The sequence below is a fragment of the Phodopus roborovskii genome, unplaced genomic scaffold (assembly GCF_943737965.1).
Source record: "Phodopus roborovskii unplaced genomic scaffold, PHOROB, whole genome shotgun sequence".
Lineage (NCBI taxonomy): Eukaryota > Metazoa > Chordata > Mammalia > Rodentia > Cricetidae > Phodopus > Phodopus roborovskii.
In genome coordinates, this window is record NW_026126480.1 from 17,854,611 (window position 1) to 17,998,789 (window position 144,179).

General features: G+C 37.7%; 8 protein-coding genes and 2 pseudogenes across 8 annotated transcripts; 8 read left to right on the forward strand and 2 right to left on the reverse strand.

Annotated features, from left to right (window-relative positions):
• Positions 1 to 2,023: 2,023 nt before the first annotated feature.
• Positions 2,024 to 3,042, forward strand: LOC127227623 (olfactory receptor 473). Its single transcript, XM_051191994.1, has one exon. It carries the CDS (start codon positions 2,024 to 2,026, stop codon positions 3,002 to 3,004), a length of 981 nt encoding a protein of 326 aa, XP_051047951.1. The 3' UTR covers positions 3,005 to 3,042.
• Positions 3,043 to 9,959: 6,917 nt separating this feature from the next.
• Positions 9,960 to 20,590, forward strand: LOC127227624 (olfactory receptor 473-like). The gene is made up of 2 exons (XM_051191995.1): positions 9,960 to 10,130; positions 19,640 to 20,590. The coding sequence occupies exons 1-2, from the start codon at positions 9,960 to 9,962 to the stop codon at positions 20,588 to 20,590; spliced, it is 1,122 nt and encodes a 373-aa protein (XP_051047952.1).
• An 8,687-nt stretch (positions 20,591 to 29,277) lies between these two features.
• LOC127228125 (histone PARylation factor 1-like) lies at positions 29,278 to 30,346 on the forward strand (annotated as a pseudogene).
• Positions 30,347 to 34,734: 4,388 nt separating this feature from the next.
• LOC127228173 (olfactory receptor 477) lies at positions 34,735 to 35,673 on the forward strand. The gene has a single exon (XM_051192649.1). The coding sequence runs from the start codon at positions 34,741 to 34,743 to the stop codon at positions 35,671 to 35,673; it is 933 nt and encodes a 310-aa protein (XP_051048606.1). The 5' UTR covers positions 34,735 to 34,740.
• A 5,127-nt stretch (positions 35,674 to 40,800) lies between these two features.
• On the forward strand, positions 40,801 to 42,053 carry LOC127228119 (nocturnin-like; annotated as a pseudogene).
• Positions 42,054 to 43,541: 1,488 nt separating this feature from the next.
• On the reverse strand, positions 43,542 to 44,486 carry LOC127228152 (olfactory receptor 478). Its single transcript, XM_051192627.1, has one exon. The coding sequence runs from the start codon at positions 44,484 to 44,486 to the stop codon at positions 43,542 to 43,544; it is 945 nt and encodes a 314-aa protein (XP_051048584.1).
• Positions 44,487 to 59,820: 15,334 nt separating this feature from the next.
• Positions 59,821 to 60,786, forward strand: LOC127228130 (olfactory receptor 10T2). Its single transcript, XM_051192605.1, has one exon. It carries the CDS (start codon positions 59,821 to 59,823, stop codon positions 60,784 to 60,786), a length of 966 nt encoding a protein of 321 aa, XP_051048562.1.
• Positions 60,787 to 84,329: 23,543 nt separating this feature from the next.
• On the forward strand, positions 84,330 to 85,268 carry LOC127228157 (olfactory receptor 481). Its single transcript, XM_051192633.1, has one exon. It carries the CDS (start codon positions 84,330 to 84,332, stop codon positions 85,266 to 85,268), a length of 939 nt encoding a protein of 312 aa, XP_051048590.1.
• A 21,102-nt stretch (positions 85,269 to 106,370) lies between these two features.
• LOC127228153 (olfactory receptor 478-like) lies at positions 106,371 to 107,316 on the forward strand. Its single transcript, XM_051192628.1, is given in 2 exon segments — positions 106,371 to 106,580; positions 106,582 to 107,316. Coding segments are annotated over 2 exon segments (945 nt in total).
• Positions 107,317 to 117,335: 10,019 nt separating this feature from the next.
• On the reverse strand, positions 117,336 to 122,552 carry LOC127228165 (olfactory receptor 491). Its single transcript, XM_051192640.1, has 2 exons — positions 122,529 to 122,552; positions 117,336 to 118,247 (listed from the first exon to the last, which is right to left on the reverse strand). Exons 1-2 carry the CDS (start codon positions 122,550 to 122,552, stop codon positions 117,336 to 117,338), a joined length of 936 nt encoding a protein of 311 aa, XP_051048597.1.
• Positions 122,553 to 144,179: the final 21,627 nt, after the last annotated feature.

Sequence of the window (144,179 nt, forward strand, 5' to 3'; positions counted from 1 at the left end):
TGGCATGTAGAAAGGAAAGTTTTGCTCTTCAAAACACGGAACAACTGAAAGGCCCAACATTTTATTTTTATTTAATTCCAGCAAACTCCTCCCTTCAGGGCCCAGGGAACCCTGCAAAAGAAGAGGCAGAAAGTTGTAAGAGCCAGAGGAGTTGGAGGACACCAAGAAAGCAAAGCCCTTTAAACTAGTATGATCAAAGTTCATATGAGCTCACAGAGACCGAGGCAGCATGCACAGGGCCTGCGTGGGTCTGGAGTGGGTTGCTGATTCTTCTTTTGGGTTGTTTTGTTTTTTTCTGTTTGTTTTTGTCCAGTTCCAATGTGTTAGTTTTTTCTTGTCTCATCTCAACTCTTATGTTTTATTTTATTTTTTATTCCCTTAGACAACTGTTTGTTTTCTAATGAGAGACAGAAAGGGAGTAGATCCAGATGGGAAGAGAGATGGGGAGGAACTGTTTTCAATAAAAGGGGGAAAAAAGAAGTTACTTATCACAGCTATGTGAGAAAATACCTCTGTTGCTTTGCTTTGTAGACATCATTTCCTTTAATCTCAAAGCTGCAGTGTATGGACAAATAGCATCACTGATCTAAATGGGAGCCATGTGCAGTTTAACCCAGCTGACAAGCTGCCTGTTCTGACTCCACTCCATAGGACAACGCAGCCAGTGCAGAGGGACTCCTAACACTGTCACAATGAAAGCAGGGTTGCCACCATTGATCTGAGATCCAAGCAGGAAGCACAGAGCACAAATCCTACTTTCTGCATTGTCTTGTTCTTCAGATAAGAGTCTGAAAGAATGATTTCAAAGAACTGTGCAAGCTTGATCGAGTTAGAATGAGCTTTCTAACAAATTTAAATATTAATTTTAGAATAGAGAAAGTGGTGGAGGGAGCATGCTAGCTTTATTCAAGTATTTTAATTATTTTATGTATAAAACAGTTTGTACCATTGCAATACTAACAATTAATGCAATGAAAACCAGATTTTTAATGTTGGAGGTGACATCAATGTAGTAAGCTGTTTGGGAAGAGTGGTTGGGGGGGTTGCACTGTGTGGGGGAGTGATGGGGTGACAGGAGAAGTAGGAGGGAGGAGAAATTTAAGGAAAAGCCAAATTTAAATATTCTTGGGCTATCCTATACCCTTTTATAGACACTCATTACCCATTTCTCTGTCCAATATAACATCCTTGTGACTAGTATATGAAATATTTTGGGATGTATTCTTAGACTACTAGCCTTTACCAACCCCAAATCTAAGGGCACAGTCAGAAGCATCTGAAACCTATAACGCTGATTTCTGTACTATTGCTGAAACCTACCAACCTGATGTTACACAAATGAATTTTCAAATTGAATTATGGCTTTCTTTTATTCTGTAATTACAAAAGCCTTATAAAATGTTTTCACATAGAATAATGGTGGTTGGGGCAACCTGACTTCATGTGTCTGGTCCATGATCACTCATTTGACTCAATAATGAATTAGGTCTATGACCTTTGATATGATAGCTATTTCTTGTGCTAACAAAGTGATAAAATTGGGAAATAAATGAAATGTAATTATATTTTATTATTATGTGGCACAATGGAAAAAAATAGGAAGGCTACCAAATTGCCGACAGGAGGTGCTGGGTAGTACCAGCACTCAGATATGAAATTCAGGTAAACTGGTTAAAGAAAAGGATGAGTTTGGTATGGGAACCCATTGTAAGATGTGTTTGTGATATTTCCAATAAACAATGAGCAACATGAGAATAAGTAGAAGATTGAAATTATGGTCGTGGGCCATTGGAGAGAGATATTAGCACTGAAGCATTAAGTAGTAACACTTAAGAAATAGTACATGTGAAAAATAACAAATGACAGAAAGTGAATTTTATCATTCTCATTTTATTCAAAGATAAAAGGACAAAACCACAATTCCAAAAGATGTAGTGTTTATGTGTGGGGCAGAGAAGATAACTGTGAATAGTGTGAGGAAAATAAAAAAAAAAAATCTAGCAATGTGAAAAATTAGAACATTATGAAAAGAAACTATTTTAATTTTCCTCAACAGGAAAAATTCATACAAAAGAAGGCTGGAAACCACACCACTGTGACAGAACTATTCATTTTGGGACTAACAGAAGATCCTACACTGTGTATAGTATTTTTTGTGATATTTCTAGGGGTATACATTGTCACTTTAGTAGGAAATATCAGCATCATCATGTTAATAAGAATTTCTTCCCAGCTGCACACACCCATGTACTTATTCCTCAGCCATCTGGCTTTTGTAGACATTATATATTCAACCTCAGTTTCAGTTATAATGCTTATGGAACTCCTTGGACATGGGTTGACCCTACCTGTGACTGCCTGTGAAGCCCAGCTCTGTATAACAGTGTCATTTGGGTCAGCTGAGTGCTTTCTACTGGCTGCCATGGCCTATGATCGCTATGTAGCCATATGTTCGCCTCTCCTCTACTCCATGCTCATGTCCCCCAGAGTCTGTTTTCTGCTGTTGGGAGCTTCCTATATTGGTGGCTGCATGAATGGTTGGACATTTACAGGTTGTTTGTTAAATCTGTCTTTCTGTGGACCAAATCAGATAGATCACTTTTTCTGTGACTTCTCCCCTTTGCTAAAACTGTCCTGTTCAGATGTCTCTGTTATTGGAATCATCCCCTCTATCTCTTCTGGCTCCATTATTGTTGTGACAGTGTTTGTTATAGCTGTCTCCTACATCTACATTCTTATCACCATCCTGAAGATGCGTTCCAATGAGGGTCGCCAAAAGGCCTTCTCTACCTGTACCTCCCACCTCACTGCAGTCACTCTCTACTATGGGACCATTACCTTCATTTATGTGATGCCCAAGTCTAACTACTCTACTGAACAGAACAAGGTGCTGTCTGTGTTTTACACAGTGCTGATTCCTATGCTTAACCCCCTAATCTATAGTCTGAGAAACAGAGATGTAAAGGATGCTCTGAAGAAGGCAACTGTCAGAGTATATTCATAGACCTTTGAATTCAAGAAATTTGTGATTATTTCCTTTAGCCATGCCACATTTAGCATCTATCACATGATGCTACTGATTTCTTGATATTGAATCATGTTTCTGTGCACTAACTCTTATCTTTATATATTCATATGTCATCTGTGGGACAAGTTGAAGTCAGTTAAATGATAGGAATAATTATTGCTTCTTTTGCAAGAACTTTTGCAAGATATAAAGATCTTTGCCTTCATGTTATTTATGTGCCTTATGTGTGTCAGGTTCAATTTTAGTTGTATATATGAATTTACCTATTTCTCACAACAACCTGAGTAAGTAGTACTATTGTTTTATTTTGTGTATAAATTTACTGAGAAAAGACAGAAAGAATAATTGAGTTCACTTGCATCTAAGGAGTTGGTCTCTAAAATTATGTGGCTTCTACATTTAATTTCCCAATGAGTCTATGAGGTTGGTCATTATGAGAAAGTTGAACCTCATTTACAGATGAGAAAAGTGAGCTGTGGAGAGACAGAGTAGTTTTTTTACCGAGGAGTATAGATTCAGCACAGACTTTCCATCATGTGCTTAACATACACTCCACTACAACCTGTCTAATGATGTCGGCAATGTTATCGTATAGAGGCTGTTTTCATAGTTATCAACCTTATGTTAGTATATCAAGCCTATCTTTCTAACAAATGTTATGCAGGTATTACCTGGGTTTTACATAACCAAGAGTAAGCATATGTCTCAAAAACCAGGTCAATTTCCATTTTTTAGGAATAGGTTTGTGGCATAAGTTCTAGCCCTATTTGTATACACATTTAAAAATAGAGTATTTGGCATGATATAAACATCAGTACTTACAGAGAGTTGCAAGGGGCATTTGGGAATTTGTGTGTTACTGTTAATGTCTATGCAGCAGTTTTTTTTCAGTATAGGCCAATAAACAAATTAGAATGTATAAAAAAATTCTAGAAATTTTATCTTAGCGTGAACTTCATATTCTTATCATTGGCAAGACTTCCTTTAACTAACACGATCATATTGAAATCATGAGTCTGGAAAGGATGAGAGTGTTGCTAGGTTATGGAAACTCTAAATCAAATGCTGAGAAAATACTATACTGGAAAAGAAGACTTAGTATTCAATTGTTTTTCCTTAATGTAATGGGATTAAAGACACAATGAATTAGAGATATTTGTAAATTCCAACAAGACAGAAAATACTTATTTGTCTATAACATGAAAGTATGTAGTATTTTCTGTGAAAATTTATACTGGAGACTGAAAGCTAACAAGGGTAAGAGAATGGAAATAAGATTATGTTGTTCTGTATTTTAAATTTCTATTTTAGTACTTTATTTACTATGAAGAAACACTACTAGAAAATTGAATAAATATTTGATCAATTTTTTCTAAGAATGTAGATGATAAGGAGTAAATGTTATCAGGTGAATGGGCATCAAGGAGAAGGAAGGAAAAATCAGAAAATCAACCATGGCCCACTTTCAGTGAGCTGGCACTACTGCTGACCCCATTCTCCTAAGAATGGATGTTTATACGTTGACATAAAAACAAGAACACATATTTTCAAAGTTTTTTAGTACTTTGACTATACACCTTTCTTCATGGGAATAGAGTATGAGGTTAAATGGTTGAGTAAAGGTATAGGAACCTCACCTTCTTATATTGGTGGACCTTCTTCAGCTTCTTTTTAATCCTTTCCTACTTATCCCTGCTTTGTACATGTGTCCACTCTGTTTTTTCATTGTTATAGTCATACAATAGGAACTTTTTATCTTTCTTTTCAGGGGAACATATTCCTAGATTTCATCTTTTATTTTCTTTTTTGTGTCCATATGAATATCTTTCTTTTCTTTTTGGTATTTAATATAACAACATCTCCCCCTTTCCCTTTCTCCCTCTAAACCACCACACACACCCTTCCTTGCTGTCCTATTAATTTATGATCTCTTTTCATAAAGTGTTGTTATACATATTTATGTATATGTATATACTTATATTCCTGAATATAACCTTCTTAATATGTACAATGCTACTACTATGTACTTTTTCAAGGCTGACTATTTGGTATTGTATAACCAGTTGGAGTGCTTTTACCTGGGGAAAATGCATTCTACATCTATAAAGTTTCTGTTTTGTATTTTACAGAATTCCATTTTGTATTTGATGTTGGTGGCAAGCTCACTATATAGCCAAGGATGGCCTTTAATTCGCAGAAATTCCTTTCTGTAAACTTTTTAAGTGCTTGAACAATAGGTGTGGGCCACCAAGTTTGGATCTAGGTCTTATATAGTTTTAGAACCTTTATGTGTATGCATTTGTGTGAGTGCATATATACTGCATATGTCCAGGCACCTATGGAAGACAGAGGAGGGTGTTAGATTCCCTAGAGCTGGAGTTGCTAGTGGTTGTGAGATTTTTAGAAATGAGTTCTGGGAACCAAACTTGGCCCTATGGAAGAGCAGCAAATGTTCTAAGATGTTGATCCACAGCTCCTGCCCAATGGCACTTGCCTTTTGAAAAACAATTCTAGTAGTCTATGGGAACATTGGAGGTTCGTTTTTACTCCATGAGATAGATATAGAGCTTTAGTTGTGTGAATTCCACATTCCCAGACATAAAGACTATCAGAAAATCAGTGAAGGGTAGAAAAAACAAACAAACAAACAAACAAAAACAAACAAACAAAAAACCCTGTACTGAAAACTGTAAGACATTAATGAAAGAAAGTGAGAAAAAGCCTGATTCAGAGAAGACATTGCTATATGTGAGCTGGTAGAATTCAAACTGTTAAAATACCATACTCTGAAGAGCACTCTTGTACCTCTCACTTCACTGCAGTAACTCTCTACTATGGAACCATTACCTTCCATTACATGATGCCCAAGGCTAACTACTCTACTGAACAAAACAAGATAGTATCTGTGTTCTACACAGTGATGTTCCCTATGCTTAACCCTCTCAGCCACAAGATATAGAAGCCAGGCACACACCTTTAATCCAAGCAACTAGAAGCTAGGAGGTGGTGGTACACTCCTTTTATCCTAGGACTCAGGATTAAGAGATAGATGGATCTTTGTGAGTCCATGGCCACCCAGATCTACACGAGAGTGAATCAGTCTAAAAGAGAATTAGAACTCACACCTTTAATCCCAATATTAGGGAAATGTATAAGACAGAAACAATGTCTCAGAGAGGCATTCATTCTCCAGTCACACTGAGGAGAGGTTACAGTCTTAGGCTTGGTGAGAGCTCATGTAGACAGGATTAGCTCATTCAGCTTGAGGTAGAGGTAACAAGCTAGTGGCTAGCTACTTTGATTTTCTGATATTCAGCTTGAAGCTTGAACCCCAATATCTGTTTCTGGGTCATTTAATAATTCATACTACATGTGTTGGTGCTCAGTGTTAAAGTACAAATTAAGGAAATAGCAGCTTTGAGGCTGCTTTGATCCCAAGTGGTGGGACTTCTGCCCCAGTCTCTCTTGCCTGAGTCCCTGCCCAACCAACTAGGTTTTCTTTTGTTTTTTTCCTCAAATCTTTGAGCAAATGTGCGATTTTTTCAATTGTAACATTTCTAAACATAGTTGCCACCCAAACTCTGGAGGCTTTCAGGCTTTTTCTAGAGCCTCTCTCCTTAGACTGAAACTCTCAGCCCATGGCCACAAGCTAGTTCTCTGATTCAGATGTGCTATACCTCACAGTATACTTGACATTGTTGGCAGATTTGGTAAGTTTATTAGGAATTCCTAAAGGACGGGATTAGTTTAAAAAAAAGGGGGGGGGAATTGTTTTTCCCTCAACATTAAAAAATGGGAAACACTGGGTTCCATAGGACATTTCTGTACAATAAACTCAAGAACTTCTCACTCTCTCTTTTTAAAATATCTTATTTGTTTATAATTTATGTATGAGTGCTTCACATTCCTGTATGCCAGAAGAGGGAATCCAATCCTACTATAGATGGTTTTGAGGCATCATGTGGTTGCTGAGAATTGAACTCAGGATCTCTGGAAGAGTAGCCAGTGCTCTTAACCCCGAACTATCTCTCTACCCCCTAAGATTTTTTCTCAAAGGCACAAATAAAAGTGGCCCCCAAGGATTTGTCATGTTTGACAAGAATCCCTTTTTCTCTCTTATGATTTACAAAGACACTTAACCTCACCCTTGAGATGTGTAAAATTCCTTTGTCTGTAGGAATATTCTATATAATATTCAGCCTAGGGAGCAAACCTACTTATAAAATCCCATCATAATTCCATGAAAGCACTCTGTTCTTAAGTGGTAAGTAAAAGGACTTTGGGTTAAGTTGATTTTTTTCATTTGTTCAAGAAGAAATAAATTTAAAAACTAATTTGTTCATTGTAGTACTTACCCTGTAGAAAGCATGCCATCCACAGGAGAGGCACTGCAATGGCCCCTGCCTACCTAGGCCAGTCTGCCCAGGAAAACTTTGGGGTATAGACATGGTTTGTGGCAATCACAAGCATTTCTGAGATTGAGGAGCTGAGACTATAAAAAGTCATCAGAATAAAAGGCAGATACTTGGTTGGGATAGGCTCACACTTCTATCCTTATCTGTATCATAGGTAACCAATGCATTGAGAGAAAGTGTATTTGAGTGGTTAGAGTCTCTGACTCAAGCTCAGAAGCCTGAAATTATCAGAAAGCTCTAGACCTTAAATATCCAGTGGAGATGAAGGGAAATTTAAAAATAAGTCAGTATATTACACATACTGATGGCTTAGTCAGGTATTGAGGAGGTAACAGAGACTATACTTGCTTACTATGGATTAGTGGTAAGGTCTCTTGACATGTTGAAACAATATGATTTTTTTCATATCAAGGATTTATTATTGAAAATCTACCAGTATTTAATTTTCATTAAATTAAAAATGTGTCCTAATCCTAATGTGTGACCCAATACCTCTATCATTTACATATATAATTTTTATTGATCTCATAACAAACTATATTGGACATATAATCCCATTGTATGAATATAGAAACTGAGATCCAAAAAGATTAGCTATCATGTGTGAGTCAGCACAGCTGGAAAATGTGAAACAAAGCCTTGGCTTTGTTCAGCTCAGTTCTGCAACACTCTATAATCAGCACAGACCAAGTCTAAAAGGCATCATAGTGAAAGTGGGGTTGTCCTTCTGAACTGTGATAGAGAAAAAGGCAGAGAATGAAGGCAATGTTCAACTTAGACTTATTCTTCAGACTTGACTATTTCTGAGTCTCAGACAGGATTTCAATATGTCTGACCAGTTCATTACAATGGAGTGAAGAAGAAAGGTGTATTCTGAATTTTAGTAAAGGGTAAACATCAGGAGTGTGATAACTCTGTTCATGTTTCAATTAATTTATGTATAAGACAGATGGTTTATACCAATAAACTCATAGTGAGCAATTACTAAATTGTAAACAAACTCTTTAAAAATATTTTAAAACTTTATTTTATGTCTTTGGTTTTTTTTTCTTTCTGTTTTTGTTTTTGAGACAGAGTTTCTCTGTGTAACAGCCCTGGCTGTCCTGGAACTTGCTTTGTAGACCAGGCTGGCCTCAAACTCAGAGATCAGTCTGCCTCTGCCTCCTGAGTGCTGGGATTGAAGACATGCACCACCATTGCCCAGCTCTTTCGGTGTTATAACTGTATATGTCTGCACACCATGTAAGTATAGTGCTGGCAGAGGACAGAAGAGGACAGAAGTGGAGAGGGGGGTGGGATGGGAAGGGGGTCAGGGGGCATGGGAGGGAGGGAGAGGGAACTGGGATTATTATGTAAAATAAGAAAATAAATATATATTAAAAAAGAAAAAACTACAGTTTAAAGGAAAATTTCTTTTGGGTTTTTCTGGTGTCTTTTTTCTGATATTGTTATGCACTTTTTATTGAGAAATAAAATAAGTCATCATGTAAAAATTAGCATATATTATTGATTGGTTGGGAATATCACTGTAATCTCAGTCCCTCCATATCCACTCCTTACCTTCATAATGCTCCACCACAAAAGAAAATTTAAAACATATGAATTGAAAATAAAATAAAACAAGTAATCAAACAAAAAACATTTGCTCCAATACCTTTATTACCTCTCCCACAGCTCCTCATTAGTCTTAGTGGCATTGAGAGCTGTCATGTGTCATGCGGTAAGCTCTTTAGTTCACTCTGCTTCACTTGGAAATGTTGATTGAAATGAGTTGTTGGCCTGGTTCAAGCTCTCTGCCTTCTGTATACCATCAATACTGGACCCTCACAGATACTCCTCTCAGATGTCCTGCTGTAGTGGAGTCATGGAGATGCTGTGGCTATGGTTCCTCAGGACCAGTGCCTTCACACACTTTGGCAGGTCATACACGGGGTAGATGTTGGAGTGGACTGAATCAAAGCTCTGGGTGTGATACTGGGTGGTAGCTGATTTGGTCAGTCTGGACTGTTGGGACTGCTCCCTCAGGTGAGGGGCAGGGCCAGCTCTTCTGCATCCATGCCTTCAGGCTACAGTTCTTCCACACAAGCAGTGAGGGGTAGGGGTATCCTGAGTGTGGCATAATCTTCCCATATGGGGCAGGGCCAGCTCTTCTGCTGCAGTGACTGGGGAAAGTGAGGGCCAGCTCCCAGGGCCAGCAAAAGGAGGTCACTCAGACCAGCCTGGCCTTGGCAGCAGCATTGTTCTTAAACATCAACATGGACTCAGGTGGCTGTTCAGACCCTAGGTATCCTCTTGTAGTAACTGAAGTCATGGGCATCAGCACAGACCCTGGCTGGTGTAAGGCCATGGACCCAGATAAGGTCCTTGGGAGCAGCTGTGGCCTAGATGTCATCATGACCAAGTCACTTAGCTCAGTATGGCCCCAGGAGCAGCACAGCCCTCATATACCAATATGACTGCAAGTGGAGAGACTCAGGCCCTGGGTATCTATGTGACCTTTGGAAGCAATATGGGCCATGGATGTCAACATAGACGCTGGCTGGAGTAGGACCATGAACTCAGACAGAAGCAGCAGCCTAGGCCTGGATGTCAACATGATCCCAGGTGGCAATCAGGCCACCTTCATCAGCCTGTTCCTCACCACCTTTGCTTGTCCAGTTCCACCTCTCTCCACAGCACATAAACCGGTCTGCTTTCCTTTCCCATTTCTCTACCATATGTCTGCTCATTCTAATGGTGCCTACCTGCCCTAGCCTTGCAGTGCTGGGAGGGCCCGTGGAGTCTTCAGCCAGCCTGGGCCATGACTCACCTTTCCTTTTTCATCTTAAGATATTTTCTTCTCATTCCATTATTTCTTTTCTAGATCCATTAAACATACAGGAGGAGTCAGGAGGGAGGGAATTTTAAATCTAGGACCTATGTGTGAGAGAAAATAGGGAAATGTGGAATATTTGTCTGTATGAATCTCGCTTTGTTTTTCTTAATGAATTCTAGTTCCATCCATTTCTTGTGGATGTCAAGATTTATTAATGGCTCAATGAGGTTCCATGCCTATATTATAAATTTTCTTTGCTATGTTCAACTGCTGATAGACATCTTACTAAGTTCTGTTTCCTTGTTATTGAGACCACTGTAGCATTAATATGGTATGGAAGTATCTCTCCAGTAAGTTGATATAAAGGGGGTGTTGTTGGCCATATGGTAGTTATAGGTTTTTACTTATTTATTTTTAATTTTTTTGTTTTTTTAAAATATTTTTTTATTTTTATTTTACATATCGATCCCAATTCCCTCTCTCTCCCTTCCTTCCCCCTCCCTCTCTCCCTCCCTCTTTCCCTCTCTTCCACCCTCTCATGCCCCTGACCACCTTCCCCTCCCATCCTCCCCCACTCCACATGTAGGGTGATGCCCTATAGGAGGAGTCATCTAAATCTGTCAAGTCCTTTGGAGTAGGGACTAGGACTTCTCTCCTATCTCTAGGTTAAGGGAGTATCCCTCCATGGGGAATGTGCCCCCAAAGTCCTTTTGTGTACCCACCAGGAATACATCCTAGTTCCCCTGTCTGAGGTTGCTTAGACTACTCAGGCCTTCTAGCTGTTCAGAGGGTTTGAGTCTGTCCCATGCTGGATTCCCAGCTATCAGTCTGGGGGCCCATTAGCTCCTTCTTGTTCAGGTCAGCTGTCTCTATATGTTTCTGCAGCCTGGTCTTGTCCTCCCTCTGTGCATCTGGATTCCAGTTCAGCTCAATGTTTAGTTGTGGGTGTTTGCTTCTGTTTCCAACAGGTACTAGATGAGGGCTCCATGATGGTGGATAAGTTAGTCATTGATCTCATTATCAGGGAAGGGCATTTATGGTAGCCTTTCCACTGTTGCTCAAATTGTTAGTTGGGGTTAGTCTTGTAGGTCTCTCGACATTTCTCTAGGTTCAGTTATCTCTTCAAACCTATAATGACCCCCTCTTTTATGTCCCCCCCCTCTTCTCTTCTCTTCTCTTCTCTTGTCTATTTCTCCCCTGACTCAAAGCTACTAAAACTCAAAGCTCACATAAAACCTACACATTCATAGTGGGAGACTTCAACACCCCACTCTCACCACTAGACAGGATCACAAGTGAGAAACTTAACAAAGAAACAAAATAATTAACAGAAGTTATGTCTCAATTGGGTTTCACAGACAAAACTCATGGAAACTGAACCATGTGCAATTGCACCACACCTGGGTCAAAGAAGAAATAAAGAAAGAAATTAAGGACTTCCTAAAATTCTACAAGAATGAAGACCCAACATATTTGAACTTATAGGACACCTTGAAAGCAGTGCTGTGAGGGATGTTCATCGCACTAAGTGCCCATATGAAGAAAACAGAGGATAATCACAGAGAATTAACAGCACAACTGAAAGCCTTAGAACAAAAAGAAGCAAACTCACCTCGGAGTAGTCGCCAGGAAATAATCAATTTGAGGGCTGAAGTCAATAATGTAGAAACCAGGAAAATAATACAAAAAAAAAAAAATAATCAATGTAACAAAGAGTTGGTTTTTTGAGAAAATCAACAAGATAGACAAACCTTCATCCAAACTAACCAAAAAGCAGAGGGAGAACATGCAAATTAAGAAAATCAGAAACGAAAAGGGGAACATAACAACAGACACAGAGGAAATCCAGACAATTTTCAGGTCATTCTTTGGAAGCCTGTACTCCAAAAAATTTGAAAATTCAAAGGAAATGGACAAATTTCTGGATAACTATCACTCACCAAAATTAAATCAAGGACAGATAAACAACTTAAATAGACCTATAACCCCTAACGAAACAGAAGCAGTCATCAAAAGCCTTCCAACCAAAGCTTTTTTGATTTTTTTTTTGAGACAGAGTTTCTCTGTGAACTTTGAACCCTGTCCCTGAACTCACTCTCTAGACCAGGCTGGCCATGAATTCACAGAGATCCACTTTCTCAGCCTCCAGATTGCTGGGATTAAAGGCATGTGCCACTACTACTTGGCAGTAGTTGTAGTTTTTAGTAAAGTCTCTATTCATTTACATGGTGGCTGCACAAACTAAAATCCCCACAGGCAGTTTATGAGTTCTTCCTTCCCTATATCGTCACTAGCATTTGCTGTCTTTGCTTTCTTTAGTGACAGCCATCTGACTTGAGTGAGGTTGAGTCCCAAAGCAGTTTTAATTTGAATTTCCTTAATAGCTAAGGAAGCTAAACAGTTTCCCAAATGTTTATTGGCTATTTTCAATTCTTTTGAGGTCAGTTTATTTAGCTCATTGCCCCTTTGTTGATCTAATACATTTTATTTACTTATTTGGAATTTTGAAGACAAGGTTTCTTAGTGTATCCATGGCTGTCCTGGCACTAGCTCTGTAGACCAGGCTGGCCTTGAATTTATAGAGATCTGTCTGTTTCTGCTTCCTCAGTGCTGGAATTAAAGTGATGTCATCACTGCCTGGCAATACATTTTATTTTTAGTATTTAAATTTTATAGTTCTTTATATAGCCTAGGTAAAAATTCACTCTATAATGTGAAGTTACCACACTTTTGAATTTTTAAAAATTGTGTGAGCTATCTCTTTGCTCTGATGTCCACTTCTCTCCTAAGCAGAAACTTTAGATTTCATTTAATTCTATTGGTCATATATTGAGATTCCATTGGCTTTATCTTATGGACTTTTTTCAAATATTCTAGTAGGAGAGTACAGCTACACATGGTTCCTTGACTAAAGAAAGCTCTATTGGGGAATATCATCCTCTGACTGAAAGCACAGCACTGGAGAAATAAACATGGGTTGGTGAGCGAGGAGGGCAACACCTGTTAGCTAGACAGATCAGTGGAATCACCTTGGTGACATTTGGGGTGATAGACATTACAGCCTAGATTGCCCTTACATCCTAAACTTATATCTTAAAATGTCTTACTTATGTCTTCTTCTATCCTTTTCGAATTTAAGGTGTTATAGTAAGGTTTTTTTTTTTTTAATCCATTTTTTTTGAATTGACTATTGTAGGGTGTGGGTCAGAGATATAGATTCATTATTCATTATTCATTATGTGGAAATTCAATTAGGCCAGCACCACTTGTTAAAGAGTATGTATTTTCTCTAATGTATGCTTTTGATACCTTTATCAAAAGTTAGGTTATAGCTGTATAGATTTATTTCTGGGTCCTATATTCTAAACCATGGCGCTATATGCCTGTTTTTGTACCTGTTTCATTCTGGCTTTTATTTTTTAATTGTGTGTGTGTGTGTGTGTGTGTGTGTGTGTGTGTGTCTACATTGCACATATATGAGTGTGTGGGCGACTATGTTTGTACATGTGTATGCAGAGGCCAGGGGAGGATGTTGGGTATCTTCTCTATCATTCTCAACTTTATTTTCCTGAGACAGTGATTTTTGTTGAAGTGAAAGCTTGTGGTTTTGACTAAGCTGGCAACACAGTGAAATCATAAATTATACTGCTTTATGCTTCAGGTGCTGGAGTTACAGGCTTGGGCAGCCACAAAACCTGAAGCACTCTGTTTTAGCTGAACTTTCTGGCCCTGAGATCCTCCTACATTAGCTCACTGTACTTCATGACAAGTGCTGGGGCTATACATATACACAGCTAATCCTGACCTTATACAGATGCTGGAACTTCAAGTTCATGTCCTTATACTTCCACCACAAGGGCTTTATCCACCGAGCTACCTCTCATCCCATTCCCTCACACTTGGGGGAAATTTCATGAATAATTTTCCAACCATACCTAATAAGTACTAAGGGTATTGAGGAAATATTACCTAGACAAGTTCTATACTTTTGGAAGTTGATAGATATTATAGTAATTGTTCCCACAACTGTACCAATAATTAGAGGTTAAACCTTTAGGTAAGGAAAAATAAAAAAAGAGAAACACTAAAGTAAAGGATTTAAAAAGGGTTCATAATTAAGAAATGAGAAAATATTTAAAAAGATAAATAACTAGCTTGACTGCCTTACAGAGTATTTCAAGATACAGTAAGGCCTTAATTTCATCTGTAGGAGAAGAAAAAGTACTTTGACTTTGATGGCATTGTGTTGAAGAATGTACATGTGAACAAATGATCCTAGAAGAGGCATGAAATAATGTATGGTGTCAAATAAGAAGGCAGACAAAGATAGCCATGTTTACCACAATATAATAAATCACTTTCAGATGCTCTGCGTCCTGGTATTGATCAAAGACTTGTAGAAATGATGGGTGCCTATATCAAATGTTTAAAACATGGGAAGGAAGGCAGAGTATTTGGGTGAGTTGAATCAAGTATTTAATGTACTTGGCTCAGGTGTCTCAGAAGGCATTCCTATGTTGTTGTATTGAGAGGTTTGGAGAGTGAAACTTATATACAGAATTCTATCATCATCTTAATGTTTCTTCAGAAAAATGAACAATAGGTCAAAATAATATGTTCATTATGCACTATTCTACCGTTCATTTTGAACAGGGCTTTTCAATTTGACTTAAAGTTTAACTGAGAAGTCCTCTTACATTACCATACTAGCTAGCATCAACTAATAAAGTAAGTTTTTCTTTAATGAATGCCCTGTATTCTACTGGGAAAACACAAATCATTTCACTGGCTTTCAGTAAACAATGAAAAAGAATTCCAAAGAAAACCATAACATGTAGATGCCCTAGAGAGAGCCAGCCAGGACTTAATGAGTCACTTAGCTCCAGAAATCATTTCTGTACAAAAACCCAGGGACCCATCTTTCAAAGGAACAGGCTGTAATAGCCTCAAGAATTCACCATGTTTGCTGGGAGCCTCTTTTTTCTCCCACCATGGTCAAAGACATCCATCATCATCCCCACTGCAGGTGTATCCTTGGCCAGTGAGGATATTCAGTGATTCACATTGTATTCAGCTTCCAAATATTTACAAAGGTGAATGGAATACATCTCCCTAAAGTCCCTTTTGGAATTCATCGTCACAACTCAGTTTCTAAATGGTAAGTGCAAAAACATGGGTTTTATTGAGACAGATTTTCATTGGTTTAAGAGGTGAGCAAGAAAAGGCCTGTGGTGTTCCTGATATAGCTATACTAGGTGGACCTGGGGACCCAAGGAAATATGGGTCTAAAGCAGCCAAAATCACTGCAAAGCTTGAGAGATGAGAATATGAATAAAGCAATCTAGAGGGAAATCCTGATAGTAGGGTTGGATTAGGTTCCTAGTCCTATGTCCCCTATTTACCATGACAAACACCTGATGTAGTAAGGAGAGAGGATATTAGAGTGGTCAGAATCCCTGACCTATGGTGACAAGAATAAATACCAGTCTAGATCAGGAACTTAAGTGTGTAGGAGGGAGGGAGAGAAGGACAAGTAGTGGTCAACATAGTACACACAAGACTGTCTTAGTCCAGATCTGGGCAGGTGTCAGAGACTGTGCTTACTTGGAGATGTGTGACAGGAAGCCCTGGCATGTAGAAAGGAAAGTTTTGCTCTTCAAAACACGGAACAACTGAAAGGCCCAACATTTTATTTTTATTTAATTCCAGCAAACTCCTCCCTTCAGGGCCCAGGGAACCCTGCAAAAGAAGAGGCAGAAAGTTGTAAGAGCCAGAGGAGTTGGAGGACACCAAGAAAGCAAAGCCCTTTAAACTAGTATGATCAAAGTTCATATGAGCTCACAGAGACCGAGGCAGCATGCACAGGGCCTGCGTGGGTCTGCATCAGGTCCTCTGCATAGATACTATGTTTTTATGGGATTCTTAAGTGTTCCATTGCGTGGGTCGCTGATTTTCTCTTGAGCTGTTTTCCTTCTATTTGCTTTTGTACAGTTCCAATGTGTTAGTTTTGTTTTTTCTCATCTCATTTCTTATGTTTTATTTTATTTTTTATTCCCTTAGACACCTGTTTGTTTTCTAATGAGAGACAGAAATGGAGTAGATCCAGATGGGAAGAGAGGTAGAGAGGAACTGGGAGTAGTAGTAGAAGGGGAAACCATGATCAGGATACACTACTATGTGAGGGAAAAAATTCTATTTTAAATAAAAAAATGGAAAAAGAAGTTACTTAACACAGCTATGTGACAAAATACCTCTACTCTCTCTCTCTCTCTCTCTCTCTCTCTCTCTCTCTCTCTCTCTCTCTCTCTCTCTCTCTCTCTCTCTCTCGACAGGGGTTCTTTGTATTAGTTTGGAGCCTGTCCTAGAACTAGCTCTGTAGACCAGGCTGACCTCAAACTCACAGAGATTCGCCTGCCTCTGCCTCCCGAAACTCTGTTGCTTTATAGACATCCTTTCGTTTAATCTCAAAACAAAGCTGTAGTATATGGACAAATAGCATCACTTATCTAACACAAAAGTGGGATCCATGTGTCATTTAACCCAGCTGAAAAGCTGCCTGGTCTGACTCCACTCCATAGGACAACACAGCCAGTGCAGAGGGACTCCTAACACTTTCACAATGAAAGCAGGTTTGCCACCATTGATCTGAGATCCAGGCAGGAAGCACAGAGCACAAATGATACTTTCTGCTTCATCTTGCTCTTCAGATAAGAGTCTGAAAGAGTGATTTCAAAGAACTGTGCAAGCTTGATCGAGTTAGAATGAGCTTTCTAACAAATTTAAATATTAATTTTAGAATAGAGAATGCAGTGGAGGAATGCAAGCTTTATTCAAGTATGTCAATGCTTTTATGTATAAAACAGTTTGTACCATTGCAATACTGACAATGCAATGAAAAACAGATTTTTAATGGTAGAGTTTACATTGAGGCAGTAAGCTTTTATTAGTGCCATCTGGACACAATTAAGATCTATCATAGAAACTATAGAAGCTATTCTTTAATGGGGTACAGATGTTTAACTATTGATTCATTGCTCTTCATAGTTAACTTACTGAAAGATCTGAGGCTCACATCAGAGAAACTAAATTTTTATTTTTCCTAAAGGAAAAAATTGGAAACACTTAAGGAATTGATATATTTGACAGATATTTAATTCTGATATTACTGGTTGTGAGAAATGTTTAAATACCTAAGAGCTGCATTAACATTAACTAAAAATTTTATACTATGCATATTATATCTAGTAAGCATAAGATGATAATCATAACATCCTCTAACATGACTTTTGAAAAGAATATAATTGAAAGTGAGTGTATGTTATAGGAAGATAAATTTAGAGAAGTGACTATATGTAGACTACAAAATTCTGAGTATCAGGCCAAAGAGGATGGCATAGGTTCTTACGAAGTATTTCATATCCTTAATATCACTCATGGATATGCAGTACCCCAAACCCTTCAACCAACAAAGAAAGCCACAAATAAATAAGCTATAGGGATGATTTGGCTTAGTGTATTTCATTCCTGAAAATTAGGTAGGTAAACCTTCCTTGTATCTAAAAAGATAATTGCTTTGGATTACTGTCCTAAGATAATAAGGTAAGATTTGGACTATTATGATAATCTATCATATTTTTCATGTTAGTATCACAGTGGTTGTGGTAATTCTGGGATTCTTGGGTATGAGAGTTAACTGCTGTAAAGGATAAAAATCTTTAAAAATGCTAATAATTAAGCAATGCTCTACTCACTCAGAGATTATCATCCATATCTAAAAAATTATGTGGGCAAGTATGCAAACCAAATTCTTATATTGCAACTTTAACTAAATACATATTAATATATATGTCTAAATTGTACATAGTGTCACATATAGTGACAGGAGACATGAATTATATTATTAACTTGATCCTCAGAGCCTATTCAGTTCACTTTTCATGCATGCAGTCACCATTTTAAATTCATTTTTCTGCTCAAGCACTGTATATTTGTAAGAGAATGATAAAACTCTTATTGATGAGACTATGCTGTTTGAGAAGAATGAGACCAAAAGACCATGAAAAAAAGCCTAGTGTCTGATTTATCCTTAGTAGTCAGAGAAGGCTCTGTAGAGAAATAATGTTGAATGATGAGGATAAATCACCTGAAAATGCTGAACAGCTGGTTTGGTGGGAGTAGTGGGCAAAAATGGCCTGAGAGGCAAGATTGTATGATTGTATTCAAGGACATATGTGATGTGTATTGTTTTAATGGGGTTATGTTATAACATGAAGATTTGAGAAGTTACTGAAAGTATTTAATGAATAAAGAAGTCCCAATTTTATTTTAGCATGAAACATAAAAAATAATGAAAGAAGTGAGGCAAACAAAACAAAATACAAAATAACAAAAGAAGCATGACCAAAGACTTGATTACAGTGGTAACAAAAAAGAGATGAGTGTGTGAACTAAAAAAAAAAAAAGTCAACCCCATTTATAGCTATTTGGTTCATATTTCTATGTCTAGTATAACACCTTTATGACTATTATATGAAGTCTTATGGAATGTATTATTAGACTACAAGCCTGTACCAACCCCAAAGCTAAGGGTATAATCAGACAGTATCTGAGACCTATAACAGTGATTTCTGAACTATTGCTCTACTACCTACTTGATGTTTCTACAAATATATTTGTAACGTTCCTTGAGTTAATGGCATTCTTTTGTTCTGTAACTACAAAAGCCTAATAAAACTGTTACCACATAGGATAATGGTAGTTATGGCAACCTGACTCCATGTTCTTGGTCCACGATCACTCATTTGACTCAAGAATGAACTAGGTATGTGACCTTTGATATGATAGCTATGATTTTGTGTTAACAAAATGATAAAATGGGAAATAAATAGTATATAATTATATTTTATTATATGTGGCACAATGAAAAAAGAGCTAGGAAGGCTCCCAAGTTGCAGACAGGAGATGCTGGATGGTATCAGCACTGAGGTATGAAATATAGGTGGACAGGTTAAAGAAAAAGATTAGTTTGGTATGGGAATACATTGGGTAAGGTGTTTGTGAGATTTCCAATAAACAAGGAACAACATGAAAATGAAAAGATCATTGAATTTATGGACCTGGACCATTGGAGAGATATTGGCAATGAAGTACTGAGTAGTAACATTTAAGAAATAGTGCATGCAAATAATAACAAATGACATTGAGTTTCATCATTCTCATTTTATTCAAAGATAAAAGGATAAAACCATAATTCCAAAGAATGCAGAATATATGTATTGGGCAGAAGAGACAACCATGAATAAGTGTGAGGAAAATAAAAAAAAATCCAGCAATGTGAAAAATCAGAACATAAAAATAGATTGTTTTCATTTTCTTCAACAGGAACAATTTACTCAAAAGAAGGAGGCTGGAAACTATACCTTTGTGACAGAGCTAATCATTTTGGGACTAACAGAAGATCCTACACTGTGTATAGTATTTTTTGTGATATTTCTAGGAGTATACATTGTCACTTTAGTAGGAAATATCAGCATCATCACATTGATAAAAATTTCTTCCCAGTTGCGCACACCCATGTACTTATTCCTCAGCCATCTGGCTTTTGTAGACATTATATATTCAACCTCAGTCTCAGTTATAATGCTTATGGAACTCCTTGGACATGGGTTGACCCTACCTGTGGCTGCCTGTGAAGTCCAGCTCTGTGTTATAGTGTCACTTGGATCAGCTGAGTGCTTTCTACTGGCTGCCATGGCCTATGATCGCTATGTAGCCATATGTTCGCCTCTCCTCTACTCCATGCTCATGTCCCCCAGAGTCTGTTTTCTACTGTTGGGAGCTTCCTATATTGGTGGCTGCATGAATGGTTGGACATTTACAGGTTGTTTGTTAAATCTGTCTTTCTGTGGACCAAATCAGATAGATCACTTTTTCTGTGACTTCTCCCCTTTGCTAAAACTGTCCTGTTCAGATATCTCTGTTATTGATATTATCCCCTCTTTCTCTTCTGGCTCCATTATTGTTGTGACAGTGTTTGTTATAGCTGTCTCCTACATCTACATTCTTATCACCATCCTGAAGATGCGCCCAACTGAGGGTCGCCAAAAGGCCTTCTCTACCTGTACCTCCCACCTCACTGCAGTCACTCTCTACTATGGGACTCTTACCTTCATTTATGTGATGCCCAAGTCTAACTACTCTACTGAACAGAACAAGGTGCTGTCTGTATTCTACACAGTAGTGATTCCTATGCTTAACCCCCTCATCTATAGTCTGAGGAACAGAGATGTAATGGATGCTCTGAAGAAGGCAACTGTCAGAGTATATTCATAGACCTTTGAATTTAAGAAATTTGTGATTATTTCCTTAGCCATATCACACTTAATATTTATCACATGATTCTTAACTGATTTCCTCATATTAAACCCTGTTTCTTTGTACTAACTCTTATGTTTATTTACTCATTTATCATTTGTGAGACCACTTGAAGTGATTAAAATTATAGGAATAGTCATTGCTACTATAAAATTTCCATAAGATGTCAAGATATTTGTCTTTCTGTTATTTATGTTGCAGACAATTATTTATGCCTTATATATATTAGGCTAAATTTTAATTGCATAATATGAATTTACCTATTTCATACAACAACCTAAGCTAGTAGAATTATTTTATTTTGTTGATAAATTTTCTATTCAAAGACATAAAGTAGATTGCCTGTGTATTCATGAAGAATAATTGAAGTCATTTGTATATAAAGAATTGGTCTCTAAATTCATGTGGCTTCTAAATTTAACTTCTCATTGAATCCATGAGCTGGCCATTATAAATGAGAAAAGTGAGCCTTATTTGAAGATGAGAAAATGAGTTTATCACTCACTGCCTAAGGGGCTAGTCTCAAAGCAGCACAGGGATCAAAGTAACATCCCCAGCATCTATGTGTACTAGATTTTTCTTTCTGAAGGGATTAGAGAAAAAGATACTTACACACTCTCTTGATGGTTTCCTTGTGTATTCTCTATTTTTCTCCTGTTGTGTACATTTTTCTATTGCTTATGTAACCTAACAAAATCTGTCAGGAAACATAGAAATTACAATGTGGTTACATTTTATGTTTTAAGAGAATGATTACAATGAATACAAGTTTTTCATCTCCCCTACATGATTAAAAACAAAGTCACCTTGATAACCTACATCCACTGACATCTAAGTAACTTGTTATGGATTAACAAAATACAAGGAAGCAGAAAACATTTCTTCTCAACCAAGTCTTTTGTTAGCAGGCTGTATATCGTGGTTATAAAAAAGAAGCAATCACTTTACTATGTATCTTGAAAGGTAATCTTATCTTAAAGAAATCATAAACCTAAACTTATATATATGAAAAATAATTAGTCAGCTATGATTTAAGTCTTTGGGAACATAACCACTCATTAATAGTTTCTTATATCAGTAGATTGAGGCCAATAATGGGCACCAATAAAACTTAGAAAGGAGAGTACTTAAGCTAGCAACAATTGGGATCCTATGTATTTTTGTTCCTAACCTAATGAATCTATAACTCAGCTATGTGTCCTTGTGAACTTTAGATTATTTTCTGTTTTTTCCATCTTGAAGCGAATGCCAAATATCTGATCTAACCTGAAGTTATTATAGAGCTTTGTTTCAGCTAATGATGCACCCAGAAACCTGTGACTTCATCTTTCAAAGTTAAGAAGAAGAGTTTGATCCAGCTTGGGTCCTGGGACTCAATTGTTTTTATTTTTTTCTTTAAAAAAATTTTATTCATTTTTACATGCCAACCACAGTTACCCCTCCCTCCCCTCCTCCCATTCCTCCTACCCCCATCCCTAGCCACTCCTCAGAAAGGGTAAACCCTCCCATGGGAAGTCTACAAAGCCTGGCAAATCAAGTTGAGGCAGGATCAAGCCTCTCACCTTTACATCAAGGCATCCCACCATAAGAAATTGGGTCCAAAGGCCAGCTCATGTACTAGAGATAGACCTGGTCCCACTGCCAGGGGCCCCACAAACAGACTAATCCACATAACTGTCATCCACATGCAGAAGGCCTAGTTCATTCCCATTCAGGCTCACCATTTGTTGGTCTAGAGTCTGTGAGCTCCCATGAGTTTGGATCAGCTATCCCTGTGGGTTTCCCTCTCATGATCTTGTTCCCCTTTGTGTAGAGGGCTGTCTTTGGGGGCTGCAGTCAGAGCCAGCCAAGCAGCCTGAGGTTCATACCTGAAAGGGGGAGTGTGGATTAAAGAAAGGCTGGATAAGACATTAAAGGAAAAACCGAAGACACAGAAATAAAACAAGGAGGGCAAATCAGTCAATACTGAATATGCCATGAGTTTATTTTTCACTACTCTTATATACCTTAACAAAAAAGGGGAACATGGTATCATGCATATAGAACAAACAGACTCTTCTTCCTCTTTTCTCCAAGGATTCAGTAATCACACCTTAGATTCAACTTCTTGTTACCTGGCCTTGAGGGTCAGGGGTAACCACACTTCAGACCAGGTCTGTTGTTATTTAGAATATGATACCCAAGGCCAAAATTGAACATGCTACTGTAGCCACACCTTTAACCTTTAGGTCTTATGACTTACTGAAGACAGTTTTGAACTCTGTCATTGAGCCAAGATGGAGTAGAAGCATCTTTATGGGCACTGACACCCTTGATCATATGATCCCTCATCCTCTTTGACTGGACTCCTGGAGCTCATCCTGGTGCTTGGCTGTGGATCTCTGCATCTGCTTCCATCAGATACTGGATGAATGTATATCCTTCAACCAGTAATTGTTTTTCTTAATCATTAACTTGAACTACAATTAATGCAGCTCCTTAGGTGAAAGTTACAGACCCTGGTTCTTTAATAGTTCCTTGTATTTATTTTATTTATAAAAACTCTGCATAAGCTAACATTATTATTATTAATTAGAAAGTACAATTTATGGAGGGATCATCTTCATGATAGGCCACAGGTAAAAATGTTCATCAGAATTGGATGTTTCCATGAGATAAACACACTGCATTACATGAAGTTGAGGTATCCTGTTGTGTCCAAGTTGTGATGATCCCCAAAGACCACCAGGGAGACAGACCCACTGATACAAATGCATAAGGTTTATTTTTCATCCAATCATGACAGGGACTTGTCTAGCTGGCTGATGCAGCAGCCACCAGAGGAAGTGGGTTCCCTGTGTACTGCCAGGTTTTTAAAGGCAAAAGTCACAGGATTACATCAGTTGGTACAGGTTGGTTTCTGATTGGTTGACATTTGGGGAACAATTAGGGGAAATTCTCAAAGTCATATTTTGGCATGAAGTACCTGTGTACCAAGTATTTCCACTGGTCAGTACTGAGAGGGAATATTCTGTGGTTTTTATGGCTTTGTCTTGTTACTTATAGGTGGCTATTGTTCATAGATACCAATAGTTTTCAGAACTGTATCCTGGAGGATACGGGGGGGGGGTTGGTCTCCCCTGGAGTTTCTTTTGGGGCCAAACAGTTCCCAGGAACCAAGCACCTAGGAGGTGCTGGTAGGGTCTGGATTTTCTTTGTGTTCGGTTTTGGCTCTAGGCTCTGGGAGGCTAGGGGATCTGTAGTTTCTTTGTGTTGTGTGCTGAATTAGAGGCCTATATATCTTTTATGAAACCTGTCATGGCTGCTAAACTGGGGGCAGGGCTGAGTGAGAGTCTTGTCCCTTTATTTCTTTCTAATAGAAATAATAAAAATTAAATGTGAACTTACAATTTCCCCCAATGTAAATTATTAAAAACAAGGCCTTTAAGTTTAGCTTATCCCTTCCACTCCCCACATCCATTCACACCATGCCAGATACCAGAGAAAGATAGCAGCAAAAAACATGTAAAGGTATAGCAGAAGCAAAAGACATTCTGAGTTCTGTGGTCTCAGAGTCTTGCCTAACCAAGAGTAACCCATCAGGGGGATTCATTCTGGTGGGCTGATACCTTGAACTTCAGTTGCTACCTGCTGCTTGTCTGACATGGCCACTGTGATGTCTTGGAGAAATAGAATAGTTTTTATGAAGGAACGTGGATCCAGTACTGACTCTTTGCACCATGCATTTAACATATACTCCACCATGACCTGTCTAATGAAGTCATCACAGTTATTGTACAGAGGATGTGTTCAGAGTTACCAACCATAAATTAGTGTATTGAGTCAATGTTTCTAACAAATATTATGGAAACATAACCAAGGTTATACATATCCAAGAGTAAGTATAAGTCTCAAAAACAGTACAATTTCTGTTTTTTTTTTTTTTTTTTTTTTTTTTTTTTTTTTTAGGAAATAGGGTCTTGATAATATAGTCACAAGACTTGAGTTCTGGTCATATTTGCATACACATTTAAAATAGAGTATTTGGCATGATGTAAACATTCATATTTACAGAGTTATAAAGAACATTTTAAAATTTGTGTGCTACTGTTACTCTCTATGCAGTAGTATTAGTTTTGTTCATATAGATCAATGGACAAATTACAACTCATAAAAAAATACCTGCTTTAACTAACATGATCACCAATACATCACAATACTGGTAAGGAGAAGAATTTTGCTAGGTTATTGGAAAATAAAACTTAGAATTCACTTGCTTTTCCTTAGTGAAATGGGATTAAAGACACAAGAAGTTAGAGATATTTATAAATTCCAACAAGATAGAAAATAGTTAGTTGTCTATAACATAAAAGTGTTTAGTATTTTCTTTGATTTTTTTTTAGTTTGTCATTTTTTATAATTTATTCTATTAAATTTCATTTTACATTTCAATCACAATCCTTACTCCTACCCCATCCTCCCACCTCCATCACTTCCCCCAGCCCACCCCAGTCTATTTCTCCTCACAGGTAAGGGCTCCCATGAGGAGTCAACAAAGTCTGACACATTAGGTTGGTGCAGGGCCAATCCCCTCTCACATGCACTAAGGCTGAACATGGCATCCCACCACAGGGAGTGGGCTCCAACAAGCTAGTTCATGTATCATGTTTGTGTCCTACTTCCTGGTCATACTTTCAGGGCCCCAGATAGCCCAAACTTTACAACTGTGTCCCATATATGGAGGGCCTAGTTTTGTCCCTTGGAGTTTCCACAGTTGTATGTATAGAGTTGATGAGTTTTCACATGCTTGGTTCAGATGTCTCTGCAGATTTTTCACCATGATCATGACTTCCCTCACTCATATATTTCCTCCTCCCTCTCTTTGACTGAATTCCTAGAGCTCAGCCTGGTTCTTGGTTGTGGATCTCTGTATCTGGTTCCACCAATTACTGGTTGAAAGCTCTGTGATGATAGTTGAGGTATCCACCAATATGATTACAGTGGTAGGTCAGTTTGGGCATACTCTCCACTATTGCTAAAAGTCTTAGCTAGGATCATCCTGTAGATTCTTGGAAATTATCCTAGTACCTGGTTTCTCCATAACCACATAGTGACCCTCTCTACTAAGATATTCATTGCTCTTCCACTGCCTTTCTTTCCCCTTCAAATGCCCTGTTCCCTCATGTTCTCATCTACCTCCTGTTTCCATTATCACTCTCTTCTCCAGTTTATTCATTAGATTTTATCTAATTGCTTTTCTTAGGGTGATTTATGTGACCCTCTTAGGGTCCTCTTGTTACCTAACTTCTCTGGGACTGTGGATTGTAGTCTTGTTATCCTTTGTTTTACATCTAATATTCACTTACAGGTGTATACATACCATGTTTATGTTTCTGACTTTAAGTTATCTCACTCAGGATGTTTTTTCCTCGTTCTACCAATTTGCATGCAAATTCCATGCAATCATCATTTTTTGACAGTCGAGTAGTACTTCATTGTGTAAATAAATGTACCACATTTTCCTTATCATTTCTTCAGTTCAGAGGCATCTAGGCCTGGCTATTGTAAATAATGCTGTTATGAACACTGTTGAGCAGGTGTCCTTGTGGTATGATTGAGCATCCTTTGGGTATTTACTCAATAGTGGTATTGCTTGGTCTTAAGGTGGATTGAGTCCCAATTTTCTTAGAAACTACCTACCATACTGGTTTCCAAAGTGGCTGTGCAAGTTTGCTCTCCCTCCAGAAGTGGGGAAATGTTTTCCTGACTCCATTTCCTCTCCAAGATAAGCTTCCTTCAGTATTTTTGTTCTTAGCTATTCTGGCAGGTGTAAGATGGTATCTCAGACTTATTTTGATTTGCATTTCTCTGATGATTATGAATGTTGAACACTTCCTTAAATGTCTTTTGGCCATTTGACATTCTTCTGGTGAGAACTATCTGTTTAGTTCTGTGCCCTATTTTTTCAGTTGGGTTATTTATCAACCCTCTATCAGATGTGAGTTTGGTGAAGGTTGTTTTCCATTCTGTAGGCTTTCATTTTGTATTATTGATAGTGTTCTTTGCCTTACAGAAGCTTCTCAGTTTCAAAAGGTCCCATTTATTGATTGCAGCTTTCAGTGTCTGTGCTACTGCTGTTATTTTAGGAAGTGGTTTCCTGTGCCAATGTGTTCAAGGCTACTTCCTACTTTCTCTTCTATCAGGTTCAATGAAGCTGGATTGATGTTGAGGTCCTTGATCCACTTGGATTCTAGTTTTGTGCGTGGTGATAAATATGGATCCATTTGCAATCTTCTGCATGTTGACATCCAGTTATACCAGCACCATTTGTTAAAGATGTTTTTCTTTTTCCATTGTATCATTTTGGCTTCTTTGTCAAAAATCTGGTGTGTGGATTTATGCCTGGGTCTTAAACTCTATTCCATTGATCCACTTGTCGATTTTTATGCCAATACCAAGCTGTTTTTATTCTTTAGCTCTATAGTCAAGCTGAAAGTCAGGGATGGTGACAGTTTTAGGAATTCATGTATTGTACAGGATTGTTTCAGGTATCTTGAATTTTTTGTTTTTCTATATGAAGTTGAATATCAAGGTCTGTGAAGAGTTGTGTTGGGATTTTGATGGGGGTTGCATTGAATCTATAGATTGCTTTTGGTAGGATTGCCATTTTTATTATGTTGATCCTAGTAATCCAAGAGCATGTGAGGTCTTTCCATTTTCTGATATCCTCTTAAATGTCTTTTTTTTGGGGGGGAGGGACTTAAAGCTCTTGTTATACAGGCCTTTCACTTGTTTGGTTAGAGTTACCCCAAGATATTTTTATATTTGTATCTATTGTAAAGAGTGATATCTTTGTGGTTTTATTTTCACCCAATTCATCATTCATATATAGAAGGGCTACTGATTTTTTTTTTTTTTTGAGTTAGTCTTGTATCCTGCCACATTACTGAGGTGTATGTAAGCTGCAGGAGTTCCTGAGTACAGTTTTTGGGGTCACTTATGTATACTATCATATCATCTGCTAATGGCAATAGTTTGACTTCTTCTTTTCCAAATTGTATCCCTTTGATCTCCTTTTATTATCTTATTGCTCTAGCTATAACTTTGAGTACTGTGTTAAATAGATATGGAGAGAGTGTACAGCCTTGTCTTGTTTCTGATTTTAGTGAAATTGCTTTGAGTTTCTCTTCATTTAATTTGATTTTGGCTGTCAGCTTGACGTATATTGCTTTTTTATTATGTTTAGGTATATTCTTTAGTATTCCTGATCTCTTCGAGACATTTATCATGATTTTGTCAGAGGCTTTTTGAGCAGCTAATGAGATGTTCATTTGTGTGTGTGTATGTGTGTGTTTTCCCTTTTAGTTTGTTTATATGGTAGATTACATTGACATATTTTCATATGTTGAATAATCCCTGCATCTCTGGGATGAAGTCTACTTGGTTATGGTGGATGACTTTTCTTTCTTTCTGATGTGTTCTTATATTCAGATTGCCAGTATTTTTTGAGTATTTATGCATCAATTTTCATGATGGATATTGGCCGGTAGTTCTCTTTCTATTATTTTCTTTGTTTCTATTTAATTGATTTCAGCCCTCGATTTTGATTATTTCTTGTCATCTACTCCACTTGGTGAGTTTGTTTCTTTTTGTTCTAGAGCTTCCAGGTGTTCTGTTAATTCACTCTGTGGGGTTTCTCCAACATTTTTATGTAGGCATTTAGTGTTATGAACTTTCATTTTAGTACTGCTTTTATAGTGGCCCATAAGTTTGGGTATGTTGTACATTCATTTTCATTGAATTCTTGGAAATATTTAATTTCTTTCTTTATTTCTTCTTCGATCCAGTGGTATTTCAGTTGGGCAATATTCGGTTTCCATGAGTTTGTAGGCTTTCTAGAATTTGTGTTGTTCTTGAATTCTAACTTTAAGATATAGTGGGTTGTCCTAATTTTTTTGGTATCTGTTGAGATTTGCTTTGTGACTAAGTATGTGGTCAATTTAGAGTAGGTTCCATGGGATGCTGAGAAGAAGGTATGTTCTTTTGTGTCGGGTGGAATGTTCTATAGAATGGCCTTTAACTCACAGGAATTATTTTCCATAGACCTTTCAAGTACGTGCATAATAGGTGTGGGCTACCAAGCGTGGCTCTGGACCTTCTATAGTTTTAAAACATTCATTTTAATCTATGTGAATGCATATGTGTGAGTGTATGTATGCCTTATGTGTCCATGTGCCTGTTTTAGACAGAGAAGTGTGTTAGATTCCCTGGAGCTGGAGTTACTGGTGGTTGTGAGTTGCTAGAAATGAGTACTGGAAACCAAACTTGTTTCTCTGGAAGAGCAGTAAATGTTCTAAAGTGTTGAGCTATAGCTCCTGTCCAGTGGCACTTATCTTGTGATTAAACAGTTCTGTTAGTCTATGAGAACATTGGAGGTGCATTTTTGACTCCATGAGATTAGGAAATTTTGGTTGTGTGATTTCCACATTTCCAGTCAGAAAGACTATCAAGAAATCAGTGAAGGATGTAACAATCTCTCTACTGAAAACTGTAAGAGATTAATGAAAGAAAGTAAGGGAAAAAGCAACAAAAAACAAACAAACAAACAAACAAACAAAAAAAAACCAACCCAAAAATCCGCTGTAAATTGCTGCTGCTGCTGCAGGATGGTCGGCGGTGGAGGGAAGTGCAGGCCGGGTGGGCCGGAGCTGCAGTGTGAGAAGCCAGTTCAAATGAAGAAAAAGTAAAAATCCTGTGAAGCTGATTTCCCCAGCGACCTTTGAAAAGACATCGAAGATTTATTTTACAAGCTTTCCCTGCCTGAAGATTTCTATCATTTCTGGAAGTTCTGTAAAGACCTTGATCCTGAAAAGCCAGCTGATAAGCCTTGGACTTCGGTTAGTGGGTCTCTATGATATCCTTGCTGGGAAACATAAAATGAAGACAAAATCCACAGGCTTGAACTGTAATCTTCACTGGAGATTTTACTATGACCCTCCTGAGTTCCAGACCATTATTACTGGAGATAATTAAACTCAGTACCACATGGGGTATTTCAGGGATTCTCCTGATGAACTTCCTGTATATGTTGGTACAAATGAAGCAAAGAAAAAATATATAATTATTCAAAATGGAGACAATGTGTTTCCTGCCATCAAGGTATTTTTGTTGAAAAACTTAAAGAAGTAACAGATAGAAAGAAAACTAGCATTTTGAAAAACATAGATGAAAAACTCAAAAGAAGCAGCCAGAAAAACTAGGATACTTGCTGGAGCAGAGAACCATGAAAGAAGAGACAGAGAGATAAGAAAGTTGTGCAAAGACTTTTCATGGTACAGGCTTGGTTGTTCCTGTAGATAAAAATGATGTTGGCTATAGAGAGCTCCCTGAGACAGATGCTGACCTTAAACAAATCTGCAAGGCAATTTTGGAGGCTGTAAGTGATGAGGAGAGAATAAAAGTGTTTGCTCCCATTTAGGAAAAGATGACTTTTGTGCTAATGATGAATGTGATTATGGCATGGGGCTTGAATTAGGAATGACCTCTTTTGTTATGGCTCTTATTTTTTTCAGAAAGCTTTTACCTCTTGCGTATAATCTGTTGAAGAGAGATCTGTTTGTAAAAATTATTGAAGATCATCTGGCAAGCAGAAGTACAGAGAACATAGATCAGCTTGCAGGATGAGTGAGTTGCTTTGTCGGTGCAGTGTCTTAAAGTGGGACTGTCAGATGGGGCTTTGTTTTTAAGGAATAAATAAATAATAGAAACATTTATTAAAAGTTTTCATAATATAAAAAAATGTAAAGACAGACATTGCACTGGAAGAATTCAAACTATTAAAATAGCCATACTCTGCAAAGAAATCTTCAGATTCAATGTAATTCATATAAAAAAACTCAATGTTTCCCCTGCAGAAATGGTAAAAAAAAAAAAAAACCTTTAAATTCTTACAGAATCAGGAAAGACACCAAATAGGGGAAGAAATCTTAAGTGAGGGATCAAACTGGAGGAACCACCTTTTCTGATTGCAAATGGCTTTATTGACTCATGACTCAATGCATTGTACATACTCAGGTATCTTGAGGGAGTTATTCTACTGAGCAACAGTGAGAAAGAGGTCCAAACACATTTTTAAAAAGTTAGTTCTATGTCTACAAAACTCTAGAATCATTTTTCTACTTCTTCAGCAAAATGGGCAATGAATCCAAGTGCCAATTTCATTCACTACTATTCTAGTCTTCTATATCGAGACCCCTTTTAAATTTGTTTCAAAATTTATTAATTGGAAAGTAATATCACCACATTACCCAAAACTAAACAGACAAATTATTACACTCAATGTCAGATATTCTTCTGGGAAGACAAGTGTTGTCTCTTTCATTTTCAGTTAACGATTACAAAAGCATTCCATTGGATTCTATGGCATGTGGGACTCACCTGGGGATGGCAAGCCGGGACTTAATGAACCACCTGGTTCCATAAGCCATTTCTGTATAAAAAACAGATGAACTTTCTCTTAAGATGCAAGCAGCATTAATCACTAAAGATTTGCCTTGTTTTATTAGAGCCTTTCCTCCCATCTATTAACCTGCACACAAAGACTCCCAACCTTATCTTTTCTGTCTATGTGTGGCTATAATACTTGACCAGTGAGTGCACTAATGGTTCACATTGCAGAGTGTTCAGATCTAAATGTTCTCTAAAGTCCTCTTCGGGTTTGAGTGTCTGTATTGACTCTAAATGATAAGTGAAAGACTGATGGACTTTATTAGGATGGATTTTTTAAATAACTCAAGAATTAATTGAAAATTAGGAAAGTACTCTTGATCTCTTGACCTCTGTGAAAACTATGTCCTCACTAAGAGGCATTGTGAAGTGCTTTCCTAGCATATGTAGGCCAGTATTCCTAAGGCATGTGGGTACTATATGGATGGTCTGTGGCAACCGCTGTTGATGCTGGACTTCAGGAACTGAGACAAGGAGAGGAAACCATAAGCAGCAACTTGCTTCCAACTAGGTAAGGTTCACTATTGTATCTCCTCTATTTCCCAACACTGTGATCCTTTGAGGGAGAAGATATTTGAGTGGTCAGCTTTCTGGATCCAGGCTGATTGGCATGAAAGACAGTTGAGAATCCTAGATATTAAGTGTCCATTGGAGAGGAATATAGAAGCAAAAAATAGTCTATATATAAAACATTTCAATAGCAGAATTTAGAACTGAGGACACATAATTACTGCAACTCTTGTCTTATTTTTGGATTTCTGGTAAAGCTATCACATTTTAAAGCAAAACTATAGTCATAGAAACACTAAGTAATGTAAAGCTACCAAAACTTCATTTTACTTTATTAAATAAAGAAATGCTTAACCCTTATGTGTGACTAAAGACCCCTGCCATTTCACAGATAACACTTCCTTTAATTTCACAACAAAGCTACGCTGATTTCTCTCATTGTCCAAGTTAAAAATATGGTGAGCACTAAAGAGTTTAAGTGTCACATGTAATTTAATATAGATGACCCCTGTGTCTGTCTTCTGTGCCTCCACTTCAAATTTGGCAGTCAGTGCAAATGGCTAGTGTGAGTCAGAATGAGATCATGGTTGCTTGAAACTCTGCTTAAGTCAGCAGGCAAAGAGTAGAAAGGCTGGGTGATTGGTCTGTTCTCCAGCCCCAAGTATGTTCAGTCTGAAGAAGACTTCAAGGGAGCTGGAAACCATGCTGTAGGCAGGATAGAAAAATGAACTTGGAGTTCTTTCTATTAAAAAAGGGAAAGCAATGGAGGTTTGACAGCTTCAAACATTTCAATGATTTTATATAGAAAGTTGAAGATTTGGACTATTAAACATATGGTGAACAATTGCAAGTGATAGAGCTAACAGCAAATGCAATAATCTGTTACAGTAGTAATTTAAACAGGAAGATCCATGAAGAAGAGACAGGGCATTCTTGAATGAGCTGTAGGTCCTCAGCTATTGAATCACTGAACCTCTCAGTTCATCAAGTCAGGTGATCAGTTGCACCAAAAGAGGGATGGCATGTTTACTTACTCTGAGGGAATTGAAAACAAGCAAAAGAATCAATGCATTTAAAAGACATTTAATACTGGTAGCACTATATCTGGTAAATGTTTAACTCCTCCAGAACTGATGTTATTGTAGGCAGACTATAAAGCTTATATGAGTATTATACCATGTTTAGGGAGATGAAGAATATTAACACCTTCAATCAAAATGAGCCAACAACACAACCCATCAATGATCAATAAAGAAAAATTTGCCTTAGTATTTTCACCATTTAAATCTTAGTGGTGAACTTACCACAAAGCCCAGAACACACTGTTTTCAAATTGTTGCCTTCAGATAAAACTAAGCACGAGACTATCTAAATATATCTAAACCAGGCAGGGTGACACATGTCTGTAACCTCATATTGAAGCAGAATTATCTCAAGGTTGAGAAGATCCAGGGCTAGTCTAAGCATAGCAAGACCTTGTCTGGAAAAGACAGGTCTTTCTCTATCTCGCTATACAATTTTCTAAAATGCATATTAACATATTAAAAAGTACATTGAAACAGATGTAATAATATCTATTTATGGAAATGTATGATAGGCTCTACTTTTCAAAGGAATTGTCAACTGTTTTCTACATCATTGTTATATAACTTTTATTTAAAAATTAGGCAAATATGATATTATTTATATTGTTTTGAACATATTCCATTGAAGGCTGGTTTTCTGGTCAGGGAACATGAATTATGTTAATGCCTGGTTTGTCAGAACTTAGTTACCATGTTAACCATGCATATACTAACCCAAAAACTTTAGCACATTTTTCTGCCCAAATACTCTGTATTTTTAAGACAAAAGTAAAAGTTATTGAGGGGAACATGTTTTAATTGAGGAAAATGAAAAGCAAGCAAGTCATAAACCATGGCCCAGTGTACACAGTGGCACCTTGGATATCTGTAGAAGCAGATGTCTACAAAGGAAGTAAATTTAGTTCATCCTTATGAGTCAGAGAAGGCTTTGTAAAGGAAATATTCTTGAAAGCTGAGGTTAACCGTCTGGGATATTGATGGACTTCTGGGTTAGTGTGAGAATGACATGGAAAGATGCTGACAAACAGTTAAATTCAGAGAGATGTCAGAAAGGATATTGAGTATTGTGTAAATGTGGTTATAGTTCACCATGAAGATCTGAAAAAAATCAAAAGAATTAGATTTTGGCAATATCTGCTTTTTATTAGAAAGAAGTCATGTCATATTATTATAAACTATTACAGAAAATTAAGGTAAATAAGCAGAAAGAATACAGAATAAAAATGATTAGAAACTTAAGCCAAGTAGGTACACAGAGAATAGAATAATTAGATGAAAGGAAAACTGATAATAAATTATGGAAAAAGCAATGGGATTTTACTAGATGGAGTACAATATGAGGAAGATGGCCAGTAATTCTACCAAGTTGCAGGCAGGAGATTGTGGTTGAATGAGCTGACTGGGGTGGGGGCTTGGAGAGATAGCTCAGAAGTTAAGAGTACTAGTTGTTCTTAAGTATACTTGAATTCAATTCTCAGAACCCATATGATGGCTTACAATAGTTCATAACTTCACTTTCAGGAAATCTAATGCCATCTTCTGGTGTCCGTGGGCATAAGTCATACATCTAGTATACATACAGACATACATATGAGCAAAATAATCATATATGTAAAAACAAACACATATAAAATATTGGTGGAGGGTTTGAAGAACACAAAGTTTGAAGGGTTTATAGAATTTCTAATTTACTGGTGTATAAGGAGGCTTTCAAGAGATCATTGAAACTATAGACCTGAATCTTGAGAGAAGGATCTTTGAAGTCAAGGCTTGAGGATATCTTGTATGTGTGTTACATAAAGAGAAGAAGATAGCTAAAATAGTAGGGTGAAACTTAACAATTACCATTGTATTCAAAGAGGAAGAAACACAATGCCCAATTCTTAAAGCCACAGATACTTATAATTTAGTCAAAGGAAGGGATTACTATTAGATCTGTGAAATAATAAAAGAAAATTATACGAAGTATCAAAAAACTTAAAGAAATGGATTTCTCATTTCCCTTAACAGAGATATTTGACACTTGATATGGATGCTCCAAACAATACCACTGTGACAGAGTTCATTCTTTTGGGGTTAACAGAGAATCCCACACTGTGTGTCATCCTCTTTATGATATTTCTAGGAATATATGCTGTTACTTTAGTGGGCAATATCAGCATCATCATTTTAATAAGAAGCTTTCCCCAGCTTCATATTCCCATGTATCTGTTTCTTAGCCACTTGGCTTTTGTGGACATTGGGTTTTCCACATCAATCACACCTATAATGCTTACAGGGTTACTTGGATATGGAACAGTACTCTCTGTGGCTGCCTGTGAAACCCAATTCGGCATCGCAGTAACATTTGGAACAGTTGAGTGCTTCCTCCTGGCTGCCATGGCCTATGACCGATATGTGGCCATCTGCTCACCCTTGCTTTACTCCACACATATGACCCCAAAGATCTGCATTCTCTTAGTTGGGGTTTCCTATGTAGGTGGCTGTGTGAATTCATTGACATTTACTGGTTGTCTGCTGAGTTTGTCCTTCTGTGGACCAAATCAGATAGACCACTTTTTCTGTGATTTCCCTGCTGTGTTGAAACTTTCTTGCTCAGATGTTTCCATTATTGGAATTATACCCTCTATCTCTGCTGGATCTATCATTGTGATCACAGTGTTTGTCATAGCCATCTCCTACATCTACATCCTCATCACCATCCTGAAGATGCGCTCCACTGAGGGCCGCCACAAGGCCTTCTCCACCTGTACCTCCCACCTCACTGCAGTCACTCTCTACTATGGAACCATTACCTTCATTTATGTGATGCCAAAGTCCAACTACTCTACTGAACAAAACAAGATAGTATCTGTGTTCTATACAGTGGTGATCCCCATGCTTAACCCTCTCATTTACAGTTTGAGGAACAAAGATATAAAGAAGGCTCTGAGAAAGACCACCATCAGAATATATCCATAGACTATAACAATTTTACTTGTGTATGCCTGTTTTAGTAACTATCATGTGCCGCTCAACTGAATATTTAAGTTAAAACCCTATTCTTCTGCATTAACTATCACATTTATATACTTGCACATAGCCAAGAAGACACCTTGAAATCTGTCCAGTTATAATACAGCAATAATTATTACTGTTATGGGACTCTGGCATATGTCAAGGTGTTTGTTTAGTTTATGTAGAACACAACAATTTGTGCTTGGTGTTCTAAGCATCTGTTATAACTAAATTATATATGAAACCACTTATTTTGTCAGAAATAAAATAAAGTGGCACCATAATTTTTTAATTTGCAAAATTTTCTGGACATATAAAAATAAATGTTGATCAACCATATAATCATGATGGAGCAGAGATTGATAATAAAATTTAGAGACTTAGTCACTAATAGTCTATGGCTTTATATTTAGTTTTTTTTATAATAAGCCTATTAGGCTGGCATTTTAAATTATACTCAACTTACAGATGAGAAAAATCAAGCCTTGGAGAAATCAAGCAGTTTCTCCAGAGAGATGGAGAGCCATTCCCTCTGTTTCTATTCTCCATCCAACATGGGTGTCCATTCAATTTATCTGGTTATGTTTCCCATGCACTTGACCCATATTACACCATGATAACTGTAATGTTGTGGCACTGTTATGATACACAAGATTTGTTCTAGGTAATAAAGCCTCAGTTAATATACCAATCTTTGGGGACAATTAGCTTTGTAATCAATGTGTAGTTTATTTACAACATAAGCAGGTTAGACCTAGGAAAGCTGGTTTAATTCCTATTTAGGGGGGTATAAAGTCTTGATAATACACTTGTACAAATTTGACTAGCATTCTAGCCATATTTCACTACACATCAAAACCAGACTTCTGACATATATGTAACAATCTAGACGACCAATTCAGTCAAAGTATTTTGATTATTGCTTCAACAGTAATATGGGTTGATGAAGAAATTAGTATTAAAAAAACACATTGAGCCCCCCAAAACTAGAAATGATGTTATAAGTTCCACTGCACATTTTTTTTTTTGCAGCAAGTGCTTATTTTGACTGATACAATCACATTATTATGAGCTCAGAAAAGTAAGGTAAAAGTGGCTTTCACATGGAAACCCCAGACTTAGGTTACCATTTATTACCTTTTAAAGCAAAATTTAGAACTCTATTTCTCAGGACAATAGGACTAGAGGTATCTAGGTTTGGTAATAATATTTCATAAACTATAAAAGGAAAATGTTTATGGTTTACTAAGTGAAACTGTAGAGTGCAATATTTGTCAGAGGAGAATACAGAACAAATGAAAACTAACAGACGTAAGTAAAAATTATAACAACACTATCCCAGCATTTAAACTTTTCATATCTTAATATTTATTTAGTGTAAATGCATACTAAACATTAGACAATTTATGGAAAGGACTTGTAACACAGGGTTACTAAAAACCATGCAGCTGTCCTCTGATTATTAAGAAGGCATTCTTTCTACTGTCAAATGAGAACAAAGCTACAGTCACAAAGAAAATCTCTGTGAATACATCAATATTCTTTCTCCTCCAGTTAAGTACCTTGCACAATGAGGGATACAGACCTCCGTGGGCTATTATTGGAAGTGTTGTTGGAGACACAACTATTTAACATGATCCCAGCATTTGTTAAATGCCATGTTTCATGCTGATGTGGAAAGAATTAAACCATTGTCTTACCTAAAATAATTAATATACTATATAGAAGTCATGTGTTTCTAGAAGCATTTGTTCATTTACACATATAATATGGATAAGAATGAAGAGATGCTATAGACCACAAGAGGGGACCCTTTTTCTTAATCAGGATTGTAGAACAATGTTTGCTTTAAGAAATAGGACTCAAATTGCATAGGAAATAAGGACGAAGCCACTATGGTCAAAATATGTGTATCCCTCCATATTGTTTTTGAATACAATTGAGGTAGGGCGATTCTGATTTAAAGAGCCATATAAAGGCCTATTTCAATGGGTCAGCCTGTAAGTGAAGAAAAATATTCTGATGACTTTATGTTGAAGAACATTAATTGTATGGCCAGACAACTACTGTGTACAACAAAGTAAAGCACATTCAGATGCTTGACCTCCTGGAACTAGTCCAAAGAGATGAGGAAATGATGAGTCCTCAAGACATTTAATGTAGGTGGTATCAAGGGCAAATGATTCAGACATTTCATGTACTTGGTTCTTGCTTACTGTCTCAATGGAATGCTGGTGCTTAGATGCCTCAGAATAGATTCCTAAGTTGCTCTACTATGAGGCGAGAAGAAAAATATCCAAGACACCAAAAATAAAAAAAAAAAAAAAAAAAAAAAAAAAAAAAAAAGGCTCAATTCTTCTCATTAATTTACTGAATTCTGGAATAATTTTAGTCCTCTTCAGTAAAATGAAGACCAAGTGAAAGTAATCAGTTCATTACTTCCTGTTCTTTTCAAAATATAGTACTCCTTTTCAATTTGAAAGGTATCAGGAAGTACATTCTGATGTACTAACTCTCCTGAAGCATGTAAGATACTTGTTCTGTACATTGAATACCCAATTGGGAAACACACATTATTTTCACTTTTAGTATACAAGGGATGAATGTTGGAAATAACAACACAGTCTATGTACATCCACCAGGGAGGGACAGTAAGACCTTAATGAGCCACTTGGTTCCATAAGACATTTCTGTATAACAATCTGAAGAAATATTTTCTCAAAGGGACCAACAGCAGTGGCTCCCAAGGCTTTATCATGTTTGATGAAAGCTCCTTTTCTTACATGATGTATGCAGACACATATCCTCATCTCAACTATATGTAGGGACATTCAATTATCCATTCTATAGAATACTCAGCCTCCATATACATATAAAAGCAAATAGAACAAATCTACTTATAAAATCCCATCATAATTCTATGTAAGCACTCTCCTCTTTTTTAAATTTTATTTTTTTATTTTACATATTGATCTCAATTCCTTCTCCCTACCTCTCTCCCAACCTCCCATGCCCCCCTCCCCAGCTACCCTCTTTTGCTCCCCTCACTTCGTATGTAGGGTGATGCCTTCCAGAGGGGTCATCTAAATCTGTCAAGTCATTTGGAGTAAGGACTAGGCCCTCCCTCTTGCCTATAGATTAAGGGAATATCCCTCCATATGGAATGTGCTCCTAAAGTCCTTTTGTGTACCAGGGATACATCCTGGTTCCACTGTCAGAGGTCTCTTAGACTGCCCAGGCCTTCTAACTGAGACCCATGTTCATCGGGTTTGAGTCGGTCTAGGGGGTCCATTAGCTCTTCCTTGTTCAGGCCAGCTGTCTCTGTGGGTTTCTGTAGCCTGGTCTTGTTCTCCCTCTCTGCATCTGGATTCTAGTTCAGCTCAGTGTTTAGCTGTGGGTGTCTGCATCTGTTTCCATAAGCTACTAGATTAGCACTCTATGGTGGTAAATAAGTTAGTCATCAATCTCATTATCAGGAAAGGGCATTTATGGTAGCCTTTCTGTTATTGCTCAAATTGTTTTTTTTTTCATACTTATATTTATTTATTTTTGATTTTTTTAATTTTTTAAAATTTATTTTATATAACAAAGTCCATTTAAATGAAAACAAACATAACAAACATTTATAGACAATATTTGGGAATTTGGGCGTCGTTCTTTCCAAAATACTTCCTGCTGGTAAGGGGCGCTGTCATGGGGGATTCCAAGAAGATTCAGAAATCCTGGCTGTAGTCTGTAAGGCTGCTTTGTCCAGCTGTTTTGAATGTAGGATCACCTGGTACTCTGTTTCAGGCGGTCTGGCTTGATCAAACCACATTAGTCTGGGAGGAATCCACATCTTTTCATTTTCTGTGGAAACAAAAATAGAAATCCTTTTCCCCAGTAACTTGTCCTTCAACTTAAATTTTGGAGTCAAAACATTTTTTTTAATTTAATTTATTATTTTACATGTCGATCCCAGTTCCCTCCCTCCTTCCCTCCCTCCCTTTTACCCTGTCTGCCCTCTCACATGCACTCTAACCACCCTCCCCTCCCATCTACCCACCCCAATTCCATATGTAGGGGAATGCCATCCAGTTGGGTTCATGTAGGTCTGACAGGTCATGTGAAGTAGGGACTAGGGCTTCTCTCCTGTCTCTAGATTAAGGCAGTTATCCCTCCATGGGGGATATGTTCGCAAAGTCCTTTTGTGCACCAGGGATACATCCTGGCTCCACTGTCTGAGGTCCCTTAGACTGCTCAGTCCTTCTGGCTGAGACCCACATTCAGGGGGGCCTGAGTCAGTCCCATGCTGGCTTCCCAGCTATCAGTCTAGTGGCCCTTAGCTCCTCCTTGTTCAGGTAAGCTGTCTGTATGTGTTTCTGCCACCTGGTCTTGTCCTCTCCATCTGCATCTGGGTTCTAGTTTGACTCAGTGTTTATGTATGGGTGTTTGATCCTGTTTCCAACAGGCATTAGTTGAGGGCTCCATGGAGAAGTTAGTTGTTGATCTCACTCTCCGGAAGGGCATTTATGATAGCCTTTCCACGGAAGCTCAAATTGTTAGTTGGGAGCAGTCTTGTAGTTCTCTCGACCTTTCTTTGTGTTCAATTTTATCTTCAAACCAATATTGGCTCCCTCTTTTATGTCTCTCTCTCTCTCTCTCTCTCTCTCTCTCTCTCTCTCTCTCTCTCTCTCTCTCTCTCTCTCTCTCTCTCTTTCCTGTCTTCTATTCCTAACCAGGCTCAATCTTCCTGGTTGCACGTGTTTTCCTTTCCTCCCCCTCATTTTCTCCTACTTCTCTCTCCATTTGCTGCCCCCCCCCCCACTTTCCCTGTGCTCTGGGGGACTTGTCCCTTCCCGCTTCTATGAGGGACTTTATATGAATCTCTTAGAATACACCTTGTGAGTGAGCCGCTGCTGCCGCAGCGTCTGCCTCCCTCATGGCTCTGCTCCCGGGTCCCAGGAGGGCGCAGCAGCGCTCTGGTCCCTCGCCCACCCCTGCTCCGCTCGGCCAGGCTCGCCGGGCAGAGGGGCGGCGACCAGCATGTATAAGAGCCCACAGTGGCTCTGCTCAGCCCTGCTGCTCAGGGACGCCCCCGGCCTGACCAGCATGTATAAGAGCCCACAGTGGCTCTGCTCAGCCCTGCTGCTCAGGGACGCCCCCGGCCTGTGCCGCTCGCTTGCGCCAGCCCGCCGGTGCTCAGGTCTGGGTGCTTGACTGCAGGCAGCGGCTTCGGGCACCGGGAGGTCGCAGCCCGGAACAGTGAGTTCCATGGGAAACGGCACGAGTAGGCTCTACAGTGCTCTCACCAAGACACTCAGCACCCGGAGTATTTGGTGTCAGCTGACCCAGAACATCTGGAACCCATTGATCCTAAGGAACTTCTCGAGGAATGCAGAGCTGTTCTGCACACTCGTCCACCTCGATACCAGAGGGATTTTGTGGCCCTAAGGAGAGATTGCCCCAGTAACCACCCTTACATTAGAGTCATGCAGTGGAACATCCTTGCCCAAGCTCTTGGAGAAGGCAAAGATAACTTTGTACAGTGTCCTGTTGAAGCACTCAAGTGGGAAGAAAGGAAATGCCTTATTCTGGAGGAAATCTTGGCTTACCAACCCGATATATTGTGCCTCCAAGAAGTGGACCATTATTTTGACACCTTACATCCACTCCTCAGTAGACTGGGCTACCAAGGCACATTTTTTCCCAAGCCCTGGTCCCCATGTCTCGATGTTGAACATAACAATGGACCAGATGGCTGTGCTTTATTTTTTATTCAAAACCGTTTCAAGCTCATCAGCAGCACCAATATTAGGCTGACAGCCATGACCCTAAAAACCAATCAGGTTGCCATCGCACAGACCCTGGAGTGCAAGGAATCAGGCCGACAATTCTGTGTTGTTGTCACCCACTTAAAAGCACACACTGGCTGGGAGAGGTTTCGATCAGCTCAGGGCTGCGACCTTCTCCAGAACCTCCAGGACATCACACAAGAAGCCAAGATTCCCCTCATTGTCTGTGGGGACTTCAATGCAGAGCCAACTGAAGAGGTCTACAAACACTTCGCTTCCTCCAGCCTCAATCTCAACAGCGCCTACAAACTGCTGAGTCCTGATGGACAGTCTGAGCCTCCATACACGACCTGGAAGATCCGCACCTCAGGGGAGTGTCGCCACACCCTGGACTACATCTGGTACTCCAGACATGCTCTGAGTGTCACATCTGCTTTGGATCTGCTCACTGAAGAACAGATTGGGCCCAACCGGCTCCTGTCCTTTCATTATCCCTCAGACCACCTGTCACTAGTGTGTGACTTCAGCTTTAATGAGGAGCCTAATGAACTTTTATAAATACTGCATCATATTAATCATGAGCGTCTTAACCAGGGATGTTTTGGTTGCCTGAAAAACGACAAGACACCCAGTTTCTGCCACTTCACTCTCCATGGTTTCCAGCATGCCCTCGGAAAAAGAATTTGTTCACAAACCTTTCCAATTAAAACCTGCAGCAAAAAGAATATTTGCACTCCAGTTTTGGCTTGTATTGTTAATTTTCCATCGTTTAAGGGCATTAAATTACTTATTGGAAGTTGTTTTTTGTTTGTGTTTTTAAGTACATAAAAATAGTGAAATACCTGTTACTATGGTAGCATACTCATTCTTGACCAAGCTGCAAGTTTTCCACTATTGATTCTCTGTACTTCCTTCTCTTGTCCAAATATCTTGTGGAATGGAAGCTGGAATGTGACTATTGTACAGTTCTTTTATAAGCATGAAAGTGGGAATCAAATTTGACACCTCAAAGAAGAGACAAACAACAACAAGTTTTGATGAGAATAGGTAGGGAAAACAAAGCACACTGTTGCTACACTCATAATTGGCAAGGTCATTATGTGGACTGTATGGAAGTTTTGAAAAAGCAAAAGTAGAACCTCCATATGTCCTAAGAATGTGGTGTAGCAATTCCTTTAATGAGTATACATCTAAATGAAATTAAGTCAGCCACACACACATTGAGGATATCTCATTTACCACATCAATTTCATTCAAGATAGTCAAGACACAGAAACAACTTAAGTGACTGTCAGTGATGAATATATATATATATATATATATATATATAAATTAGAGCCTGTGTGCACTCTCTGTCGCTCTCTGTCTCTCTGTATCTTTCTCTGCCTCTCTTTCTGTCTCTCTGCTTCTCTCTCTGTCTCTGTCTGTCTGTCTCTCCCTCTCCCTCCCTTTCTCTCTCTCTCTTTTACACACACACACACACACACACACACAGACACACACACACACACACACACACACACGCTTATTCAGCATCAAGAGAGTTTTTTTTTTTTTTTTACCTGCAGTATTATGGATGGAATTTGAGACCTTTGTGCTATTGAAAATAATCCATATGCAGAGAGAAAAATATTTCAGAATCTCAGTTACCTGTGGAAATTTTAAAATTTCAAACTCACAGAAAGATCACATCATTGATTATCAGGCAAGAGATATGGACAATGGAATACACAGGTTAAAGAGAACAAAGATGCATATATAAAATGAATGTTTGTTGACCTCCTGAACAGTAAGAGATAGTTAATCATATTTTATTATATGTTATAAATTTGCTTGAAGAGTAGGTTGCAAATATTTCTCACACAAAAGGAGTGAGATGATGGATGTGTTAATTTCTGTGACTTGATATTTCCTAGTTGAAGAGATAAGCACACCATAGGCAGAGTTACTTCATGTGAAGCAGTCTTGAGAGAGTGAAAAATGTCAGCATATTTAAGGGTACAAAAGAAAATAAAGATTTAATCTTAGAGTTTGTGTCCCACAGAATAACAGATGTCTTTAAGAAAATATTTTTCTGCCTAACTGTTTCTTCAGAGCACCCTTAATCTCATTATTTCTCAGGCTGTAGATGAGTGGATTCAACATGGGGATCACCACCATGTAGAACACAGACACCACCTTGTTCTGGTCTGTGGAGTAGCTGGACTTGGGCATCACATAAATGAATGTGATGGTCCCATAGAACAGAGTGACTGCAGTGAGGTGGGAGGTGCAGGTGGAGAAGGCCTTTTGGCGGCCCTCAGTGGAGCGCATCTTCAGGATGGTGAAGAGGATGTAGATGTAGGAGACAGCAATTACAAACACTGTCACCACAATGATGGATCCAGCTGTGAATGATGGAACAACTGCAGAGACACTGACATCAGAACAGGACAGTTCTACTAATGGGGCAAAATCACAGAAAAAGTGATTGACTCTATTGGATCCACAGAAGCCTAATGAATAGAAACATATAGTAAAAGACCAAGTGTTAAGAAAACCACCTATGTAACCAACTAGGAGCAACTGGACACAGACTTGTGTGGACATTTTGATTGAATAAAGCAGTGGGTTGCAGATTGCCATGAAGCGATCATAAGCCATGGCAGCCAAAATGAAACACTCAGTTGATCCAAAGAAGACAACTGAACCAAGCTGGATGGCACAGCCAACATAGGAGATTGTGTTTCTCTCCACCAGGAAGTTGAAAAGCATGTTGGGTGTGACAGAAGATGAGTAGCCTATATCAGCAAAAGCCAAGTGACTTAGAAAAAAGTACATGGGGTGATGGAGTTGGGAAGAGACTCTGATGAGAAGGATGGTGCTGAGGTTCCCAGACACAGTCACCAGGTAGATGCACAGGAAGATGAAGAATAGAATGACCCTAAGGACTGGGTCATTTGTTAAGCCCAATAAAATGAACTCTGTCACTGCAGTGTGGTTTCCATCCTCCAGGAAAGCCATGGGATAGTGTAGCTGCTGCCAAAACAAGGTTGTGATAGAGATATTACAGGAAGGGTTTTATAAATATATTATTCTCATTAGTTCATGGAAGGTATTACAAACAGATTATTATTAGAGTTTTGTTTTATTTTGTACTTAGAATTATGTTCCAATGATTATGTATTTGTATGTAATGAACTCTATAGTTTAAAACCTGTTTTAGCTAAAACAACAGGAATTATACTTCAAGCAATGTGTGTTTTCATAAATATGCATTAGTTGTAAGAATTAAAAAATGAAACTTTTAAGAATATTTAAAATGTCTTGGTATAGCAAAAATAAACAATGTCTAGGATGGGACACTGGAGCTTGAGTAGTAACTAACATTTATGCAATGCTTATTAGAATTACCATTTTATATTTAATTCTAGTCAAACATCCATGAAATTGTTTAAGTATTTTTATTATTCATAACTTATTGGTGAGGAAGCTAATTTGGAAAATGTCCAATAATTTACCTAAGATTGTTTATGTAGTAATAAGAATGCAAATCTCTAGGTTGATTTTGGTTTATTCATTTTGTAGCTTTTCCTCCATTGAAATTAATTAGCAGTTACAATAGAGTTGGGTATTTTGTAAATGGAAAGAAAATAGGTTAGATTTTTCAGTTCTGATGGCCAGTGCATAAAAAGGTTCTTAGTTATGGTTTACAATATCTGTCCATTAAATAAGAAACAATTTTGAAAGGTACATATACATATTCTCAAATAGCAAAGGGAAATCAATAAACCAGACTGATTCACAAAAACCTAAATCTCACCTCATAAAAATGAGAATCAATCCAGATTTCAGACAGAAACCCAAAGTTGTTATGATTATACAGCTCTAAACTGTCTTTTATTGTTTTCATTAGAGAGTCTCTCTGATGAGTCTAGAGAGTCAAAGTTGACTTGAAACACACCGGGGACCATTATTACAGTCTCCAGTGACTGTTGAGAAATGTTTTTCTCACAAATACAAATAATCTTCAAGGATCCAGTAAATCTTCCTTCTTATTTTTGTTTAAGTGCAAGTACACTTTTATTTGTTAATTACAAGAAATGTAACAAATTATCTGACAGACTAACAATTTCGTGTGTATATCAGCACTTCAGATTAGCAAGTACTCAGCTGCATATACAAAAGGATAGCAATGGCTTTCTTTCATTTGCTATCTTTAACTTTTAAAATAATTATTTTCATTAATTATTTGAGAATTTTTATGATTGTATTTACCCAACTTCTTCCATATCAACATTGCCTCTTCTTATACACCCAACTTTGTGTTATTTTTTAAAAAACCCTTCAAGATATCTTGTGTTTCCCATAAAATCCTGTGTATGTATGTAGGTGTCAATTGGTGTATAGGATCACACCCTTAATGAAAATTGGCTCTCCTCTCTCAGCAGGGAACACTTTTGAATAAACTTCAGTGAGAGGTGGGAATTCACATCCATCTCCCCTGACCATGCTGGAGTTTTGTCTGGCTTGAGCTTGCACAGGTCTTGTGCACATTGTCACAAGTCACTGTGGATTTACATTACAATGCAGGATCTGAACTACTACTGTCAACAGGATTTAAATACCTCATGGATTACTTGAATTTCCCACCTTACTTTTGGTCTCCCCACTCCTGCTTTTAGGCCCAGATCTTACAACTAACTATGCCTGTCATCAATGGCCAATGTTTATGAAGCTGATTGACTTCTCAATTCCTTTCCAGGGATCTTGATCCCTAAATTCCTTTAAACTGTATACACTTCACTCCATTTCTCCATTGTAAAAACTGTCTTAATTGAATTTCTTATGTTCAGGATGCCTTTTTACATGACAGACAGAGTTAGTTAATAAAGTACTTTAAATTTACTCAATTTACTTTCACTAACTAAATCCATGTAGTTGAATGTCTCATATAGGAAACACACACAATGGCCTAGCAACCTAGCAACTGTGAATATTACTGCTCTTTACATAATTGCTTATGTATCTTATTTTAAATTTGATATATCGTAGTCACCTAGAAAGTCATTCACTTCATTTCAGTTTTCCAGTTAAATGGAATGAAAGTTTTCAAGGTTCTTCCTTCAATTTTCTGAGTTTCATTGCTATCCATTGTAATGTCTCTCTTTTCATCTCTAATTTTATTAAGTTGGGATTTCTCAGCCTACTTTGTATACTTTGGGTAAAATCTGTCTATCTTGAAGAATCAGTTCTTTGTTTCATTAGTTCTTTTTATTGCTTTTTAGTTTTCATTTGATTAATTCCTTGTTTGATTTCAATTATCTTTCCATGTACTGATTTTGGTTTGACTTGTTCTTGTTTTACCAAGGCTTTAATATTCACCAAGTTATTTATTTATGTTATTTTTTCTTATACTTTAAAGTAGAAAATGAAGACATATCCCCAAATTCTTTTTATGGAGCCAATACTATTCTGATACCCAAATCAGATAAAGATCTAACAAAAAAAATATATAGGCTGATATCTCTTGTGAATACAGACACAAAAATTCTCAAAAAAAAAAAAAAAACTTGTAAACTAAACTCAAGAAAATATTAAAAATTATCCTCCTTGATCAAGTTAACTTTATCCTTGAGATGTAGGGATGTCTCATTATATGTAAATCAATAAATATAGCCTTTCACATAAATAAACTAAATGACTCAAACAACACATTGCATCATTGCATGCAGAATAAACATTTGATAAACTCCAACTTCCCTTCATGATAAAAGTACCAGAGAATGTAAGGTTACAGAAAACACACTTCAAGCTAATAAAGACTACATGTACTGCTTGTCTACAAGCAACATCATGTTAAACAGAGAAAAACTCAAATCATTCACACTAAAACCAGGCAAAAGACAAGCATATCCATTATGTTCTCTTTTGTTTAATGTAGTGCTTGAAGTCTTATCCAGAGTAATGAGACAATTGAAAAAGAAAAAGGAGATACAAATATGAAGGGAAAAAGTCAAACTGTCCCTTGTTAATATGATTCTACCTATAAAAGGCCCTAATGCCTCTACCAGTAAATTCCTATAACTGATAACCACATTTGGGAAAATAGCAGGAGACAAAATTAACATGAAAACACAAAAATCAGTAGCCTTCTTTATGCAAATGATAAACATACCTTTCTTTATACAAACAGGGTTAAAGGGGGGGGGGGAAATCACCATTTACAAGGATCTCAAAAATCCCTTGAAATAAATTCAAAGAGATAAGTCTAAACAAAATGTTTACTCTATTTTATAAATGAATACCATGAAACTTTAAGAAATCAACTAAACTGTAAAATGTGCTTGATGTTACTGATTTTAAACATAAGTAGTTACCAATTTTCTTTTTAGAACTCCTTTCCTTGTATCCCACAGATTTTGTCTTCATTTCAAGTCTAGAAAATTTTAAATTTCTTCAATCATATATGGTTTTTTTTTTGTTTTGTTCTATTTTTGAGAGAGGATTTCTCTGTGGCTTTGGAGGTTGTCGTAGAACTAACTCTTGTAGATAAGGCTGGTCTCAAACTCACAGAGATCCTCCTGTCTCTGCCTCCTGAGTGCTGGGACTAAAGGTGTGCACCACCACTGTCCCTCAATCATATATATATATCATTTAAAAATATGTTGTTCAATTTCCATGACTTAATGCAATTTCTGTGGTTGATCTAGCTTTATTCATTTGTGGTCAGACAATACAAGAAGTTATTTCAAGTTCCTGCATTTGTTATAAATTGGTTTGTGTCCTATTGATTGTATTATAGAGAAAATTCAATGGATTGCTGAGATGAATGCGCATTTTACAGTGTTTGGAAAGTTTTATAGATGTCTGTTAGGTTCATTTCATCTATGATAGCCTTTAAATCTTACATTTTGTTGGGGTGATCTGTCTGTTGGTAAAAGTGGGATATTGATGTCATCCATTATTATTCTGTTAAAGTTAATATGTGTCCAAATATCCATACCGTTTGCTTTATGAAATGAGTTCATCAAGGTAAAATGTATATCGGTTTAGAGTGGTGCTGTTTTCTGATGGATTCTTTATAGCTACAGACACTATTTCTGTAAAGAAGCAGGCTATAGAAAGAAAAGAAAAAAAAAAAAAAAACTTTACCAGCTGTTGGTTTGACAGAGGCTGAGTAACTAGAATGTACAAAGATTTCAACATTCAAAGTCAAGAGTATAGATAACACAATTTAAAAATAGAGCATGGAACTAAACAGAGAGTTCTCAAAATATTAAATGCAAATGACCAAGAAATACTTTAAAAAGTATACAGCATACTTATCAGGGAAATGAAAATCAAAACTACCTTGGGATTTCATTGTAACGAGTACAGGTTTTTCTGCCTGCCACCGCCTGGTCTTGTCCCGCCACCCCACCAGCCCCAAATAATACGCAGAGACTCTGTATTTGATACAATGCTGTTGGCCCGGTTACTTGTTTCTTATCAGCTAGCTCTGCCTTAATTATTAACCCATTTCTGCTGATCTATGTATTTCTCTTACCTGGGAGCCCGCGGCATACTGCTTTCTCCAGACTCTCCATAAATGGCGCCCACGTGGCTAGTAAGAATTTCCACTTAAAATGTAACAAAAGCTTAAAAACAGGTTTTAGAAACAAAAGAACAGAGACAAGCAAGGTTTCTTGGTAGCAGCATTTTTCTCGGTTGGACTCTGACTTGTGAGAGACAAGCAGATTGAGCGGCTCCTTTAAAGGAAGGTTCCTGACTCAGCATAAGCGGCAAAAACACACACAGCTTTTAAAAAGCACTGCTAACAATTCATTGGTGTGTATGAGAGCTGGCAATGGCAGGGACCACATCTCCAAGCCGGCAGCATGGGGCTGGATTGCAGTGCAGACCAAGGCAATGACTACAGCTCTCATTGCTGGCGGTAAAATAACTGCCTCCATCTTTGGTAAACCAGGCAGGAACAACTATGACTTTCATTTTAGCAATGTTGTTGTTTACCTGATAAAAGACTCGTGGCTATAAAAAGATTTACAGTAAAGACAGATTCACATTAAAAAAAGGCGCTAAAAGTTTACAGTGTGTTTTAAAAAAATATACAAAGGCTTGGAAGAGAAAGAAAAAAAAAATGGAATGGTTTTAAAAAGACAAAGAGGAACTGGGTGTGGCGGCATACACCTTTAATCCCAGCACTCGGGAGACAGAGGCTAGCAGATCTCTGTGATTCCAAATAAACCTATGGTAGGCAGAGTGAAGTCCAGGACCGATAAAAGTTACACAGAGAAACCATGTCTCAAAAAATGAAAAAATAAAAGTAAAATAAACAGAGTAATAATAAAGCCACGTAAAGATGAAAAGCTCAGAGAGAATCTGGTTACTGTATGCTATTGTGCTATCTCTGCATTGTTTGACTGCTGAGAAAATAACAACAACTGATAAAGGAAATGCTGCTGAATTAATTCAATTTATATATTTTAAAAATGCTTTGACTCAAAAATGTAAGTTCAAGGACAAGTTACTGGGGAAAAGGATTTCTGTTTTTGTTCCCACAGAAAATAAAAAGCTATGGATTCCTTCCAGACTAATGTGGTTTGAGCAAGCCAGACCCCCTGAAACAGAGTTCCTGATGATCCAACATTCAAAACAGCTTGAAAAAGGCAGACTTGCAGACTACAGCCAGGATTTCTGCATCTTCTTAGGATCCCCATGACAGCGCCCCCTATCAGCAGGAAGTAGTTTGGAAAGAACGACGCCCAAATTCCCAAATATTGTTTATAAATGTTTGGTTTCATTTAAATGGACTTGGTTATAAATGGGTAATGATCGCAGCCAATTATTTTTAAAGGTAAAAAGGGGATTATGGTATAGATATGAATACTTTGTTTTGGAATGGATTTTCATTTATTGATACAATTTAAGGTCAATTTTGTGATGTTTATATTTCTCCTTTTACTTAGGTATTGTGTTTATATAGCTCAGTTAGAAATGTAGTGTATAACTTAGTACAGATTATAGATAATTACCTATGACAGTCAAAGCTTAGAGTTAAGTTAGTTAGGTTTTTCAAGATACACAGAGATGTATTTAAGATAAATAGTTATTCTTCAAACCTTTCAAAGACCTACAGAATATGGCATTTAAAATGTTTTAGGGTTTTTCTTGATAGTGAGGCACAATTGCTCTTGGTAATACCACCTGCACCAGAAAAGAAGATGGACATTGAAGAAACGCGTTATGGAGTTTGCTTTCAATATGGCAAGACTGGCCATTTGGACAAGATACTGCTCTTGTATGGACTGTTTGACTTGATGCTGTATAAACTGGACATGCAGGACCTACAGAAAAGTGACTGCTGATTCAAGATGGACATTGCTACAGAGTTCCTGCTTCATGGAAGAGTCTGCGAGACAGTATGCAGGACACAGAGAAAAGTGACTAATAAACTGCCAATACAAGAAGACAGTTTAAAGTTTCCTGCGTTGCTGAAGAGTCTGCTAGACACACTATGGCCTATGGGCTGAAGATGGAAGATTACAAAAGAACTTCGGGTGACCAGGCAGTGAGTTGTCTCTGTCATTTCTAGAGCTTATATATTATCCTTCTGTGGTCTTTGAAGGAGTTGAAGACAGGTAGTTATGGTTATAGTTTTCATTAGTTAGGATTAAAGATAAGTTACTTAGACTTTAGACACACAAAGATAGAATAGATGATGAAATATTTTCTTCAAATCTTGCTAAATGTTAATGGACTAAATATTGTTAACAGTGATTCTTACTTGATAACTGTTGTATAATATATTTTGCTATGTTAAGGTTAAAACCCTTCTTTTTATTTAGACAGAAAAGAGGAGATGATGGGAGATGTCATTCTGTATATGTTTCTCATACTGGTTAATAAATAAAGCACTGTTGGCCAATAAGAAAGGAAGATAGGAGGGACTAGGAGACAAGGAGGAAGAGGAAGTAGGAAGGAGAGTCAAGATAAAGAGGGTGGAGAGAGCAGTATGCGGCAGCCGGCTCCGGGTAAGAAGACCACGTGGAAATACATAGATTAACACAAATGGGTTAATAATTAAGATAGAGCTAGCTGATAAGAAAGTAGTACCTGGCCAACAGGATTATATCTAATACAGAGTCTCTGTTCATTATTTGGGGCTGCCGCGGCAGCAAGACAAGACCAGGCGGCAGGCGGAAAAACCATACTCATTACATTTCATCTTATGGTAGTCAGAGTGGCAGAGATTGGAAAATGGCAACAAATGTTGCCATGAATGGTAGGGGGATGGGGATACTTGGTCACTATTGATGAGAATGCAAAATGTTTCAGTCACTATTGAAACCAGTACGGATGTCTCTCACAAAGGTAGAAACTGATCTACCACATGGTCTAGTTATATGCTCAAAAACTCTATATCTGATTCAAAAGATAATTGTTCATCCACTTCTTGCTACTTTACTCACAGTCTCTAGAAAATGAAAATAGCCTAGCTATCCACCAAATGATGAGAGAATAATGAAAATGAGCCACATTTACAAAATAAAACACTATTCATCTATTTAAGGTGAAATTATTCACAGGTAAGTGGATATAATTAAAAATAATTATTTTGAGTGTTATAACCTAGAACTGGAAAGGCAAATGTCTCATGTTTTCTCTCATATGTGGATGCTAGATTTTAATCTTTACATGTGTCTTTCAATTGGAATATCTGATAATGGCTAAGGTCAAGAAATTAGTGAAAGGGAATGGGAACATTCAAGGGTGGTATAAATACAAGACAATCCAAAGCAAAAATCTTTACACAGAATGGAATAATAAAGATAAAGATTAATGAAATAGATTTTAAAACAATAAAATTGTTGATTCTTGAAAATGTAAAAGAAAACGGGCAAGTCCTTAGCCAAACTATCAAAAAACAAAAGTAAATTAGAATAAAGAGATACATACAAGCATACATGAAAGATATCTGAATAATAATTAGGAAACAAATTGAAAACAACATTATAATAGATTGAAACCTCTAGATGTTATATTATCTACAAAAATTAAACCAAGAAGATACATGAAATATTTGGAAATATATCTATGAAGAATAATGAAACAGCAGGCATGAAAAGTCTAAGGATATGACTCATATAGGGAGAAAGTTGTTCTGCAAGCATGAGTACCTAAGTTGTAACATCCACATGAAATGCTAGGCAAGGCTGTACATACCTATTACCCCAGCAATGGGGAATGAGGACAGACAAATTCTGAGATTTTGTTTGCCAGCCAGTATAGCTGAAATAGTGAGTTCCAGTTCAGTCAGAGATCCTGCCTCAAAGCAATCAATGTGGAGAGCAGTAGAGGGAAACATCCTGTATTATGTTTAGTCCTTCATGTATGTACATGGGCATTTGCACCTATATACTCACATGAATGAAACACAATACTACACACACACACACACACACACACACACACACACACAACCACCCAGCTGAAAAAAACATGGTCCCTATTGATTCATACATAACTCCTATCAGATCTTTGAAAAAATAATCCTGATACCAGTACTCCTCAAATGTCAAAATATCCTCTGCTAAGTTCATTTTTGAGAAGTCAATGCTACTGTCATAACAAAAATAGACAAATACACAAGCAGAAAGATGTGGTGATGTCTTGCATGTGCAAATAAAGCCTGTCTGAAGGTCAGAGAATGGAGCTTGCCACCAGATAACCACAGATGTTTGGAGGTCAGTACAGACAGACAGGAAGTGACACAGTTGGTCAGAAACAGGATACAATGGAGTTCTTCATTGGTTCAAGTAATAAAAACCCAGAGTCAGATATAAAGACAAATGCTGAGAGATCAGAGAGAAGGAACAAACCACAGTGGTATGTTATCTCCTTAGCATCTCAGCAGACAAGAAGAGTGAGTTCCTATTTCTCCCTGCTAATATCCTGTTTCCACCTACCTATGTCCTGTCTGTCTATATAGACCTCCAGACTTCTATGGTTAGCTAGTGGCAAGCTCCATTCTCTGACCTTCAGACAGGCTTTATTTGTATAAGCAAGATATCACCACAAAAAAGAAACTAACAGAAAAATCTCACTGTAAAGTTGGAAGAAAATTTCTCAATAAAATACTTAAAAGTCAATTTAACTACATGGTTTGACATAGGCAAATCAACAAAAAAAATATATCACATTAATGGCCTCATGGACAAAAGAAATAACATGATTGTATCAATAGCCAAAGAAAAGCTCTATTATAAACTTCAATATCACTTCCTTAATAAAAACCCTAAAGAAACTAGGGATCAAAGAGGTACAAACCAATATAATAAAGGATTCATAGGAAAAGTTATAGCCAACATTGTGTTATGTATGAAAAGACTCAAAAGTATTTCTACTCAAATCAGAAATTAGAAGAGGTGCACTTTCTCCACTCCTTGAACTCCTAGCTTGTACAATTGTACAGGATAAAGAAATAGAGTACAGATAGGGAAGAAATAAAATTATCACTATTTGCAGGCAATGTGATCAGACACGAGAGACAGCAAAAACAGAATCAGAACACTTTTATTCAAAAGCAGGACACAAAGTCAACATGTAAAAATCAGTAGATTTTATTTTTTCGTGTATTAATATTTTAAAATATTATTATGGCTCTCATAATTCCTTATAGAAACATGATACAAATGTATACAGAGAGAAATAAAAGGAATACAGGAGACTGGGAGAATGGAGAATAGAGGAAGGGGAGAGGCTAACAGGAATGAGAGATGGGGAAGGGGAAATAGAGGAAATGAAATAGAGGATGGGGTGAATCTGGTCAAAATGTATAAGCTTGAAAGAATATGCCTCTATGATACCTATTGCTTTGTGTAATGAACATACACCAATAAAAGAAAAAGAATCTTGTAAGAGCCCAAAACCTTTGTTAGACACAGCTATGCATAAGCCACTGTGTGTTGCAGTGAGGTTTTGATATCTAGTGAAGGCCACCCTAAGTGCCAGCTCCTGGTAAATTTCCTAATAGGTTGTCTTATTTGCCTGTGGACTTCCTTCTGAAGTACTGTGAGTTCTGTCTCTGTTATTATATATCATGCAAAACTGTAGTTTCTTGGATGAAGTGTGATTTGTTTTGAACCATAAAAAGGAAAAGGAACAACTATTTGTGAGTGTTTATAGACTCTTAGCAAGTATCACAGAACTTGGCTAGATAGAAAAGGGGATTTTCAAAAAGAATAAACACAGAGAAGAGCAAGGGAGAATTTTGGACAGCATCAATTGGCTCACCAATAGTAAGACTGGAAAGAAAATTGGGGACAACATGGTAAAGACAGTGAAGATGCTGCAGGGAAAGCAGGTGATACAGGTAAAGGGGAGCTCTTCTGGGCACTAAGGACAGAGTACCATCCCTAGGGACTGGGGTAAGGGTGGACTTCCTCTCTAGCAAAGTTACCCCAGGGGAGAAACAATCACAGTGATCACACTGTACGATGTTTCTTTAAGCATGCTCCTTTTGCTTCCCCAGGCAATTGCTTCTCACAGTACCTCAGTCTAATGTCCTGTCAATAGGGAGGAAAAGACCTGGGAGACTTGGCAGATTTTCAGAATTTAGAAATTAGAACAAATGGTATCATGTAAGAAGCAAACTATGACTGTGGGAATCACATATATTCCAAGATACATTTTCATTAGCTTGAACTTAAATTATTTCTATTATTATTCAGAAGAACCACAAGAAATATAAGTGAAAACTCCCCACTGTGTTAAAGATGAAAAGTGATTTTTATGGACATCACATCATGTGATATTGAGTATAACTGTGCTTGTATCTAAAAGCAAGACTCTCAAGATGATGTTCCCCTGTGGCCTCAGGATTCTCATTAGAAAGTCCATTGTACTGAGTTTCATCTGCAATAAATGAATACAGAATTACCCTTTGTGGAGTCCAGATTCATAAGGGATTCATCACAGACTTCTAGAGGGGAAAGTACTTAAAACCTACCCCTGAATTAAGACATACAAAACCACAAAGACCTGATAAAAGCCACACCTATGTTGTGAGACTAAATTCTTCTTGCAGCTTATTTACTTTGTTATTTTTAAAACTGGACAGTTAGTCTTTTTGTCAGAAGGTGGCTATTTCAGAACAGTGTTGCCCTTAAAGAATATCATTTTAACGATCAAGTGCTTGTTGTTAGGAAGCACCAAAGACATTATATGCACAGACAAGTTGGAAGTTAACAATACTATTAATTCTTTATTTTTGGTAGAGAAGAAAACCATGTGTAGAAAGCTTTGATAATGTGTACATACAGGAATATAAATCTCAGCAAAAGAAAGATGTATGTATAAAGAGGTTTAGGTCTAGGTAAAACAAAGATGATAATAGAGCCAGTGTTAAAAGCACTTTTTTCCTCAGTGGCTGTCAGGGTCACTGATAAGAATGGAAATAATGTAATATGGTTGTATGTTCAGTCAGCTACACCTGTATAATTTGAGGACACCAGAACCTACCAATGACATATAGAAGAACCACTGTAACCAGGTCTATCAATTGAAACTATCAACTAAAGTTGCTGAGGAATATTATCAAGCTACATCTAACCTGGTATGGATTAGAAAATTTTGTAAAACTTGTGGTGTGGAGTATGTGTGAGAAGGTGAGGGGGTGGTATGTAGCATGTTGATAACCTCTCCTAACAATTCTAAAATGTTTGTAGGAAAATCATTTAGAGCTTGAGTGGGAATTAATACTACAGCAAATATAGAGATCTCTCAAATATGAAATGATGATAGCACCTTCCTCCTGGATGCCAAGTTGGATTTTTAAGAGGTATCTGACTGCTTTTATTGTCACACATTCATTAATTTAATTAACTAAGCATTTATAAAACCCCTTGTCTCACGACTTTGTCTTCAAGACATGATTTTTAAAATCTGTTAAGAGAGAAGCCAACTGTTTTGGTGCACATTTTAGTACATGCAAATGGATTAAATGATGCAATTGTGGAGGAATTAGTAAGCAAACTGATCCAGCACATTTCCATTTTTCTACAGTAATTCAAAAAGCAGTACTGGAAAACCACATTCATTCAATTTAGGCTGAAATTTGGGACACATGAAAGCTGACACAATCTTCTACCTCGTTTCAGAATCAATCTTGGGGAAATGTTCTCATCATCATAAAAGTTATATTAATCCAGAGATGGGGAAAAAAGACTAATAGCTAAGATGACTTAGTAAGACTAAGTGGTATTCAAATTGTCTTTTTAAGAAAGCTGTTTTTTTCCCTTGCTTGTTTTGTTTTTGCAAAAGGGCAAACATTCCTTTTTAATTTAGAAAAAAATAATGTGTAAAGTATGAGTCAAGAAAGAATGTGTTGCATTTTAGAAGTAGTGCACATTGCTCATACGTGGTTGACAAGAAATGGCAAGATGGATTGGTGAGACCTCAAACTCACGCTAGAAAATGTGTGTTTGGAGAGGAAACTTCGTAGACAGCAAGGCAAGTAAATTGTTCTCTGTCCTCTCAACACCTTGCTATAACTTGCTATCCAGGCAGACATATCACCCTTGGCAAATCAAATACCTCTCTGACTTCAGTTTCTTCACCATAAACAAGATCATTTTAGGAGCTGATCATAGAGCAACTTTGAGGGCATATGAATTGTTTAACTGAAACACTAAGACTGGAAATTATTAGCACCATCTCCCTTGTAAGCAATGAGGACCGAAAAAACAACTGTAATGAAGACACAGCATGGGTCCAGATGTGACAATTAAAAGGCCAAATGAGTTAAGCCATAGGAGTGGGAAGACACTGTAATCATTCTGTGTGAGAGATACGGCGGAATAGCAGACCAGAGGGCTTCACATAGAGACCAAGGTATCAGCAGAGCTCTGTAATTATTGAAGAGACTTACCAGAATAAAGATGTGAAAGAAAAACAATCTTTTATTCAATACTTGAAACGATTATGTCCTAAGGATGTGCCAGAAAAAGTTACAGTGTGTTTGTTTCTGAAGCAGGAATTTTGTTTACTCCAGCTTGGCCTTGAATTTACTATGTAGCCAAGGCTGCCCTTAAAGTTATGATCTGCTTGTCTCCTCCCAAGTGCTGGGATTACAGGCATGTGCCACCTAACCCATCTAAAAGCATTTATATAGGAGCTGGAACAGAGTAAACTGTAGCTCAGTCTGTAAGAACAGAAAAATAGATTTTCTTTCATTTATAATCTTTTTTATTTAATATTTTTTATTTTACATATTGATCCCAGTTCTCTCTCCCTCCCATCCTCCCATGTTCCCCTGAGCCCCCATCCCCCCATCACATCCCATATCCACTTCCCATTTTCTTTTAGAGGTAAATTGACCAAGAAACTGTCAGAGAAGTAGTCTATGTGGAGTGAACTTGAAGACCGGCTCTGAGAATCCAAGTGAAGGCTGCATGACTAGATCTTTTGATCAGTGTATTGAGTGTCCCCTATGCCATTGATATTCTCTTTGCCAATCCTTGTATGTTTCAGGCAGTTTGTCATTCTACTCTGCATCTTGGAATGTCACCTCCTCAGAGAGGGCTTCCCTGGTTGAATAAATAGCCATGTACTGCCATATCACAGATTTCACATAGTGTTTCTCATTTGACTTTAAGTGTCTGGAATGTCATGGGCATTTACTTAATGTATGCTGAGTGAATTAATGACCTTTAGAGATTACTAAACATTCTGCACCTAAATCTCCTCTTTGTAAATCGAAATGCCAACCCTACCACGTGATTTATGAGGATTCTATGAGATAGTATTGTTTAACCCCAAAACATTTGTAAAATATTGTTAGTATGAAATATGTGCTCATTTTCTGGCTTGGCTGCTATTATATTCTGCACCTAAATCCACAATGAAAATAGGAAGCAACAACTCTTCAAATAAGAATATAATTTTGGCTTTCATCATTTTAATTTATTTTTTGTGAATCTTATTGAATATTTTCTAGCTAGCATCTATCTCTATTTCTCTTCCATGCCTTCATTTTCTACCCAACTTTCTTACAGTTTTCCCCCTTCACCTTTAATAGTAACTGAGGTTAAAAAGCAAAATTCTGTGTAGAGCCCTCTTGACAATTTGCTGTGCTATTTTTTTTCAAAGATTGCATAGACAAGATAGAAATATGACTAGAGGAGATTGGTCTGAGGAACTTCAGTTGGATCTTTCCATGCCTGCACTGCAAAGAGAAATATTTAACTTCACCAGCTAGAAAAGGGATGTGGGATTGTGCTAAAATTTCCAAAGTTCACCCTACCACCGTGACAACAATTTGCAATTCTGGAATGAAACTGAGTCTTTCAGATCATGTTAACTTCAAGTGAATTCATTATATCATCTATACATTGGACAAGAGCTTTGGTGAGACATTAATTTCCTAAATCACTTAAAAATTATGCTGTGCTTAAAGGACTAATACACTTAATTTTATTATTTACATGGATTTTGTTATTTCTCCATCTTCAATTACTATGCTAATATAGGAACGTAGAAGTTACACATACTGCATTCATTTATTTATCTCACCTGATCATTGTTGCAAAAATTATTTCTGTAGTCACTAGGTGGTGGAGAACATAAATAGTAACAGGACCATACTTAAAAAAAAAAAAAATGAAAGTTTCTTCAGAATTCCTCACTGATCTCTGTAGAATTTTTTAAAAAAATCATGTCAATTTGAAATCAATGCACTTACTTTGTGCATCCTATTAATATGTTGGTAAATAATGCTGAGGGCCAGGGCATCAACTGATGAGAAACATGATTTGAAAACCATAGTATATCAAAATCAAATGACTGAGACATTTATATTTTTTGTTTTCTTCAGAGCAGATCCAGAGTGGAGGACAGTGTTAAGGAATGCTTTGTGAGTAGAATTCAAGATGTTTGGGGCCACTCATGTGAGATTCTGATACTAGGGTCATTTCCCTCAACAATTAGGCTCCTGGCACATTTATGCATATACCCATACATTCACTTACTTCTTTATTTGTTCACGTGCTTGTATGTGGTGTGTGTGTGTGTACATATGCCATGTAACATGTGTGAGGGTCAGTTTTCTCCTTCCAACACGTGGGTACTTGTGATTGAACTCATGTCATTAGACTTATCTACAAGCACCTTTATTTGCTGATTTATTTCACTGTCCTTACATCCCCTTTACAGGTTCTTCCATTCAATTGTTTCATATTAAGATTGGTAGTTTTGATTAAGTAATGAATGGCATCAGTAAAGGAGCTCCTTACAATCATCTTAGAGTCCTGACCTCAAGCGCATATTAAACTGGAGCAAAATCACTGCCATCTGGGGGATGGGGAATCATACCACAGTGACCATGTTTCTTCTGTGGGGGTTTTCCAGTTTCCCAGAACTGCAGAATCTACTCTTCATTGTGATTCTCTTCTCCCATGTCACCATCCTGTTAGCAAATTCATCCATCATGGTGGCCATCAAGCTCAGTCACAACCTTCACACTCCCATGTACTTTCTCCTCTTTGCTCTGTCCTTTTCAGAAACATGCACCACTATGGTAATCCTCCCCCGCATGTTAGTGGACTTACTATCAGAGAGTAAGGCCATCCCTCTCCCTGAGTGTGCCACACAGATGTTTTTCTTTTTTGGATTGGCTGCCAACAACTGTTTTATCATGGCTGCAATGTCTTATGACCGTTACACCGCCATCCGCAGCCCACTGCATTATCATATCATTATGACCCAAAAGGTTTGCATTCAGCTTGTGATGGCTTCTTGTGTGGTTGGGTTCCTCTGTTCCCTTGGAATCACCTTAACTATATTCAACTTGTCCTTCTGTGACTCCAACAATATCCAGCACTTTTTCTGTGATATCTCTCCTTTAGTTCATCTTGCCTGTGATTACACCGTTCATCATGCAATGATTATTTTTATGCTCTCCGCATTTGTGCTGGTGGGCAGCTTTGTTTTAATCATGATTTCCTATGTCTTCATAGTATCCCTAGTTGTAAAAATGCCTTCTGCACAGGGGAGGTATAAAGCCTTCACAACATGCTCCTCCCACCTCACAGTTGTGTCCATGCACTATGGATTTGCTTGCTTTGTCTATTTGATCCCAAAGAACAGTGACTCCTTCCATGAAGACATGCTGATGGCTGTCACATATACAGTACTGACACCTCTGCTCAACCCCATTGTTTATAGCCTAAGAAACAAAGAAATGCAGACAGCCCTGAGGAAGGTAATATATGGTGTCAACAAAATTTTGCCTTGCCTGGCAAGTAAAAAGGCCCTGAACATTTAAGAACAACTGTTTGAGCAATGACAGCAAAAGTGGGAAATTGGTTATTTCCATCATAGATTATTTCATGTATTTTTAGAATATTATATTACTGCCTGAAGTATCCTAGTTTCATCACTTTCCCACAGCATGATTTTAAAGCATTTATGTGTACATGTATGCATTTAGTAGACACATCAGAATGCTTTGGAACACTATTTTCATGACCATGATTGCTTTGGTGGAAAAGACTTATTATATTAGTGAAAAAGATAAAAGAAAAGAAATTAGAGAAGTAACAAGAAAGCTAGGGGTGTAAGTAGAGAAACAGCTCACAGGACTTGACCGTTATTCCAATTTTCTCAGGGCCCTTTAAAAACATCATTGCTCCCAGAAAGCAGCAAGTAATTTTAAGAACATGATGCCCACATTTCTGAGAGGTTGGGTGGGTGGGTTTTTTGGTCATTTGGTGGGTTATGAATGTTTTTTAGTCACTTAGGGGGTCATGGCTATGGAGAGGAACCTAATTGATAGAGGTTAGATTAAGGGATGTTTTTCTTCTTTCATTTCTTTTTCTTTTCTCTATCCTTTCTCTTTTATCTAGAGAAAATAAAAGGGGTATAGTAATGATAGGATAAAAGGATAGATTATTTAATCTACTTTTAAAGTAAAAAGCAGGTACTAGTTTCAAATATTTTGTATTAGTATGGATTTTTTGTATATTTATGCAAACTTAAGATTATTTTTATTATAATATACTGCATATGTTTCTACTCTTATTTAAGATACTGTGCCTATACAATTCATTAAAAATTTAATATAAAGTTGTAGTTGTTGATAGTTACTATTACAAACTGTTTAGGATAATTAAGAAATTCAGGTTAGTAGTTAGTTGCCTGTAACAATCAAGCCTGTAGTCATGTTAGGTATGTTTTCAAGGTTAAACAGAGATATATTTTAGATAGATGGTCAGTCTTCAAACACTTCAGAGATCTACAGAATATGCCACTTAAGATGTTTTAATAACATAAGGATTTTCCTGACAGTAAGACATATCTACTCTTGGAAGCACCAATCTACTTCAAAGAAGATGATGGTCATTGAAGAACCTCCACATGGAGTTTGTTTCAAATGTGACAAAGTTAAACTACTGTGCAAGTAACTTCCGTTGCCTTGACTGCTGACATTATGCTGCCCAATTAGCAAGCAGGACACACAGAGGAAGTCAGTTGCCAAAGACAAGTTAGGCACAACTTACCCAGTATGTCTGCTGTTACTTGTACACACACACACACACACACACACACACACACACACACACTATATTATCAGGGATAATCTTTTGTCTGTATAGTATTATAGTATTTCTGTTTAATTTTACTAATTACTTATAAGCCTTCAAAGATTTACATTTCTTGATGAGTCACTTTTCACAATTTGTAGTTTTTAAAAATTCCAGCTATTTAAATTCTGTCAAATATTATTCATGATGTGTATTTGAAATCTTCTGATGTTACAGATGGATGTTCCAAATGTTCTCTTTCTTTTGTGATCACACCTACTGAGTCCTCTGTTTTCTTCATCAATCTGGCTGATATTTTATCCATTTGATAATATTTCCAGAAAAAAACAGGTTTTTACTTCACTGATTTTTTCTGTTAATCTATTTTTATTATGTTAATTTCCACTTTAATATCTGTTTTATATTTATCTGCCTGAAAACTTGAAATAGTTCAAATTCCAATTAGTAGAAAAATGGTTGACCAAACTAGTATATTAACACAATGGAATAATATTAAACAATAAAAGAATATAAATTATTGATATCCTTAGCAAATATGTAAAACAGTGCACTGGGGCTGCAGAGATGTCTCAGTAGTTACAAACATGCTTGCTCTTCCAAAAGACCCCACATCCACATCAAGCAACTTATACCTACTTACCTGTAACTCTAGCTCCAGGGGGATCTGTGCTGATAACCATACACACCACACACACACACACACACACACACACACACACACACACACACACACACATACAGAGAGAGAGAGAGAATTAAGAATATAAAAATAAAATAATGAAACACAGTGTTCCCTGAAAGAAACCTTATAAAAATAGTAGATACTTCATGACATGTGAAACTCTTAAACCTGCTGTTAATCAGAACAAAGCATGCCTCACTATACCACAATCCAAGACTGATTGTGGAGGGCTGTGGGTGAAGTTCCCAGGTTGCTGGGAAATGTGCTAGATAGGCAACTTAGCATAGTAACCAAACATGGAAGGTTTGTATATTTTGCTTCATGTAAATTTGTACTAAAATGCATAGACTAAAGCAGATAAAAACAATGAATTGTTGCTATTAAATTGAGAATAGAAATATTTATAGAGAAATATACTGCTATCTGCAATGTCCTTGGATAAATACTTAAAAGACATATATATGCATAAAAGTAAATGAAAAAACAAATGAAAAATTGTTACAGGTTCATAATGCCCTTTGCAAAAAGTGTGGCAGTAGTGATTCTAATTCTCCATGTTCCCCAAACTCTGTCCCTATGTGACAATCCATAGTGCAGTTCTTTCTCCTACTGTCTAAGCAGAACTTCAGTATTCCCCCCTACACACCACTTTTTATTGAAAATAGATTCTCTCATACAATCTATCTTTGTAACACTTTCCTATCCTTCTACTCCTCTCAGTTACTCTCCACTTCATCTGCATCTACTCGCTTCCTGCCTCTCATTTAAAAAGAGCAGGCTTCTAGGAGATGACAACAAAACATAACACTACAATGTAATAAAATAAAATTTAGGCCATTCCATTGAAGTTGGAAAAGGCAAAACCACAGAAGAAAAAGAGCCAAAGGGAAGGCACAAAAATCAAAGATCCATTCGTTTGCACATTCACTAAACTGAAACCATAACATCTATTCAGAGAACCTGCTGCAGACCCTGCAGGCCCTATGCATGCTGCTCCAGTCTCTCTAAGCATGAACTTTGCTTGGTTGATTTAGAGGGTCTCTCTCTTCTGGTGTCCTCTATCCCTCTTGTTCTTACATTCTCTCTGCCTCATTGTTTGCAGGGTTCCCTGATCCCTGAGGAGAAGGATTTGATAGAGGCATCCTATTTACAGCTGAGAGTTCCAAGGTCTTTCTCTCTGCTTAATGTCTGGCTGTGGGTAGGTGTGTACTTGTTCCCACCTGCTGCAGGAAGAAGTTTCTCTGATAAAGGCCAAAACACGAATTAATACATGACCCAGAGACTGATATCAGGGTTCAAACTTCAAGCTGACTATCAGAAAAGCAAAGCAGCTGGCCACTAACTTCTTACCTCTACCTCAGACTGAAAAGGCTGATCCTGTTCCCTCCTTAGAGTGACTCCTCAATGTAACTGGAGAGAGAATGTTTCCTATTGAATACTGAAAATCCTACTTTTATCTTTTATACCCCTCTACTGCTGTGATTAAAGGCATGTGTTCTGTTACTCTTTTAGACTGATTCAATCTCATGTATCCCTGGGTGGCCTTGATCCATTTACCTCTTAATCCTGAGTCCTAGGATTAAAGGTGTATACCACCACCTCCAAGCTTCTGGCTGCTGGGATTAAGGGTATATGCCTGCCTTCTCTGACTTGTGGCTGACTCTACTTTGTGAATCCTTACACAAGCTTTAAAAATCATAAATAGTATATCACAACACAAGGCACTGATCTAGCAGTATAGCAAAATATCCTTACAATACTACATTTTCTTTCTTTTTTAAAAGCAGTATTATTTGGTTTTATCTTATGTTTCTTGGCTATGTAGTCTTTAGTTCTTAGCTACCCAAGCAGTGTTGATCATGGGTTCCATCTTGTAGCAATGGGTCTTAAGTAAAATCAGACATTGGTTAGTTAGTCCCACAAGCTCTTTGCCAACATTTCTCTAGGCTATTTTGCAGGCAGGACAGCACTGTAGACCAATAAGTTTGTGGCTAGGTGGGTGATTATATTTTTCTTTTGGTAACCTGAAGAGCTTACTATACCAAAGACACTAGACTATAGATAGCAGTGAAGGTTCTATTTAGACACTAGCTCAACCTCTCTGTGATCAGTGAGTTGTGTGGGTGCCATTTTCTGCAATGAGGCCTCACTATCAATATGTGAAGAGTAACCTATTATTTTGACAACAGTGTGGGTTGTTTGGGGGGATTTCAATGAAACCTCTTTCCAACAACTCAATTGGATGTAACCCAGTCCCAGTACTGACAAGAGATGACCACCTGGGACTCAGTCTCCCCCCATTTTTACAGACTTTATTAGGATGACCTGAATATGTTTTAGAAAGATTCCATTGCACTAGACTTCCATACCAGCCCTCAAATGCCCTTCACTTCTAGCTATTTCTTTCCTGCATTCCCTTCCTCAACCTCTTTTTCCTTCCCACTCCTAACCTGATCCTCTATTCTAGCATTCCCTTGCCCCAAGTTCACCATAAAATCTATTCTATTTTCCTCTCCTAGGAATATCTATATGCCCCCCAGTTCCTTCCTCTATATCTAACCTCACTGGGTCTACAGTTTGTAGGTTGGCATTTACTTAATGGCTAATATCTACATATAAATTAATATATGCCTTATTTATCCTTCTGTGTCTGTGCTATCTCATTCAGGATTATTTTCTTTAATTCCATCCATTTGCCTGAAAATTTCATGGTGTCTTTTTAAAAATTTTTAACAGCTGAGTAATAAGCCATTATGTAACTGTACACATTTTCTTTATCCATTCTTCTGATGAGAGACATCTAGGTTGTTTACAATTTCTGATTATTAATAGAGCAGTGTCTTTGTTAGGACCTCTATTGTTGTGAAGATGCACCATGGCAACTCTTATAAAGAAGAACATTAAATTTGGACTGGCTTGTAGTTTCAGAACTTTACTCAGTTATCACCATGGTAAGCATTGCAGTGTGCAAACAAACATGATGCTGGAAAAGGAGCTGAGAGTTCTACAAGGCAACAGGAAGTGAACTCTGCTATACTAGGCATGTCTTGCACACATATGAGACCTCAAAGCCTACCACCACAGTGGCATACCTCCTCCAACAAGGCTGTATCTACTCTGACAAGGCTATACATCTTAATAGTGCCACTGTCTATGGGCTAAGCATTCAAACACATGAGTCTCCAGGATCATAATCATTTTGTGATATTTTGATTGCATTCTGATAATAAATTTTGGTTTGAATCAGAGGGTAGAGGTAGTTACTAGCTGACTAAAATTAACCATAGAGGTTTTGGAGGACTGAGAAAGTAGTAAGGTATGGCTTAGAGAAGATCTCAGCCTTTTTGGAGGAAGGAACAGAAGAGGTAGGAAGTCACTGGTGGCTGCTCTGTTGCTTCTCTGGTCTTTCAGGTTCTTACCCCAATACCTGAATCCCAATGTTTTCTTGACAGAAAAATAATTAGATAAATGAACACATAATTTATTCAAATCACCACAAACAGCAATTAACTTGTTTGAGCAAGTGTCCTTGTGGCAGGATGAAGTTATATGTCCTTTGGGTGTATGTTCAAGGGTGGTATTACTGCATCTTAATTTCTATATCAATTCTATAGCTGTATAAGTTTACCCTTCCTCCAGCTGTGGATAACAATTCCTTTTGCTCTACATCCTCCCAGTATGAGCTGTCACTTGTGTTATTAATCTTATCCATTATGGCAGGTGTAAGATAGAATCTCAAAGTAGTTTTGATTTGCATTTTCCTGATGGATAAGGACATTGAGCATTTCTTTAAGTGTTCCTCGGCTATTTGTGTTTCCTCTAATAAGAATTCTCTGTTTAGATCTATACCCCATTATAAAATTGGATTATTTGGCTTTTAATATCTAGTTTCTTGAATTCTTTATATATTTTGAATATTGGCTCTCTATTAGATGTGGTGTTGGTAAAAAATATTTCCTATTCTGTAGGCTGTTGATTAGTCCAAATTATGGTGTTCTTTGCCATGCTTTTCAGAGGACCCATTCATTAATTGTTGATCTGTTTTTTTCTTTTTTTCTTCCCCTGACTCAATCTTACTTTCCCCCCATGTCCTCCTCTCCCCTCCTCTTCTCCCTTTCTCTTTCTCATAGCTCCCTCTTCCCTCCTCCCTTGATCCCATTTGCCCAGGATATCTTCTGCCTGTGATATTCTGTTCAGAAAGTCTTCTGTGTCAATGAGTTAAAGGATATTCCCCACTTTTTCTTCTTTCAGGTTCCATGTATCTGGTTTTATGTTGAGGTTTTTGCTTCACTTGGACTTGAGTTTTGTACAGGATGATAAGTATGGATCTGTTAACATTCTTCTACATGCAGATAGCCACTATAAACAAGGGGAACATAAAAAGGTGTTATGGCATCACTATACTATCATGGATGTTCATTGATGGATCAATACTTCATAGTCCTGTAGAGAAGCTGAATATTCATTTCAGGTTTTAAATATCAGCTAGTATCAACAATCATACAAGAGAGTGAACAGCACAGTCAACATATCTCTTATCTCTTCTGAGTCTTATTATCTATGGCTATGGTACAATTGTTTAAATGCTATAAGATCTGGAATAGTGTATTATGTATCCAAGAAATATGTGTATGTATCCAAGAAATAAATACACTAACACTCTCAGTGTAATTGTGCAGTGTGGCTTTCTGTTTAAAATTGTCACAATAATTAATTAGAAAAGTTATGAGTCAATGTGTAATAGTTGGTAACAATGGATTTTATGTTTTACAAAGATTGTTTACCAAGAGCTGCCTCATGAAACAGCAGCCATGATGTGCTCTTTTTTCCCCCAACTTTCTTGTGTTTGAATTATCAGGCTATAGCTTTACCTTATAAGAACTTTCCCTAGACATCTAAATAGAACCCAAGACTCTTGAGACTTGGTGGGTTTTTAGAAATATAAAGATTGTTACTAAATAAGTGAAATGCCCTTGAGGGACTCAGTCAGTTTCAAATATATTTCAACCAGCTGAATTTCAATTATTTTACTTCTTTTAGATTGACAAGAACAAAGTAGAAAGAAGAATTAAAATAATATTTTTTTGGACATCAGAAAGAATTCTGGGTCCACAGGGAATGGTCCTCCTACTGGGGACATAAAGTCCTAGGTGATGCAAGGGGGAATGATCTCAGGTGACCTTGTGGATCTCATTAGGGGATACATCAAACTTAACTCCAGCCATAAGGATTTGAAAAGATGCTGTCCTGTTGTTATAAGAGAATTCAATTTCAGGTACAAGGGAACTCACTACAGACATGCACAGGGGAAAATTACTTAAAAATTTACCTGATGACTTTACAGAAAAGACTGCAGAAAAATGCATTATATACAGCTTTCTACTTTATCTTAAAGATTGGATTATCCTTCTTTGGTATGATGTGGGAATTTAATTTTGCATTTCTATCTACCATGAATATTTTTAACATTTACTAACAACCAGTGCCTTGTGAGAATTAAAAGGGAGAATATGCTACAAATAACAAGGGTACAACTTGGCTGGAAGGGTGTGATGTTGTAGTTTTCCTACTTCTGGTATAACTAGCTGACAGGCAGACAAATAGAGGAGCTAAAACTATAAACTGGGGATGAAAAAATGAAATTGGAAAAACTTCAGACTACATGAGAATAAACTGATGAAGATTGACTTGAGCATATGAGCAGAATATAGCACAATACAGCAGATGCTTTGTGGGCATGAAAATATAAATTAGCACTGGTGAGGAAAAGTTGTATGTAAGTCAAGTCATATTTTAGCTAATGGTAATTGAATAATTGAATAATGGTATTGAATAATTATGGTAGTCCTCTTTGGGCAACATGCTAAACCTGCAAAAGAGATATGTAGTAACAAAGAAGAAAATTGTTATGAGGGATCTGAATTACTTGCATGTGTGTAATGGAATAACTCTGATTTGAATACAAGCCTTTTTTGCACTTGTTCAATTCATTGTTCTATAAAAAATAGACTCAAATGAAACTGGATGTTTAATTTTGAATCTAATTAGATGACTCATTGTATCAAATGAATTAGCAGAAATGATTAAATATACACATGAAAATACATTTTAAAATACATATAATGTATAAAATACATATGAATATGTGTATTAAAAATATATTTGTGTGTATGTATAAATAAAATGGTTCTTCTATTTCTGTTGTTTCCCCCATGGTTGATTTCACTATAAATCACTGGCATCTGACTTCTTCCTGTGTTTCCTCAGTTTGTCATTTTGCTACACATTCATTGTGACCATTTGATCTCTTCACTATGACATTATTATTTAAAACTCAACAAGCATTCTTATGGTCAAATTAAGGGAAAATCTATATATGAAATCTAGAAATCCAACTCCAGATGAAATAAACTAAAACAAAATCCATGGATCTTTATAATTGGCTATAATTCCTACCACATGCAATTCAATAAAACATAGCCTCAAATTTTACAGACAATTCATATATCAGTAACTGTTATGCATCTGGGTTGAAGCCAAATCAGGTTTGAAGAAAGGTAAGTGCACTTTCCCAAAGATTTGTAATAAATAGTCATATGCTTTATCACTGAAATTCATCCAACAAGTAAGAATTGGTTTTTTATCTGCCGAGAAAGTTATGTAGTATATTCTGGTAGATAATACAATCCTAACCTGATCAATATTTCAAATGCCTCTAGGAAGTTCACTGGTTAACAGCACCCTGAGTTTTCAAAAGATGAAGGATAAAGTAACTTAAAATAAATAAGGGTATAATCTCCATGGATCTTCTTGCTGTTTCAAAGAAATATGTCAAACTACTCTCCTCTAGACTTTATTGCATGAGTGGGGTCTGGGAGACTTGTCCCTACCCCCTTCTGTGAGGGACCTTATATGAATCTCTTAGAATACACCTTGTATCTTAGTTCCCCTGGTGGTGTGAATTATAGGCTGGTGATACTTTGCTCTAGGTCTAAAATCCATATATGAGTGAGTACATACCATGTTCCTCTTTTTGTGACTGGGTTACTTCATGGGAAGTGGGGGGATCAGTGAATGGAGAGAGAACCAGGAGAAAGAGAAGGGGAGGAGAGGAAAGCATGTGCGACTAGGAAAATTGAGTCAGGGTAGGAATAGAAGACAGAAAAGAGAGAGAGAGGGAGGGAGAGAGAGGGAGAAGAGGAAGAGAGAGAGGGGGGGAGGGAGGGAGAGAACATAAAAGAGGGAGCCATTATTGGTTTGAAGAGAAAACTGAACCTAAAGAAAGGTCTAGAGACCTACAAGACTGACTCCAACTAACAATTTGAGCAACCATGGAAAGGTTACCATAAATGCCCTTCCCTGATAGTGAGATCAACTACTAACATATCCACCATCATGGAGCCCTCATCTAGTACCTGTTGGAAACAGAAGCAAACACCCACAACTAAACACTGAGTCGAACTAGAATCCAGATGCAGAGAGAGAGGACAAGACCACGCTGCAGAAACACATAGAGACAGCTGACCTGAACAAGGAGGAGGTAATGAGCCCCCCCCCCCAGACTGATAGTTGGAAATCCAGCATGGGACTGACTCAGACCCCCTGTATATGGGTCTCAGCTAGAAGGACTGAGCAGTCTAAGGGACCTCAGACAGTGGAGTTAGGATGTATTCCTGGTGCACAAAAGGACCTTGTGGACATATCCCCCACGGAGGGATACTGCCTTAACCTAGAGACAGGAGATAAGTCCTAGTCCCTACTTCAAATGACTTGACAGATTTACATGACCTTACCTGGATGGCATTGCCCTACATGTGGAATGGGGTGGGGGGGGGATGGGATGAGAGGGTGGTCAGGGTGCATGTGCGTGGGGAGAGAGGTTAAGAGGGAGGGAGGGGGAACTAGGATCGACATGTAAAATTAAAAAAAAATTAAATTAAAAAAATGTTAAAAAAAAGAGTAGGGTCTGAACAAACTGGGGTCTAGGGTTTTGAGGGATGAAAATGAATTATTCCCTTTTCAATTGTAGGATTGGTGTGTCACAAACTGTTTCAAAATAAACACCTCTCAAATTTAAAGACTGGTGTGTGTGTGTGTGTGTGTGTGTGTGTGTGTGTGTGTGTGTGCGCACGCGCGCGTGTACCTGTACACATGAGTACAGATGCTGGTGGACACCAGAAGAAGTAATCATCAGATCTCCTGGAGCTTGAGCTACAGGTGGTTGTGAGCCACTTGACATGGGAACTGAGAATTAACTCCAGTCTTTTACAAAAGCAGTAGGTGCTCTTATCTTTCAAGTCACTTTCCCAGTCTCAGTCTTCTCAGGTTTTAAATGATTTCCTCAGTTCACTACCACACTCCCATTCTTGGGAGATCTTTTTGTGTCTTTTTCCCTAATGTTCATTAATCTACATACATTAAAGTTATGGCAAAGGGGACTGCTGGTGTGAGAGAATAAGTATTTCTTTAGCCACATTTTAAAACATCATGTGCAACATTAGAAAGGAAGATAATTTAAACTAGGAGCTGGATGACTATGAGGTTTTTATTTTTAGACAAAGTACCTCTTTTCCATTCTGGCCATGTGATTCTGGTGTTCCTATGCCCTGAGCACTGGAGCCTGTGCTGTACAAACCCATTTCTGTAGCTCAGTCTCCCAAGCAATGTTTCCCGGACACTCTGGGCTTTCTCACTGTTTCTTGAACCTCCATGCTAACTTAGAAGGTGTGACCATTTTCTTCATCTCTACTTCACATAACGTGGCTATTACAAGAACTAATGGGAACAGGGAAATGTCCCAAAGAACATGAATTAATTTTCATCTCATCTACATTTTAAAGCAGCCTTCTTCACAGGAACATTAGTAATAAAATATCTTACAAAGTTTCTTAAAAACTTAAAAATGGATCAAACACCATGATTGTATTACAAATATTCCACCAGAAAGATGCAAACACTTTATAACCCAATGATGTACCTGTTTCAGAGACAGTTATCCAAAGCCCCCCAACATTATTTTATTGCTAGATCTCTCTAGCATATATATATATATATATATATATATATATATATATATATAGCAATAGTGTATATTTCAATGTGGCAAATTTATTTATCAGATCTTCTCATTGGCACAACTTCAGCCAGACAGCCACTGTGTTCTGGTAGCATGGAGAATATAGGATGATTTTGAGAGAATGTTTGTAAATCTGCAAATAATATTCCTATACATCATTTTATTGTGTAGTCAATACTGCACAGCCCTGTGTGACCAGGTTTAAACTAGATCATAATACACATTTTACAGATGTTACTCTTGAATTCTGTGGGTGAGAACTTGAGCACTCTTCAAGTAAAAGTATTCTCTTCTGAAGTTTTACCTGACAATGAGAAAAAGGTAAAGTGAGGTAGAGTAGAGGGAACTGTTATAAAATGTGTGAGACTGCACATAATTTACAAATTTATCATTTAGAATCTCTCCTATTGTGATATTTGTTTCTGTCATTGAATGCAGCCACAGGTATTTAATTCACACTTTACAGGGTCTCTCGTTAGTATGTCCTTGATCATGCAACAGGAGCCTATGATTGAAGGCCAGCCTATGATTGAAAACAGCCTGGTATTGGCACAAAAATAGACAGGTAGACCAATGGAATCGAATTGAAAATCCTGATATTAACCCACACACCTGTGAACACCTGATTTTCGACAAAACACTTAAAATTATACAATGGAGCAAGGACAGCATCTTCAACAAATGGGGCTGGCACAATTGGATGAGGGTGTGTAGAAGACTGCAGATAGACCCATGTCTGTTGCCATGCACAAAACTCAAGTCCAAATGGATCAAAGGCCTCAACATCAATCCAGCCACATTGAACCTCTTAGAAGAGAAAAGTAGGAGGTACCCTTGAACAAATTGGTATAGGAGACTGCTTCCTGAACATAACTCTAGGGGCACAGACAGAGCAACAATTAATAAATGGGACCTCTTTAAACTTAGAAGCTTCTGTAAGGCAAAGGACACAGTGGACAAGACCAAACGGCAGCCCACTGACTGGGAAAAGATTTTCACCAATCCTATATCCGACAAAGGGCTGATCTCCAAAATATACAAAGAACTTAAGAAACTAGCCAACAAAACACCAAATAACCCTATTTAAAAATGGGGTACAGAACTGAAGAAAGAATTCTCAATAGAGGAAATCAAAAAGGCTGAAAGACACTTAAGAAAGTGCTCCACATCCTTAGCTATCAGGGAAATGCAAATCAAAACAGCTTTGAGATACCATCTTACTCCTGCCAGAATGTCTAAAATTAGAAACACCAATGATGACTCATGTTGGAGAGGATGTGGAGAAATGGGAACACTCCTTCACTGTTGGTGGGAGTGCAAACTCATACAGCCATTTTGGAAATCAGTATGGCGGTTCCTCAGGAAAATGGGAATTAGTTTACCACAGGACCCAGCAATCCCCCTCTTAGGCATATACCCAAAGGATCCACATCCATGCAACAAAGACATCTGTTCAACTATGTTCATAGCAGCACTATTTGTAATAGCAAGAACCTGGAAGCAACCTAGATGCCCCTCAATTGAAGAATGGATAATGAAGATGTGGTACATCGACACAATGGAATACTACTCTGCAGAAAAAAATAATGCCTAAGAAATACAAACATGAGACTCAGTGCCCACATGGAGTTTATTGAGAGAAGGGAGAGAAAGAGGGGGTAGCTAGTGGCCAACTGAAAGAGAGAGAGAGAGAGAGAGAGAGAGAGAGAGAGAGAGAGAGAGGTACACTTAGGGCACTTGCTTTAAAAGGGGGCTTGGGCATGTGTAACTGAGTCCTCTGGCAGCCAGGTAAAGCTTGAGCCACCAGGTAAGGCTCAAGAGATGACATGGCCATGAGAATCCCGCCCATCGTTGGGGGCGGGCATCAGCTGGCTGCTAGTTCCCTAACATTCCCACCTCTTATTGTTATTAAAAAGGTGGGGGTTGGGCATGGCACATTAGGGAATAAGGACATTGAGTTCTCAAGACTAATTCCTGCTGACTTGGGGGCATAGATCGTCTTTGGGGGACCCGAGAAACCTGGGGTACTGCTACATCCTGGTAGCTGGTTGTTTCATTGCACTCCTGACAGTATAGGGCTCTGGCATCTCTTTGAGACTAGAGGTCTGGTATCTCTTTGAGACATGGCAAGATGTTAGCAGAGCAGAGGGCAAGGTTAAGTTTTTGTGTCTTAGGTCTAAGTACTCAATGGGAGAAGTAAGGTGTGGGAGAGGCTCCCAAGGCGGTCCCAGGACAAGTTTAGGAAGTCCCAAGGCCAGGAAAAAGTTGAGTAATAATTATTTGGAGTAGATATGACCTGTAAATGGATCCAATTCTGCTCCCTGGAACTTAAAAGAATCCTTTGAGTTTGTGAAAACATAAATATTGAGACACATTAGCAGCATACTCATGTTAGAAATGATTTGGCTGAAAGAATTAACACATGCAGCTGGCAGATTTTTAGCACAATGAAAAGCACCTTAATTGTAAGCTTATAGTTACAGTTATGATCATATAGTGGCATAGTATAGTTTTTAATACTGTCAGAATTGGATTAGTAGCTTATTAAAACTTTATTGATTAATGTTAAGACTATAAATAGTAGCAACCTTAAAATGCCCATTTTTGAAATCTGTTTTGAAACAATTGGAGCCTTGGCTGCTGCTTCAAGCTGACAAAGCTACCAGTCATGAAAAGTATCAGAGTTCTTGAGAAGGATAAAATTTTACCTGAATGATTAGAGAGTAACAGGGACTGTAAAGATGGAAAAATTTAGCCTAATTTTCCCTAGACCCTGCCCCCTAGCAGTGAGTAGGCAAAAGGTCATTCTTTACTGTTTAGGACAGGGTGGTTTACAGACAGCACCTGTGAGTGAATGAGAACAGGAAATGAGCCAAGCCACACTACCCAGCGAAAGCAGATTTCCTGGGCTAATAGCGGGCTTGGATAGTTCAAATTGATTGGTCCACACTGGATGCTATGAGATGATTGGTTAATGATGCGCGGGCTTTATTGTAACCCTATAAAAGCTGTCTGAACCCTGTACCCAGGGATCCCAGTCCTCTACCCCGTGGAGTATGGCTATGGACCCCAGTGCACTGGAATATAAAAGACCTCATGCTTTTGCATCAAGGCCACTTCTCGTTAGTGATTTGGGGGGGCTGCCTTTCCTGAGTTGGGGCATGAGGGTTCATGCCCTCCGCGGGTCTTTCAGGACTTACTAGCTGGCAGCATGGACAGCCACCCCAGGTCCTCTGCAATTGTAGTCAGAGGCTTTAAGGACATCTGCTTTCTGCTGATGGCACGAGACTTATGGATTAGGAGCTTTTGGAAGACTTGCCTACCTTTGGCCCAAGCAACGTGGAGAAAGTCGATTCCACTGCCATCTTGTCCACGGTCCTTAGAGCCTTTTGCAGCAGTTGAGATGAAAGGCAGGATTGCTCAGTGACTAGCTTTGCCACTTTTGTGGGTGGAGCTTCTTCAGTGTCCATCAATCTTCTTGGAGGAAATGGGTGGTGCCAGCAGCTGGCCTGTCTCTCTGTTATAAAAGCTTTTTAATGAAACATTTTAAATGCCATATTCTCTAGATCTCTGAGCATTTGAGGGCTGTCTGACTGTTTAGCATACCTTAGTATACAAAATATGTCTTTAGTTACCTGCCTTAAGCACATAGGCTAGGTAAGGCTTTATCCCTGTAACTAATTAATCTGTTTGGAAAACTGGATCCAAGCTGACAGGATGTGGAGGGATGTTTTACTCAGAGCCCTGCAGCCTGACTGTAACTGGTTTTAACTTAGTAGGTTAGACTTATACCTGTAAAGGACAAAGAGGTAGTAGAGAAAAACTCCCTTTGATAATAGAGGCTTAACCTTAATAAACAGCTTACAGGAAAGACTGGGTGGCATAAATATTTTGTTAGCTTGAAATAGACATTTATAACCTTAAATGTTTACCACCATTTAAAGGCACATAATAATTTAGAAATATTTGAGACTTAGTACAGTTGAATTTAAGTTGTATGAATTTAGCTTACATTTACATAAAGTTAAATTTAAATCAAATGTACAGATATATTAAACAGGACTGGGTAAAAATGAGAAGGACCAGAGTGTGATGCTATGTGGAACATAGTGAAAAAGAAATTAGAGACAAAGAATAAAAGGCATAAGGTAAATGAATTACAGGTTCTGTTGGCAGCAGAAGCTGGCTAGACTCCCTCTGCCTTGGTGGCTGATGAAGCACAGGGAAGAACCATGGTGGGTGGGGGGTAAGGCTAGGCCACATGGTCAAGATGCGGCTGCCATAAACATATCCCCAACAGCTGGCAGAAATCATAACGTTTTAAGATATAATTTTGTTGGCTTTTTTTTTCCTCAATGAGTGATGCAGAAGGATTTGTGAAACTAACAGGACACCGGAGTCCAAGGGGTACTACATCCAAAAAGACCACCGTAGGCCTGAGCAATGTATGTACCAGTCTAAGGGCAACGAATGCACCAGTCAGCATGAGTGGTGCTAGGGCACAAAATCCAAAAAACAATGGGCTGGACTCTCATGGCCATGGGCCATGTCATCGCTACATCAGCCTTACCTGGCAACTCAAGCTTTACCTGGCTGCCAGAGGACTCAGTTACACATGCACAAGCCCCCCTTTTAAAGCAAGCGTGCCAAGTGCACCTCTCTCTCTTGCTCTCTCTTTCTCTCTGCTCTCTATCTCTCTCCTGCTTTCGGTTGGCCACCAGCTACCCCCTCTTTCTCTCCCTTCTCTCAATAAACTCCACGTGGGCACTGAGTCTCGTGTTTGTGTTTCTTAGGCATTAGCTGCAGCAAAAGAACAACACATAGTATGTACTCACTCATATATGGATTTTAGACCTAGAGCAAAGTATCACCAGCCTATAATTCATACCACCAGAGGAACTAGGATACAAGGTGTATTCTAAGAGATTCATATAAAGTCCCTCACAGAAGGGGGAAGGGATAAGTCCCCCAGAGCACAGGAGAAGTGGGGCGGGGGGCAGTGAATGGAGAGAGAAGTAGGAGAAAGAGAGGGGGAGGAGAGGAAAACACATGTGACTAGGAAGATTGAGTCCGGGTAGGAATAGAAGACAGGAGAGAGAGAGAGAGAGAGAGAGAGAGAGAGAGAGAGAGAGAGAGAGAGAGAGAGAGAGAGAACATAAAAGAGGGAGCCAATATTGGTTTGAAGAGAAAATTGAACCCAAAGAAAGAGCTAGAGAACTACAAGACTGCTACCAACTAACAATTTGAGCTTCCATGGAAAGGCTACCATAAATGTCCTTCCCGGATAGTGAGATCAACAACTAACTTATCCATGGAGCCCTTGTCTAATACCTGTTGGAAGCAGAAGCAAACACCCATACATAAACACTGAGTCAAACTAGAACCCAGATGCAGAGGGAAAGGACAAGACTAGGCTACAAAAACACATACAGACAGCTGACCTGAACCAGGAAGAATTAATGGGCCCTGAGACTGATAGCTGGGAAGCCAGCATGGGACTGACTCAGGCCTCCCTGAATATGGGTCTCAGCCAGAAGGTCTGAGAAGTCTAAAGGACCTCAGACAGTAGAACCAGGATGTATCCCTGGTGCACAAAAGAACCTTACAAACACATCCCCCATGGAGTGATAACTGCCTTAATCTAGAGACAGGAGAGAAGCCCTAGTCCCTACTTCACATGACCTGTCAGATCTACATGACCCCACCTGGATGGCATTATCCTACATATGGAATTGGGGTGGGGGGATGGGAGGGGATAGTGGTTAGGGTGCATGTGAGAGGGCAGAGAGGTTAAAAGTGAAGGAGGGAGGGAGGGTGGGTGTGCGGGAGGGAGAGGGAACTGGGATCAACTTGTAAAATAACAAATTAAATAAAAAAATAAAAAAGGAGGCTATGAATGTTAAAAAGAGCAAGGAAGACCTTCCCTTTTTACTGAAGACTCAGCAAGTACATCTCTCCCCACTTCCCAGACACCCCCAAAAGCATGCTCTGAATCTGTAAATCTCTTCTGAATCTTTTCTGTGTGTCTCTATATATATCTCCCTGTGTCGTTTGCACTCTCTATGGCTAGTTTTGTCAACAATTTGATGGATTCACCCCATGATCCAAAGTTAAAAATAATATATATATATATATACATACACACATACACACACACACACACACACACACACACACACACATATATATATATATATATATATATATATATATATATATATATATGCAACAAACAGCTATGGGGGGTGTCTTTGATTATATATATAACCACAGAAATTTGTTCAAAAAAAAAAAAAACCCTAAAATACATCATCAAAGATGTATTCCATGTAACCAACCAACAAAGTTGATTGCTTTTCTGGACAGGGACAATGAACTTCTTGAAAAGAAAATTCAGAAAATAAACCCATTTCTAAAAGCATAAACAAAGAGGAAACACACAGGAAAAAATTAACAACATAGGAAGTTGTTGCACTGACAGTTTCAAGAGGGTGATAAGTAAAACTGCAAAAGTGCAAAAGATGTAAATAAATGGTGTGACCTCCTCAGTTTATGCCTTGGCAGACTTACTATTGTTAAAATGTCTACAGTATTCAATGTGATTATAGAGCCACCCAACCTGTATCAAAATCTTAAAGACATTCTCTATATAAATAGAAATATGAACTCAAAAATTCATAGTCAGTCACAAAACACTCAAAATAGCCAAACTTATATTGAGAAACAACATAGCCGAAGTATCACAATTGTTTCTAAAGTATATTTCGTTTTGGTTGTGATCCTAGTCTTTAATGAATGAGCTATCTCTCTAATCCTCCAAAGTATATTTCAAAGCTACAGATATTTAAAGAGCATATTTTTGGATTAAAGGCAGACAGAGAGATCAAGTAAAGTATGAGTCTCAAGACAGAAGCTCTCATCTATATTCTGAGTGATCTTTGAGGACTGTTACATGGCAGATAATGATATTTCTCATTAACAAATGATTGGGAAACTAAATAGTAAAGTGAAAAAGAATGAAATTCAAATGGACTGAAATGGATGAATATCACACATGAAACTATAAATATACCAGGATCATACATGTGAGACCTCTTCATGGCATTTATATAGGCAGTAATTTCTTACATATGAATCAAACATATGAGTAACAAAACAAATAAAATTCTCTCCAGGGCAAAAATAAGACTCAAGAGACTGAAGAGGAAGCCTATGAAATTAAAAAATATTTGCATATCATACATATGAAAAACAGTTACTTTAAAAAGGTCGCAAAGAATTACTTGAACTGAAAAAGTCACATTTTAAAAATGGATTGGGGCTGGAGAGATGTATCAGCAGTCAAGAGCCATGGGTTCAAGGCACTGGCATGGCAGTTAATAGATGCCAATTAACTCCACTTCCAGGGATCTGACATCTTCTTCTGGCCTCCATATAGACACCCAGGTAAAACACCCATAAACAATATAAACAAACAAATAAATAAATAAATAATCCCTGCTAAGAAATTAAACAGATGTATAAATGCCCAGTGGATATGCTATTGAAAGATGTTTAGTGTAACACAGATTAATAAAAACCTAGAGACAGATACTGGGGTTCAAGCTTATGGTCAGATAAGAAAAGCAGCCAACCACTAGATCTTTTCTCTGCTTCAGACTGAAAGGGTGATCCTGTTACCTCCACAAATCCTCAGACTGCAATTCTATACAGCTTCTCCTTGTCAACCTGGCTGGAGACTAAATAAAACTCTCTGCAAACCTTCATACTGAAATTCTGTCTCCACCAAGCATCAGACTGCAATCCTTCTCCACCAACCGTCAGAATGCAATCCCAGACTGCTATGCTCTCCTCAATGTGACTGGAGGCTAATTGTCACATGGGAGCCTTTGCTTCTTCCTTTTATACCTCTCTAGCTCTGGGATTAAAGGCATGTGATCCCAAGGACTGAGATAACTTTTGTGTGAGATGTTTGTCTTTTGGATGAATTTTGTGTAGCTCAGTGAGGCCTTGAACTAACAGAGATCTGTCTGCCTCTGTCTCCTGAGTTCTGTAATTAAAAGTGTGTACCACCACCACCAGGCCTCTATGGCCAGCAAGTGTGGCTGCTGGGATTAAAGGTATGTATCACCACTGTCTGGTTCTATGGCTTGTGGCTGGCTTTGGATTCTGATCCCCCAGGCAAGCTTTATTAAACTATAAATAATATATCACCACAGCTTAGTGTCACTAATCATAGTTGAAATGTTAATTAAAACCACAATTATGTATTTCCTGTATTTCTCAGGATGGTTATTGCAAAAAAGAGCAAGTGTTGTTTCATTAATGTGAACTATAGAATCCTGTTATATATAGTGTGAAACAGTGCAATCACTATAGAAGACAATATGCAGTTCTTTTTAAAGAAAATCAAATATAAAACTACCATGTCAGCCAATAATCTCTCTTCTCAATATTTATTCAAAAGAAATGGGGTATCTATTTCAAAGCATTATTAATATTTCCTATAAGTTGTAGTACTTATAACAATAACAAAATTTGAAAAATACTTCATGTCAATCAACATATGAATGAATGAAGAAAATATGGTATTTTCATACAACAGAATATCATTCATCTCTTAAAACAGAAGGAAACTACGATATACCACAGCATGCATAGTCCCTAGGGTCACCACACTAAGTGAAATAGACATATTACAGAAGAGTACGTGTTGCATGATCCAAATAATGTGAGTTCTTTAAAACTGTGGCATTCACAAACCCAGAAGATAGAACTGTGGACTGTGAGCTTGATGTGAGGGAAAATATTTATATTTATTCCTTACTAGCCCATGGGCATAAAGTTTCACCTAAGAAGAATGATCAGTTTTACAGATCTACTACATCATAACCTGTATCTGTAGTTAGCTATGCTCTCTTATACACTTAACATTGGCTAGGAGGATAGATCATATGTGATGGTTTTATCATAATAAAATAAAAACTCTAAAATGATTTGTAATTCATATATTTGATATTCATAGTACTGTGTACATGACAACCTGCTGTGTTGTAAGACTAGGCAGATGAGATATGTCACTTACAGAAACCCTAAAAAGATTTATAATTCATCCAATTTGATATTGATAGTACTATGTGTATGACAATTTGATGTGTTGTGAGAAGTAGGCAAATGAGACCTCTCCCTTATGGTAGTCATAGAACACTACAAACTGTGGTACACCCAAAGAAATTTTCAAGATTCTCTGAACTGCTGCTCATTAGTGGAAAATGTCTTATTTCAAGATGTCAGGAAAATCATTGATAACATAGTCACTCAAACTTGGGGAGTAAGTTGACTACAGTTGTCCATGAGGAAAGTCATGGGGAAGAACATACTTACAGTATGATCTATAGTTGAGTAAGAATAAAGCTATAGAAGTTTATGTTATCATTTAACCATGACACACTAACATGTGAAAGATTTTTAAGCAATTTAACAAATACTTATTTAACTCTTTCTGCATTCTAGAATTAGACAACTAAATATGCATATAAAAGTCACTGATAGTGAACATTCTAATCAACTGATATGAACAAAATGCTAGTGGGAAGACAGATAAGAAATTAACTTCATTTTCCCATGCAGTTTGGAATATTATGCCTTAATTATTGACCAGCTGTTTATACCATTCTTTTTTTTTTTTTTTATATTATCACTTTTATTTTTTATTTATTTATTTTTTTAGGAGAAGTATGTGGTTTATTTCCTAAGGAAGACTTAACCTCTTTTTTTTTTTTTATTTTACATATCGATCCTAGTTCCCTTTCCCTCCCTCTCTTCCTCTCTTCCTCCTTCCTTTTGTCCCTCCCTCTTTCCCTCTCTCTCTCCCTCTCACATGCACACTGACCACCCTCACCCTCCCCTCCCATCCCCCACCCTCTTGAGCCCTTGTACTTTTTCACAACCCAAATGAGCTGTGTGTTTATAGAACAGATAAAGCTTTGCAGCGTATTTCTTAGTTAGCTGGACTTGGCCATATAAGGTCCTACATCCTCTGAATGTGGGTTGTCCTATTAGCATCTTAATAAAGAGGCATGGCAAATGGGTTTCTTAAAACCAAGATGAAAAATCCTGATTTTTAATTTAGGGAAAGTGAAGTCCCAATTTAAGATCATTGAAATTGTCTGTTATAGACTTTGATGATCCCCCGTGGGAGGCCTCATTGTCCCTGGGAAGTGGTTAGGGGGTTTGAAAGGGTTTGGTGGGGGACATGGGAGGGCAGAGGGAGTGGGAACTGCGATTAATATGTAAAATTAGATTGTTTTTAATTTAAATAAAATTTATTTTTTAAAAAAGAAAGTGTCTGTCATGGCTAGAACAATCTGATAGTCGTGACAGTGTATTTGGCAGTGTCATTAATATGTTAATATATGTTTGATTATTCTATTTAAAATAATAAATGTTAATAGGTAATGGAGGATGAGGTGAGTTTCTGCCCACAGGTGTAGCTGTATCTCAAGTACCCTCTAACAAAAATAATATGTGGAAAATGAACATGATATCATCATTTAAAATGATATTTCAGGTCTGTTGGATACATGGCTGTAAACTAAATTTCTTTGGTGAATCCAGCTCATCTCTGAATAGGTAACATGAAATGTGGGCCACAGAATATAGCTGTATGTTGGAAGTACCACAGTTAATGATGCCATTTCCTTTTGCAAATCATTAGGTCAAAAACAAATTAAACCCATGGGTAATTAAAAACATGTTATCCATAAACTTGTATATAATCATATGCACATTTTATTTTTCTATCCCAGAAGGCTAGTATTTGTAAGTTCCCTGTCCCACTGGATTGTCAGTACAATTTTCCAAAAGAAATGAAGTAATTAACTTGTAATTTTAAGAGAAGTAAGTTATTTGGGTTGTATCCCAAATGATAAAAACTCACTTAAAAGTGTTTTTACTGTGCAATAACAATTCCTCAGAGCCTCTTCTGGGTGTTGTAATAGATGTGTCACTGACTTAGACTTATAGTTTTTCAGGGATAAAGGAATACTTGAATTTCCTAAATGTTACAGAAGTAGCTACTTGTCTTGAGGAAAGTGTATAAGATCGGTACATTCTTGCTCCTCTTTATTGTTTGATCAGTGCTCAGTGTCTTTATTCACACTTTAAATAAACACAGGAATCAAATGTGGTATGTATGTTCATCTTTGTACAGGTAGAAAACAGGAGGTTAAAAGTTTTTGTCATTTGCCTGTTTTGATGCACTAGAGGAGGTACAAATTGGTCTTCAGTTTTGTGGCTTCTCATGCCATTGTGTTTCTGTACATTGTTTTGTCTTGTAGCAGCCACATCCCACCTTGAAGACATTTATATCTTTCATACATTTATTTTCTTTAAGAAAGTTTGTCTCTGGTGTGGATCTTTGTCTAGAAGCCATAATAACTGAGGAATTGTGGCTCAAAGTACTAGAAAAACTTGGACCTAATGCAGCTTGACAAATTTGAGTAAAAGTGCAGTTTGCTATATATGTGTTGTTTTTGATCTCAGATAGAAGTCTTTTTTAAAAGCAAATAATTTTGAGGATTCTGCTGTTATTAGAGTTCTGACGAATAGGTGAATAGGATTAACATTTTCCTTATCCGGTCCATGTTCTGTAGCTTGAATGCAGGTCCCATTACTTTGTTATGCAAAGTAGCCTCTCTTTCATTATAGTTATTATAGCTTTCCAATTCTATCCTGACTACTCTGACTTTCTTACTCTATGCCAAATATACCCTCTTTTTCTCTCCTGATCATTGCTTTTTAGAACTGGTGATTAAAAAAATGTATCTAATGCAAGCTTCCAAACACTTTTGTTTATTTACTTGATATAAAGACATAGAAATATCTATATTCATATCACTTTGTTAAGTCCCTTAAAGGATATAGGAGAATTCTGAGATGTTTTGCAAAATGTCTAGTATGTTTATACCAGAATTATAGTAAGAATTGTGATAAGCCCCCTCTATCTTGAACATAGACAACATCCAGCTTTTGGTACTGATTTTTAAAAACTAACAATTATCTTATTCTAGTGGGCCATAAAAATAAAAGATGTCCAAGTTAACTCTATTGTTATTATACAGACAATTACACAATTGGAAACTGAATTTACTGGAGGAGAGAACACTGTGGCAGAGGGATGTTTGTGATGGGGATGGGAAAACTAAGAGTCAACCCTGATGTGAATTTAGATTAGCTACAGTTTGTGCTATACAAATAAATGTCACAATGGACCCCCATGTCTGTATTTCATGTATATACATGGAATAAATGTGTTGTAATTGAATTTCCTATTATAATATCATGGAGTTTGAAAAGAAAGTTTACAAAGCATTTTATGACTAACAAAGCTGTCATTTTAAAATTTAATTACAAGATTGCTTGGGTATATATGTTAATTTCAGGGTCATTTCATCCAAATGACTCTCCTCTGGTTCTGGTTCCAGTAGGCACCATTGAGTGAATGAATGGAGACTGAAAATGACACCATGGTGACAGAATTCCTTATTTTGGGCCTAACAGATAGTCCTACATTACGTGCCATCTTATTTGTGTTTTTTCTACCAGTTTATATAGTGACTATATTGGGAAATATCAGTATAATCCTCTTAATTCGAAGCAGCCCACAGCTTCATACCCCCATGTATCTGTTTCTCAGCCATTTAGCCTTTGTGGACATTGGATACTCCACATCAGTCACACCCATCATGCTCATCAGTTTCTTAAGAGAAAAAACTACCATACCTCTCTCTGGCTGTGCAGCCCAGCTTGGCTCTGATGTAGCTTTTGGAACTACAGAATGCTTCCTGCTGGCCACTATGGCTTATGACCGCTATGTGGCCATCTGCTCACCTCTGCTCTACTCTACTCAAATGTCCCCAGCTGTCTGCTTCTTCCTGCTGGGGGCATCCTACTTGGGTGGATGCATGAATGCCTCATCTTTCACAGGTTGTTTTGTGAACCTAAACTTCTGTGGCCCAAATAAAATCAACCATTTTTTCTGTGACCTCTTCCCACTTGTAAAACTCTCTTGTGGCCATGCTTATATCGCTGAAATATCTCCATCCATCTCCTCAGCATCTGTCCTTGTGAGTACACTAACTACCATCATTGTGTCCTACATCTACATCCTACTCTCAATTGTAAGGATGCGCTCCACGGAGGGAAGGAACAAAGCTTTCTCTACTTGCACCTCCCACCTCACTGCAGTCACATTGTTTTATGGGACAGTTTTATTTGTGTATGTGATGCCCAAATCTAGTTATTCAGCTGATCAGGTCAAGGTGGCTTCTGTGATCTACACAGTGGTGATCCCCATGCTGAACCCTCTCATCTATAGTCTGAGGAACAAGGAGGTGAAAGAGGCTATGAAAAAATTAATGGCCAGAACAAATTGGTTCCTGTGAAGTAGATCAGACAAAATTCCACTACTAATAAAATCAGTGACATGAGGCACATTGATTGAATTTTTCCATGTTATTTATTTATACCCCAAACATTTGTATAGCTAGAAGCTCCTATATATACAAACATTTGACATTTATTTCCATTTATAACTTAAAAAGTATCATTTTTACATGGACACCTGTGGCATCAAAGTGAAATGTGGATTTTTTTTAAAGGTAAGAATACTTCACACTGGGCAATCTATGGGGCCTCTAGTAGTGGATCAGTATTTATCCCTAGTATACAAATGGACTTTGGGAGCCCATTCCACATAGAGGGATACTCTCTCAGCCTAGACACATGGGGGAGAGCTTAGGCCCTGCTCCAAATGATATGACTGACTTTGAAGACTCCCTATGGAAGGCCGCACTCTCCTTGGGGAGCAGAAAGGGGATGGGATGGGAGTTGGTGGAGGGAGGAAAGGGAAGGTGAGGGAACTGGGATTGACATGTAAAACAAGCTTGTTTCAATTTTAAATAAAAAGTTATATATAAAAAAGAACACTTCATGGAATAGTTTATAACTTTAAATATTCCCAATTTGTCAATTTTGTAATGTCATTTGAGTAGACATATTTCAAAACTCAAAAGCCTTTTAATCTCCTATTTAAAATAACACTTAGGAATAAAATTTCCAGGAGATGTGTAACAAATGGAATGTCTGACAAGTTTGGGATTCATGCCCCTTTGCAAGGGCATTGCAAGGGCATCCTGGAAACAGTGAATAATATCTCAGAAAAAATAATTCTGCTTATTTTCTTTTAATTTTATCCAGAATGAAAAGGAATCATAATGCCTCTATCTTACCATTACAAGATACAACCCAGGTAACAGAGGAAACTGACTGAATCTCAGCCCAGATCTGCTGACTTAGGTCTACATACATAGGTGTTAGAGTTGTATTTAGTGGCAAACATTGTCCTGGAGGATGAAAATAGGAGGGTGAAACTGTATTTGTATGATAGCAAATAGACAGGAAATTGTGGCTCAATCAGAGAACACCCTTGCCACTCTCTTCTAACCTCTCAAGGAGGTATTTCTGGTAACTGATTATCCCACGCATGATCAATCTGTCTGTGGCAGTTTCTCCCTGTATCTCTTCTAACAATGACTTCTGATTAATAATTTGGTGACTACATTTTTTATTAACACAGTTCTAGTGTTGGGCAAACCCTGTGAAGGTATGGAAATACCAGTGCACAAATGGACTTCTTATCCTTGGACTGTTCACTGGCCAGATCAAGCAGATGTCACCTTCTCCTGGAAACTCTTTTGGGATTTCTCTGCTTATGGTTTTGAAATTTGTTCTCTATACCTCGTCACTTGTATCAATATGTACATAGACTTTCACCAATGCAGCAATTCTAGGGCAGAAGCCTGCACAGACATACATGGCCTGCGGCACTCAAGGGTTTGACTTATGCCTGGGAAAAAGACGTTCAGTGTCATGGTGTGATTCTGAACTTTGTTGAGTGAAAATTTTCATTGTCTGTTTCTTCATATTTCCTTCCACACTTTGCTTTTGAGGAAGGCAATAGTATTGATGTCCCCACACATAAACTGTCTTGGAGGATAGACAAATTTCTTCATTGGTGTTTGCTCTAATACCATCAATGTCAGTGTGCTGTACTGAATTGGTTATATCTCTAACTAATATCTTTTATCATCTACTTTCTTAATACATACTACCTTGTATAAAGTGTCATCTTTTTTTTTTTTTTCATTGCTGTGACCAAATACCCGACAGAAGCAACTGAAGGAAAGAAGAGTTATTTGGTCCACAGGTCCATCATAGTGGGTAAACATGGCCCTGGAATGACTGGTTTGTGGTGCCAAGAACTTATGACTTATCACTATTGCGGTTAAATAAGGATCAGGATAAAAAAAAATAGGTCAAATAGTTGTTTATTCAGGGAGAAATAACTTACAAGCTAAACAGATGAACACCAGCAAGTTTCACCGGATGCTCTACTCTCCACAACCCACCAGCAAGAAAGCCTTCCCAGGCTCCTCCTCAGACCTAGTTCCCCAGGTCACTTCCGCCCCTGGCCCCACCCCCCCAATGGGTGTGGTCAGTGCCACAGAAGGAGACAAAGTGAATATCTCACTACATATCACATTAGTGAGACAGGAAGCAGAGGTCTTAGGGTACATGCAGAAGCTATTATCACCTTGAAGGCATATCCCAAACAAAAACTATGTCACAGCTCCATGGATTCCACAGCCTTCTCTCCTAAACACAGTTCAACCAGCTGGGGAGTAAGTAATCAAATACATCGCTGTGAATGGGGTGGGGGTGGAACATAGCTTTTTACATACAAATTATAACAGTTCTGGTACTCTCACAGGCATGGATTGACCTTCCTGGTAAGCCCTTCTAAATGGTCAGTCTACCTCTGTCTTTTTCCTTCATTCAAAAGAAAGATAAATATGCAGCATCTTTATCTGAGTCTTTTTGGTTCAGAAGTTAAAATTTACAACTGATTATTATAATTTCATAGAGAGATATGCCACATGTTTTTCAACTCTAAGGAGTTCAAGTTTTAACTTACCTAGCTGTAAGGTGTGTGGGTAGATATGACCTTGGTATAGGCCTTTTAGGGAATGAGGTAGATTTGTGTTCTGAGTAAACATGAAAGAGCAAGGTATTATCTGTGCAAATGGAAGAAATTATGCAATTTAGTTTGTGTGGATGCCCACATGTTTTCATATTTGCTTTTGGTGTGGTTTTTTGTTTGATGCTGAAGATTGAGCCAAAAGTCTTGTTGCTAGATAAGCACTCTACTACTTAGCAAGATCCATGACCCTGTTTTTGCACTCTGAGATCTAGAATTTGATCCTTACCCTCTACTACTGGGAAGGCATTCAGGCCTTCCCAAAGAAACAATGTCTTTGCCCATTACTTTACCAAATTTTCAGAAGCAGCCAAGAGTGTTGGGGGTGTGCATACTCCCAAGAGTAAGGTAATAAGGAATTGGGGATGAATTGTGACTTTCTAAAATATGCATGAAGGATTTGCAATTTTCAAGATCATTGACTGTTACTTTATCTGGGAACAGATTCATTGCTGATATAATATTTTAGGAACATTGCTACTAGAGTAAACTAGGTTTCCCATCCAGTATGACTAGAGTCCTGGTTTTGGTTGCAAACATCACAAAGGACAAAATTATACTAAAAAGAAGACACATATTTGGATGCTGTTGCTATATGCCAATGAAAGCCATGCACTATCTTAAAATTAAAAAAAAAAGCTGTGGGAAAGGCATGGAACAGATTCTCCCTCAGAGCCTGAGAAGAATCAGCATTAATAGTCCCTCATTCTTGGGCTCCAAACATCCGGAAATGCAAGACATGCATCTATATAAGACATTTAGTTTATATCACTTGGCAATAGTAGCCCTATCACACAAAAATACAATTGCATGTTTAATTTACCCTCAGGTTTCACTATAAACTAAAAAAATAAAAAAATAAAAATAAAAAAAACCCAATAAACTCCTGGAAGAGAAGGTAATGGAGGATAGGAGAATACCAGGAACATTTGCTCAAAGATGCCTTCTTTAAAAATGACAAAAGTAAAAAGAATATCAGTAGCAATGAAAGAATTTTTACCTGAACACTCTGAGTCAATAAGCAAGAATCAATGATAATGATTCTACTCCCACTGAGAGCAAGCCAAAGTTGTTCTCACGTGTGTGTGTGTGTGTTTGTGTGTGAAATCTTTACTTATGATCTGTAAGATTCCTAGTTAGAAGTCAGGGATTTAAACTGTGAAATATTTAAAATTAGTTTTTGTTTCATTCCATTTTTCTTTAAAAAAACTTCCTGGCCTATATAAAATTCAGTAATATTTCCCTTCCCCAAAATGGGTAGGGATTTAAGAACCATAAAATTTCTTGTTATTTTTTTTAAATACTTAATTTTTTTTAAATGCTTAAAACTCTAAGGGCAAGGGATGAATTACTAGGGTTGACAAAAATCATTATATATTATACCTGGGTTAATAGTTATAGGAACACATGTACTAGTCAAAACTCACCAGTCTGCATGTTCAAATTTGTGTCTGTAATCATTTCATTAAAGCATTGCAAAAGACTATATGTGAGAGCTGGTTTTATTCCCCTCATTTTAACATGACCCTACAAGCTTGTTGATAAAGATATCAGCTAGTAATCTACACAATCCAACAAAAAACTAATTATTTCTCAAAACTGCTGCCTACTCTCTCTTGAACCTCACCTAATTTACTATGTTTGGATTCTAGATTTTGCAACCCATTGCTTTCTTCAGTTGATTTTTTATTTAAAAATATTGTTTCTTCCATAAAGCAAGTTTATTGATAGTAAGTTTTTGTTATTAATTAAATTTAATTTGTAAAGAAAACAAAATTGGATTCACTTATTATTTAAATGACTCATAGATTCTAATTTAAAAATGTCAGGTATACTATGCTTTCAAGAGACACATCTATAATAAACTTTAACATATTTCTTTTTGTAAGAAATTCCTTTTGCATCCTCAATTTTGAGTGATACTTTGTTTGGGATAGAATTCTGTATTAACAGTTAAGAATATTTTTGCACAAAATGTCACTGAAATCTAGTTTCTATCATTTATTTTCAATGTAACCTATCATTTTAAATTTTTTGCTTCTTAAAAGAAAGGCATATTTTATAGTCTACAGGTCTCTCTCTCTCTCTTTCTGTCACCTTCTCTCTCTTTACCTCACCTTTCTTATAGAACTGAGAATCAAATTCACCTGCTAAGCAAAAATTCCACTATTGGACTATAACCTCTTCTCACTGTCCCTTTTTGGTTTCTTGTAGCTTTTTCATTCTTTTCTAAACTGTTCTCATACTTTCCATGTTTGCATTTTTCAGGCTTTAAAAACAATCAGCTCATCTTCTTTGGACCAATTTGGACATTTATTGGTGACTGTCTTCCAACACGTCTTCTACCTCCTGGCCTCCCATTTTGAACTTCAATTTTCACTTAACATCTCTCAGAAAGCTTCTGGAATACTTATATGATTGACACATCTTCCATCTACAAATCCTGATTTCTGTTGTGATTTAGTAATGCACCTATTGAATCCCTTAATTATGCTTCATTTCTCAGATTCAATTTCCCTTTTTATTTTCCCACCCCTTTTCATACTTCTCTCCCCCCCCCCACTTCACCTTTCTTTCCTTCCATTTGTGTGTGTGTGTGTGTGTGTGTGTGTGTTTACAATGTTTGAATTATTTTCATTTGACCCTCCCTTTGCCATGCCTTGTTAGTTTTTATTATTGAGTGATGGGTGGTGAAGAAAAACACTGCAGAAATTAGATAAACATATGTTCCTCTAAAATCCATTTTATTTTGGAGTTCAAGAAATTGGAGTATCAGGTTGACCCCTTTGAGGAAATGGAAATACTGTGCCAAAACAGGTCAGTCACACAGGAAAAAAAAAAAAAAAAAAAAAAACAAACTAGTGTCTCTGTGTATAGTATAACACATAAATTTGCATTCCAACCTACTACTGGTAGCATTTGCAGTTTGGGCAATTGTTTGTAGCTGAGCAACATATAGATTATCCTAAAGTCTTACTGAACTAAAGGAATCTCAAATAAAAGATTATGGAATTATAAGTTCACTCCTCCTCAAACTTATGTAACTCTGACAAATGACTACAAAACTCAAATCTTTACTCAGATTATCAGCTTACTCCTGTCCAGTTATTTGTTATGTACCTCGAAAACAAATTTCTTAGTATAAAATGGCTATGAGAATTTCTAACTCAGTTCTCTAGTGCCTTGCACTCCTGAAACCTGTTCTCAGAATTCTTAGCTCCACTATAATCCTTGGAGTATAAGCATAACTCCATGTACACAGCCTGGCATACTGCTATAAAGTTCCAGAACTTACCATTTTGCTAAATCTTATAATTCTTGTAAAGCCAGAAAGCCTCACCAGAAACTCCACCAGGAAACATCTACAGCTTGTAAACAGTTTCAGAAAAATTATCAGAATATAAAATTGATATACAAAATCAGATGCCTTCCTATATACAAATCACAAATGGACTGAAAAAGAAATCAGGGAAATAATACTACTCACAATAATATCAAAAGATATATATCTTAGGGTAACTCTAACAACGCAAGTGAAAGACTTTCACAATGAATATTTTAAGACACTAAAAAAAAAAAAAAAAAAAAAAAAAAAAAAACCAGAAGAAATCAGAAGATGGAAAGTTCTCCCATGCTTATGGATTGGGACGATTGATATAGTGAAAATGGTGCAATTCCCAGAAAAACTACAGCATAGTTTTCACAGATTTTGAAAGTACAATTTTCAGCTTCCTATGCAAACACACACACAAAAACACAAAAACATGAAAGTGAAAACTATTCTGAATAATAAAAACTACTAGAGGTATCACCATTCTCAATTTCAAGTTGTACTATATAATTATAGTAATAAAAACAGCATGATATTGACATAAGAACATACATGTTGATGAATAGAATCAAAGTGAAGGCCCAGACATAAGTTCACATACCTATGGACACCTGATATTTTACAAAAAAGCCAAAAGTACACAATGGAAAAAAAACAAAACAAAACAAAATCGGCAACTTCTTTCAAAAATTGTACAGGTCAAATTAGATGACTATATGAAAAAGAATGCAAATACATCTATATTAATTATATTACACAAAACTCAACTCTAAATATGTCAAAAAAAATCTCCATGTAAGCTTGGCTATCCTGAATCTGATAGATAAGAAAGTTGGGGATAGTCGTAAACTTTCTGAATATGGAGAAGAATGCAAATAGATCTATACTAGTAAGGAAACACAATGGGATATTATTCAGCTGTTTAAAAATGAAATAATGAGATTTGTGGATAAATAGATGGAGCTAGAAAAAGCAAATCAAGCAAGCAAGCAAACAAACGACAACAACAACAACAAACATCCTGGGCATATTAAGCCAGATCCCAAAAAAAAGCATCCTATAACTTGTTTGTGAGTGTTAGATTTGTTAAATTTTATTTATTTTTCTTACTTTACATATCGATCACAGGGCCTTTTCACTCCCTCCCTCTCTCCCTCTTCCTCACCTGCCATGTACCCCGACCACCTTCCCATCCAATTCTCCCCCCCCCCACCACCACATGTAGGGTGATGCCTTCAGGAGCAGTCATCTAAATCTGTCAAGTCATTTGGAGTAGGGACTAGGCTCTCCCTCCTGCCTCTAGGTTAAGGGAGTACCCCTCCATAGAGAATGTGCTCCCAAAGTCCTTTTGTGCACCAAGGATATATCCTGGTTCCACTGTCAGGGGTCCTATAGACTGCCCATGTCTTCTAACTGAGACCTATGTTCAGGGGGTCTGAGTCAGTTCCATGCTAGATTCCCAGCTATCAGTCTGGGGGCCCATTAGCTCCCTCTTGTTTAGGTCAGCTGTCTCTGTGGGTTTCTGTAGCCTAGTCTTGTCCTCTCTCTCTGCATCTGGAATCCAGTTCGGCTCAGTGTTTAGCTGTGGGTGTCTGCTTCTGTTTCAATCAGCTACTAGATGAGGACTCTATGATGGTGGATAAGTTAGTTATAATTCTCATTATCAGGGAAGGGCATTTATGGTAGCTTTTCCACTGTTGCTCAAATTATAAGTTGGGGTCGTTATTGTAGGTCTCTGGACATTTCTCTAGAGTCAATTTTCTCTTCAAACCTATAATGGCTCCCTCTTTTCCTGTTGTATCTCTTTCTCTGTCTTTTGTTTTCCTCTTGTCTATTCCTACCCTGACTCAATCTTCCTAGTACCATATGCTTTCCTCTCCTCCCCTTCTCTTTGTCCTAGTTCCCTCTCCACTCACTGCATGTGTTCTGGAGAACTTGGCCCTTTCCCCTTCTGTGAGGGACCTTGTATGAATCTCTTAGAATCTTAGTTTCTCTTGTGGTGTGAATTATAGGCTGGTGATCCTTTGCTCTATGTGTAAAATCCATATAAGACTGAGTACATACCATGTTCCTCTTTTTGTGTCTGGGGTACCTCATTCAGGATGATTTCTTCAAGTTCCATCCACTTGCCTGCAAATTTCAAGATTCCATTGACCCCCCCTACCCCCCAGCAAAGTAGTATTCCATTGCATAAATCTGGCATAAATGTGCCACATGTTTTTTATCCATTCTTCAGTTGAGGTTTCTTCCGGGTTCTTGCTATTACAAATAATGCTGCTACAAATATATTTGAACAGATGTCTTTGTTGCATGAATGTGGATCATTTGGGTATATGCCTAAGAGTGGGATTGCCGGGTCCTGTGGTAGACTGATTTCTGATTCCCATATTCCAGAGGAACCACCATACTGATCTCCAAAAAGGCTGTACAAGTTTGCACTCCCCCCAGCAGTGTAGGAGTGTTCCCCTTTCTCCACATCCTCTCCAGCATAAGTTGTCATTGGTGTTCCTAATTTTAGCTATTCTGGCAGGAGAAAGATGGAATCTCAGAGTTGTTTTGATTTGCATGTCCCTGATAGCTAAGGATGTTGAGCACTTTCTTAAGTCTCTTTCAGCTTTTTTGATTTCCTCTATTGAGAATTCTCTCTTCAGTTCTGTACCCCATTTTTTAACAGGGTTATTTTATGTTTTGGTAACTAGTTTCTTGAATTCTTTGTCTATTTTGGAGATCAGTCCTCTGTCAGATGTAGGATTGGTGAAGATATTTTCCCAGTCTGTGGGATGCTGTTTGGTGTTGCCAACTGTGTCCTTTGCCTTACAGAAGCTTCTAAGTTTGAAGAGGTCCCATTTATTAATTGTTGAGTTCAGTGTCTGTGCTACTGGAGTTATGTTCAGGAAGTGGACTCCTGTACCAATTTGTTCAAGGGTACCTCCCATTTTCTCTTAAGTTAAATGTGGCTGGATTTACGTTGAGGCCTTTGATCCATTTGGACTTGAGTTTTGTGCATGACAATATGCATAGGTCTATCTGCAGTCTTCTACACATCATCATCCAGTTGTGCCAGCACCATTTGTTGAAGATGCTTTCCTCCTCTCATTGTATAATACTTTTATCTGTTTTGTCAAAAATCATGTGTTCATAGTTGTGTGGGTTAATGTCAGGATTTTTGATTCGATTCCATAGGTCTACCTGTCTATTTTTGTCCCAATACCATGCTGTTTTCAGGGCTATAGCTCTATAGTAGAGCTTGAAGTCGGGTATGGTGATGCCCCCTGAAGTTCCTTTATTATACAGGGTTGTTTTGGCTATCCTGGGTCTTTTGTTTTTCCATATAAAGTTGATTATTATCCTTTCAAGGTCAGTGAAGAATTGTGCTGGGATTTTAATGGGGATTGCCATTTTTATTATGTTTATCCTACCTATCCAAGAGCATGGGAGATCTTTCCATTTTCTGGTATCTTCTTTAATTTCTTTCTTTAAAGACACAAATTTCTTATTATATAGATCTTTTACTTGTTTGGTAAGTGTTACCCCAAGATACTTTATGTTGTTTGTGGCTATTGTAAAGGGTGATGTTTCTCTTATTTCTTTCTCAGTCCCTTTGTTGTCTGTATAATAGGGCTACTGATTTTTTTTTTTTTTTTTTAGTTTATCTAGTATCCTGCTAGTTTGCTGAAGGTGTTTATCAGCTGTAGCAGTTTACTGGTAGAGTCTTTTGGGTCTCTTTTGTAAACTATCATATCATCTGCAAATAGTGACAGTTTGACTTCTTTTTCAATTTGTATCCCCTTAATCTTCTTTTGTTGTCTTATTGCCTTAGCTAGAACTTCAAGTACAATATAGAAGAGATATGGAGAGAGTGGGCAACCTTGTCTTGTTCCTGATTTTAGAAGAAATGCCTCAAGCTTCTTTCCATTCAGTTTGATGTTGGCTGTTGGTTTACTGTAATGCTTTTATTATGTTTAGGTATGTTCCTGTTATCCCTGACCTCTCCAAGACCTTTATCATGAAAGGGTGTTGAATTTTGTCGAAGGCTTTTTCAGCATCTAGTGAGATGATCATGTGGTTTTTCTTTTTCAGTTTGTTTATATGGTGGATCACATTGATAGATTTTTTATGTTGAACCATCCCTGCAACCCAGGGATGAAGCCTACTTGGTCATGGTGGATGATTTTCTGATGTGTTCTTGGATTCAGTTTGGCAATAGTTTATTGAGTATTTTTGCATCAATGTTCATGAGGGATATTGGTCTGTAGTTTTCTTTCTTAGTTGTGTCTTTGTGTTGCTTGGGTACCAAGGTAATTGAGGCCTCGTAAAAAGAGTTTGGTAATGAACCTTCTGCTTCTATTGTGTGGAACAATTTGATAAGTATTGGTATTAATTCTTCCTTGGACTTCTTGGAAAATTCTGCATTGATGCCATCTGGCCCTGGGCTTTATTTTGTTGGGAGGCTTTTGGTGACTGCTTCTGTTTCTTTGGGGTTATATGTCTATTTACATTGCTTATCTGTTCTTGATTTAAATTTGGTAAGTGATAGTTATCCAGAAATTTGTACATTTCCTTTGAATTTTCAAATTTTGTGGAGTACAGGTTTTCAATGTATGACGTGAAAATTGTTTGGATTTCTTCAGAGTTTGATGTTATGTTCCCCCTTTTCATTTCTGATTTTGCTAATTTGCATGTCTCTCTCTCTGTTTTGGTTAGTTTGGATAAAGGTTTGTCTATCTTGTTGATTTTCTTGAAAAACCAACTCTTTTTTGCATTGATTTTTTAAAAAATATTGTTTTCCTTGTTTCTACTTTATTGTTTTCAGCCCTCAGATTGATTATTTCATGGTGTCTAGTCCTCCAGGGTGTGTTTGCTTCTTTTTGTTTTAAGGCTTTCAGTTGTGCTGTTAATCCTCTAAATTGACTATCTTCCATTTTATTCATATGGGCACTTAGTACAATGAACTTCCCTCATAGCACTGCTTTCAAGGTGTCCCATAAATTCAGAGAAACATAAATGTATTCACCAGAAAATGATGGAGTCAAAGCCCTAACCAGATGTCTCTTAGCACCAAAATGAAACCTCCATTGTCAGAAATTGGTTACATCTAATTGAGTTTCTGGCCAAAGGAGCCTAATGCACACACCAAAACAACTTAAGCTATTGCCAATACTGTTAATTCTTCTCCACAAAATGATGTAAAGTCCCCATTGCTGAAGACATTTACATATCTTATTGAACACAGGAAATTTGGGTCGGTGCTTCACTAGAGCCTTCATCCTTACTGACCAGTGTTCATTGCACTGGAAGTTACTCTGCACATCAGAGAGAGATAAACACCTACTCAGCTACAAAAGAAGATAAGGCCCTCTCAATAAACAAAGCCTGAAGCAGCATGCACAGGGCCAGCAATGTCTGTCCAGTGTCTTTTGTGCTTATGTTATTTTTATCACTTCAGTGATTTTAGGGAATTCCTGAGTGTGAGAATGAGTGGATCTCAGATTCTTGAATCTTCTTTTGGGATCTTTCTTTTGGTTTGTCTTGTCTAAACCCAAAGTGATAGTTTCTTTTCTTTTCTTTTCTTTTCTTTTCTTTTCTTTTCTTTCTTTCTTTCTTTCTTTCTTTTGTTATCTCATTATATTTTATTTTGTAATATTTTAAAAAATGAGAGAATGAATAAGTGAAAAACTAGCCACAAGGTTTTCTCCCATAGAGTGACACTGGTTCAGCCACTTTAGGATGGGCTTCCATCAGTTACTGGATGTAAGTTCTATGATGACAATTAGAGTAGCCACTAATCTGATTAAAGGAGACACCCTCTCCACTATTGCTAGGAGTCTTAGCTAGAGTCAGAGAAGCTAAATAAAAAGGGGGATGCTAAGAGTGACATACATGGAGGGTCCCAGGAAGGGAAACTAGTTAAGATCTCCTAGGTAAATTGGCATGGGGTTGGAAGGGAGGAGATGGGGGATGGAAATATGAGTGATCAAGACCAGGTTGGGGAAGGGACAAAGAGAGAGAGTGCAATGAAAGAGATACCTTTACAGAGGGAGCCATTATGGGGTTAGGGAGACAACTGGTGCTAGAGAAATTTTCAGGAGTCCAAATTCTTTTAATCTTAATGCTGAAAGATACAGTCATAGGTTTCAGTGTGCATCATTAGCTGAAACAAAGCCTTAAAATAACTTCAGGTTAGAACAGATGTTTTGATAATAACTTTAAGATGAATAACCACAAAAAAAATCTAATGTTCACAAAGACACATAGCTCAGGTAAAAAACACAAAGCAGACAAGCTGTTATTAGCTGATGTATTTTCATGTTAGGACTAATTGATGATCAGAGGTTATGAGTAACTCCTTGTATCCACTGTGCCCTCAACTTCCTTATATAAGAAACTATTGATAAATGGGCATACACTCTAAAGATCTAAGGTGCAGCTGCCTGAATTTTTTAATGTATAGAAGTTTAGGTTTGTTAGTCAGTCCTTTAAGATCCCTTATAAGATTGACTTTCAAGAGAAACAGTAGAATGATTGGTTCTTTCTTTGTAACTACAATATGCAGCATGACAACAAAAGAGCTGGCTGTGAAAAAATACTTTTCTTATTTTACATACCAATCCTAGTTTCCTCTCCCTCCAGTCCTCCCACTTCCCTCCCCCCACCTTCTCCCCACCCCACCCCATCCACTCCTCAAAGAGGGTAAGGCCTCCCATCTGAATCATCTGTCTGTCACATCATTTGAGGCAGTGTATCCCCCTGTATCTGGGCTGAGCAAGGTATCCTTCCATAGGGAATGGGCTCCAAAAATCCAGTACATGCACTGGGGATAAATACTGGTTCCACTGCCGGTGGCCTCATAAACTGCCCAAGCCCCCCTCTCAACTATCACCCACATCCAGGGAACCTAGTTGGGTCTTATGCAGCTTCCCCAGCTGTCAGTCTGGAGTCCCTGGAGTCCCTCTTGCTCAGGTCAGCTGCTTCTGTGAGTTTCTCCAACATGATCTTGATGTCTTTGCTCATATTAACACTCCTCCCTCTCTACAACTGGACTCCTAGTGCTCTGCCCAGTGTTTAGCTGTGGATTTCTGCATCTGCTTTTATCAGTTACTGGACGAAGGTTCTATGATAGCAATTAAGGTAGTCATCAATTTGATTACAGGGGAAGGGCATTTAAGGTACCCACTCTACTATTGCTTAGATTATTATTTGGTGTCATTCTTGTGGATTTCTGGGAATTTTCCTAGTACCAGGTTTCTCGACAACCCCATAAAGGCTTCCTCCATCAAGGTAACCCTTGCTTTACTCTTCTCTGTCCTTCTCCTAACTCAACCTTCCCAGCCCCTCATGTTTTTCTCCCCTTCCCCTTCTCCTGCCCACTTTTCTACCACCCTTCTTCCATACTCCCAATTTACTCAGGAGATCTTGTCTATTATCCCTTCTCAGAGGTCCATGTATGTCTCTCTTAGGAGTCCTCTTTGTTTCCTGGCTTCTCTGGGGTTCACATTTAATTTTTATAATGTCTGAAAATTTTGCTGGGGTATATACGATATAAGAGAAAGAATAGAGATAGAGTTAGATAGAGTTAAAATGGGCTAGAAGGAAAACATTAAAAATGAGAGTAAAAAGGAAAACATCCGAATGAGAGAGTTAGAAGGAACTGGAAGGGAAACATCAAGAATAAAGATAGAGTTAGAAGGAAAACATCAAAAATGAGAGAAGGAAATCACCAGGAAAATAAAGTATAGAGAATGCAAAAGAAGAATGAAGGAAAGGTCTGACCAAAACCATCAAGAAAGTGTGTGCGTGAATGTCTTCTTCTCCTAACCACCTCAGATAGAAAGGCTAGTATACACTGACACCATGGATTCCTTTCAAAACCTGAACTGTGGATAAAATATGATAAAAAATAAGATAATATCTTGCATAGATTTAGAATACAATATAATAAAATCTGCAAAAATTTAGTGTAAAAGTAGAATTAATTATATTCACCTGAGATGATCTTTTATCATTTTTTGAATAACTATCAGATGGAAGCATGTTAATTCTTACAAAAGAGGAAAAGATCACTTGAGATTGAGAGATCCCTTGAAAATAAGTTATGTATGTGTGAAATGAACTGCTAAGCACTCACTGGGAATGACTTATTGATCCCTGATGATTTTAATTCCCACTGGAATTTAAAGTCTCAGCAGGGGCTTATTCTCAGTGACAAATAATGACAACAGGAACAGCTTTGAAGCTATAAAACCATAACAGCTTTGAATTTCTTATTTCATAATGAATTCTTGTTTGAAGAGGTTAAGTTTTGAGATTTGTGGGTAAATCTGGTTTACTGATTTGTTCCTTATCTTTGGTGAATATTTTTTAAAACAATATATCTAAATTGTAAGTCAGGTGAAATAAAGCAATAAACTAGACCAAAAAAAAAAAAATAGGCTGAATTAACTTCTATTTCCATGTACAAACTCCAGTGATCAGGTAATGTCAATTGCTAAAGATTTTTTTATTCACTTAGCTACTGATGAAATCAGAGTCCAGTATGATCTTAAGAGTATAAGAATTTACTGCTCATGGAAATGAAGTCACTCTATTTGAAAATGCTTTGATGAGGTACTGTTGGTAACATCTCATGTCAATACCTGCTTTACTTATTGACTGAATGTTCTAGCACCACTGGCACCAGAAATTTGAACCAAACAGAAGTTATAATGTCAAAAAGTTTGAGATAAGGGCACATGTAGCCTCAAACTAGATGAACCTGAGTAAGCGTCTTAACTTTTTAGTTTGAATATTACTCACCATTGTACTGTGTTGAAAAACATGTGATTTCTCTCCATCACATTCCAGTTAAAAAACACTGATTTTTTTTCTAGTTTTCCAGGTTCTAATAAGAAAATTTATCTTGTTGTATTGCTTCACTAAGAGACTATATGCTCTGCGTACTATGGAAACTCATATTTTCTATATTCACCACATAGCTGCAAAACTACCCTGCTATAATTCCCAAGTTTGTATGTGCTCTGAAGTTCATTGTGACACTTTCATAAATAGTATTTACTAATTAAGGATTAGATGAAGTTCAGCCTGCCTGTGCTTCATATCCTCACTCTAGACTTTCTGTGTAGTCTTGTTATTTACCAATAATTAAAGTCAATATTCTTGATAAAATAGAAGTAGCAATAGTGTTTAATACTACCTCTTTGAAATTAAAAGAACTGCTATTGAAAGACCAATTCCATTGCCAGTTGGAGGTAAGAAAGAGCTCGCAACCTATATGTTTGATGTATGTCTGATGCGTCTGATGTTACATGTTTTTGACTCGAGTATTTGAATCTGTGCCTGGCCTGCACAGGACTTGTATAGGACCACAGGGGGAGACAGACGTGTCCTGAGACCCTTGGTCCGGCCCTGGACGAAAGTCCCAGGTTGTTTGGAGGAGGGAAGGAGAAGAAGTTTCTCTTCTCCAGGGGACGGCCGGCCTCTGGACTTGCTTCCCTCCCGCTTTGTAACTTTGGTTTGGGCGCCGTTTGTCTACCACGTGGATTTGTCCTCTTTGTCGGATTGTTCTGTGTTTTTGTGTCCTTCTGTTCCTACTGTTTGTGTCTGTTTCTACTCTCCCCATGGGTGAACAACTAACTACCCCACCTAAGTTTGAGTTTAGATCCGCAGGAGAGCAGTCCCAGAGACCCAGCTAGGAGCACACTCGTCCCCCCCCCCAGGAATGTGGCAGGGCAGCCAGAGCCACTGGGGCTGAGCTTCAGCAGAATGGCTGGACAGCCATGGGCTGGGCGCAGCCTGGACAGAGCCATGCCGGAATGGAGGGACAGGGTTATGACTTATGACCCTGCCACCGCACATGTTTGGTTCCCAACATCAGCCTCCAGGGCTGACCCTTCTCCCCAGATCTTTGTAATTGGAAAACTAACCACCCCCTTTTTGGAGTTCCTTATGTTCTCTCTCTAGGCTATTTGAGATGATTATCAACAGTTTCTGCTTGAGGCTAGAAAAATATCCCTGAAGCCGATGATTGACTTGGGATTTCTTTTGACTTGCCCCAGTTGGGACTTCAACACTGCTAAAGATAGGGAGAGCTTAAAAAAAATCTATCGCCAGGCTCTGGTGGCAGGTCTCTGAGGTACCGCGAGACGGCCCACCAATTTGGCTAAGGTAAAGAGAGCACTTTTTGACCCTACTTCAGAAGCCCAGAGAGCTTCGGTGGCTCTGGTCTTCATGGGGAAATTGGGCCCCAGATATTAGGAAAAAACTCCAGAGACTGGAAGGGTTAAGAGACAGAGAAAGTATATTGAAGGGACAGAGAAGAGAAGGAAAAAGGACAGTAGAGAGACAGAGCAGAGAAAAAGCGTGACAGAAGATAGAAAAGAACTTGACTAAAATAACTTGGCTGCAGTGGTTAAAAAAAAAAAATAAAGAGACAAAAAGTTAGGAAATTTAAAACAGGCTAGGGAACCTGGGCAACAGGACCCCACTTGACAAGGAGGACCTGTGTGCATATTGTAAAGCAAAAGAACACTTGGCAAATGACTGTCCCAAGAAGACAAGGTATCGAAGGTCCTAGCCCTAAGAAAGGATAAAATTAAAGGGAGACGGGGTTTGGACCCCCTCCCTGAGCCCAAGGTAATTCATGGACTACCTGAAGAACAGTGGACCTTGGCGTGGGCCGGGTACCCCACTTATTCGAGGTTACATCCTACCAGCCAACTGCTTTTTGCCTTTGAATGGAAGGACCCTGACACATGCAGAACTGGGCAGCTCATCTGGACCCGACTGTCCCAAGGGTTTAAAATTCCCCAACGATGGCCAGGCAAGTAAGAGAATTTCTGGGGACATCTGGGTTTTGCAGCCTGACTAAGGAAAAAATTCTCCTGGACCCCAGAGCATCAGGAGACACTTGATGCCATTAAGAAGGCCCAGTTGAAAGCACCTGCTCTAAGCCTTTTGATGTAACTAACTTTTTACCCTTTATGTGGACAAGCATAAGGGGATCGCCTAGGGAGTTTTGACCAAATCCCTACGGCCGTGAACAGACCAGTTGCTTATCTGCCAAAGAAGCTTGATCCTGTAGCCAGGGAAGGGCCTGGCTGTCTAAAAGCTATTGCTGCTGACAAGTTGACTTTGGGGCATAAAGCAACTATAATAGCCCCCATGCATTGGAGAGCATTGTCCTGCAGCCACCGACTGATGATGACCAACGCCCGCGTGACTCACCACCAAAGCCTGCTTCTCACTGAGAGACTGAGCGGATTGTGTTCGCTCCACCAGCCAGCCTCATCCCGCCACTCTTCTGCCTGAGGAGACTGGTGAACCAGGGACTCCTGACTGCCATCAACTGTTGGTTAAAGAGACTGGAGTTTGCAAAGATCTTAAGGACATCCTGCTGGCTGGGGAGATGTTGACCAGTTCACTGCTGGGAGCGGTTACGTTGTAAAAGGTAAAGAAAGGGCTGGGGCAGTTGTACTGCTAGACAAAGAGAAGTCAATAAAGATTAACAGGCAGCAGGTATGCTTTTTCATCTGTTCATGTGCATGGGACTGTCTCAACCATGTGGGTAAAAAAAATTACTGAAGAAAAAAAAATTTTCCGAAGATTTAAAATACCTAAGGTAGTTAAATCAGACAATGGTCCAGTTTTTTTGTTGCCCAGGTAAGTCACTGGCCAAGATATTGGGGATTGATTAAAATTACATTGTGCATACAGACCCCAAAGCTCAGGTAGAAAGCATAAATAAAATCATTGAGGAGACCTTCACTAAATTGACCGCGGAGACTGGCGCTAATGATCAGATAGCTCTCCTACCCTTTATGCTTTTCAGGGTTAGAAACACCCCTGGACTGTTTGGGCTGAGCCCCTGTAAATGGGGCCCTCCACTGGTGGAAATTACCTCTGTACATAGTGCTGATGTGCTGTTTTCTTAAGCCTCTGTTTGCTAGGCTTATGGAGTGGGTGAGACAGCGAGCGTGGAAGCAACTCTGAGAGACCTACACAGAGGGAGACTTGGAAGTTTCACATCACTTCCAAGTTGGAGATCCAGATTACATTATATGTCACCACACAGAAACCTTGAGACTGGATCCTCCTCCTCTGGACCCATCCCCACGCCACTCCAGGTTATAGGACCCAGGGACAGCCTCTTAAAACTGCCCATTTTTATTTCTCTCTTGTTGCTTACTATTGGAAAAAATGTTACTTTTGTTATGAGTGCTGTCCAGATTATGGTGCTTAGATAGCAGTACAGGAGCCTCGGGAGCCAAGAGGAGGCTGCTTCTTAATTTCCACAGTTATAAGATTAGAACTATTGACAAGAGAAAAAGGGGGGAATGAAAGACCTAAAAAGTAATGTTAATGATGGACTGACCTGGAAACCAATATCTGTTCCTTGGAATTTGCTAACTTCCTCTCACAAGGCCCTGAGATAAGAAGAATTCACACTGCCCCTCCCTTCTTGAGAGTCAACAGGTGGTAAATAGGGTCCTTAGGAAACAAAGAGATAGCTGCAACTCTATTTTGCCCAGACAAAATTAATTAGCACACACCCTGAGGCCCTAAGGTCTGTTGACCATAATAGCAGACTATCCGGCCTCCAAGGGTCATGTACTCAATGGAGAGAGGGTCCCATCCCCTCCCTAAGCTTGTGGGTTTGCCTTTAAAAACACCTGGGCCCAGGGGAGGGGGCTTCTCTCTAGCCTGTGTGCTGGAGGAGCCCCTTTGTGCAAACGTTTCCTGTTCATTAAAGCCTCTTGCGTTTTGCAGCAACTGGACTGGACATTGAGTTCTTGGGGGTATCAACCGAACCTGGAAGACTCCTCATTCTGAGGGTCTTACACTATAAACTTCCTTCGCTGGCCTTCCCTCTTTCTTTCTGTGCCAATATCCCTCCCGCCAACATGGTGAATGTTCCTAAGACCCGCCGGACATTCTGCAAGAAATGTGGCAAGCACCAGCCCCATAAAGTGGTACAGTACAAGAAGGGCAAGGACTCTTTGTATACCCAGGGAAAGCAGAGTTATGACAGGAAACAGAGTGGATATGGTAGGCAGACTAAGCCCATTTTCCAAAAAAAAAGGCTAAAACTACAAAGAAGATTGTGCTGAGGCTTGAGTGTGTTGAGCCTAACTGCAGATCTAAGCAGATGCTGAAACCTAAATCAAACAAGCATCAACAATCAATGGCCCTTACTTACCCTCAACATTAATGGTCTTAACTCACCTATAAAAAGACACGGGCTACCAGAATGAATTCGAAGACAGAATCCATTCTTCTTCTGCATACAAGAAACACATCTAAGCTTCAAAGATAGACATTACCTCAGGGTAAAGGGTTGGGAAAAGATTTTCCAATCAAATGGAACCAAGAAGCAAGCAGGCGTGGCTATCCTAATATCTAACAAGTTAGACTTCAAACCAAAATTAATCAAAAGAGATGAAGACAGTCATTTCGTATTCATAGCAGGAGAAATCCATCAACACAAAGTCTCAGTTCTGAACATCTATGCCCCTAATACAAAGGTACCCACATTCGTAAAAGAAACACTACTAAAACTCAAAGCTCATATAAAACCTCACACACTTATAGTGGGAGACTTCAATACACCACTCTCAACACTAGACAGGACCACAAATCAGAAACTCAACAAAGAAACAAAAGAACTAACAGACGTTATGTCTAAACTGGGGTTAACAGACATCTATTGAACATTAAATCCAAAGACAAAAAAATATACCTTCTTCTCTGCTCCACATGGAACCTTCTCTAAAATCGACCACATACTAGGTGGCATAACAAACCTCAACAGATACAAGAGAATAGGAATAGTCCCCCGTATCTTATCAGATCACCATGCCTTAAAATTGGAATTCAACAACACAAATAGCAGAAAACCTGCAAACTCATGGAATCTGAACAATGTGCAATTGCACCACACCTGGGTCAAAGAAGAAAGAAAGAAAGAAATTAAGGACTTTCTAATATTAAATAAGAATGAGGACACAACATACCCGAACTTACGGGACGCCTTGAAAGCAGTGCTACGAGGGAAGTTCATTGCACTAAGTGCCCATATGAAGAAAACAGAGGATAGTCACATAAGAGAATGAACAGTGCAACTGAAAGCCTTAGAACAGAGAGAAGCAAACTCACCCAGTAGGAGTAGACACCAGGAAATAATCAACTTGAGTGCTGAAATCAACAAAATAGAAACCAGGAAAACAATACAAAAAAAAAAAAAAAAAACCAATGCAACGAAGAGTTGGTTTTTTGAGAAAATCAACAAGATAGACAAACCTTTATCCAAATTAACGAAAAAGTAGAGAGAGAACATGCAAATTAACAAAATCAGAAATGAAAAGGGGAACATAACAATGGACACAGAGGAAATCCAGACAATTTTCAGGTCATACTTTGAAAAATCTGTATTCCACAAAAATTGAAATTTCAAAGGAGATGGATAAATTTCTGGATAACTATCACTTACCAAAATTAAATCAAGAACAGACAACAACTTAAATAGACCTATAACCCGCAATGAAATAGAAGCAGTCATCGAAAGCCTTCCAACCAAAAATAGTCCAGGGCCTGATGGATTCAGTGCAGAATTTTACCAGACATTCAAGGAAGAACTAATACCACTACTCCTCAAACTGTTCCACAAAATAGAAACAGAAGGTTAAAAGAACTATACTTAATATCCTATGCCTTGTACTAGTGTTCAGTAAGCATGCAATAAGGTTTGCCATCATATGTCTTCACACAATTCTGTGGATTCATATTTTACCTTTATGGTATTAACATAAGTGTATTTTAAAACTTCAGTTATAACACCACATAGGTATATTTTATTATATACAAATTTTAAAATATGAGATATATTATTTGAAATTTTTCTAGCATTATGTTTAGAATTCTGTCATATTAATTGCAAATAAATATATGTAGACCAACAGTTCTGACTAAAACATTGCCAGACTAAAATGATACATTCTTTTTGAATGATATACTTATTTGTGATACCCTCATGTTTGAGTTAACGCAAATAAGGGGATCTATTTATAAATCTTTTTCTTAAATATCTTCATCACAGCCTTGTTCTGTCAGCAACTACACGGTCCCATGGCTTTCCTAGAGGATGGGAACCACACTGAAGTGACAGAGTTTATTTTATTTGGTTTAATAAATGATCCAGTTCTCAGAGTTGTCCTCTTCACCATCATCCTGTGCATCTACCTGGTGACTGTGTCTGGGAACCTCAGCACCATCCTCCTCATCAGAGTCTCTTCTCAGCTCCATCACCCCATGTACTTTTTTCTCAGCCACTTGGCTTTTTGCTGACCTAGGCTACCCATCTTCTGTCACACCTAATACGCTTGTCACCTTTCTTGTGGAGAGGAGCACAATTTCTTACCTTGGATGTGGCATCCAGCTCAGCTCAGCTGCTTTCTTTGGTGGACTCAAATGCTTCATTCTGGCTGCCATGGCTTACGATCGCTTCATGGCAATCTGCAACCCACTGCTCTATTCAACCAAAATGTCCAAACTAGTCTGTGTCCAATTGCTCCTAGTGGCTTATGTAGGTGGTTTTCTTGACAGTTGCTCTTTTACTGTAAGTTTTTATTCACTAGTCTTCTGTAGTCCCAATGGAATCAATCAATTTTTCTGTGATTTGGCTCCATTATTAAGGTTATCATGCTCCAATGTCAGTGTCACAACAGTTGTTCTGTCATTCACAGTTGGATTTGTCATTGTGGTAACAGTGCTTGTCATAGTAGTCTCCTCCATCTACATCCTCATCACTATCCTGAAGATGCGCTCCACTGAGGGCCGCCAAAAGGCCTTTTCTACCTGCACCTCTCATCTCACTGCAGACACTCTGTTCTACGAGACCATCACATTCATTTATGTGATGCCCAAGTCCAGCTACTCCACAGACCAGAACAAGGTGGTGTCTGTGTTCTACATGGTGGTGATTCTCATGTTGAACCCCCTCATCTACAGCCTCAGGAAAAATGAGATTAAGGGTGCTCTGAAGAGACAACTTGTTAAGAAAATATTTTCTTAGTGATATTTGTTATGCTGTAGCGATTGATATAGCAATATTGTTGTATAGATGTAATAATGAAAGGAAGTTGAATATCTGTGACTAAAAAAGTCCATTGAAATATTTGTAAATGAGAAGCATTGCAATGAATTTATGAAGTCAATTTTCATATTACAGAAGATCATAGTAAGTTACTTTTAATAAAATCAAATAAAGTTTTTAATTAACAGCATACATTAATTCATATAAAGCATAATATTCTGAAAATAGCTTGAAGCTATTTTCATATTTTTCCAAATATTTCATCATTAACTTTTTAGAGATTATATCTTAACTGTCCCCAACGTCTCATATGTTTGGCATATGTCTGTCTCCTAGTGCTTTGGGGAAGGGCTAGAATCAGAGAGGTTGAACCTAGTGGGAAATCTTTAGTTTACTAGAGGAATGTCATAAAGGATACACTGGTACTTGGAATATTCTTTGTCTCTTCTCTTTATTGGCCATAAAGTGAGGAGTTTTGTTCTTTTGGTTATGTACAATAGCAGATACAAATGAACAGAGATATTTCATAAGGGACAGAGACCTAAAAATATTGTACAAAGAATAAATCTTTATCTTTAGTGCCATTTGATTGGCTTGGCTACTTATACTAGCAACAGAAAGGTTACTAACACCTATTACAAGGCTTCAGGGTATGGTTGGCTCATCATCAGATTATCCTGAGATAAGCCTGATAACTATGGTACTTTTGTGGACTCTTTGTTTCATTTTACTTTGTTTTGGGCATTTTAATGTTATTATTCTACTAGCTATTTGTTTTAACTTTCATTGTGTGTATGCGTTTGTATTCATTGTCTTTGTTTTATTCTCTTGGTTGTCATTTTAGAGAGGGAGAAAAGAGAGAGAGAGAAGCTAAATTTTGGTGAATAGTGAGGTGGGAAAGGTCTGTGAAGAATTGGGATATGGGAATACATGATCAAAATATATCTTATGAGTTTTTTTCAATTAAAAGAAGACTCAATATGAGAAATAATAGACTGTATTCTAAAGGAACAGTGGCAGAGAGTTTTAGAAGTTCACAAATGCAAGAGAAATACATCTGGGTACTGTTGAGAAAAGGTAAAAACTGTGGAATAGTCAGTGAAGAGATTGTTAAGAGCCTGAGAAACAGGGAATATGCTGTGAAGCTGGGTCTCTGATGCAGTCTTACCAACGAAACTGCCTAAAAATGAGCTGAAGAAGGACAATAACAATTATCATACTAAGGTGGATGGAAATAGCCAATGATGTTTTAGAAACAGAGCCAAATAAGAAATTCTGGAGTAGGAAAAATTCTTCAGAGAAGAGCTTGCCAATTTGTTGTCTAACATCAAAAAGTCATAGTTAGCCCTGATAAAACACATACAAGCAACATTATACAGACTGTGCAGGCTGTATTTGTTTATTTAGCAACACACACACACACACACACACACACACACACATGCTCAGGAACACTGAACTATGCACCTTTATGAAGGTGATTAATACTTTACAAGGGTGGTTAATCCTTAAAAAAATATTGAAAATTATAAGTTCCTCTACCTTATAATTTCAGTATTTTTGCTTCTCACACTTGAAAAGCTAGTCAGCCTAGAATGTTAGTCAGCCGAGGGGATAAAAACTCAAACTCTCCAGAGGTTGAAAGAACCTGTCCAGACAGCAGATTGCAAACTTAATATGCCTAGGAGATTGCTAGTAGAAAGAGAAAAGATGTTACTGACATCAATTATGGGAAGGTAGAGTTCACAACTTCACCTATATTCCCCAGCCACAGTTTCAAGGAGCAAGAGATGAAAATGCTTGACCCTGTTTGCTTTCTTTCTTTCCTTCCTTCCACCTACTTGCTTCATATTTTCAAATAATTTAATTATACTTAAAACATTTGGTAATATTTTGTCTTTTTCCTTCTCCTTGTTTTTGTATTGCCTTCATTTCCTCTTCTTCCTTCTATTATGTTTTAATATTGTTTTACTTTATCTCAAATTTTCAATGTATTTTACCATGTTCTTTGTCCATTTTCTCTCAGATATTCTACACACACACACACACACACACACACACACACAAAAGGAACCCCCCTCAAACTTAAAACATACAAAAATGAAAAGCCCACAAAAAATATAGAGTCTAATTGTGTGCGGGGGAGGAGAGGAAGTCCTGGCGGACTGGCCTATCCAGACTCTGCCAACATCCTGGTTCCATGTCCAACTACAGTAGGAGATAAGCGTGGGCCTGTTTCCATCCTGCTCAGAGTCTCCTGAGGCCTAGGGCCTATGCACCCACAGGGGAGCCCATCCTGGTGGACTGGCCTATCCAGAGCCTGCCAGCATCCTGGTCCTGCCTCCACCCACAGAAGGAGCACGCCTTCCAGTACCCTGCTCAGAGACTCCTAAGAACTGGAGATTGCACATTGGGTAATCGTCTGAGCAGACCAGCCCATCTGGAGTCTGCCAGAGTCCTAGTCCCACCTCCACCCACTAGAAGAGTAGAGCCATTGGAATATTGGACCTGCTTGCACCCACCAGCAGAGAACCTTGGTCCTGTACCCACTAGCAGAGGGAGAGACCCCACCGATAAGCACTGGAAGAAGGGATGGGTAGACGACAGTATAAAAACACAGTCAACAACAAGAAGATCAATATGATGCCACCAGAGACTAGAGACTCCATACTATCCAGAACTGAACAACCTAACACATATGAAACAGAAGAGAATGACCCTAAAATAACTTCATGAAGATGATGGGATAAAAGAAGTAATGAGAAAATCCCTTAAGGAAATGGAAGAAAAACCAAACCAAAAAATTCAAGAAATGGAGGAAAAGACAAACCAAAAATTGCAAGAAGCAATTCAAACAGTGCAAGGCTTGAAAGCAGAAATAGAGACAATTGAAAGAAGAAGAAGAAGAAGAAAAAAAAAACACAGTCTAAGGGGATGCTGGAAATAGAAAAGCTATGCAAATTATCAGGAACTACAGATGCAAGAAAAACCAATTGAATACAAGAGATTGAAGAGAGAATCTCAGACGTTGAATATACAAGGAGAAATAGATTCATCAACCAAAGAAAATCTTAAGTCCAACAAATCCCTGACACAAAATATGCAGGAAATATGAGACACTGTGAAAAGGCCAAAAGTAAGAATGATAGGTATAGAAGGTGAAGAATGCCAACACCAAGTTGTAGAAAAATATATTCAACAAAATCATAGAATAAAACTTTCCCAACCTAAAGAATGACATGCCAATGAAAGTATAAGAAGCTTACAGAACACCAAATAGAGTGGACCACAAAAATGTCCCCTCACCACATAATAATCAAAACACCAAACATACAGAATTAAGAAAGAATATTAAGAGCAGCAAAGGAAAAATGCCAAGTAACATAAAAAGGCAAACCTATTAGAATTATATCTGACTTCTCCATGGAAACTCTGAAGGCCAGAGGGTTCTAGATAGGTATTCTTCCAACACTAAGAGATCATGAATGCTAGCCCAGACTACTATACCCAGCAAAGCTTTCAGTCACTGTAGATGAAGAAACCAAGACAGTCCATGGTAAAACTATATTTAAACAATACATATCAACAAATCCAGCCCTACAGAAAGTTATGAAAGAAAAATTCCAACCAAAGGAAGTTAACTATACCCACAAAAGCACAGGCAATAGATAATCCCACTTTACCAACAACCAAAAGAAAAATAGGAAATAGGAGGAAATCCACACACAATACCACCACCAAATCCAAAACAAACAAGAATTAACAATAAATGATTTTTATATCCCTCAAAATTAGTGGTCTTAACTTACCTATAAAAAGTCACAGGCTAACAGAATGGATACAAAAACAGAATCCATCCTTAAACTGCATACAAGAAACACACCTCAACTTCAAAGACAGATATTACCTCAGAGTTAAGGGTTGGATGGGAAAAGATTTTCCAATCAAATGAACCCAAGAAACAAGTAGATATAGCAATCCTAATATCTCCCAAATTAAACTTAAAACTAAAATCAATCAAAAAATAAAGAAGGTCATTTCTTATTTATCACAGGAGAAATCCATTAAGATGAACTCTCAATTCTAAACATCTATGACCCAAATACAAAGGCACCCATATTTGTAAAAGAAACATTACTAAAATTCAAATCACACATAAAGCCTCACACACTTATAGTGGGAGATTTCAACACCCCACTCTAAACACTAGACAGAAACATAACAAAGAAACAAATGAACTAACAGAAGTTAGGACACAAATGGGTTTAACAGACAGCTATAAAACATTCCACCCAAATACAAAAGAATATACCTTCTTCTGAGCACCACATGGAGCCTTCTCTAAAATTGACCACATACTTGGCAATAGAGCAAACCTCCATAGGTAGAAAAAAAATGGAATAAGCCCCTGTATCTTGTCAGATCACCATGCTTTAAACTTATAATTCAACAACACAAATTGCAGAAATCCTACACACTCATGGAAATTGAACAATTGTCAATTGCACCATTTCTGGGTCAAGGAAAAAAAATAAAGAAATAAAGACTTTCTAGCATTCAATGAGAACGAATGCACAACATACACCAACTTATAGGACACTTTGAAAGCGGTGGTGAAGGAAAGTTCCTAGCACTAACTGCCATCATGAAAAACTGGAGAATAGTCACATTAGAAAATTAATAGCACAACTGAAAGCTCTAGAACAAAAAGAAGCAAACTCACCCCAGAGGAGTAGATACCAGAAAATAATCAATTTGAGGGCTGAAATCAATAAGGTAGAAACTAGGAAAACAATACAAAATCAGTGTAACAAAGAGTTGATTTTTTGAGAAAATCAACAAGATAGAAAAATGTTTGTCCAAACTAACCAAAAGGCAGAGACAGAACATGCAAATGAACAAAATCAGATATGAAAAGGGGAACATAACAATGGACACTGGGGAAATCCAGAGAATCTTCAGGTCATACTTTGAACACCTGAACTCCACAAAATTTGAAAATTTAACTGAAATAGACAATTTTCTAAGTGGATATCACTTACAAAATTAAATCAAGAACAGATAAGCACTTTAAAAAACCTATAACCCCTAATGAAACAGAAACAGTCATCAAAAGTTTCTCAACCAAATAAATCCTTGGGCCAGATGGTTTCAGTGCAGAATTCTACCAGAAATTCAAGGAAGAACTATTACCAATACTTCTCAAAATGTTCCACACAATAGAAGCAGAAGGGTCATTGCCAAATGTTTTTCACAAGGCTACAATTACTTTAGTACCCAAGCCACACAAAGACACAACTAAGAAAGAGAACTACAGACCAATATGCCTCATGAGCATTGATGCAAAAATACTCAATAAAATACTGTCAAATCAAATCTAAGAACACATTAGAGAACTCATCCACTATGACAAAGTTGTCTTCATCCTAGGCAGGGTTCAACATATGAAAATACATCAATGTAATCCACCACACAAAGAAACTGAAAAAGAAAAACCACATGATCATCTCACTAGATGCTGAAAAAGGCTTTGACAAAATCCAACATCCTTTCATGATAAAGGTCTTGGAGAGATCAGGGATAACAGGAACATACCAAAACATAATAAAAATGCACAGCAAGCCAACAGCCAACATCATGCTAAATGGAGAGAAACTCAATGCAATTCCTCCAAAATCAGGAACAAGACAAGGCTGTCCACTCTCTCCATCTCTGCACAATATTGTGCTTCAATTTCTAGCTACAGCAATAAGACAACAAAAGGACATCAAGGGGACACAAATTGGAAAGGAAGAAGTAAAACTTTCACTATTTGTGGATGTATGGTATGTACTCACTCATATATTGATTTTAGACAGAGAGCAAAGGATTACCAGCTTAGAATCCACACATCCAGAAAAGCAAGGAAACACGTAGAACCCTATAAGAGACATACATGATTCCCTGGAGAAAGGGAAAGGGACAAGATCTCCTGATCATATTGGGAGCATTGGGGGAGGGGAGTGGGAGTTATGAGAAAGAAAAGAGGAGAAGAGAAGGGGAGAGGAGGGAATGAGGGAGCAGGAAAATTGAGTCAGGTAAAGAATAGAGGAGAGTAAGAAAAGAGATACAATAATAGAGGGAGCCACTATAGGTATAAAGAGAGTCTAGTGCTAGGTAAATGTCCAGAGATCTACAAGGATGACCCAAACTAAGAATCTAAGCAATAGTGGAAACACTATCTTAAATGCCCTTTCCAGATAATGAGATTGATGACTACCTTATTTGCCATCCTAGAGCCCTCATCCAGTAGCTGATGGAAGCAGAAGCACACACTCACAGCTAAACAATGAGCCAAACTCCTGGAATCCAGTTACAGAGGAGGAGTGATGAGCAAAGGGGTCAAGACCAGGCTGGAGAAACCCACAGTAACAGCTAACCTGAACAAGGGGGAGCTCATAAACCCCAAGTGGATAACTGGGAAACCAACATAGGACTTACCCAGAACCCCTGAACATGTGTGTTATTTAGGAGGACTGGGAAATCTGTGGGGCCTCTGGTAGTGGATAAGAATTTATCCCTAGTATACAAATAGACTTTGGGAGCCTGTTCCACATAGAGGGATATTCTCCTAGCCTAGATACATGGGGAAGGGCCTAGGCCCTACTCCAAATGATATGACAGACTTTGAAGACTACCTATGCAAGGCCTCACCCTACAGGGGAGAAGAAAGGGAATGGGATTGGGAGAGGTACAGGGGAGGAGGGGACATGAGGGAACTGGGATTTACATGTAAAACAAGATTGTTGCAAATTTAAATAAAAAAAGAATAAATATATTTTTGTGTGGAAGTTCTTGCTTTTCTAAACTTATATCCATCTGTTTTCACCATCTGTCACCACTTCCCATCCTCAATTCAATTTGTTTTTTATATCTTTTGCATTAATGAGCAGATATCACAGAATTGCCGTCATTTTTACAATTACATATACAAATATAACACATTGAGAAAATAGCCACCCTATTATCCATTGTCACCCCATTCTTAATGATACATAACTGTCATCTATATACCCTGCTCTTTCCAATCTATTTTTTTACAATTTTTAATTAATTAAATAATTATTTTTCACAGTCTGATCACTATTTCCTCCCTCTCCCTCTTTTCCCCTCAGTCTCTCTTCCATATCCCTACTCTTCCCCTTCTCCATCTACTTCTCATTTTTCTTCAGAAAGGAGGAGGCCTTTTGTGTATATTAGCCAGCCATGGTATATCAAGTTGCAGTAAGACTAGGCACCTCCTCTTCTATTAAATCTTTATAAGGCAATCCAATAAAAGGAAAGGGTCCCCCAAACAGGAAACAGTATCAGAGACAGCCTCTGCTCCCACTTTTAGGAGTCCTACAAGAAGACCAGTCTTCAACAAATGTGTTGAGGTCTGGGCCAGTCTCATGCAAGCTGTCTGGTTGTTGGATTAGTCTCAGTGAGTCCTCATGAGCCAAGGTTAGAAGATAATGTGTGTTTTCTTGTGGTATCCTTGGCTCCCCTGGCTCCCGTAATCATTTCTACCCTTCTTCCACAGGATTTCTTGATCTCCCCCTAATGTTTGGCTGTGGGTCTCTGCATCTGTTTCTATCAGTTGCTTAGTAAAGCCTCTCTGATGACAGTTGAGTTTAGCAACATTCTATGACTATAGCAGATATGAATAGGAATCATTTCATTGACATTTTTGCCAGGCATGTTGAGTTCTAACCATCCTCTGGTTTCCAGCTCTTCAGGCAGTGTCAGGAGTAGGCTTCTTCTCATGGTATGGGTCTCAAGCTGCACTCATTGATAGGCTACTCCAATAATTTCTGCTAATTCTGGTGTGGTTTCTTATACCACCATTGTTTTTTATCTAGTCATATTGCAAGATTTTGTTTGAATGCTCTGTTTTCTGAAAAGTGCTATTCTACAATCCTGGTTGAGATAATGCAACTCCTTGAGCCTACTGCTTTTTGTTGTACCTTCTACATTTAAACTTAAGTACCAAAATTCCTCTAGAAAAGGAAACACATGGGTTTATATGATGTTTTAATAGTTTGGAGTCATACGAGGATTTGGGCATTCTACACAACACCTGTTGCTTAACAAATTCTTAGTAAACAGCCAATGAACTGAACTATCTCAAGCAACACCATGAGAACATAAGTCTCAGTGAAATGCAAGATCCTGGAGTTGGATCTCTGTGAATTCGAGTTCAGCCCAGTGTACAAGAGCTACTTCCTGTAAGCCTCCAAAACCACAGAGAAACCCTGTCTCGAAAAAAAGAAAAAGAAAAACAAAAACAAACAAACAAGCAAACAAACAAAAAAAGATGCTTGCCTGTAGAAAGAAATCCTATCTTCCCCAGGTCACATACTTCTGTATGACTACAGCTCTCTCTCTCTCTCTCTCTCTCTCTCTCTCTCTCTCTCTCTCTCTCTCTCTCTCTCTCTCTGCGTGCGTGCGTGCGTGCGTGCGTGCGTGCGTGCGTGCGTGCGTGCGTGTGTGTGTGTGTGTGTATTCAGGTCTTCAAATTTGGTGGTAAGCCCTTTTACTCAGTGATCCATCTTGATGGTATCATTTTAATTTTAGCATTTCTGTATTTTAAATAAGGCATTAAACTTCAATTTAAATTTAAAGAATGTCATGTCTGTGAAGCACCTCATAATTTTCTGTATTTCTTTTACCATGCTTCCTTTCAATCTTGTTTAGACTCTTTCGCTGAAAAGTACTGCATGATTTCACTCAATAGTGAAGCATAATCTCTACTAGAGTGGAGACTTCAAAGTATCTCCAAGCCCTGATATCTTTCACCAAATCTCACTGAAGAAGGACAGTTAGAGTCTGAGTCTTGCTTTTTGATGCTATAATCAGTTGTTACAACATTTGATTTGAGGTCACATATTGTAACAAACTTGTGTCACTCTTTTCTGATTCACAAAAGTCATAGCTATACAAATTGTGGTCATTTCCATAAGGAAAAAAAATGTGTCGTACAGTATGTGACAAAATGTCAAACTTTTGCCCTGTAAGTTCTACTTTACAATTCCAGGCCTGAGAACATATGGCTATGGAGACACATTTACTGCAGAGCTAAGCCCTTGTAAATCTCTATATAAAATGAAGTTATAGTGTGTAAACTGGATCTGTATGTTTTCAATGCATATTTCAGCACAGCTAGAATTCCAGCCAAAGGTTGATGACAACTTCAAGACCTATTTACCTAAACATAAAAATGAATTTACAATGGGAATAGATCCAGTTTTCCCAGATTTATGCTTCCCCCATGTTGGTACAACATAGACTACCTTTGCACATAGTTTCTCCAAAAGACTAATACAATGTATCATTGAGCAAGTCCCTCACATCATTTTCATTACTGATTGTGGTTAGAGAGATATGAACACAGTGCACGGAACATAGAATCAAGAGACTTGAATACACACCAATTTGAACAAACTATTTGATCTCTTTAAGAACAATACTTTCACTGATATTTTTCATTTTTGAATTGAGGGAAGATTTTAATGACAGGTCAGCAAACTTATTGTGGAAATTAATTGTAGAAATGGAGATTATAGGATCAGGTTCTCAATGTTAATGTTATAACTACTTATGTACATGAGTGTGATAATATCACTACATCCTCAGCCAAGCTATTTGTAAAATGAAATAAATGACATCGCTTCACCAGATTGTTGTATTTGTATATAGAATGAACTTAGAGTGTTAGGGAATACAGCAAGAGCAAACTGTTGTTTGGTACATGAATTTTAAAAAGGAAAATTTCTTGACATCTGTTGGAATTCCATACTTAATACAAAACCATTTTTAAGACTCCAAGATAGTTTCCAAATGGACACAGATTAAAAGTGAGATTTAGAACAGAAAAACAAAATGCTAACTTAAACACCTTGTGATAGACACTGAGAGTAACATATATAAATGAAGGGTTTTTTTTTTTTTTTTGTTTCCTCAAAGAACAAATTTTATGATTATATTCTGACAATTGCCTTCCTCAGGGCCTCCTTTACATCTCTGTTCCTCAGACTATAGATAAGGGGGTTCAGCATGGGGATCACCACTGTGTAAAATACAGACACTATCTTGTTTTGTTCAGTAGAGTAATTGGACTTGGGCATCACATAAATGAAGGTAATGGTCCCATAGTAGAGAGTGACTGCAGTGAGGTGGGAGGTACAGGTGGAGAAGGCCTTGTGACGGCCCTCAGTGGAGTGCATCTTCAGGATGGTGATGAGGATGTAGATGTATGAGACAGCTATGACAAACACTGTCACTACAATGATGGATCCAGCAGAGATGGAGGGGATGATTCCAATCACAGAGACATCTGAACAGGACAGTTTTAGCAAAGGGGAGAAGTCACAGAAGAAATGATCTATCTGATTTCTTCCACAGAAGGACAAACTTAACAAACAACCTGTAAATGTCCAAGCATTCACACAGCCACCTACATAGGAAGCCCCAACTAAGAGGAAGCAGATTTGTGAAGACATATGTGTAGCATAGAGTAGGGGTGAGCAGATAGCTACATACCGATCATAGGCCATGGCAGCCAGCAAAAAGCATTCAGCCGTCCCAAAAGTCACAACGGAACAGAGTTGGGCTTCACAGCCATGAAGAGGGAGGGCTGTTCCATGCACAATGAATCCTATCAGCATTATAGGTGTAACTGATGTGGAATAGCCAATGTCTACAAAAGCCAGATGGCTAAGGAACAGATACATGGGGGTATGGAGCTGGGGACAGTTTCTTACTAAATTGATTATGCTAATATTTCCTACTAATGTGACAATGTATATTCCTAGAAATAGCACAAAAAAGATGACACAAAGTATAGGATTATCTGTAAACCCCAAAAGGATGAACTTTGTCACGGTTGTGTAGTTTCTAGGCTCCATCTTCTATGATGATTGTTCCTGAGGAAAATAAAGAATTCATGGGCTTAATATGCTCATTCCATACAGTCCTGGTTGCATATGATTATTCCCCAAACTCAATCAGGTCCTCCTTATTCCAGCATGTACTTACTAAAGTTCTTCTGTATTGAAGGTCTTATCTCTTTCCCTAAAATGAGGAAAATTGAGCCTGACTCTCTGACATGTTATGTGGTATTTGTTGAAGGGGCTTCTCCTGTCTTCTATCACAGACAGAAAGAACTATTTCCCAATGTCTAGATCTAGTTCCATTGATGTACTGGTCAATGTACATCAATGTACATGGTCAATGACATGTTGAAATCCTAGACACATTTCACTACCTTTCCTCTCCTCCATCATTCTCTTCAACCACTCCTTTTCTAATTGTATTTAGGGAATGACACCACATTCACCCAGTCAGGTGTATCTGTAAATTGGCAGACTTTCTGTATCAAAGATTAGGAATTTGTCATAAGGTCCATTCCTTCCAGATATAATTTAAAATGACATTAGCACATTGTGAGTGAACAATTTGATAGTAGTATTTTTACATTACATTTTCTGTATCACCATAACTAATTGTAAACAAGTTTTGAGAATGTTCTGATGAACTCTAAGTAGACTGACTTCACAAGCATCACTTAATTTATTTTGATGGATGTTAATTTAATGTATGGTGATCAATTCTGTTTATAATTTCACCTGCTTTCAGTCTTTTACTCTCAGAACTAGGAAGACTATTTTATAAAAGAAGTCTCAGTGGGAAACATATTAAGGAATAACCAGTTTAAGTAATAATATTATTTTCACTTACTTTTGTTAAGGCAATAATTCAAAAGAAGTATGTGTGTGTTCAAAAACAAGTTTATCTTTGTGACATGTAGTAATGAAAATCCTAAACCAATTTATGTCCTACTGCTTATTTCTTGTTTTGTGTATGACTTTAATTCTTTTTCATTAGACAGTTTCATGTCTCCTCTGTTTATCCCCTTCCTTGTTACAAACACAAAATTCTTGCGTTTTGCTGCAGTTTTGAGACTGCATCAATAACAATAAAAAAGTTATCATTAGTTATAAAAGAAAAAAAAAGAACTGTTACAACAGCCATACTAACACCTCAGTGAAAATTTAAAAATGTTACATTGATATGAAAATTCACAGAATGGAAAATAATTCTAAACCATTCCAGTCAAATATGTGGCTTGGGGGTTAAAAATACTTTATTGCTTTTTAAGAGGATCTGGGTTCCATTCCCAGCACCCACATGGCACAAAGCCATCTGTAACCCCTGTTCCAGGGGCTCCAAGCCCTTCTTCTGACCTCATGCAATGCATACAGTCACACACAGAAAAATTACTCATGCACATAAAATAATACAAACTAAATTTTTAACAAAATTATTTTAATTATGATTTTTTCAGTGTCATAATTTTAATTTATTCACACCTCATGGTACTTAGTCCAACTATATAACAATAATTTCAGTAAAATCTATTGATGAAAAATTTTATCAGCTTGTGATTTCCTTTAGCTAAAGAAAATCTATTCTATGGGGGAGGGTCAGGCAGACTCATCCATCTAAATCCTGGAGACTGATGAGCAGAATTTGGTTGGATGGAGAGGTGTGATGCAGTGTTGAATCCTTGATTTTTAAAACACTTCACAACCCATTGAGTTATTTAAATTTGGGGCCATATATAATAATGTTTCCATTTTGATTACTAAACTCGAGTTAGTTATATTAGTAAAATGCTTCCCATCTTCTGAGTCAGCTTTACAGCAGAAATACTGCATCAAGCACATTAAACTGAGAACTCCATAATCAATTCTTAGTTATATTTTGAAGTGCATCTCATTGCTATGTTGCTATGCATGCTTTTTCACAGTTCTAATTTCTTCAGAATTGTGAGAGGTCTACCATTTTTTTGAAGGGAAGTGTAAGAGGAGTGGATCTGGGGGAAGTGGGGAAGACAGGAAGGAGTAGATGGAAGGCAAACTGGTGGGGATATAATGTATGAGAGAAGAATTTTGAAAAAAACAAAAAAACAGAATTGTGTTACTACTTGGGCCCTTAGTTACAGCAGTAATAAAAATGTATCTTCCTTATAACAGCATTATTGCAGTTCTTAAGGTTTTTTGAAGCATTTATCAGAAATAGCAAACATGTTGTGTGTGTGTGTGTGTGTATTTTGTTTGTGTTTTTTGTTTGTTTGTTCATTTGTTTGTTTGGTTGATATTTTCAAGACAGGGTTTCTTAGTGTAACAGCTCTGGGACTAGCTCTGCAGACCAGGCTGGACTCGAACTCACAGAGATCCATCTGCCTCTGCCTACTGAGTGAGCAACCATGGCTACTAAGTGGCATGAAAATGTGTTAATTCGTTAAAAGTTTTCAAATGTTTTTTTTTTTTTTTTTTTTTTTTTACAGTTGGTAATAATATTGTTCCTCTTATGGTTGGACTGAGGTCTTCAGCTAAGGGATTGTAAAATGCAGTGAATTAACAGCTGCAGTCCATTCAAGAATATATTACATCTCTTCATTGATAACCTTTAGATGTGTTCAAGTTACTCTAATAACAGGCACATAATTACTCTCATCATTTATAAGCCTGTTTCAAATCCTATCAGTTTTAATGGTGCAAATCATCTATTTTCCATACAAAGCCCTTAAATGTTGACCAGAGCTATCATATCTCTCCTGTGTTTTCATTTCTAAATAGTTCCTGTGGTCCTTTCCACTATGATGGGCATTTCAGATTTTTCAAATTCTTACCAACCCCAGAGCACAGTTGGATCTTAAGGAATGAGGCCTTCCCTGCTCTTGCCTTCTGCCTCAGTGGAGTTCAGCAGGAGGAATTCTACTTTGTTGTGATTTACTACAAGTCCATTTGTTCTGACTGCAGTATCAGAGCCTGGAATCAGATAGGGCAGATACTGAACACATCACACTATTTTGGGGCCTCTTAGTTTTTGTACCCACACAATGTAATTTTGTTGTAAAATTAAAAAGAAATTTAGAAAATTAAGAGAAATACTATCTATAAAATTTCCAGAGGTATTTGATCATATGCCATGATTAAGCAACTTTTAAATTTAAATAGATATAAAATATTGATGAGCTTAATTAATGAGATCTATTATTTTTCATTCTACACTTCAGAGGATTTCCCCCATAAATCTAAAGGAAAGCAAGAAGCACAGAGTCTGATATCTCTTCTGTTCCTAACTAAATCATTCATATGCATGAACTACTATGGGCCCCCCCCCCACTTCCCTCTCTATAGGAAACTGAAAGTATAGAGCTCTCACTGGCACATTTGTTGGTTGGCTCGGGTCACCAACTGTGATCCTCTATCCTTTCACTGGATCCATCAGCCATCTATATAGATAAGTAAAGAATATAGAAGTTTGAACGAAATCCAACAAAATATTTTTGTTTTCCTCTGATTTCCTTTTCATAGTCTCTTCTGCTCAAAATTAGCCAGGGTTTTGTCACAGACCATTCACATTACCCTGGGTAACTTGAAAGAATGATCCAAGTGAGCCAGGCTGATCACTGCACTGTGACTTGTATAAAGAAACTTTCCACAGGAGTCAAGAGCTAAAACTAGTGATACAGTTCTTTTACTTTCAAATCCTTCTTGAACTAATAAGACCCATGCATCTCACACTTACCTATCAGAAGTAGAATTATTGATGCTGAATATTAAAGAAGAGTCTATAAAGTAGATGCATCCCACTTATTCTTATAGTTGAGAACTCTATACTAGTAACCACTGACTGAAACACCTGGTGAAGGCACATAATTACATACACCTATCAGAAGTAGAATTATTGATGCTGAATATTAAAGAAGAGTCTATAAAGTAGATGCATCCCACTTATTCTTATAGTTGAGAACTCTATACTAGTAACCACTGACTGAAACACCTGGTGAAGGCACATAATTACATACATGTGGTAAGGATGATGGCAGGAGCCTGTGTGATGGTAGAGGGAGAGAAGAAAGTAAATGTCAATGTGACAAAGCCTCTGGGGTTACTGCTATTTGTCCCTTTGAGATAAAAGTCCAAAGACTTGTTGTACATAAATGACTTATGGAACCAAGTGGCTCATTAAGGCTTCTCTCTAGAACTTGTTTAATATTTATTAAAGCAAAATGTAACAAAATTTCTGACAAAAATAAGCTCCATGTTTACATTGATGCTAGTTCCAAACCTTCAATATATATTTAAGGATAGATATTTTATATTGCCATCTGTAACATATACCATTATATATCATGGTAAAACATGAAAGGAAGCCACAAAAAAGGTTCAGTTTTAAATAATAAAACTTTAAAAAATGTATTCCATTATCATCTCAGAAGGAAGGAAATGATTAACTTGAAAATAAAATAAAAACTAAAATTACAAGAGGTTTGAATGTCTTCTATAATGGAAATAGTATCAGAGTGTCACCTCATGAGCAGTGCCCCTGGAGTAGGTAGATCTCAGCAGAACATCAACTCTTCAACCCAAAGCTAAGTATTATTGTACTTATCTTGCTAATCCTAATCCAGAAGTTCCTTCGTTCTTATGTCTGAAGGAATGTGTTTAAAGCCACTACAGTAGTTGGAAATAATAACCCTTCACATCTCCCTTTATGCTGATAATTGTGCAAAAACATTTTATACATATTGAACCTTAAAAGCAACTTTAGGATGTAGGTTCTTTTATTATTATTTTTTCACATGAAAGGACAGTGATTTTGCTCCCACTTGCAATGCTGCCCACTAAACTCCACATTAATATTGAAAGTGTTCTCTGAAGACAAAGGTCCTCTGGGATGCACACATATGGTAACCCCAAATGCAAGAACAAGGAAGTAACATCAAATAAAAGAATGTAGAATTCTATGCATACTCATTTTTTCTCTTAACTCCTAGATAGAAAGTCTAGAATGAGATTCCAACATGTCCCAGTAGAATTTGGTCAATTTTGCTCCAGCAGTGACCTGAGTTATACAATCAGAAAAAAAGGACTTCAGGGGAATTATGGGAATGTCTTACTTGCAAAAACTCATGAAAGAAAATTTACACACACACACACACACACACACACACACACACACACACATATATATATATGTGTGTGTGTGTGTGTGTATAGTAATGGTCCCTGTATATAACTATACACAAGACACAGACTAATAGAAATATTAATGCAAAAAAAGAAATATTAATGCAATGTTAAGTCAGTAAACACAGGAAGTATTGGACATCTTAATATTCTGTGTAAATTACTATATCACTAATGGAGATAAGTCTGACATCTATGAATGAATATTATAATACCAAAAGCAATCATTTTAAAAGCAATGCAAAAATTCATGTCTAAAAGGACAATAGAATAATTAGAATAAATTCAAAAATTCAAGTAATTCATAAAATATGATGGAATTAAAAACTTTTAGAAAGACATTCAGCATCCTGTCTAGAGGTAAAGGGCTCTCTCTTTCCAGATCTGTTTAGGTTTGTGTGAAGTTAACAAAAGCCTTATTTGATTAAAAATTAGATTAGCTTTTCATGTTTGAACGTGGGTGAGTGGTTATTTACTGGATGAAAGCTATACCACTGAATAAAAACAGATCAAACAACCACAAACAGCCAATAATCCTTGCTGCAATGGCAAAGCATCTTAGATCCCTTCCCATCAGTAATGCAACATTGACAGGCCAAATTTGGAACAGGTCTTGTGCAGGTAGCCACAACTGCAATGACTTCATGAGTACAATGGCAAATGACCTATCCAAACAACACATTTCTGCTCTAAATCTCATCCTCTGGCTCCTTCATTATTTCTGCATCTTCTATTAAAGTTCCTTTGAATATATTTTTAATGAAGTTAGAAATTAGAAAACAAAGCAAAACAATTTAACCCCCTAACTTGAAAAGATATCCCAACATTGAAAAAATACTCACCCCAGAAATTCCAGGTCCTACTTTTAAGAACCTATTTTTACCTTAAATGCCCTTTGCATATATATTATAACCTCCAGTTTTGTGTTTTTATGGTAATACTGAGTGTGTGCATGAGTGGATCTATTTGTCTATATCTGTTTCTTGTGCCCTCTGGACTCTTTTCCTTCTGGTTGTTTGTTTTGTCTTATTCCAATGTCAAATATTATGTGTATCCTCTTACTTGTGAATGTTAGGTTTTAAGCCTTCAACAGGTATGCTACTATCTGAATAACTGAAGAGATTAGGTATCGTGGTAAATAAGGATCAGGATAAACAAATAGGCCGAATAGATGTTTATTCAGGGAGAAATAACTTACAACCTAGACAGATGAACACCAGGAAATTCAACCCGATCCTCTCCTGTCTGAGTCACGCCAGAAAGAGAGCACCTTTCCTGGCCCCCTCTGACCTCCTTCCACAGGTCACTCCGCCCATGGCTCCACCCCCCAATGAGCGTGGTCAGTGCCACAGAACTATCTCACTACAATTAGGTATTTAGTAAGAACTAGTAGGGGAGCAAAGGATCTCCCAAAGAAATTGAAATAGAATATATATTGGGAGAAAAGAGTGGAGACTGGCATGGGGGGATTAAATGGGGAAAGGAAGGGAAGAATGGGTGCAAAGAGAGGAAAATAAAGGAGGGGAAACTAACACAAAGGGTCATTTGAAAAATCATATGGAAACCCACTCCAGTAGAAGAGTCTTCAAATATACACATATATGAAAGAAATCTAATGGAGTCACCAAGTAATAGGGAGATAAAGCCCCAACTAGACATCTCTCATCACCAAGTGAAACCTCCAGTACCAGAAATGGATTACATCAAATTGAGTTTCTGGCAAAAAAAAAAAAAAAAGGTTTCCATGGAAACCCCAAGCAATTAAGACTATTGTTTGCTTTTCACAAACTGATGGTAAGACCTTATTGCTTAAGACAACACTTACATATCTCATTGAACACGAAGAAGTCAAGTTGATGCTTAGTTAGATGTTTCACCCCTAGTGACTAGGGTTAATGGTATTGGATGCTATTCTGAATATCAGAAAAGACAGATATGAACCCAGCTACAAACTCTTCATGACACATACATCATGTGAATAACCATCTTATTGGATTTGTGGTTCACTCATGAGAGAGAACACATGGTGAGCATTGGGTGTCAAGAATCTAAAACTAGATAGGTCAGGACCTAAACATAATGCAAGTGCTATTGTTCTGCTGAAGTAACTGATCAGTATAATTACTCCTAATGACCTTCTACTATATCCATAGATTGGTGTCTCATTCAGGAGTCATCAAAGAAGCTTCTTCCTTTGGAAGAAGTGAACTAATACAGAGTACCACAAATAAGCAAGTGCAGAGTGAGAGGCCTTGGTACATACAGTATTGAACTGGATGTTAGTCAAATGCTTTCCCTCAGGGATCTGAGAACAATGCAAAAGAGGAGGCTAAAACTAAGAAAACAGTGTCTTCCAGACACTGGAGGACTAGTACACATATTGATCCACAGCAACTGTGGCATAATGCACAGGGATTCAACAGGTCAAAATTAGATAAAGTCTCATTGTTAATGTTAGGAAGTAGACACAATTTTAGCCATTCTGACAGGTGTAAGATGGTATCTCAGAGTTGTTTGGATTTGCATTTCCCTTATGGCTAAGGATGTTGAGCATTTTCTTAAGTGTCTTTCTGCCATTTTAGATTCTTCTATTGAGAATATTCTGTTTAGTTCTGTACCCCACTTTTTTATTGGATTATTTTGTGTTTTGCTGAGTTATTTGTATATTTTGGAGATCAGCCCTCTGTCAGATGTGGGGTTGATGAAGCTCTTTTCCCAATCTGTGGGATGCTGTTTTGTCTTGTTAACTGTGTCCTTTGCCTTACAGAAGCTTCTCAGTTTCAGGATGTGCCATTTATTAATTGTTTACCTCAGTATCTTAGCTACTGGCATTATATTCAGAAAGTGGTCTCCTATGCCAATCTGTTCAAGAGTACTTCCCACTTTTTCTTCTAAAGGTTCAGTGTGGCTGGGTTTATGCCAAGGCCTTTCATCCATTTGGACTTAAGTTTTGTGCATGGCAATAGGTATGGATCTATTTGCAATCTTCTACAGGTGAACATCCAGTTATGCCAGCACCATTTGTTGAAGATGCTTTCTTTTTTCCATTGTATTCTTTAAGCATCTTTGTCAAAAATCATGTGTTCATAGGTATGTTGATTAATATCAGGGTTTTCAATTCTATTCTATTGGTCTACCTGTCTGTTTGTATGCCATTACCAAGATGTGTTTATTACTATAGGTTGTAGTAGAGCTTTAAGTAAATAATGGTGATGTCTCCAGAAGTTCCTTTATTGCACAGGGTTGTTTGGCTGTCCTTGGTTTTTTGTTTTTCCTTATAAAGTTGACTATTATTCTTTCAAGGTCTATGAAGAATTGTGCCAGTATTTTGATGGGGATTGCACTGAATCTGTAGATTGCTTTTGGCAAGATTGCCATTTTTACTATGTTGATCCTACCTATCCAAAAAGCATGGGAAATCTTTCCATTTTCTGGTATCTTCTTTAATTTCTTTCTTTAAAGACTCAAAATTCTTGTTATACAGGTCTTTCACTTGTTTGGTTAGAGTTATCCCAAGACATTTTATGTTGTGTCTGGCTATTGTAAAGTGTGATATTTCTCTGATTTCTTTCTCAGCCCGTTTATCATCTGGAGAAGCTGTGAAGAAAGGGAAGCTGGAGAAGATGTGAAGAAAGGGAAACCATCCTCCATTGCTGGTGTGAGTGCAAACTTGTACAGTCACTTTGGAAATCAGTATGGCAGTTTCTTGGGAAAATGGAAATCAGTGTACCTCAAGATCCAGCAATTTCTCTCTTAGGCATACACCCAAAGGATCACACTCATAAACACATATTTGGTCAACTATGTTCATAGATGTAAAACAGAAATATCAGACAGATGGTAAAGAAGTGAGTTAGTTAACTTCGAGGGTAAAAATGTATATAATTAGATATGAGACAGGGAAATACTAGTCAGATGATTGTATGTTTACTTGGGTATATTTTAATAGCGAGGATAGCTGAAGTAAAGCAGGAGCAAGTACAGAAATGTTTAGAATTTGAAAATTTTGTAAGGATCCTTCCCCCTCTCAGAAGCTGCCACTGCAGCTGTTTCAGAGCTGCACCTGGGCTTGGGGAAGCAAAGTGCGGCCTGGCATATGCACTAGGTCAGCAGGATCTTGGCACTAGGTGCCAAGAACTCAGAGTTGCTACAATGCTGATTACTTCCTTTTCAAACAGCTGCAGTCACAGATGAGCTGCAGCGGGTCAGCCCAGGCTCAGAGAGCAAAGGCAGGATGGACCTAGAGACCTGGAGCTTTAGGAGCTGCTGCCGTGCCTAACGCCCAGCCACGTACATGGAAAAATTAATGCAGCCTGTCAGAAACTGTTTTAAGACCTCAGAAATGGGGGGGGGGAATAAGTAGATGAATTTGTTGGAATTTGTTCAGATTTTGGATGTTCATAATTCAAAGGTTACCTATAGCGGCTGCATTACAAGAGATTTCAATTAAGGATGTTATATTTCAACACACTAATCTTGGCTTAAAGAAAAGGGGAGCTGAAAGATGTATGTATGTTCTGTATGTATAGTATGGCCCCATATGTGTGTTTGAAGTGTGATTGTGAATGTGTGAATCCCACCAATAGGTACTACTTGAATTGCTTGGGATATAGTGAAAAAAATACATAGAGTCAGTGTCTTAATTGGGTTGGTGATCTGTGCCTCCCATGGCTGCCTTGCAGAGTGGAACAGCGGGAACTGGTCAAAGCCAGCATGGCCTGAGAGCCAGTGGAATCTGTATGGATAGTTCAAAAGAGTTTGGTAGAAGAGAGAATACAGAAATCTTCCTAAAATTTGGTGGTTAAAAAAGAAATCGACAGAATGGAGGTTAATATAAGATTTGGGAAAAGCTATTGAGAAAAAGCCTTGGGGAACTGCAGCCCTGTTTGGCCCCACCTAGAAAGGTGTCGTGAAGATGCAAATGAAAACATGTCGGCTAATGAAGGCTTTACAGGTCAGATTAGAAAAAGAGCTTTCAAAAGTATTTGGGACACATGTTAAATCCTAAAGAAATCAAGCCTCAAAAATTAGAAATCAGGAAAGATAGCTTGTGATCATTGAATGATTTTCAGAAGTTATTGGAAAAAAATATTAAAATGTTACATCCTTTTCTAAAAGCACCTACTGGTGATTTGAAACTTTTAAGCTCTATCCTGAAAGGAGATAGTGATCCCAATTCATCTAGACAGCTAAGTAAAGAGAGTAGAAAAGTTCTTTTACAATTGGAGAATGCAATCCAGCATCAGCAGATATGCTATATTGAGTATGCAAAACCATGGGAGGCTTATGTGCTTTCCACACAGCATAGTCCGACTTCTGTCTTAGCAAGGGGGACCATGGTTATGGTTGCACTTACCTGTTTCCCCAGTCAAAGTGTTAAATCCTTATTTTGAAGTAGTAGCTTAGCTTGTATGGTACAAAAATGCCATATGGAGTCTAGGAGATATTTTGGCAGGGAACCAAGCATAATACATGTTCCCTATACCAAACAGCAAGTTGATTGGTTATTTCAAAACTGTGATTCATGGGCAATTGCTTTTGTTCAGTTTTGGGGAAAAATTGATAATCAGTTTCCAGCTCATAGACTGTTGCAATTTGCGGTAACGCATCCTTTTGTATTCCCTAAAATTGTAAGGAGTAATCCTGTAAAAAATGCTATCTTAGTCTTTACTGATGATTCTTCTAATGGAAAAACAGCTTATGTTATTGATGGAAAAGAATAAGTACTATAGACAGATCCAGCTTCAGCTCAGATAGTTGAGTTACGAGCTGTTACAATAGTTTTTCAGCTTCTAATAAATGATTATTTAACTTATATACTGATAGTCATTATGTCTTTAGAGCTCATCAAGTTATAGAGCAAATTCAAAGTGCCATTCATCAAAGAAAGGCACTGTGCTTTGTGGGTCATATAAGAGCTTATTCAAAGCTTCCTGGCCCACTGACTGAAGGTAATGAGTCAGCTGATAGATTGACAAAAAGAGTCTCTTTATCTCAGGTAGAACTAGCTCAGCAGCTACACAGCTTTCATCATCAAAATAGTAATAGTCTAAGAAAATGGTTTGGTTTAACTAGAGAGACGGCTCTGCAAATTGTCAAATAATGTGATGTGTGCCCACAATATTTACCTGTAACTAATGTTGGAGTAAATCCTTAAGTCCTGCTTCTTAATCATTTATGACAAATGGATGTTACTCATATTGAAGAATTTGGTATATTAAAATATGTGCATGTGGCAGTCGATACATATTCAGGCTTCTTAATGGCCATTGCACAAACTGGAGAAGCGCACTAAGCATGTGATAAGTCACTGTTTAAAATGTTTTGCTAATATGGGAGTTCCAAAAATTATAAAGACAGACAATGGATCTGCATATACCAGTAAAGCATTTCAGCAATTTTTGGACCAATGGAAAATTGAACACAGGACAGACATTCCTTATAATCCACAAGGGCAAGGAATTGTGGAGCCTGCTCATAGCTCTTTGAAAACACAACTTATCCACCATTATGGAGCGCTTGTCTAGTAGCTGATGGAAACAGAAGCAAACACCCACAACTAAACACTGAGCCTAGCTGGAATCCAGATGCACGAGAGGGAGGACAAGACCAGGCTGCAGAAACACATAGAGTCAGTTGACCTGAACAAGGAGGAGCTAATGGGCCCCCAGACTGAAGCTGGGAATCCAGCATAGGACTGACTCAGACCCCCTAAACTTGGGTCTCAGCTAGAAGGACTGAGCAGTCTAAGGGATCTCAGACAGTGGAACCAGGATGTATTCCTGGTGCACAAAAGGACTTTGGGGGCACATCCCCCATGGAGGGATACTGCCTTAACCTAGAGACAGGAGAGAAGTCCTAGTTCCTACTCCAAATGAGTTGACAGATTTAGATGACCCCTCCTGAAGGGCATCACCCTACATGTGGAGTGTGGGGGGATAGGAGAGGAGGATGGTCGGGGGGGTGGGATGAGAGGGTAGAAAAGAGGGAAAGAGAGAGAGAGGGAGTAAAAGGGAGCTGGGATCGATATATAAAATAAAAATAAAAAATAAATTAAAAAAATAAGGAGAGGGGAGTTGTGCCCCCAGTATCCACATGATTCGTTAAATTATGCACTCTTCATTTTAAATTTCTTAAATGTAGACCCCCGTGAGCAATCTGCGGCAGACTGATTCTGGCATGATGGAACTCGAGTGACATTTGCTCAAGTCAAATGGAAAGATCCATGCTCTAAGCAATGGAAAGGACCTGATCCTGTCCTAATACGGGGTCGAGGGCATGTTTGTGTTTTCTCGCAGGAATAAAATGAAACCAGTGGCTGTCAGACTGTTTGGTGAGATGCGTGGAATAGAGGAAAACTAGAAGAAAATGAGATTAGAAACTTTCAGTTTGGTTCGAGATTTCCAGTTTCCCAACAAGCCTGCTGCATTGATCAGTTAGCTACACCACATCTTGGGACAATTGAAAGCTATTATGGACATGGTGTGGGGCAAAAGTCCATCTTCAGTATTTGAGTGGACAATGAACAAAAGTTTTGCAGTAAATACTTTAGTACTCAAGGATTGTGGTATCTCAAACTTATCTTTGGAAATTATAAGCAGTAGTTCATTGGACTTTAGAGAGGGAAAAAGAAAAGGTTTAGAATTGTGGATTTATTTGTATTTCATTTACCATGAGAAAATTTTATTGTCCTTTGATTGAATTTAAATTATGGGAATTGTAATTTAGTCAATTATGTGTCAATTGTGAATAACCATACTGAAATCATTAATGTTTACAACCTTTGCTATACTAGATAAGTCATTAATGAAAAACAATCAGCTCTTTCTGTTAAGATTTATATATGATGATTATAAATCATTAGATACAATGCAATTGAATAGGCAGATTTAGATATTGATATAGCAAAAGCCACTCAAGACATCTCAGACTAATTTTAAAAGGCAATTTTATCTTGATTCATCCACTCCTTTTGCAGGAGATACTGTAACCACAAAAGCATATGCATTATCACGCTTGCTTGTGAACTCTTGATGAAAAGTTGGCTCAGGTGTGTTGGCATCAAGCTATGCACTATCCCCTAATGTTCTTTATTATAGAGGCTGGTTGTCAGAGATGGGTAAAGTCTTTTTACCTCCTAGATACCTAAGCCAGAACACAAATGATGGAATGTGTGCTTCCCATGATGGGTAAGGCTGGAAGGTTGAAGAAGACTACCTAAGACAGATACAATCATCTGTCCTGTAGCAGAAGCACAGGTATTTTTTAATTATATTAAGAAGGGGGAATTTGTGGGTGCCCATAAAGATGGCTGCACTCCATCTTGGCACAATGACAGAGTTCAAAGCTGTCAGCAAGTCACAAGACCTAAAGGTAAAAAGTGTGGCTACAGAAGGATGTATTGACTGCCTTAGTCTAAATAACAACAGACCTGAATCTGAGGTATGGCCTCTCCTGACCTCAAGGCTAGGAGACAAGAAGTAAGAGCTAAGGTGTGGTTAATGAACCCTTAGATTGAGTGAAGAAGAAAAGTTTGTTTGTTCCATACACATGATACTGTGTTCCACTTTTTGGTTATGGTATATAAAAGTGTCAAAAAATAAACTTGTGGCATTTCAGTATTTACTGATCTGTCCTCCTGACCTTTATTCTGTCTCTCTCTCTCTCTTTCTTTATTATCTATAGCTAGCCTTTCCCTCATCCACACTCCCCCACTCATGTATGGACTTGGGGCCTCTCAGCTAGCTCCGATTGTAGCCCCGCAAAAACTGATCCCGACAAGTGTCTGTGCTATTGGTGTTATATTCAGGAAGTAGTCTCCAGTGTCAATGAGTTCAAGGCTACTTCCCACTTTTTCTCTTCTATTAGCTTCAGTGTAATTGGATTTATGTTGTGGTCTTTGATCCAGTTGAACTTCAGTTTTGTGCATAGAGATAGATATGGATCTATTTGCTGCTTTTTTCAACATACAGTTAATCCAGCATCATTTGTTGAAGAAGTTTTCTTTTTTATTTTATAATTTTGGCTTCTTCATCAAAATCAGGGGTTTGTAGGTATGTGAATTAATGTCAGGGTCTTCAATTCAATTCCATTGATTCACATGTCTGTTTTTATGCCAATACCAAGCTGTTTTTATTACTATAGCTATACAGTAGTGTTTGAAATCAGGGATGGTGATATTTCTAAGAGTTTTTTTTTAATTGTACAGGATTGTTTCAGCTATCTTGTATTTTTTGTTTACAATATGAATATCAAGGTCTATGAAGAACATCCCAGTGCTAGTCCTGTTTCCACCCATGGGAAGAGGAGAACTTAGAAGCAACCTAGATGCCCCTAAACTGAAGAATGGATAAAGAAAATGTGGTACATTTACACAATGACATACAGAAAAAATAAACAAAAAAAACAGCAAACAAAACAAAAAAACAATAAGGCAATGGAATCTTGAGGTTCGAAGGCAAATAGATGGAACTAGAATAAACCATCCTGAGTGAGGTAATCCAGTCACAAAAAGATAAACATGTTTTGTACTCTCTCATATCTGGGTATTACACATAGAACAAAAGATTACCATCCTACAATCCACACCACCAGAGAAGCAAGGAAACAAGGAGGACCCTAAGAGAGACCTACAGAGAAGAGAGACCTTAGAGAAGTGGAAAGGGACAAGATCTCCTGAGCAAATTCAGAGCATGCAGGAGGGAAGAGAGAATTAAGAGAAAGAGAAGGGAAGAAGAAGAGGGGGGAGAGGACGGCATGAGGGAGCAGTAAGATTGCATCAGGGTAAGAATAGAGGAGATCAAGAAAAGAGACACCATAATAGAGGGAGCCATTATAGGTATAAAGGGAAATATGGCACTAGGGGAATGATCAGAGATCTATGAGGCTGACACAGACTAACAATCTAAGCAATAGTGGAGAGGCTACCTTAAATGCCCTTCCCCTATAATGAGATTGATGACTACCTTATATGCCATCATAGAATCTTCATTCACTAGTTCATGGAAGCAAAAGCAGCCACCCACACCTAAACACTGAGCTGAACTCCTGGAATCCAGTTATAGAGAGCGAGGAGTGATGAGTAAAAGGGTCAAGACCAGGCACAAGAAACCCACAGAAACAGCAGGCCTGAACAAGGGGAGCTCATGATCCCCAGACTGATAGCTGGGAAACCAGAGTAGGACCGACCCAGACTCCCCAGACATAGGTGTCTGTTAGGAGGGCTGGGATGTTTATGGGGCCTCTGGTAGTGGATCAGTATTTATCTCTAGTATACAAATTGAATTTGGGAACCCTTTCTACATATAAGAAAACTCTCAGTCTAGACACATTGAGGAGGGCCTAGGCCCTGCTCCAAATGATGTGACAGACATAGAGGATACCCCATGGAAGGCCTTGCTCTCCATAGGGAAAAGGAAGGGGATGCCATAGGGGGTCGATAGGGGGATAGTGAGGAGGGGAGGGAAGGGGGGCTGGGATTGACATTGTTTCTAATGTTAATAAAATAATCATAAAAATACTATCAGTTATCTGGGTGTTGGTGATGCACACCTTTAATCCCAGCACTCAGGAGGCAGGTGGCCCTCTGTGAGTTTGAGCTCAGCCTGGTCTACAGAACTAATTCCAGGACAGGCTCCAAAGCAATACAGAGAAACCCTGTCTTGAAAACCCAAAAATTAAAAAAAAAAATACTATCAGTTGATATAACTGAAGGTTTCCAGACATAGGTATGGATGTAACAAAAACAGTATCAGAATCTTGGCATCCAAATTGACCTCTTCAAAAAGTAAATGTTCACCTTTTAGGGATTGGAACATTATTGCAGGACAAACAGAGCATGAGATGGGTTGAATGTAGTCCAGTAGGACAGACATAAAAATTAATCTAAGGACATGCCCAAATGACATGACAGAGTTTTTTGATCCCCCATGGAAGGCTTCACCCTCCCCGGGGATTGGATGAGGGAGTGGCATGGGGCAGTTTTGCAGGACATAGAAGGATGGGAGGGATAGAGAACTGGGATTGATATGTAAAATAAGATTGTTTCTAATTTAAATGAAATTTATAATAAAATAAGATAAAATAAACTCATTTGTGGTTAACATAGCAATAAATTTTGGGGACATGATTTGTTACAGCACTGGAATACTCAGACTAAGATTCCTCCAATCTTAGAAACAAACCTGAAATTAATGTATGTTTTTGGGATAATATTAGAAGAAGTAATAAAAAAGTCACCCACCATTCAGATTGTACAGGAATAGGACACTATAGCTGCTGATCTTTCAAAGGCACCAATAGCCCTATCTTTAAAACAGTTGTCAGCAAAGCTGTATGGATTGAGCAATGGCTGTTAATGACAAAAAATGGCAGGCCTTAAAACAGTTGGTAGAGGATCATCCAATGCTCAGCATATTGAAGAACCAAAGGACCCTTGGAATTCTCCTTTTATTAAAAAGAAATCTGGAAAATGGATCATGGTAACAGATCTAAGAACTGTTAAAAGAGATTCAGCCAATGGGCTCTCTACAGTCTGGAATTTCTTTGCTTTCTCCATTACCTAGAGGATGGCCTCTTATAGTTATTGATTTAAAAGACTGTTTCTTCACTATACAATTACAAGAGAAAGACAGAAAAATTTGCCTTCATGGTGCCTACTTATAATAATTCTCATCATGTTAAGAGATATCAATAGAAGATTCTCCCACAGGGAGCATTAAAAAAGCCCCTCCATGTGCCACTGTTTTGTATGGCAGCCATTGGAAATGATACATATGCAACTTCTGCAATCTATAGTTTACTATTAGAGAGATAAGATTTTACTAGCTGATTCAAATGTAGATACTTTAGAAAGAAAGATTGAAGAAGAAAAGAAAAATTTGTCTTGTTGGTGATTACAATTTGCTCATGGAAAATAAACAAAAAGGAGATTCTATTAATTATTTAGAATATAAAATAGGTCTACAAATAAATTAGATCCTAAAAGGTACAAATTAGGAGGAATCAACTGAGGACTATTAATGACTTTCAAAGATTGCTAAGAGACATTTACAATCTATGGCCCAATATTGGAGTAAAAAATGATGAATTGAGTAATTTGTTCAAAACCTTAAACAGTGACAAGGATTTAAATAGACCTAGAGAATTATCAGAGGAAGCTGAGACAGAATTGGCTTTGGTAGATCATTTGTATCTAGAGTTTGATTACATTCTGGTTATTTCACCCTCTATGCATATTCCTATAGGAATATTAATGCATATGAAAGATATTATCTTAGAATGGACCTTTTAAACACATAAACAGTAAAAAATTATAAACTTATGGGGAAAAGGTGTCTGGATTGATTCTAAAAGGAAAATTGAGACTATCAATTAGCAGAAATAGACCCAGTAGAAACTGATAAATTATGTGCATAAAGTGAGCCTTTGCAAAAGACTTAAAGTAAATTTTGGGTATAGATTAATAACAAATATCCTCAAAATAAGAGAATTCAATTTATAAAGAGGAAAAATAAGAGAATTCAATTTATAAAGAGGACTAACTGGATTCTTCCTCACAATTGTATGGGGAACACCAATAACATGAGTCCCTACATTCTGTACTGATGCAAGTCAGGAAAGGTAGGTTACAAACCAGAAAATTTATGTAAAGTGTCTTAAATCCCTATTGACTCTGTCCAAAAGTCAGAAATATATGCTATTCTCATGGTATTAGTGGATTTTATGGGACCTCGTAATGTAGTTACTGATTCTAATATGCAGAAAGAGTTGGTTTGCTATTGAAACTGCTGAATTTATACAAGATGATACAGATTTGACTTTTTTATTTATTCAGTTACAAGACAGATCAGGAATAGGATTTATCCCATATATATATATACAAAACACACATCTGATCCCATACAGGTCTGCCAGGCCATCTTGCACAAGGTAATGATGAAATTGATCAACTATTGATAGTAAATGTGCTTTATCCTCAGAATTTCATAAAAACCACCATGTTAGTAGCAAAGGTTTGAAAAAAGACTGTTTTATCACTTGGCAACCAACCAAAGATATTATAAGGGAATGTCCTACTTGTTCCTTATACAACCAAACTCTACTACTTGTAGGAAGAAACCCAAAATGTACACAAAGGAATGAAATATGGGAGATGGATGTGTTCTACTTTGTAGAATTTGGAAAATTAAAATATGTACACCATACCATGGATACCTTTTCAGAATTTCATTGCTTTGAGTTCTGAAAGTGTTAATTCCATAGTCACACATTTGCTAGCAGTTATGGACATCATGGGAATACCTGCACAATTTAAGCCTGACAATGCTCTAGCATATGTCTCTAGTAAAATGAAACCTTTTTTGCTTATTATAATATAAAGATTATTACAGGTTTACCACAGAATCCTACAGGGCAAGCAATTATAGAAAGTTTAAAAAGAAGGATATGTGAAATAAACAGAAAAGGACAATAAAGACCCCCCATAAATAGATTGCATAATGATTTATTAACTTTGAATTTTGTAAATGCTAACTAATGAGAAAGAAACAACAGCTGTGAAGAGACATTGGATAATAAAAAGATATGAAATAAAATAAGCCTGTATACTTTAAAGATGTGTTGAACTCAGAATGAAAACCTGGATGTGTGTTAAGTTGTGGAAGGGGTTTTAATTTTGTTTCCACAGGAGAAGAAAAAATCTATAGATAACATCAAAATTAATGAAGATTAAGCTTGAACAAGATACCTCTTAATTATAAGAAATGATAATTCATCAAGCAGGATGGCAGTTTAATCAAAACTAAGCTATACAAGTAACAAATGTTTTTCATTTGATAAGATATAACTTGCCAAAAGAGAATCTTCCCAAAATTAGGGTTGAGGAAAGGTTTTTTTTTTTTTTTTTTTTTTTTTTTTTTGTCTTTTCAGGAGAATGAAGGCATCCAGCCAAGGAAACTGAAGACCTTCAGACAAATAATACAGGTGAAGAAAAAAGGCAAATAATCCAGAAAAAAAAATGTCCCAAGAAATAAAGTAAATTAACCCATTAGTATAGCACATCTTCAACAAAATAAAATTTCATAAATCTTTCCAACTGTTTGTTTCTGCCATTCTGTGTAGACACATGATGCAAATGGTCTTTTTGTAGTCCCAGTCCAATTAAAATTTAAAGCTGGCTTTGGAATTGGCACGTGTCTCTCTCCTTCTCAAAACCCAAGCACACTTGTTAAAGTAAAATCTAAAGTCTGTTTCATGTCAGAAGAGCCACCTGATATGGTACAGAAGAAAAAACAAAATTAAGGGATTAACTTATTGTCACTAATATAATAATTCTTTGGTTTTATTTTGACTTATTATTGCTTTTCTTAAGGTATAAATTTTATCTCAAAATGTATGATTAATAATTATATTTTAAACTTTTGACTATGATATTAATGGTCATATAGAGTAAAATACTACTAGAAAAGTATTTCATGTAGCTTCCAGTATGCAGTTTTGGGTTTAGCCTTTATTGGGTAACTAGGAATTAAGTTTTTGTACTTAGCAAGTATTGATCCTTCAACCTCTTTGAGATCTGCTATGTTTGACATTTAATATGTTTAAGTTTTATGCAGTATACTATGACCATGCCTACCAGTAGCATTTGAAGTCTCCAAATGGATGATAGGGCTCCACAATGATGATTCCACTGGGGCTATGATAATACCATTCAGCTGAAAAACACCACCTAAAGATAGGATTTGGACAACAAATTGCTCAGGACAATTTCAACATGGCTAGCTGAGATGATCCAGGACTCAAGACAAGTCCTGTACTTTCCCATTCTGTAGAGACAGGACAACACATTATCTTAGCTGCATCTCCTAGGACTTGACAATTAACCTAATTTCTTTTCTTTTCAGGATCCCCTAAAGATACAGTCACACCCAGACAACAGCAGTATAAATAAATTTAAGAACACCAAGCCCACATCCCCAAAAAGTGGAATGAGAGGCTTTAGGTTATTCAATGGGTTATAACTATTGGTCATTATTTAGGGTGGTTGGTTATAATTAGTTATTGGTAATGGTTAAAAAAGAGATGAAAAAAAGGAGATTACATGCAGGGTTCATGTTTTGAAAAAAAAAGGATATCGATACGATAGAAGGTTAGATTATTGAATCTACTCTGAAAATCTAAAGGGGCATAGAAATAAGATTAAAAAAATATAATATAGAATCTACATCTACTTTTAAACCAAAAAAGTATCTAATTGTTTTAAATATTTTTCATTGATAGGGATCTTTTTATATTGATATAAATTTAAGATTTTTTGTTAGAACATACTATACATGTATTTCTAATCTTGTTCAAGGTTTTGTACCTTGTATCAATGTAATGTAAATTTCTTGTCCTTGGAAGTAATTAGTGCAAACTATCTAGGATAATCAAGAAATGCAGGTTAGTAGTTAATCACCTATTATAATTGAACCTGTAGTCACATTAGGTATGTATCTAAGTTCAAACAGATATGTTTTAGATATACAGATCATCTTCAAACACTTGAGGTCTACCGAATGTGGCATTTAAGATGTTTTAATAACATAAGTTCTTTTTATGACAAAGAGGCATGTCTGGCCCTGGCAGCACCAATCTACTTCAAAAATGATGGGTATTGAAGAAACTCCATATGGAGTTCGTTTTCTTTCTGGCAAAAGTTAACCACTGGGTAAGAAACTGCCCTTCCTTCAACTTCTGATGTCATGTTCTCCAAATTGGACAAGCAGGATAAAAAACAAAACAAAACAACAACAACAACAAAAAAAAATTACTGCTGAAATTTGCTAAGACAAAGTGGGACACTCCTTCAAAATTCCTACTTCATGGAAAAGTCTGTCAGATAGTCTATGTTTGTAGGCTTAAGATGGATGCTCCAAATGTTTTGGAGGAAACTTGGGCGACTGTCCAGGCAGCCAGGTGTTTTTGTTATTTCTCACTATCTTGGTCTATGCAGCCATCCAGCAGCATGCTGCCGGCTTAGAGATATGGTCACTGCCATTGCCAGCTCTCGTACACACCAACAAATTGTTAGCATTGCTTTTTTAAAGCCGTGCAGTTTTTTGCTGCTTATGCTGAGTCAGGAATCCTCCCTTAAAGGAACCGCAGAAATCTTTGCTTGAATGTACCAAAACAGAGTCCAACCGAGAAAAATGCTACTAACAAGAAGCCTTGCTTTTGTCTGTTTTTCGGTTTGTAAAACCCCTTTTTAAGTGAGCACAGCTCTCAATGCTGGTGGTAAAATAGCCGCCACCATCTTGGATAAGACCACAGCTAACACAGCTATGACCTTCATTTTAGCAATGTTGTTTACCAGATAAAGACTCGTGGACAGAAATAGATAAAGATTTACAGTAAAGGCAGATTCACATTAAGAAAAACCACTAAAGGTTTACAGTGTGTTCTAAAATATATGTAGGCATGGGAGAGAAAATAAATAAAATGGTTTTAAAAAGACAGCGAGGAGCTGGGTATGGTGGCACAAGCCTTTAATCACAGCACTCAGGAGAGAGAGGCAAGCAGATCTCTGTGATTGCAAAGTAAACCTGGTATGCAGAGTGAATTCCAGGACAGATAAAAGTTACACAGAGAAACCCTGTCTCAAAAAATGAAAAAAATGGAAGTAAAAGAAACAGAGTAATAAAAAAGCCACATGGAGATGGAGAGAATCTGCATACTGTACAGCATTATATTACCTTTGTATCTTTTGACCACGTGGAAGTACTTAGATTAACAGAAATGGGTTAATACTTAAGACAGAGCTAGCCCATAAGAAACTAGTAGCTGGACAACAGCCTTATATCTAATACAGAGTCTCTGTGTGTTAATTGGGGCTGGCGCGGCTGTGGGACCAGCGGCTGGGAAAAACCTTACTCTTAACAAGACATCAAAATTACACCTGACTGCACCATGGAAAATCTCAAGGCCAGAAGATCATAGATAGATGTGCTACAAGTACTAAGAGCCCATGAATGCCATTCCAGGCTACTATACCCAGCAAAACTCTCCATCACTATAGACTGGAGAAAACAAGATATTTAATGATAAAGCCAGATTTTCACAATACAAATCCAGCCCAACAGAAAGTTTGGAAGGAAAATCCCAAACCAAGGAAGTTAACTATGTTCCCAAGGACATAGGCAATAGATAATCCCACTGCACCAGAACCCAAGAGTAAAGCAGAGCAATTATATTCACACTATCACTGCCAACAAAAAATCTAAAACAAACATCACCAATCAATGGTAAATCTTAAAGCTCACATAAAAATTCACACTCTTTAGTGGGAGATTTCAACACCCACTTCCACCACTAGACAGGACCACCAGTCAGAAACTTAACAAAGAAACAACAAAACCAACAGAAGTTATATCTCAATTGGGTTTAACAGACATCTATAGAACATTCCATCCAAACACAAAAGAATATACCTTCTTCTTTGCTCCACATGGAACCTATTCTAAAATCGACCACATACTAGGCAACATAACAAACCTCAACAGATACAAAAAAAAAAAAAAAAATGAAATAGCCCACTGTGTCTTATCAGACCAACATGCTTTAAAGTTAGAATTCAACAACAACACAAATCGCAGAAACCCTACAAACTCATGGAAACTGAACAATGCACAATTTCACCATATCTGGGTCAAGGAAGAAATAAAGAAAGGAATTAAGGACTTCCTAAAATACAACAAGAATGAGGACACAACATACCAGAACTTGTGGGACAACTTGAAAGCAGTGCTGTGAAGGAGGTTAATTGTACTCAGTGCCCATATGAAGAGAAGAGAGGATAGTTACATTAGAAAATTAACAGCACAACTGAAAGCCTAAAACAAAAAGAAGCAAACTCACTCCTGAGGAGTAGATACCAAGAAATAATCAATTTGAGGGCTGAAATCAATAGTGTAGAAAACAAGAAAACAATAAAAAAAAAATCAATGCAACAAAGAAAATCAACAAGATAGACAAACCTTTATCCAAACAACGAAAAAGTAGAGAGAGAACATGCAAATTAACAAAATCAGTAATGAAAAGGGGGACATAACAATGGGCATCGAGAAATTCCAGAGAATTTTCAGGTCATACTTTGAAAACCTGTACTCCACAAAATTTGAAAATTCAAAGGAAATGGATAAATTTCTAGATAACTATCACTTACCAAAATTAAATCAAGAACAGACAAACAACTTAAATAAACCTATAACCCATAACAAAATAGAAGCAGTCAGCAAAAGCCTACCAACCAAAAAAAGCTCAGGTACAAGTGGCTTCAGTGTAGAATTATACCAGTAATTCAAGAAGAGCTAATAACAATACTCCTCAAATTGTTCCACAAAATAGAAACAGAAGGTTCATTACCAAACTCTTTATGAGGCCACAATCACTTTGGTACCTAAGCCACACAAAGACACAATTAAGAAAAATGCTACAGACCAATATTCCTCATGAACATTGATGCAAAAATACTCAATAAAATACTGGATAACCAAATAAAAGAGTACATCAGAGAAATCATCCATCTTGACCAAGTAGGTTTCCTCCCTGGGTTGCAGGGATGGTTTAACATACGAAAATCTATCAATGTGATCCACCATATAAACAAACTGAAAAAGAAAACCCACATGATCATATTTCCAGATGCTGAAAAAGTCTTTGACAATATTCAACACCCTTTCATGATAAAGGTCTTGGAGAGATCATGGATAACAGGAACATACATAAACATAATAAAAGCAATATATAGTAAGGCAACAGCCAACATCAAAATGAATGGAGAGAAACTTAAGGCGATGACTCTAAAATCAAGAACAACACAAGGCTGCCCTCTCCATATTTCTTCAATAATGTACTTGCAATAAGATAACACAATGATATCAAGGAGATACAAATTGGAAAGGAAGAAGTCAAACTTTCTCTATTTGCAGATGGTGAGATAGTTTACATAAGCGACCCAAAAAACTCTACCAGGGAACTCCAACAGCTGATAAACACCTTCAGCAAACTAGTAGAATACAAGATAAACTAAAAAAAAAAATCAGTAGTCCTATTTTATTCAGTCAACAAAGGGGATGAGAAATACCCACAAAAAACATAAAGTATATTGGGGTAGTGTTTACCAAATAAGTGAAAGACCTATATGATAAGAACTTTGTGTCTTTAAAGAAAGAAATTAAAGAAGACATCAGAAAATGGAAAGATCTCCAATGCTCTTGAATAGGTAGGATAAACATAGTAAAAATGACAATCTTGCCAAAAGCAATCTACAGATTCAATGCAATCCCCATTAATATCCCAGCACAATTCTTCAGTGACCTTGAAAGGATAATAATCAACTTTATATGGAAAAACAAAAGACCCAGGATAGCCAAAACAACCCTGTACAATAAAAGAACTTCAGGAGGCATCACCATCTCCAACTTTAAACTCTACTACAGAGCTATAGTCCTAAAAACAGCCTGGTATTGGCACAAAACTAGACAAGTAGACCAATGGAATTAAATAAAAAATCCTGATATTAATCCAAACACCTATGAACACCTGATTTTTGACAAAACAGCTAAACTATACAATGGGAGGTAATGGGAGATGTCATTCTATAAATATGTTTCTCATACTGGTTAATCAATAAAGCACTGTTGGCCAATAGGAAAGCAAGATAGGCGGGACTAGGAGACAAGGAGGAAAGAGGAAGTAGTAAGGAGGGGTCAACATGGAGAGATGGGGCGGGGGGAGGAGAGCAGACTCTCCGGTAAGATAAGGCCACAAAGAAATACTTAGATTAACAGGAACAGATTAATACTTAAGAAAGAGCTAGCTGATAAGAAACTAGCACCTGGCCAACAGAATTATATCAAATACAGAGTATCTGTGTGTTAATTGGGGCTGGCGCGGCAGCGATAAGACCAGCAGTGGTTGGAATAACTTACTCCTTACAGGGAGGAGGAAAGTATCTTCAACAAATGGTGCTGGCATAACTTGGTGATATTGTGTAGAAGACTGAAGATAGACCCATGTCTGTCACCATGAACAAAACTCAATTTCAAATGGATCAAAGACCTCACCATAAATCCAGGCACACTGAACCTCTTAGAAGAGAAAGTGGCAGGTACCCTTGAACAAATTGGTACAGGAGACTGCTTCCTGTCTGTCCAGGAGCACAGACACTGAGCTCAACAATTGGGACCTCCTCAAACTTAGAAGCTTCTGTAAGGCAAAGGACACAGTCGACAAGACCAAATGGCAGCCCACAGACTGGGAAAATATCTTCACCAATCCTATATCTGGCAGAGGACTGATCTCCAAAATATACAAAGAATTCAAGAAACTAGTCACCAACCACGAAATAACCCTATTAAAAATGGGGTACAAAACTAAATAGAGAACTCTCAATAGAGAAAATCAAAAAGGCTGAAAGACACTTAAGAAAGTGCTCCACATCCTTAGCTATCAGGGAAATGCTAATCAAAACAACATTGAGATACCATCTTACTCCTGCCAGAATGGCTAAAATTAGAAACACCAATGACAACTTATCCTGGAGAGGTTGTTGAGAAAGGGGAACACTCCTACACTGCTGGTGGGAGTGCAAACTTGTACAGCCATTTTGGAGATCAGTATGGCAGTTCCTCAGGAAAATGGGAATCAGTCTACCTCAGGACCGGACAATCATCCTCTTAGGCATATACCCAAATGATCCACATCCATGCAACAAAGACATGTGTTCAACTATGTTTATAG

Excerpts from the sequence above, each read along its gene's own strand:
- LOC127227623 (XM_051191994.1), top strand. The coding sequence starts at position 2,024 with ATGAAAAGAAACTATTTTAATTTTCCTCAACAGGAAAAATTCATACAA.
- LOC127227624 (XM_051191995.1), top strand. The coding sequence starts at position 9,960 with ATGGATGTCAACATAGACGCTGGCTGGAGTAGGACCATGAACTCAGAC. Across the intron at positions 10,131-19,639 it reads TCTCCACAGCACATAAACCG|GAACAATTTACTCAAAAGAA; the intron begins GTCTGCTTTCCT and ends TTTCTTCAACAG.
- LOC127228173 (XM_051192649.1), top strand. The coding sequence starts at position 34,741 with ATGGATGCTCCAAACAATACCACTGTGACAGAGTTCATTCTTTTGGGG.
- LOC127228152 (XM_051192627.1), bottom strand. The coding sequence starts at position 44,486 with ATGGCTTTCCTGGAGGATGGAAACCACACTGCAGTGACAGAGTTCATT.
- LOC127228130 (XM_051192605.1), top strand. The coding sequence starts at position 59,821 with ATGGGGAATCATACCACAGTGACCATGTTTCTTCTGTGGGGGTTTTCC.
- LOC127228157 (XM_051192633.1), top strand. The coding sequence starts at position 84,330 with ATGGAGACTGAAAATGACACCATGGTGACAGAATTCCTTATTTTGGGC.
- LOC127228165 (XM_051192640.1), bottom strand. The coding sequence starts at position 122,552 with ATGGTATATGTTACAGATGGCAAT. Across the intron at positions 118,248-122,528 it reads TATATGTTACAGATGGCAAT|TACACAACCGTGACAAAGTT; the intron begins ATAAAATATCTA and ends GAGCCTAGAAAC.